The 132,463-nt window shown below is 51.1% G+C and overlaps 2 protein-coding genes across 2 annotated transcripts; one reads left to right on the plus strand and one right to left on the minus strand.

Annotated features, from left to right (window-relative positions):
- Window positions 1-30,667: 30,667 nt before the first annotated feature.
- Window positions 30,668-57,098, plus strand: LOC134341096 (E3 ubiquitin-protein ligase TRIM9-like; the record flags this gene model as incomplete). The annotated part of the gene is made up of 4 exons (XM_063038846.1): window positions 30,668-30,806; window positions 40,766-41,069; window positions 42,048-42,210; window positions 48,145-57,098. Coding segments are annotated over 4 exons (699 nt in total), but the record flags the coding sequence as incomplete, so codon positions are not given.
- Window positions 57,099-61,433: 4,335 nt separating this feature from the next.
- On the minus strand, window positions 61,434-121,457 carry c2h1orf131 (chromosome 2 C1orf131 homolog). Its single transcript, XM_063038844.1, has 7 exons — window positions 121,302-121,457; window positions 70,334-70,713; window positions 65,057-65,113; window positions 64,037-64,132; window positions 63,094-63,174; window positions 62,854-62,897; window positions 61,434-61,651 (listed from the first exon to the last, which is right to left on the minus strand). Exons 1-7 carry the CDS (start codon window positions 121,372-121,374, stop codon window positions 61,528-61,530), a joined length of 855 nt encoding a protein of 284 aa, XP_062894914.1. The 5' UTR covers window positions 121,375-121,457; the 3' UTR covers window positions 61,434-61,527.
- Window positions 121,458-132,463: the final 11,006 nt, after the last annotated feature.

Below are 132,463 nucleotides of genomic sequence, written 5' to 3' on the forward strand. Positions count from 1 at the left end.
TTGCTGAGGGTTTAGGCTCGTGTTAAATAGGTGGGTTGCTGAGGGTTTAGGCTAGGGTTAAATAGGTGGGTTGCTGAGGGTTTAGGCTAAGGTAAATAGGTGGGTTGCTGAGGGTTTACGCGATGGTTAAATAGGTGAGTTGCTGAGGGTTTAGGCTTGTGTTAAATAGGTGGGTTGCTGAGGGTTTAGGTGAGTGTTAAATAGGTGGGTTGCTGAGGGTTTAGGCTAGGGTTAAATAGGTGGGTTGCTGAGGGTTTAGGCTGGTGTTAAATAGGTGGGTTGCTGAGGGTTTAGGCTAGGGTTAAATAGATGGGTTGCTGAGGGTTTACGCGATGGTTAAATAGGTGGGTTGCTGAGGGTTTAGGCTAGTGTTAAATAGGTGGGTTGCTGAGGGTTTAGGCTTGGGTTAAATAGGTGGGTTGCTGAGGGTTTAGGCTAGGGTTAAATAGGTGGGTTGCTGAGGGTTTAGGCTCGTGTTAAATAGGTGGGTTGCTGAGGGTTTAGGTGAGTGTTAAATAGGTGAGTTGCTGAGGGTTTAGGCTTGTGTTAAGTAGGTGGGTTGCTGAGGGTTTAGGCTAGGGTTAAATAGGTGGGGTGCTGAGGGTTTACGCGATGGTTAAATAGGTGGGTTGCTGAGGATTTAGGCTAGGGTTAAATAGGTGGGTTGCTGAGGGTTTAGGTTAGGGTTAAATAGGTGAGTTGCTGAGGGTTTAGGCTAGGGTTAAATAGGTGGGTTGCTGAGGGTTTAGGTTAGGGTTAAATAGGTGGGTTGCTGAGGATTTAGGTTAGGGTTAAATAGGTGGGTTGCTGAGGGTTTAGGCTCGGGTTAAATAGGTGGGTTGCTGAGGGTTTAGGCTCGTGTTAAATAGGTGGGTTGCTGAGGGTTTAGACTAGGGTGAAGTTGGTGGGATGCTGAGGGTTTAGGTTAGGGTTAAATAGGTGAGTTGCTGAGGGTTTAGGCTAGGGTTCAATAGGTGGGTTGCTGAGGGTTTAAGCGAGTGTTAAATAGGTGGGTTGCTGAGGGTTTAGACTAGGGTTAAATAGGTGGGTTGCTGAGGGTTTAGGCTCGTGTTAAATAGGTGGGTTTCTGAGGGTTTAGGCTCGTGTTAAATAGGTGGGTTGCTGAGGGTTTAGGCTAGGGTTAAATAGGTGCGTTGCTGAGGGTTTAGGCTAGGGTTAAATAGGTGGGTTGCTGAGGGTTTAGGCTAGGGTTAAATAGGTGGGTTGCTGAGGGTTTAGGCTAGGGTTAAATAGGTGGGTTGCTGAGGGTTTAGGCTAGGGTTAAGTAGGTGGGTTGCTGAGGGTTTAGGCTTGTGTTGAATAGGTGGGTTGCTGAGGGTTTAAGCGAGTGTTAAATAGGTGGGTTGCTGAGGGTTTAGGCGAGGGTTTAGTAGGTGGGTTGCTGAGGGTTTAGGCTAGTGTTAAATAGGTGGGTTGCTGAGGGTTTAGGCTAGGGTTAAATAGGTGGGTTGCTGAGGGTTTAGGCTAGGGTTAAATAGCTGGGTTGCTGAGGGTTTAGGCTAGTGTTAAATAGGTGGGTTGCTGAGGGTTTAGGCGAGGGTTTAGTAGGTGGGTTGCTGAGGGTTTAGGCTAGTGTTAAATAGGTGGGTTGCTGAGGGTTTAGGCTAGGGTTAAGTAGGTTGGTTGCTGCGGGTTGAGACTAGTGTAAAGTAGGTAAGTTGCCGAGGGTTTAGGTCGGTGTTAAGTAGGTGGTTTGCTGAGGGTTTAGGCTAGGGTTAAATAGGTGAGTTGCTGAGGGTTTAAGCGAGTGTTAAATAGGTGGGTTGCTGAGGGTTTAGGTGAGTGTTAAATAGGTGGGTTGCTGAGGCTTTAGGCTAGGGTTAAATAGGTGAGTTGCTGAGGGTTTAAGCGAGTGTTATATAGGTGGGTTGCTGAGGGTTTAGGCTAAGGTTAAGTAGGTGCGTTGCTGAGGGTTTAAGTGAGTGTTAAATAGGTGGGTTGCTGAGGGTTTAGGCTAGGGTTAAATAGGTGGGTTGCTGATGGTTTAGGCTAGTGTTAAGTAGGTGGGTTGCTGAGGGTTTAGTCTAGTATTAAATAGGTGGGTTGCTGAGGGTTTAGGTGAGTGTTAAATAGGTGGGTTGCTGAGGGTTTAGGCTAGTGTTAAATAGGTGGGTTGCTGAGGGTTTAGGTGAGTGTTAAATAGGTGGGTTGCTGAGGGTTTAGGCTAGGGTTAAATAGGTGGGTTGCTGAGGGTTTAGGCTGGTGTTAAATAGGTGGGTTGCTGAGGGTTTAGGCTAGGGTTAAATAGGTGGGTTGCTGAGGGTTTACGCGATGGTTAAATAGGTGGGTTGCTGAGGGTTTAGGCTAGTGTTAAATAGGTGGGTTGCTGAGGGTTTAGGTGAGTGTTAAATAGGTGGGTTGCTGAGGGTTTAGGCTAGGGTTAAATAGGTGGGTTGCTGAGGGTTTAGGCTGGGGTTAAATAGGTGGGTTACTGAGGGTTTAGGCTAGGGTTAAATAGGTGGGTTGCTGAGGGTTTAGGCTAGGGTTAAATAGGTGGGTTGCTGAGGGTTTAGGCTAGTGTTAAATAGGTGGGTTGCTGAGGGTTTAGACTAGGGTTAAATAGGTGGGTTGCTGAGGGTTTAGGCTAGGGTTAAATAGGTGGGTTGCTGAGGGTTTAGGCTCGTGTTAAATAGGTGGGTTGCTGAGGGTTGAGACTAGTGTAAAGTAGGTAAGTTGCGGAAGGTTTAGGTCGGTGTTAAGTAGGTGGGTTGCTGAGGGTTTAGGCTAGGGTTAAATAGGTGAGTTGCTGAGGGTTTAAGCGAGTGTTAAATAGGTGGGTTGCTGAGGGTTTAGGTGAGTGTTAAATAGGTTGGTTGCTGAGGCTTTAGGCTAGGGTTAAATAGGTGAGTTGCTGAGGGTTTAAGCGAGTGTTATATAGGTGGGTTGCTGAGGGTTTAGGCTCAGGTTAAGTAGGTGCGTTGCTGAGGGTTTAAGTGAGTGTTAAATAGGTGGGTTGCTGAGGGTTTAGGCTAGGGGTAAATAGGTGGGTTGCTGAGGGTTTAGGCTAGTGTTAAGTAGGTGGGTTGCTGAGGGTTTAGGCTAGTGTTAAATAGGTGGGTTGCTGAGGGTTTAGGTGAGTGTTAAATAGGTGGGTTGCTGAGGGTTTAGGCTAGTGTTAAATAGGTGGGTTGCTGAGGGTTTAGGTGAGTGTTAAATAGGGGGGTTGCTGAGGGTTTAGGCTAGGATTAAATACGTGGGTTGCTGAGGGGTTAGGCTGGTGTTAAATAGGTGGGTTGCTGAGGGTTTAGGCTAGGGTTAAATAGGTGGGTTGCTGAGGGTTTACGCGATGGTTAAATAGGTGGGTTGCTGAGGGTTTAGGCTAGGGTTAAATAGGTGAGTTGCTGAGGGTTTAGGCTAGGGTTAAATAGGTGCGTTGCTGAGGGTTTAGGCTAGTGTTAAGTAGGTGGGTTGCTGAGGGTTTAGGCTAGGGTTAAATAGGTGGGTTGCTGAGGGTTTAGGCTAGGGTTAAATAGGTGGGTTGCTGAGGGTTTAGGCTAGGGTTAAATAGGTGGGTTGCTGAGGGTTTAGGCTAGGGTTAAATAGGTGGGTTGCTGAGGGTTTACGCGATGGTTAAATAGGTGAGTTGCTGAGGGTTTAGGCTAGTGTTAAGTAGGTGGGTTGCTGAGGGTTTAGGCTAGGGTTAAATAGGTGGGTTGCTGAGGGTTTAGGCTAGGGTTAAATAGGTGGGTTGCTGAGGGTTTAGGTGAGTGTTAAATAGGTGGGTTGCTGAGGGTTTAGGCTCGTGTTAAATAGGTGGGTTGCTGAGGGTTTAGGCTAGGGTTAAATAGGTGGGTTGCTGAGGGTTTAGGCTAGGGTTAAATAGGTGGGTTGCTGAGGGTTTACGCGATGGTTAAATAGGTGAGTTGCTGAGGGTTTAGGCTAGTGTTAAATAGGTGGGTTGCTGAGGGTTTAGGTGAGTGTTAAATAGGTGGGTTGCTGAGGGTTTAGGCTAGGGTTAAATAGGTGGGTTGCTGAGGGTTTAGGCTGGTGTTAAATAGGTGGGTTGCTGAGGGTTTAGGCTAGGGTTAAATAGGTGGGTTGCTGAGGGTTTACGCGATGGTTAAATAGGTGGGTTGCTGAGGGTTTAGGCTAGTGTTAAATAGGTGGGTTGCTGAGCGTTTAGGCTTGGGTTAAATAGGTGGGTTGCTGAGGGTTTAGGCTAGGGTTAAATAGGTGGGTTGCTGAGGGTTTAGGCTCGTGTTAAATAGGTGGGTTGCTGAGGGTTTAGGTGAGTGTTAAATAGGTGAGTTGCTGAGGGTTTAGGCTTGTGTTAAGTAGGTGGGTTGCTGAGGGTTTAGGCTAGGGTTAAATAGGTGGGGTGCTGAGGGTTTACGCGATGGTTAAATAGGTGGGTTGCTGAGGATTTAGGCTAGGGTTAAATAGGTGGGTTGCTGAGGGTTTAGGTTAGGGTTAAATAGGTGAGTTGCTGAGGGTTTAGGCTAGGGTTAAATAGGTGGGTTGCTGAGGGTTTAGGTTAGGGTTAAATAGGTGGGTTGCTGAGGGTTTAGGTTAGGGTTAAATAGGTGGGTTGCTGAGGGTTTAGGCTAGGGTTAAATAGGTGGGTTGCTGAGGGTTTAGGCTCGTGTTAAATAGGTGGGTTGCTGAGGGTTTAGACTAGGGTTAAGTTGGTGGGATGCTGAGGGTTTAGGTTAGGGTTAAATAGGTGAGTTGCTGAGGGTTTAGGCTAGGGTTCAATAGGTGGGTTGCTGAGGGTTTAGGCTCGTGTTAAATAGGTGAGTTGCTGAGGGTTTAAGCGAGTGTTAAATAGGTGGGTTGCTGAGGGTTTAGACTAGGGTTAAATAGGTGGGTTGCTGAGGGTTTAGGCTCGTGTTAAATAGGTGGGTTGCTGAGGGTTTAGGCTCGTGTTAAATAGGTGGGTTGCTGAGGGTTTAGGCTAGGGTTAAATAGGTGCGTTGCTGAGGGTTTAGGCTAGGGTTAAATAGGTGGGTTGCTGAGGGTTTAGGCTAGGGTTAAATAGGTGGGTTGCTGAGGGTTTAGGCTAGGGTTAAATAGGTGGGTTGCTGAGGGTTTAGGCTAGGGTTAAGTAGGTGGGTTGCTGAGGGTTTAGGCTTGTGTTAAATAGGTGGGTTGCTGAGGGTTTAAGCGAGTGTTAAATAGGTGGGTTGCTGAGGGTTTAGGCGAGGGTTTAGTAGGTGGGTTGCTGAGGGTTTAGGCTAGTGTTAAATAGGTGGGTTGCTGAGGGTTTTGGCTAGGGTTAAATAGGTGGGTTGCTGAGGGTTTAGGCTAGGGTTAAATAGCTGGGTTGCTGAGGGTTTAGGCTAGTGTTAAATAGGTGGGTTGCTGAGGGTTTAGGCGAGGGTTTAGTAGGTGGGTTGCTGAGGGTTTAGGCTAGTGTTAAATAGGTGGGTTGCTGAGGGTTTAGGCTAGGGTTAAGTAGGTTGGTTGCTGAGGGTTGAGACTAGTGTAAAGTAGGTAAGTTGCGGAGGGTTTAGGTCGGTGTTAAGTAGGTGGGTTGCTGAGGGTTTAGGCTAGGGTTAAATAGGTGAGTTGCTGAGGGTTTAAGCGAGTGTTAAATAGGTGGGTTGCTGAGGGTTTAGGTGAGTGTTAACTAGGTGGGTTGCTGAGGCTTTAGGCTAGGGTTAAATAGGTGAGTTGCTGAGGGTTTAAGCGAGTGTTATATAGGTGGGTTGCTGAGGGTTTAGGCTAAGGTTAAGTAGGTGCGTTGCTGAGGGTTTAAGTGAGTGTTAAATAGGTGGGTTGCTGAGGGTTTAGGCTAGGGTTAAATAGGTGGGTTGCTGATGGTTTAGGCTAGTGTTAAGTAGGTGGGTTGCTGAGGGTTTAGTCTAGTGTTAAATAGGTGGGTTGCTGAGGGTTTAGGTGAGTGTTAAATAGGTGGGTTGCTGAGGGTTTAGGCTAGTGTTAAATAGGTGGGTTGCTGAGGGTTTAGGTGAGTGTTAAATAGGTGGGTTGCTGAGGGTTTAGGCTAGGGTTAAATAGGTGGGTTGCTGAGGGTTTAGGCTGGTGTTAAATAGGTGGGTTGCTGAGGGTTTAGGCTAGGGTTAAATAGGTGGGTTGCTGAGGGTTTACGCGATGGTTAAATAGGTGGGTTGCTGAGGGTTTAGGCTAGTGTTAAATAGGTGGGTTGCTGAGGGTTTAGGTGAGTGTTAAATAGGTGGGTTGCTGAGGGTTTAGGCTAGGGTTAAATAGGTGGGTTGCTGAGGGTTTAGGCTGGGGTTAAATAGGTGGGTTGCTGAGGGTTTAGGCTAGGGTTAAATAGGTGGGTTGCTGAGGGTTTAGGCTAGGGTTAAATAGGTGGGTTGCTGAGGGTTTAGGCTAGTGTTAAATAGGTGGGTTGCTGAGGGTTTAGACTAGGGTTAAATAGGTGGGTTGCTGAGGGTTTAGGCTAGGGTTAAATAGGTGGGTTGCTGAGGGTTTAGGCTCGTGTTAAATAGGTGGGTTGCTGAGGGTTGAGACTAGTGTAAAGTAGGTAAGTTGCGGAGGGTTTAAGTCGGTGTTAAGTAGGTGGGTTGCTGAGGGTTTAGGCTAGGGTTAAATAGGTGAGTTGCTGAGGGTTTAAGCGAGTGTTAAATAGGTGGGTTGCTGAGGGTTTAGGTGAGTGTTAAATAGGTTGGTTGCTGAGGCTTTAGGCTAGGGTTAAATAGGTGAGTTGCTGAGGGTTTAAGCGAGTGTTATATAGGTGGGTTGCTGAGGGTTTAGGCTAAGGTTAAGTAGGTGCGTTGCTGAGGGTTTAAGTGAGTGTTAAATAGGTGGGTTGCTGAGGGTTTAGGCTAGGGGTAAATAGGTGGGTTGCTGAGGGTTTAGGCTAGTGTTAAGTAGGTGGGTTGCTGAGGGTTTAGGCTAGTGTTAAATAGGTGGGTTGCTGAGGGTTTAGGCTAGTGTTAAATAGGTGGGTTGCTGAGGGTTTAGGTGAGTGTTAAATAGGGGGGTTGCTGAGGGTATAGGCTAGGGTTAAATAGGTGGGTTGCTGAGGGTTTAGGCTGGTGTTAAATAGGTGGGTTGCTGAGGGTTTAGGCTAGGGTTAAATAGGTGGGTTGCTGAGGGTTTACGCGATGGTTAAATAGGTGGGTTGCTGAGGGTTTAGGCTAGGGTTAAATAGGTGAGTTGCTGAGGGTTTAGGCTAGGGTTAAATAGGTGGGTTGCTGAGGGTTTAGGCTAGTGTTAAGTAGGTGGGTTGCTGAGGGTTTACGCTAGGGTTAAATAGGTGGGTTGCTGAGGGTTTAGGCTAGGGTTAAATAGGTGGGTTGCTGAGGGTTTAGGCTGGGGTTAAATAGGTGGGTTGCTGAGGGTTTAGGCTAGGGTTAAATAGGTGGGTTGCTGAGGGTTTACGCGATGGTTAAATAGGTGAGTTGCTGAGGGTTTAGGCTAGTGTTAAGTAGGTGGGTTGCTGAGGGTTTAGGCTAGGGTTAAATAGATGGGTTGCTGAGGGTTTAGGCTCGTGTTAAATAGGTGGGTTGCTGAGGGTTTAGGCTAGGGTTAAATAGGTGGGTTGATGAGGGTTTAGGCTAGGGTTAAATAGGTGGGTTGCTGAGGGTTTACGCGATGGTTAAATAGGTGAGTTGCTGAGGGTTTAGGCTAGTGTTAAATAGGTGGGTTGCTGAGGGTTTAGGTGAGTGTTAAATAGGTGGGTTGCTGAGGGTTTAGGCTCGTGTTAAATAGGTGGGTTGCTGAGGGTTTAGGCTAGGGTTAAATAGGTGGGTTGCTGAGGGTTTAGGCTAGGGTTAAATAGGTGGGTTGCTGAGGGTTTACGCGATGGTTAAATAGGTGAGTTGCTGAGGGTTTAGGCTAGTGTTAAATAGGTGGGTTGCTGAGGGTTTAGGTGAGTGTTAAATAGGTGGGTTGCTGAGGGTTTAGTCTAGGGTTAAATAGGTGGGTTGCTGAGGGTTTAGGCTGGTGTTAAATAGGTGGGTTGCTGAGGGTTTAGGCTAGGGTTAAATAGGTGGGTTGCTGAGGGTTTACGCGATGGTTAAATAGGTGGGTTGCTGAGGGTTTAGGCTAGTGTTAAATAGGTGGGTTGCTGAGGGTTTAGGCTTGGGTTAAATAGGTGGGTTGCTGAGGGTTTAGGCTAGGGTTAAATAGGTGGGTTGCTGAGGGTTTAAGCTCGTGTTAAATAGGTGGGTTGCTGAGGGTTTAGGTGAGTGTTAAATAGGTGAGTTGCTGAGGGTTTAGGCTTGTGTTAAGTAGGTGGGTTGCTGAGGGTTTAGGCTAGGGTTAAATAGGTGGGGTGCTGAGGGTTTACGCGATGGTTAAATAGGTGGGTTGCTGAGGATTTAGGCTAGGGTTAAATAGGTGGGTTGCTGAGGGTTTAGGTTAGGGTTAAATAGGTGAGTTGCTGAGGGTTTAGGCTAGGGTTAAATAGGTGGGTTGCTGAGGGTTTAGGTTAGGGTTAAATAGGTGGGTTGCTGAGGGTTTAGGTTAGGGTTAAATAGGTGGGTTGCTGAGGGTTTAGGCTCGTGTTAAATAGGTGAGTTGCTGAGGGTTTAAGCGAGTGTTAAATAGGTGGGTTGCTGAGGGTTTAGACTAGGGTTAAATAGGTGGGTTGCTGAGGGTTTAGGCTCGTGTTAAATAGGTGGGTTGCTGAGGGTTTAGGCTCGTGTTAAATAGGTGGGTTGCTGAGGGTTTAGGCTAGGGTTAAATAGGTGCGTTGCTGAGGGTTTAGGCTAGGGTTAAATAGGTGGGTTGCTGAGGGTTTAGGCTAGGGTTAAATAGGTGGGTTGCTGAGGGTTTAGGCTAGGGTTAAATAGGTGGGTTGCTGAGGGTTTAGGCTAGGGTTAAGTAGGTGGGTTGCTGAGGGTTTAGGCTTGTGTTAAATAGGTGGGTTGCTGAGGGTTTCAGCGAGTGTTAAATAGGTGGGTTGCTGAGGGTTTAGGCGAGGGTTTAGTAGGTGGGTTGCTGAGGGTTTAGGCTAGTGTTAAATAGGTGGGTTGCTGAGGGTTTTGGCTAGGGTTAAATAGGTGGGTTGCTGAGGGTTTAGGCTAGGGTTAAATAGCTGGGTTGCTGAGGGTTTAGGCTAGTGTTAAATAGGTGGGTTGCTGAGGGTTTAGGCGAGGGTTTAGTAGGTGGGTTGCTGAGGGTTTAGGCTAGTGTTAAATAGGTGGGTTGCTGAGGGTTTAGGCTAGGGTTAAGTAGGTTGGTTGCTGAGGGTTGAGACTAGTGTAAAGTAGGTAAGTTGCGGAGGGTTTAGGTCGGTGTTAAGTAGGTGGGTTGCTGAGGGTTTAGGCTAGGGTTAAATAGGTGAGTTGCTGAGGGTTTAAGCGAGTGTTAAATAGGTGGGTTGCTGAGGGTTTAGGTGAGTGTTAAATAGGTGGGTTGCTGAGGCTTTAGGCTAGGGTTAAATAGGTGAGTTGCTGAGGGTTTAAGCGAGTGTTATATAGGTGGGTTGCTGAGGGTTTAGGCTAAGGTTAAGTAGGTGCGTTGCTGAGGGTTTAAGTGAGTGTTAAATAGGTGGGTTGCTGAGGGTTTAGGCTAGGGTTAAATAGGTGGGTTGCTGAGGGTTTAGGCTAGTGTTAAGTAGGTGGGTTGCTGAGGGTTTAGGCTAGTGTTAAATAGGTGGGTTGCTGAGGGTTTAGGTGAGTGTTAAATAGGTGGGTTGCTGAGGGTTTAGGCTAGTGTTAAATAGGTGGGTTGCTGAGCGTTTAGGTGAGTGTTAAATAGGTGGGTTGCTGAGGGTTTAGGCTAGGGTTAAATAGGTGGGTTGCTGAGGGTTTAGGCTGGTGTTAAATAGGTGGGTTGCTGAGGGTTTAGGCTAGGGTTAAATAGGTGGGTTGCTGAGGGTTTACGCGATGGTTAAATAGGTGGGTTGCTGAGGGTTTAGGCTAGTGTTAAATAGGTGGGTTGCTGAGGGTTTAGGTGAGTGTTAAATAGGTGGGTTGCTGAGGGTTTAGGCTAGGGTTAAATAGGTGGGTTGCTGAGGGTTTAGGCTAGTGTTAAATAGGTGGGTTGCTGAGGGTTTAGACTAGGGTTAAATAGGTGGGTTGCTGAGGGTTTAGGCTAGGGTTAAATAGGTGGGTTGCTGAGGGTTTAGGCTCGTGTTAAATAGGTGGGTTGCTGAGGGTTGAGACTAGTGTAAAGTAGGTAAGTTGCGGAGGGTTTAGGTCGGTGTTAAGTAGGTGGGTTGCTGAGGGTTTAGGCTAGGGTTAAATAGGTGAGTTGCTGAGGGTTTAAGCGAGTGTTAAATAGGTGGGTTGCTGAGGGTTTAGGTGAGTGTTAAATAGGTGGGTTGCTGAGGCTTTAGGCTAGGGTTAAATAGGTGAGTTGCTGAGGGTTTAAGCGAGTGTTATATAGGTGGGTTGCTGAGGGTTTAGGCTGAGGTTAAGTAGGTGCGTTGCTGAGGGTTTAAGTGAGTGTTAAATAGGTGGGTTGCTGAGGGTTTAGGCTAGGGTTAAATAGGTGGGTTGCTGAGGGTTTAGGCTAGTGTTAAGTAGGTGGGTTGCTGAGGGTTTAGGCTAGTGTTAAATAGGTGGGTTGCTGAGGGTTTAGGTGAGTGTTAAATAGGTGGGTTGCTGAGGGTTTAGGCTCGTGTTAAATAGGTGGGTTGCTGAGGGTTTAGGCTAGGGTTAAATAGGTGGGTTGCTGAGGGTTTAGGCTAGGGTTAAATAGGTGGGTTGCTGAGGGTTTACGCGATGGTTAAATAGGTGAGTTGCTGAGGGTTTAGGCTAGTGTTAAATAGGTGGGTTGCTGAGGGTTTAGGTGAGTGTTAAATAGGCGGGTTGCTGAGGGTTTAGGCTAGGGTTAAATAGGTGGGTTGCTGAGGGTTTAGGCTGGTGTTAAATAGGTGGGTTGCTGAGGGTTTAGGCTGGGGTTAAATAGGTGGGTTGCTGAGGGTTTACGCGATGGTTAAATAGGTGGGTTGCTGAGGGTTTAGGCTAGTGTTAAATAGGTGGGTTGCTGAGGGTTTAGGCTTGGGTTAAATAGGTGGGTTGCTGAGGGTTTAGGCTAGGGTTAAATAGGTGGGTTGCTGAGGGTTTAGGCTCGTGTTAAATAGGTGGGTTGCTGAGGGTTTAGGTGAGTGTTAAATAGGTGAGTTGCTGAGGGTTTAGGCTTGTGTTAAGTAGGTGGGTTGCTGAGGGCTTAGGCTAGGGTTAAATAGGTGGGGTGCTGAGGGTTTACGCGATGGTTAAATAGGTGGGTTGCTGAGGATTTAGGCTAGGGTTAAATAGGTGGGTTGCTGAGGGTTTAGGTTAGGGTTAAATCGGTGAGTTGCTGAGGGTTTAGGCTAGGGTTAAATAGGTGGGTTGCTGAGGGTTAGGTTAGGGTTAAATAGGTGGGTTGCTGAGGGTTTAGGTTAGGGTTAAATAGGTGGGTTGCTGAGGGTTTAGGCTAGGGTTAAATAGGTGGGTTGCTGAGGGTTTAGGCTCGTGTTAAATAGGTGGGTTGCTGAGGGTTTAGACTAGGGTTAAGTTGGTGGGATGCTGAGGGTTTAGGTTAGGGTTAAATAGGTGAGTTGCTGAGGGTTTAGGCTTGGGTTCAATAGGTGGGTTGCTGAGGGTTTAGGCTCGTGTTAAATAGGTGAGTTGCTGAGGGTTTAAGCGAGTGTTAAATAGGTGGGTTGCTGAGGGTTTAGACTAGGGTTAAATAGGTGGGTTGCTGAGGGTTTAGGCTCGTGTTAAATAGGTGGGTTGCTGAGGGTTTAGGCTCGTGTTAAATAGGTGGGTTGCTGAGGGTTTAGGCTAGGGTTAAATAGGTGCGTTGCTGAGGGTTTAGGCTAGGGTTAAATAGGTGGGTTGCTGAGGGTTTAGGCTAGGGTTAAATAGGTGGGTTGCTGAGGGTTTAGGCTAGGGTTAAATAGGTGGGTTGCTGAGGGTTTAGGCTAGGGTTAAGTAGGTGGGTTGCTGAGGGTTTAGGCTTGTGTTAAATAGGTGGGTTGCTGAGGGTTTAAGCGAGTGTTAAATAGGTGGGTTGCTGAGGGTTTAGGCGAGGGTTTAGTAGGTGGGTTGCTGAGGGTTTAGGCTAGTGTTAAATAGGTGGGTTGCTGAGGGTTTTGGCTAGGGTTAAATAGGTGGGTTGCTGAGGGTTTAGGCTAGGGTTCAATAGGTGGGTTGCTGAGGGTTTAGGCTAGTGTTAAATAGGTGGGTTGCTGAGGGTTTAGGCGAGGGTTTAGTAGGTGGGTTGCTGAGGGTTTAGGCTAGTGTTAAATAGGTGGGTTGCTGAGGGTTTAGGCTAGGGTTAAGTAGGTTGGTTGCTGAGGGTTGAGTCTAGTGTTAAGTAGGTAAGTTGCGGAGGGTTTAGGTCGGTGTTAAGTAGGTGGGTTGCTGAGGGTTTAGGCTAGGGTTAAATAGGTGAGTTGCTGAGGGATTAAGCGAGTGTTAAATAGGTGGGTTGCTGAGGGTTTAGGTGAGTGTTAAATAGGTGGGTTGCTGAGGCTTTAGGCTAGGGTTAAATAGGTGAGTTGCTGAGGGTTTAAGCGAGTGTTATATAGGTGGGTTGCTGAGGGTTTAGGCTAAGGTTAAGTAGGTGCGTTGCTGAGGGTTTAAGTGAGTGTTAAATAGGTGGGTTGCTGAGGGTTTAGGCTAGGGTTAAATAGGTGGGTTGCTGAGGGTTTAGGCTAGTGTTAAATAGGTGGGTTGCTGAGGGTTTAGGCTAGTGTTAAATAGGTGGGTTGCTGAGGGTTTAGGTGAGTGTTAAATAGGTGGGTTGCTGAGGGTTTAGGCTAGTGTTAAATAGGTGGGTTGCTGAGGGTTTAGGTGAGTGTTAAATAGGTGGGTTGCTGAGGGTTTAGGCTAGGGTTAAATAGGTGGGTTGCTGAGGGTTTAGGCTGGTGTTAAATAGGTGGGTTGCTGAGGGTTTAGGCTAGGGTTAAATAGGTGGGTTGCTGAGGGTTTACGCGATGGTTAAATAGGTGGGTTGCTGAGGGTTTAGACTAGTGTTAAATAGGTGGGTTGCTGAGGGTTTAGGTGAGTGTTAAATAGGTGGGTTGCTGAGGGTTTAGGCTAGGGTTAAATAGGTGGGTTGCTGAGCGTTTAGGCTAGTGTTAAATAGGTGGGTTGCTGAGGGTTTAGACTAGGGTTAAATAGGTGGGTTGCTGAGGGTTTAGGCTAGGGTTAAATAGGTGGGTTGCTGAGGGTTTAGGCTCGTGTTAAATAGGTGGGTTGCTGAGGGTTGAGACTAGTGTAAAGTAGGTAAGTTGCGGAGGGTTTAGGTCGGTGTTAAGTAGGTGGGTTGCTGAGGGTTTAGGCTAGGGTTAAATAGGTGAGTTGCTGAGGGTTTAAGCGAGTGTTAAATGGGTGGGTTGCTGAGGGTTTAGGTGAGTGTTAAATAGGTGGGTTGCTGAGGCTTTAGGCTAGGGTTAAATAGGTGAGTTGCTGAGGGTTTAAGCGAGTGTTATATAGGTGGGTTGCTGAGGGTTTAGGCTAAGGTTAAGTAGGTGCGTTGCTGAGGGTTTAAGTGAGTGTTAAATAGGTGGGTTGCTGAGGGTTTAGGCTAGGGTTAAATAGGTGGGTTGCTGAGGGTTTAGGCTAGTGTTAAGTAGGTGGGTTGCTGAGGGTTTAGGCTAGTGTTAAATAGGTGGGTTGCTGAGGGTTTAGGTGAGTGTTAAATAGGTGGGTTGCTGAGGGTTTAGGCTAGTGTTAAATAGGTGGGTTGCTGAGGGTTTAGGTGAGTGTTAAATAGGTGGGTTGCTGAGGGTTTAGGCTAGGGTTAAATAGGTGGGTTGCTGAGGGTTTAGGCTGGTGTTAAATAGGTGGGTTGCTGAGGGTTTAGGCTAGGGTTAAATAGGTGGGTTGCTGAGGGTTTAGGCTAAGGTTAAGTAGGTGCGTTGCTGAGGGTTTAAGCGAGTGTTAAATAGGTGGGTTGCTGAGGGTTTAGGCGAGGGTTTAGTAGGTGGGTTGCTGAGGGTTTAGGCTAGTGTTAAATAGGTGGGTTGCTGAGGGTTTTGGCTAGGGTTAAATAGGTGGGTTGCTGAGGGTTTAGGCTAGGGTTCAATAGCTGGGTTGCTGAGGGTTTAGGCTAGTGTTAAATAGGTGGGTTGCTGAGGGTTTAGGCGAGGGTTTAGTAGGTGGGTTGCTGAGGGTTTAGGCTAGTGTTAAATAGGTGGGTTGCTGAGGGTTTAGGCTAGGGTTAAGTAGGTTGGTTGCTGAGGGTTGAGACTAGTGTAAAGTAGGTAAGTTGCGGAGGGTTTAGGTCGGTGTTAAGTAGGTGGGTTGCTGAGGGTTTAGGCTAGGGTTAAATAGGTGAGTTGCTGAGGGATTAAGCGAGTGTTAAATAGGTGGGTTGCTGAGGGTTTAGGTGAGTGTTAAATAGGTGGGTTGCTGAGGCTTTAGGCTAGGGTTAAATAGGTGAGTTGCTGAGGGTTTAAGCGAGTGTTATATAGGTGGGTTGCTGAGGGTTTAGGCTAAGGTTAAGTAGGTGCGTTGCTGAGGGTTTAAGTGAGTGTTAAATAGGTGGGTTGCTGAGGGTTTAGGCTAGGGTTAAATAGGTGGGTTGCTGAGGGTTTAGGCTAGTGTTAAGTAGGTGGGTTGCTGAGGGTTTAGGCTAGTGTTAAATAGGTGGGTTGCTGAGGGTTTAGGTGAGTGTTAAATAGGTGGGTTGCTGAGGGTTTAGGCTAGTGTTAAATAGGTGGGTTGCTGAGGGTTTAGGTGAGTGTTAAATAGGTGGGTTGCTGAGGGTTTAGGCTAGGGTTAAATAGGTGGGTTGCTGAGGGTTTAGGCTGGTGTTAAATAGGTGGGTTGCTGAGGGTTTAGGCTAGGGTTAAATAGGTGGGTTGCTGAGGGTTTACGCGATGGTTAAATAGGTGGGTTGCTGAGGGTTTAGACTAGTGTTAAATAGGTGGGTTGCTGAGGGTTTAGGTGAGTGTTAAATAGGTGGGTTGCTGAGGGTTTAGGCTAGGGTTAAATAGGTGGGTTGCTGAGGGTTTAGGCTAGTGTTAAATAGGTGGGTTGCTGAGGGTTTAGACTAGGGTTAAATAGGTGGGTTGCTGAGGGTTTAGGCTAGGGTTAAATAGGTGGGTTGCTGAGGGTTTAGGCTCGTGTTAAATAGGTGGGTTGCTGAGGGTTGAGACTAGTGTAAAGTAGGTAAGTTGCGGAGGGTTTAGGTCGGTGTTAAGTAGGTGGGTTGCTGAGGGTTTAGGCTAGGGTTAAATAGGTGAGTTGCTGAGGGTTTAAGCGAGTGTTAAATAGGTGGGTTGCTGAGGGTTTAGGTGAGTGTTAAATAGGTGGGTTGCTGAAGCTTTAGGCTAGGGTTAAATAGGTGAGTTGCTGAGGGTTTAAGCGAGTGTTATATAGGTGGGTTGCTGAGGGTTTAGGCTAAGGTTAAGTAGGTGCGTTGCTGAGGGTTTAAGTGAGTGTTAAATAGGTGGGTTGCTGAGGGTTTAGGCTAGGGTTAAATAGGTGGGTTGCTGAGGGTTTAGGCTAGTGTTAAGTAGGTGGGTTGCTGAGGGTTTAGGCTAGTGTTAAATAGGTGGGTTGCTGAGGGTTTAGGTGAGTGTTAAATAGGTGGGTTGCTGAGGGTTTATGCTAGTGTTAAATAGGTGGGTTGCTGAGGGTTTAGGTGAGTGTTAAATAGGTGGGTTGCTGAGGGTTTAGGCTAGGGTTAAATAGGTGGGTTGCTGAGGGTTTAGGCTGGTGTTAAATAGGTGGGTTGCTGAGGGTTTAGGCTAGGGTTAAATAGGTGGGTTGCTGAGGGTTTAGGCTAAGGTTAAGTAGGTGCGTTGCTGAGGGTTTAAGTGAGTGTTAAATAGGTGGGTTGCTGAGGGTTTAGGCTAGGGTTAAATAGGTGGGTTGCTGAGGGTTTAGGCTAGTGTTAAGTAGGTGGGTTGCTGAGGGTTTAGGCTAGTGTTAAATAGGTGGGTTGCTGAGGGTTTAGGTGAGTGTTAAATAGGTGGGTTGTTGAGGGTTTAGGCTAGTGTTAAATAGGTGGGTTGCTGAGGGTTTAGGTGAGTGTTAAATAGGTGGGTTGCTGAGGGTTTAGGCTAGGGTTAAATAGGTGGGTTGCTGAGGGTTTAGGCTGGTGTTAAATAGGTGGGTTGCTGAGGGTTTAGGCTAGGGTTAAATAGGTGGGTTGCTGAGGGTTACGCGATGGTTAAATAGGTGGGTTGCTGAGGGTTTAGGCTAGTGTTAAATAGGTGGGTTGCTGAGGGTTTAGGTGAGTGTTAAATAGGTGGGTTGCTGAGGGTTTAGGCTAGGGTTAAATAGGTGGGTTGCTGAGGGTTTAGGCTAGGGTTAAATAGGTGGGTTGCTGAGGGTTTAGGCTAGGGTTAAATAGGTGGGTTGCTGAGGGTTTAGGCTAGGGTTAAATAGGTGGGTTGCTGAGGGTTTAGGCTAGTGTTAAATAGGTGGGTTGCTGAGGGTTTAGTCTAGGGTTAAATAGGTGGGTTGCTGAGGGTTTAGGCTAGGGTTAAATAGGTGCGTTGCTGAGGGTTTAGGCTCATGTTAAATAGGTGGGTTGCTGAGGGTTTAGGCTAGGGTTAAATAGGTGGGTTGCTGAGGGTTTAGGCTAGGGTTAAATAGGTGGGTTGCTGAGGGTTTAGGCTAGTGTTAAGTAGGTGGGTTGCTGAGGGTTTAGGCTATGGTTAAAAAGGTGGGTTGCTGAGGGTTTAGGCTCGTGTTAAATAGGTGGGTTGCTGAGGGTTTAGGCTAGGGTTAAATAGGTGAGATGCTGAGGGTTTAGGCTAGGGTTAAATAGGTGGGTTGCTGAGGGTTTACGCGATGGTTAAATAGGTGAGTTGCTGAGGGTTTAGGCTAGTGTTAAGTAGGTGGGTTGCTGAGGGTTTAGGCTAGGGTTAAATAGGTGCGTTGCTGAGGGTTTAAGTGAGTGTTAAATAGGTGGGTTGCTGAGGGTTTAGGCTAGGGTTAAATAGGTGGGTTGCTGAGGGTTTAGGCTAGTGTTAAGTAGGTGGGTTGCTGAGGGTTTAGGCTAGTGTTAAATAGGTGGGTTGCTGAGGGTTTAGGTGAGTGTTAAATAGGTGGGTTGCTGAGGGTTTAGGCTAGTGTTAAATAGGTGGGTTGCTGAGGGTTTAGGTGAGTGTTAAATAGGTGGGTTGCTGAGGGTTTAGGCTAGGGTTAAATAGGTGGGTTGCTGAGGGTTTAGGCTGGTGTTAAATAGGTGGGTTGCTGAGGGTTTAGGCTAGGGTTAAATAGGTGGGTTGCTGAGGGTTTAGGCTAAGGTTAAGTAGGTGCGTTGCTGAGGGTTTAAGCGAGTGTTAAATAGGTGGGTTGCTGAGGGTTTAGGCGAGGGTTTAGTAGGTGGGTTGCTGAGGGTTTAGGCTAGTGTTAAATAGGTGGGTTGCTGAGGGTTTTGGCTAGGGTTAAATAGGTGGGTTGCTGAGGGTTTAGGCTAGGGTTCAATAGCTGGGTTGCTGAGGGTTTAGGCTAGTGTTAAATAGGTGGGTTGCTGAGGGTTTAGGCGAGGGTTAAGTAGGTGGGTTGCTGAGGGTTTAGGCTAGTGTTAAATAGGTGGGTTGCTGAGGGTTTAGGCTAGGGTTAAGTAGGTTGGTTGCTGAGGGTTGAGACTAGTGTAAAGTAGGTAAGTTGCGGAGGGTTTAGGTCGGTGTTAAGTAGGTGGGTTGCTGAGGGTTTAGGCTAGGGTTAAATAGGTGAGTTGCTGAGGGATTAAGCGAGTGTTAAATAGGTGGGTTGCTGAGGGTTTAGGTGAGTGTTAAATAGGTGGGTTGCTGAGGCTTTAGGCTAGGGTTAAATAGGTGAGTTGCTGAGGGTTTAAGCGAGTGTTATATAGGTGGGTTGCTGAGGGTTTAGGCGAAGGTTAAGTAGGTGCGTTGCTGAGGGTTTAAGTGAGTGTTAAATAGGTGGGTTGCTGAGGGTTTAGGCTAGGGTTAAATAGGTGGGTTGCTGAGGGTTTAGGCTAGTGTTAAGTAGGTGGGTTGCTGAGGGTTTAGGCTAGTGTTAAATAGGTGGGTTGCTGAGGGTTTAGGTGAGTGTTAAATAGGTGGGTTGCTGAGGGTTTAGGCTAGTGTTAAATAGGTGGGTTGCTGAGGGTTTAGGTGAGTGTTAAATAGGTGGGTTGCTGAGGGTTTAGGCTAGGGTTAAATAGGTGGGTTGCTGAGGGTTTAGGCTGGTGTTAAATAGGTGGGTTGCTGAGGGTTTAGGCTAGGGTTAAATAGGTGGGTTGCTGAGGGTTTACGCGATGGTTAAATAGGTGGGTTGCTGAGGGTTTAGACTAGTGTTAAATAGGTGGGTTGCTGAGGGTTTAGGTGAGTGTTAAATAGGTGGGTTGCTGAGGGTTTAGGCTAGGGTTAAATAGGTGGGTTGCTGAGGGTTTAGGCTAGTGTTAAATAGGTGGGTTGCTGAGGGTTTAGACTAGGGTTAAATAGGTGGGTTGCTGAGGGTTTAGGCTAGGGTTAAATAGGTGGGTTGCTGAGGGTTTAGGCTCGTGTTAAATAGGTGGGTTGCTGAGGGTTGAGACTAGTGTAAAGTAGGTAAGTTGCGGAGGGTTTAGGTCGGTGTTAAGTAGGTGGGTTGCTGAGGGTTTAGGCTAGGGTTAAATAGGTGAGTTGCTGAGGGTTTAAGCGAGTGTTAAATAGGTGGGTTGCTGAGGGTTTAGGTGAGTGTTAAATAGGTGGGTTGCTGAGGCTTTAGGCTAGGGTTAAATAGGTGAGTTGCTGAGGGTTTAAGCGAGTGTTATATAGGTGGGTTGCTGAGGGTTTAGGCTAAGGTTAAGTAGGTGCGTTGCTGAGGGTTTAAGTGAGTGTTAAATAGGTGGGTTGCTGAGGGTTTAGGCTAGGGTTAAATAGGTGGGTTGCTGAGGGTTTAGGCTAGTGTTAAGTAGGTGGGTTGCTGAGGGTTTAGGCTAGTGTTAAATAGGTGGGTTGCTGAGGGTTTAGGTGAGTGTTAAATAGGTGGGTTGCTGAGGGTTTAGGCTAGTGTTAAATAGGTGGGTTGCTGAGGGTTTAGGTGAGTGTTAAATAGGTGGGTTGCTGAGGGTTTAGGCTAGGGTTAAATAGGTGGGTTGCTGAGGGTTTAGGCTGGTGTTAAATAGGTGGGTTGCTGAGGGTTTAGGCTAGGGTTAAATAGGTGGGTTGCTGAGGGTTTAGGCTAAGGTTAAGTAGGTGCGTTGCTGAGGGTTTAAGTGAGTGTTAAATAGGTGGGTTGCTGAGGGTTTAGGCTAGGGTTAAATAGGTGGGTTGCTGAGGGTTTAGGCTAGTGTTAAGTAGGTGGGTTGCTGAGGGTTTAGGCTAGTGTTAAATAGGTGGGTTGCTGAGGGTTTAGGTGAGTGTTAAATAGGTGGGTTGTTGAGGGTTTAGGCTAGTGTTAAATAGGTGGGTTGCTGAGGGTTTAGGTGAGTGTTAAATAGGTGGGTTGCTGAGGGTTTAGGCTAGGGTTAAATAGGTGGGTTGCTGAGGGTTTAGGCTGGTGTTAAATAGGTGGGTTGCTGAGGGTTTAGGCTAGGGTTAAATAGGTGGGTTGCTGAGGGTTACGCGATGGTTAAATAGGTGGGTTGCTGAGGGTTTAGGCTAGTGTTAAATAGGTGGGTTGCTGAGGGTTTAGGTGAGTGTTAAATAGGTGGGTTGCTGAGGGTTTAGGCTAGGGTTAAATAGGTGGGTTGCTGAGGGTTTAGGCTAGGGTTAAATAGGTGGGTTGCTGAGGGTTTAGGCTAGGGTTAAATAGGTGGGTTGCTGAGGGTTTAGGCTAGGGTTAAATAGGTGGGTTGCTGAGGGTTTAGGCTAGTGTTAAATAGGTGGGTTGCTGAGGGTTTAGACTAGGGTTAAATAGGTGGGTTGCTGAGGGTTTAGGCTAGGGTTAAATAGGTGCGTTGCTGAGGGTTTAGGCTCATGTTAAATAGGTGGGTTGCTGAGGGTTTAGGCTAGGGTTAAATAGGTGGGTTGCTGAGGGTTTAGGCTAGGGTTAAATAGGTGGGTTGCTGAGGGTTTAGGCTAGTGTTAAGTAGGTGGGTTGCTGAGGGTTTAGGCTATGGTTAAAAAGGTGGGTTGCTGAGGGTTTAGGCTCGTGTTAAATAGGTGGGTTGCTGAGGGTTTAGGCTAGGGTTAAATAGGTGAGATGCTGAGGGTTTAGGCTAGGGTTAAATAGGTGGGTTGCTGAGGGTTTACGCGATGGTTAAATAGGTGAGTTGCTGAGGGTTTAGGCTAGTGTTAAATAGGTGGGTTGCTGAGGGTTTAGGCTAGGGTTAAATAGGTGGGTTGCTGAGGGTTTAGGTGAGTGTTAAATAGGTGGGTTGCTGAGGGTTTAGGCTAGGGTTAAATAGGTGGGTTGCTGAGGGTTTAGGCTAGGGTTAAATAGGTGGGTTGCTGAGGGTTTACGCGATGGTTAAATAGGTGAGTTGCTGAGGGTTTAGGCTAGTGTTAAATAGGTGGGTTGCTGAGGGTTTAGGTGAGTGTTAAATTGGTGGGTTGCTGAGGGTTTAGGCTAGGGTTAAATAGGTGGGTTGCTGAGGGTTTAGGCTGGTGTTAAATAGGTGGGTTGCTGAGGGTTTAGGCTAGGGTTAAATAGCTGGGTTGCTGAGGGTTTAGGCTAGTGTTAAATAGGTGGGTTGCTGAGGGTTTAGGCTAGGGTTAAATAGGTGGGTTGCTGAGGGTTTAAGCGAGTGTTAAATAGGTGGGTTGCTGAGGGTTTAGACTAGGGTTAAATAGGTGGGTTGCTGAGGGTTTAGGCTAGGGTTAAGTAGGTTGGTTGCTGAGGGTTGAGGCTAGTGTAAAGTAGGTAAGTTGCGGAGGGTTTAGGCCGGTGTTAAGTAGGCGGGTTGCTGAGGGTTTAGGCTAGGGTTAAATAGGTGAGTTGCTGAGGGTTTAAGCGAGTGTTAAATAGGTGGGTTGCTGAGGGTTTAGGTGAGTGTTAAATAGGTGGGTTGCTGAGGGTTTAGGCTAGGGTTAAATAGGTGGGTTGCTGAGGGTTTAGGCTGGTGTTAAATAGGTGGGTTGCTGAGGGTTTAGGCTAGGGTTAAATAGGTGGGTTGCTGAGGGTTTACGCGATGGTTAAATAGGTGGGTTGCTGAGGGTTTAGGCTAGGGTTAAATAGGTGAGTTGCTGAGGGTTTAAGCGAGTGTTAAATAGGTGGGTTGCTGAGGGTTTAGGTGAGTGTTAAATAGGTGGGTTGCTGAGGCTTTAGGCTAGGGTTAAATAGGTGAGTTGCTGAGGGTTTAAGCGAGTGTTATATAGGTGGGTTGCTGAGGGTTTAGGCTAAGGTTAAGTAGGTGCGTTGCTGAGGGTTTAAGTGAGTGTTAAATAGGTGGGTTGCTGAGGGTTTAGGCTAGGGTTAAATAGGTGGGTTGCTGAGGGTTTAGGCTAGTGTTAAGTAGGTGGGTTGCTGAGGGTTTAGGCTAGTGTTAAATAGGTGGGTTGCTGAGGGTTTAGGTGAGTGTTAAATAGGTGGGTTGCTGAGGGTTTAGGCTAGTGTTAAATAGGTGGGTTGCTGAGGGTTTAGGTGAGTGTTAAATAGGTGGGTTGCTGAGGGTTTAGGCTAGGGTTAAATAGGTGGGTTGCTGAGGATTTAGGCTGGTGTTAAATAGGTGGGTTGCTGAGGGTTTAGGCTAGGGTTAAATAGGTGGGTTGCTGAGGGTTTACGCGATGGTTAAATAGGTGGGTTGCTGAGGGTTTAGGCTAGTGTTAAATAGGTGGGTTGCTGAGGGTTTAGGTGAGTGTTAAATAGGTGGGTTGCTGAGGGTTTAGGCTAGGGTTAAATAGGTGGGTTGCTGAGGGTTTAGGCTAGGGTTAAATAGGTGGGTTGCTGAGGGTTTAGGCTAGGGTTAAATAGGTGGGTTGCTGAGGGTTTAGGCTAGTGTTAAATAGGTGGGTTGCTGAGGGTTTAGACTAGGGTTAAATAGGTGGGTTGCTGATGGTTTAGGCTAGGGTTAAATAGGTGGGTTGCTGAGGGTTTAGGCTCATGTTAAATAGGTGGGTTGCTGAGGGTTTAGGCTAGGGTTAAATAGGTGGGTTGCTGAGGGTTTAGGCTAGGGTTAAATAGGTGGGTTGCTGAGGGTTTAGGCTAGTGTTAAGTAGGTGGGTTGCTGAGGGTTTAGGCTATGGTTAAAAAGGTGGGTTGCTGAGGGTTTAGGCTCGTGTTAAATAGGTGGGTTGCTGAGGGTTTAGGCTAGGGTTAAATAGGTGGGTTGCTGAGGGTTTAGGCTAGGGTTAAATAGGTGGGTTGCTGAGGGTTTACGCGATGGTTAAATAGGTGAGTTGCTGAGGGTTTAGGCTAGTGTTAAGTAGGTGGGTTGCTGAGGGTTTAGGCTAGGGTTAAATAGGTGGGTTGCTGAGGGTTTAGGTGAGTGTTAAATAGGTGGGTTGCTGAGGGTTTAGGCTAGGGTTAAATAGGTGGGTTGCTGAGGGTTTAGGCTAGGGTTAAATAGGTGGGTTGCTGAGGGTTTACGCGATGGTTAAATAGGTGAGTTGCTGAGGGTTTAGGCTAGTGTTAAATAGGTGGGTTGCTGAGGGTTTAGGTGAGTGTTAAATTGGTGGGTTGCTGAAGGTTTAGGCTAGGGTTAAATAGGTGGGTTGCTGAGGGTTTAGGCTGGTGTTAAATAGGTGGGTTGCTGAGGGTTTAGGCTAGGGTTAAATAGCTGGGTTGCTGAGGGTTTAGGCTAGTGTTAAATAGGTGGGTTGCTGAGGGTTTAGGCTAGGGTTAAATAGGTGGGTTGCTGAGGGTTTAAGCGAGTGTTAAATAGGTGGGTTGCTGAGGGTTTAGGCTAGGGTTAAGTAGGTTGGTTGCTGAGGGTTGAGGCTAGTGTAAAGTAGGTAAGTTGCGGAGGGTTTAGGCCGGTGTTAAGTAGGCGGGTTGCTGAGGGTTTAGGCTAGGGTTAAATAGGTGAGTTGCTGAGGGTTTAACCGAGTGTTAAATAGGTGGGTTGCTGAGGGTTTAGGTGAGTGTTAAATAGGTGGGTTGCTGAGGGTTTAGGCTAGGGTTAAATAGGTGAGTTGCTGAGGGTTTAAGCGAGTGTTAAGTAGGTGGGTTGCTGAGGGTTTAGGCTAGGGTTAAATAGGTGAGTTGCTGAGGGTTTAAGCGAGTGTTATATAGGTGGGTTGCTGAGGGTTTAGGCTAAGGTTAAGTCGGTGCGTTGTTGAGGGTTTAAGTGAGTGTTAAATAGGTGGGTTGCTGAGGGTTTAGGCTAGGGTTAAATAGGTGGGTTGCTGAGGGTTTAGGCTAGGGTTAAATAGGTGAGTTGCTGAGGGTTTAAGCGAGTGTTAAATAGGTGGGTTGCTGAGGGTTTAGGCTAGGGTTAAATAGGTGAGTTGCTGAGGGTTTAAGCGAGTGTTATATAGGTGGGTTGCTGAGGGTTTAGGCTAAGGTTAAGTAGGTGCGTTGCTGAGGGTTTAAGTGAGTGTTAAATAGGTGGGTTGCTGAGGGTTTAGGCTCGCGTTAAATAGGTGGGTTGCTGAGGGTTTACGCGATGGTTAAATAGGTGAGTTGCTGAGGGTTTAGGCTAGTGTTAAGCAGGTGGGTTGCTGAGGGTTTAGGCTAGTGTTAAATAGGTGGGTTGCTGAGGGTTTAGGTGAGTGTTAAATAGGTGGGTTGCTGAGGGTTTAGGCTAGGGTTAAATAGGTGGGTTGCTGAGGGTTTAAGCTGGTGTTAAATAGGTGGGTTGCTGAGGGTTTACGCGATGGTTAAATAGGTGGGTTGCTGAGGGTTTAGGCTAGTGTTAAATAGGTGGGTTGCTGAGGGTTTAGGCTAGGGTTAAATAGGTGGGTTGCTGAGGGTTTAGGCTAGGGTTAAATAGGTGGGTTGCTGAGGGTTTAGGCTAGGGTTAAATAGGTGGGTTGCTGAGGGTTTAGGCTAGGGATAAATAGGTGGGTTGCTGAGGGTTTAGGCTAGGGTTAAATAGGTGGGTTGCTGAGGGTTTAGAATAGGGTTAAATAGGTGGGTTGCTGAGGGTTTAAGCGAGTGTTAAATAGGTGGGTTGCTGAGGGTTTAGGCTCGTGTTAAATAGGTGGGTTGCTGAGGGTTTAAGCGAGTGTTAAATAGGTGGGTTGCTGAGGGTTTAGGCTAGGGTTAAATAGGTGGGTTGCTGAGGGTTTAGGCTAGGGTTAAATAGGTGGGTTGCTGAGGATTTAGGCTAGTGTTAAATAGGTGGGTTGCTGAGGGTTTAGACTAGGGTTAAATAGGTGGGTTGCTGAGGGTTTAGGCTAGGGTTAAATAGGTGGGTTGCTGAGGGTTTAGGCTCGTGTTAAATAGGTGGGTTGCTGAGGGTTTAGGCTAGGGTTAAATAGGTGGGTTGCTGAGGGTTTAGGCTAGGGTTAAATAGGTGGGTTGCTGAGGGTTTAGGCTAGGTTTAAATAGGTGGGTTGCTGAGGGTTTAGGCTCGTGTTAAATAGGTGGGTTGCTGAGGGTTTAGAATAGGGTTAAGTGGGTGGGTTGCTGAGGGTTTAGACTAGGGTTAAATAGGTGGGTTGCTGAGGGTTTAGGTTAGGGTTAAATAGGTGGGTTGCTGAGGGTTTAGACTCGTGTTAAATAGGTGGGTTGCTGAGGGTTTAGACTGGGGTTAAATAGGTGGGTTGCTGAGGGTTTAGACTGGGGTTAAATAGGTGGGTTGCTGAGGGTTTAGGCTAGTGTTAAGTTGGTGGGATGCTGAGGGTTTAGGCTAGGGTTAAATAGGTGAGTTGCTGAGGGTTTAAGCGAGTGTTAAATAGGTGGGTTGCTGAGGGTTTAGGTGAGTGTTAAATAGGTGGGTTGCTGAGGGTTTAGGCTAGGGTTAAATAGGTGAGTTGCTGAGGGTTTAAGCGAGTGTTAAGTCGGTGGGTTGCTGAGGGTTTAGGCTAGGGTTAAATAGGTGGGTTGCTGAGGGTTTAGGGTAGGGTTAAATAGGTGGGTTGCTGAGGGTTTGGGCTAGGGTTAAATAGGTGAGTTGCTGAGGGTTTAAGCGAGTGTTAAATAGGTGGGTTGCTGAGGGTTTAGGCTAGGGTTAAATAGGTGAGTTGCTGAGGGTTTAAGCGAGTGTTATATAGGTGGGTTGCTGAGGGTTTAGGCTAAGGTTAAGTAGGTGCGTTGCTGAGGGTTTAAGTGAGTGTTAAATAGGTGGGTTGCTGAGGGTTTAGGCTAGGGTTAAATAGGTGGGTTGCTGAGGGTTTACGCGATGGTTCAATAGGTGAGTTGCTGAGGGTTTAGGCTAGTGTTAAGTAGGTGGGTTGCTGAGGGTTTAGGGTAGTGTTAAATAGGTGGGTTGCTGAGGGTTTAGGTGAGTGTTAAATAGGTGGGTTGCTGAGGGTTTAGGCTCGGGTCAAATAGGTGGGTTGCTGAGGGTTTAGGCTGGTGTTAAATAAGTGGGTTGCTGAGGGTTTACGCGATGGTTAAATAGGTGGGTTGCTGAGGGTTTAGGCTAGTGTTAAATAGGTGGGTTGCTGAGGGTTTAGGTGAGTGTTAAATAGGTGGGTTGCTGAGCGTTTAGGCTAGGGTTAAATAGGTGGGTTGCTGAGGGTTTAGGCTAGGGTTAAATAGGTGGGTTGCTGAGGGTTTAGGCTAGGGTTAAATAGGTGGGTTGCTGAGGGTTTAGGCTAGGGTTAAATAGGTGGGTTGCTGAGGGTTTAGGCTAGGGTTAAATAGGTGGGTTGCTGAGGGTTTAGAATAGGGTTAAATAGGTGGGTTGCTGAGGGTTTAAACGAGTATTAAATAGGTGGGTTGCTGAGGGTTTAGGCTCGTGTTAAATAGGTGGGTTGCTGAGGGTTTAAGCGAGTGTTAAATAGGTGGGTTGCTGAGGGTTTAGGCTAGGGTTAAATAGGTGGGTTGCTGAGGGTTTAGGCTAGGGTTAAATAGGTGGGTTGCTGAGGGTTTAGACTGGGGTTAAATAGGTGGGTTGCTGACGGTTTAGGCTAGGGTTAAGTTGGTGGGATGCTGAGGGTTTAGGCTAGGGTTAAATAGGTGGGTTGCTGAGGGTTTAGGCTAGGGTTAAATAAGTGGGTTGCTGAGGGTTTAGAATAGGGTTAAATAGGTGGGTTGCTGAGGGTTTAGGCTAGGGTTAAATAGGTGGGTTGCTGAGGGTTTAGGCTGGTGTTAAATAGGTGGGTTGCTGAGGGTTTAGGCTCGTGTTAAATAGGTGGGTTGCTGAGGGTTTAGAATAGGGTTAAGTGGGTGGGTTGCTGAGGGTTTAGACTAGGGTTAAATAGGTGGGTTGCTGAGGGTTTAGGTTAGGGTTAAATAGGTGGGTTGCTGAGGGTTTAGACTCGTGTGAAATAGGTGGGTTGCTGACGGTTTAGACTGGGGTTAAATAGGTGGGTTGCTGAGGGTTTAGACTGGGGTTAAATAGGTGGGTTGCTGAGGGTTTAGGCTAGTGTTAAATAGGTGGGTTGCTGAGGGTTTAGGCTCGTGTTAAATAGGTGGGTTGCTGAGGGTTTAGAATAGGGTTAAGTGGGTGGGTTGCTGAGGGTTTAAGCTGGTGTTAAATAGCTGGGTTGCTGAGGGTTTAGGCTAGGGTTAAATAGGTGGGTTGCTGAGGGTTTAGGCTAGGGTTAAGTAGGTGGGTTGCTGAGGGTTTAGGCTAGGGTTAAATAGGTGGGTTGCTGAGGGTTTAGGCTAGGGTTAAATAGGTGGGTTGCTGAGGGTTTAGGCTTGGGCTAATTAGGTGGGTTGCTGAGGGTTTAGGTTAGTGTTAAGTAGGTGGGTTGCTGAGGGTTTAGGCTAGGGTTAAATAGGTGGGTTGCTGAGGGTTTAGGCTAGGTTTAAATAGGTGGGTTGCTGAGGGTTTAGGCTAGTGTTAAATAGGTGAGTTGCTGAGGGTTTAGGCTAGTGTTAAATAGGTGGGTTGCTGAGGGTTTAGACTAGGGTTAAATAGGTGGGTTGCTGAGGGTTTAGGCTAGGGTTAAATAGGTGGGTTGCTGAGGGTTTAGGCTAGGGCTAAGTAGGTGGGTTGCTGAGGGTTTAGGTTAGTGTTAAGTAGGTGGGTTGCTGAGGGTTTAGGCTAGGGTTAAATAGGTGGGTTGCTGAGGGTTTAGACTAGGGTTAAATAGGTGGGTTGCTGAGGGTTTCGGTTAGTGTTAAATAGGTGAGTTGCTGAGGGTTTAGGCTAGGGTTAAATAGGTGGGTTGCTGAGGGTTTAGGTTAGTGTTAAATAGGTGGGTTGCTGAGGGTTTAGGCTAGGGTTAAATAGGTGGGTTGCTGAGGGTTTAGGCTAGGGTTAAGTAGGTGGGTTGCTGAGGGTTTAGGCTAGTGTTAAATAGGTGAGTTGCTGAGGGTTTAGGCTAGGGTTAAATAGTTGGTTTGCTGAGGGTTTAGGTTAGGGTTAAATAGGTGGGTTGCTGAGGGTTTAGGCTAGGGTTAAATAGGTGGGTTGCTGAGGGTTTAGGCTAGGGTTAAATAGGTGGGTTGCTGAGGGTTTAGGCTAGGGTTAAATAGGTGGGTTGCTGAGGGTTTAGAATAGGGTTAAATAGGTGGGTTGCTGAGGGTTTACGCGATGGTTAAATAGGTGAGTTGCTGAGGGTTTAGGCTGGTGTTAAATAGGTGGCTTGCTGAGGGTTTAGGCTAGGGTTAAATAGGTGGGTTGCTGAGGGTTTAGGCTAGGGTTAAATAGGTGGCTTGCTGAGGGTTTAGGCCAGTGTTAAATAGGTGGGTGGCTGAGCGTTTAGGCTAGGGTTAAGTAGGTGGGTTGCTGAGGGTTAAGACTAGGGTTAAGTTTGTGGGTCGCTGCGGGTTTAGGCTAGGGTCAAATAGGTGGGTTGCTGACTGTTTAGGCAAGTGTTTAATAGGTGGGTTGCTGAGGGTTTAGGCTAGGGTAAATAGGTGGGTTGCTGAGGGTTTAGGCTAGGGTTAAATAGGTGGTTTGCTGAGGGTTTAGGCTTGGGTTAAATAGCTGGTTTGCTGAGGGTTTAGGCTAGGGTTAGATAAGTGGGTTGCTGGGCGATATGGCTTGTTGGGCTGTTCTGCATGAAATAAAATTATCAACCTGTGACTAAAGTAAATTCCATTGACAAATGTGTGGACATAATAGTCTCCCAAGCTTCATGAGTAGTGTTTAATTTTATCCATGACATGTATTTGGATTTTTCTATTTTAAATCTGGAATAAAAACTCTTAGATGTACGGAAAGCTATCCACATGGTTTCCAAAGAGTACTGCACTGAACTGATGAGAACTAGAAACAAAAATTGGTAATTTTCCAGTTCTTTAGTGTGAACTCAATAACAGCACGCAGTTAGAGTTGTGTGTTTTTGTTGTTGATCTGTGCCAGGCAGAAAGATGGTCTGCTATTTAGTTTCATTGCTTCTAAATTGCTATCCGAGATGATAATTAAATCTATTTAAATATTTCAGCTTCTGTTTTGAGACCTTCCGGTGTGGGTGGGAGGGAGGAACAGGGATTGTTTTGCTGTTGTTGTTTTGCCGAGGATTATGGACATGCTGTGTTGGCACAGGAATGTGTGGTTACACTTGTGACCTGCACCCCCCACCCAGCACACCCTCAGGTGTATTGGTCGTTAACGCAAACCACAAATTTCATTGTGTTTCAATGTACATGTGATAAATAAACACATTTTGTAAAGCTGAGCATACATCTTTCAAGCTTGATCACTGTTTTAGTGACTGCATATGCTATGATAACTATGTGGTGTGTACTGTGTGTGACTCTATGTCAAACGGATGCTGGAAATCGAAAGCAACACACACAAAATCCTGGAGGAACTCAGGAGGTCAGGCAGCATCCATGGAAAGGAAGGGGGATGTCAGACAGGAAGGTCGGGGGCAGGGAGGAAGAAGTACAAGGTGGCAGGTGAAAGGTGAAATGGGGAGAGGGGGAGTGTTGAAGGAAAGGGATGGGAAGCTGATTAGTGAAAGAGATACAGGGCTAGAGAAAGGGGAATCTGATAGGAGCGGTCTGAAGACCATGGAAGAAGGGAAGGGGAGGAGCACCAAAGGGAAGCAATGGGTAGGTAAGGAGTTAAGGCGAGAGAGGGAATGGGAATGGTGAAGGTGAGGAGTGAGGGGAGAGGCAGTCACCAGAAGTTTGAGAAATCAATGTTCATGCCCTCAGTTGGAAGCTAACCAGACGGAATATAAGGTGTTGCTCCTCCAACCTAAGTGTGGCCTCATAGTGGCAGTAGAGGAGGCCATGGACTGCCATGTTGGAATGGGAACGGGAAGTAGAATTGAAATGGGTGGCCACTGAGAGATCCCATTTTTTGTGGCAGACAGAGCGAAAGTGCTTGACGAAGCAGTCTCCCAATCGATATTGGGTCTCATCGATATACAGGAAGCCACACCAGGAGTACCGGACATGGTATATGACCCCAACAGACTCACAGGTGATGTGTCACCTCACCTGGAAGGACCGTCTGGGGCCCTGAATGGTAGTGAGGAAGGTGGTGTAGGGACAGGTGTAGCACTTGTTCTGCTTGCAAGGTTAAGTACCTGGAGGGAGATCAGTGAGGAGGGACGAACAGACAGGAGGGTGGTAGAAAGCAGACAGTGGCAGAAGAGGGAAAGATGTGCTTGGTGGTGGGATCCCGTTGGAGATGGTGATAGATACAGAGAATTATGTGCTGGACATGGAAGCTAGTAGAATGGTAGGTGAGAAAAATAGGAGCCCTATCCCTGGATGGAGTGAGGGCAGATGTGCACGAAATGGAAGAGAAGCAGCTGAGTTCCTCCAGCATTTTATATTAGTGACTGTGGGTACTGTGTTTTTCACCTTGGCACCAGAGAAATGCTGTTTCATTTAGCTGTATACATGTGTATGATTGAATGACAATTAAACTTGAACAGTTTTATTGTGGCCTAGCACATTCAGGATAAAATAGGAAGAAAGGTTTTTAGCTATATTTCTGCTGCTCAGTGGTGAGATGTGCAACAGTAGTCTTCCTCCAGCATTGTTACCCAGTTACCAGGTTGTACCCACAACCCTCACCATCGCTCGTTTTCTTTCACACTGCACGTCTGCTGCTAGCAAGTAGCAGTCACGTCCCTGCTTGTCATACAGACAGCTCACCACCGTTAAAATGAGTTCCAGGTCCAATTTCAAATGAGCCTCAGGTTAGTGGCTATAACTAAATCTTAAAAGTAATATCTAACCTCCTACTGAATTGGCTATCGTAAGAACATGGCGAGTAACTACAAAAGATAGATCCAGACAGAGTTGTGAAAACTGTTAAAATTATTTGTTTCTGATTGAAATGGGTGAAATCAGTTATTCCATTTACTGAGTACAGAAATTATTTATACTGTTAATTGACACTAAGCTGAAAATGTTGATGGCTCTGTTAGTATATTTGTTTATAGAGTGGCAGGGTAGTGTAGTGGTTAGCATAACGCTTTACAGTGCCAATGTTTAATTCCTGCCTCAAAGGAGATTGTTCGTTCTCCCCGTGACCACGTGGGTTTCCTCCCACGTTTCAAAGACATACGGGTTAGGGTTAGTAAGCTGTGATCATTCTGTGGCTCTGAAAGTATAGTGACACTTGTGCTATCCCCAGCCCACACTCAGACTCTGTTGGCCATTGACACAAACAACGAGATTCGATGTACCTGTGACAAGTAAAACTAATCTTTTTTTATCTTTCTAATTGTATGCAGAATTGTCACATGAAAACTTTTCGCATTTGGATTCTAATATTGTAGAGCGATTTCTTGGCATATGCCAGCAGTTAATGTTTTGTACTACTTAGAGGGTGTAATTCTTAATACTGTATCACTTATGCAACAAACAACCTAAAGTTAGAAGTATTTTAGATCTGTTGTAACACACACAAAAAGCAAGCCAGGCAGCATCTACAGATGGGAATAAACATTTGACGTTTTGGATCTGATCATGCATTCATATTCTAATTTCTAGTACCCTTCAACTTTCAGGAAGTGTATGCCGGCAAAGAAACTGTTTGTACAGTGGATGGACTTCAGTTCAATAGTACCTACAATGCAAGAGTGAAAGCCTTTAATTCAGCGGGTGTTGGGCCTTACAGTAAAACAGTTGTGCTGCAAACATCTGAGGGTGAGTGATAAACACAAACTTAATATTACAAAAGTTGTTTACAATAGTATTTGCTACAATATTCAGAATTGGTGTTATTACCTTAGGATTATTTATTTTTGCTCAAACTTCAACTATTGGTTTTGACTTTAGCCAAGCCCTGATTTTCTTCTTGTTAATCAGGATTAATACAATTCTTCAATCTCTCATAAATGTTGATGCAATCAAAGTACCTCATCTAAATAATTTTTAAAAAGTTAATGTTAACAGTAAAAAATGAAAATACATCAAAAACACATTCAGTTGCAATTATAGAACACAAGCAATCCTGCTGGAAATTCAGAGAACAGACACAAAATGCTGGAGGAAATCAGCAGGTCAGGCAACATCGATAGAGAAACAAACAGTCAATATTTTGGGCCCAGACCCATATTCAAGACCCTTCATTGGGATTGTTGCAATCATGTTGAAATTCTCAGAAATTCTTAGGTGGAATCATACAGCAAAGAAGGGTTGAGTTTAGCTAAGTACCCTTTAGCTAGTTACTCAAACAGCATTCCACTATTGTAGGGTTACATTTTCTGCCATCTCTCCAGGTACTTAACGTGTTTCATTGGTATAAACCTAGTTGCTGTCATTCTGTATCACATCCCCATTTAACTATTGCTTTATAACGTGTCAATCAATATTTTTATAAATGGAAATCTGTACTTGTGCTTTGCGTAACGCTCTGGGAAATATCACCTTTTGCAACATTAATGTGTGCATTACACACTTGGCATTCACAGAATCCAGATTTGTCAAATCCATTCAATCAGTCAAAAGATTAGAAAGTAGTAAATTCCTAAAGTAAAGGGAGAAAGACATAAGGTAAACTATATAAGACGCACAAGAAAGGTAAATTACATGTTCTGACAGATCACATTTGATTGGTCCATCAGTTAATTGGAGCAGCTGCTTATTTGGGACAATTCTTAAAGAACAAAAACTAATTCAGAATCAGAATCAGGTTTATTATCACCAGCAGGTGTTGTGAAATTTGTTAACTTAGCAGCAGTAGTTCAATGCAATATATAATATAGAAGAAAAAAATAAGTAAATCAATTACAGTACATGTATATTGAATAGATTAAAAATTGTGCATAAAACAAATAATATATATTTAAAAAGTGAGGTAGTGTTCAAGGGTTCAATGTTCATTTAGGAATTGAATGGCAGAGGGGAAGAAGCAGTCACTGAATCGCTGAGTGTGTACCTTCAGGTTTCTGTATCTCCTACCTGATGGTAACATTGAGAAAAGAGCATGCCCTGGGTACTGGAGATCCTTAATTATGGACACTGCCTTTCTGAGACACTGCTCCTTGAAGATGTCCTGAGTACTTTGTAGGCTAGTAGCCAAGATGAGAAAATTTCTGGCATTCCTTTGTTTATTTGAGACACTGTGCTGCTTAACTGGGACAGGAGACTGTTATTGAACAGTTTCTATCTAGCGTCAGTCACGTGCGCTTGTGTGGCTGTTAGACACTACACTGTGCTTAAAGAGAACAGTTTTTAAATAGCATCAATTGTGTTTGTCTTCAAAAAGAAGCAATTTTTGTCACTGATAGTTGGCAAGAAATAAGCAGTAAGGTAATTCAGAAATGTTATGCTCACTGTAGTCTCAAGCATTCAGAGGTGAAAATGAAATGATTTCACTACTTCAGAAAGTTAGAAACTATGAAGATTCAAAGATAATGACAACCATCTTGAATGTTACAATGAGAATGAAGATTTGGATGATGCGTCATTGAAGGCAGTCCATTTTCTGCACTGTGTGATTTTGTTCATTTATAATCAAAAGAATGCAGCAGTTAAAACTCAAATATAAGACAGCTAGATTTATTTTAGTTATGAAAAATGACGTAAATTAAACTGAGAGCAAAAGTTATAAAATGGCTGATGCCAATCTTACTACAGTGAGATGATCCTTATCATAGCAGTAGAGGACATTTAAGAAGATGGTGAGGGTTCAGACTATACATTAAAAGTCAAAGGCAAACTTCTAAATCTGACTCCCCCATGAATATTGAAGAAAATATGTGTTAGAATAATTTAAAAAAATTAAACCTTGAGAGTTACTGAGAGCTCAACACGATAGCCAAAGAAGACGAATGGAGAGAAAATGTGAGATAACATCGTAGGATTTTCTTTGATTTTATGAGATGTGAAGGGAAAAAGGATATCCAAGGAACAAATAAAGCTGTTAAGGATCAGTGTTAACCCGTGTGTGGAGGATCTGTATATAGTTCTAAGTTAATATTTTAACTTCATGGAACTTGTGGTTGTTACAGACTTTAATATTAAAGAGGTAGAGTGTGGACAAATTATAGCAAAACTGTTCTGAGAGACGGTATAAATCAGCATTTAGGGAAACTCATATTAATGGAGACAGGCAGTCAGTTTGTTGAGGGACGATTATGTCTGGTCAGCTTAACTGAATGTTTGGGAGGATAAATTGGACAGTCGATATAAGGGAGCAACATTTGATGTCACGTATATGGATTTTTTTTACAAGGCATTGTAAAGGCCTGCCTAGCAAATTGATCAGGAAAGCTAGAGGCCAGAAAATGCAATAGAGGTGATGGAATGGAATGACAAGGCAAATCGAATTAAAGATTTGTTCAGTAGGAAAAAGCAGTGGCTAGTGATGGAAATTCTAGTGACCAGAGGATTGCATACATTGGGCTTCTGCAGGACTCAGTGCTAGGACCCTGATTTAGATCAGAATCAAAGAATTGCAGTGACTCAGGAAGAGTTGCCCATTGAGGCTATACCAGGACTTTGGTAGATAAATCAGATGGTCCCGTTCCCCAGCAGCTATCCTAAAGTCATGCAAATTACTAACTTTCAACTGCCTATGAAATTCACTTTCGAAATCCACAATTCCCACTGTTTCCACTATCCTTGATTTCATGCATTATGTTCCAGATCATTTCTAAACATAAAATGACTTTCCTCACATCTACTGCATCTTTTGTTCATCTCTTTTAATCCGAATCTTCTGCCTTGAACTATCTGCTAATGGAGCCAGCTACTTTCATGATCTTGAATGTGTCTGTCAAATCTCCTCTCAATTTTCTATGCTTCAAGGAGAAGAAGCCCACTCTGAACTTGCATCCAAAATCCCTAAATTCTGGAAAGATTATATTGAATGAATTCTCCACCCATTTCCACATCCATTTTAAAATATAGAAACCAAGGTCGTGTGTAATACTCTAGTTTTGGCTAAACCAGTGTTTGTAAAGGTCGATTAAACCCCTACTTTTATTTTAAATTCTATACCACTGTTTCCAAGGCTCAGAATTCTTTTACTAACCACATGCTCAACACATCCAGCTGTTCTCTGCACACATGGAGCAATATCCTCTGTTACTGTGCCATTCTTTTCTTTCTGCCAAACTATTTAACTTCACATTAATCAGCATTAAATTTCATCTGCCAGAAGTAATTACCTCTTCGGTTTCCAAGTTTGATGACTTTTGAAAATTCTGCACACATCAAAATGTTGATGAAAAAATACTGATGACTGAATAACTCCTCTCTCTGTCACCCTCCAGCTTGGAAAACTAGATTGTATGTTGTACTCCATTTGTGTTGTATGAAAACTTGATGTTGCATTTGTCCTCCCATCAATCAGAGATCCCCTACTGGGAAGTCTAAGTACTTTACTTTATACTTTATTGTCACCAAACAATTGACACTAGAACGTACAATCATCACAGCGATATTTGATTCTGTGCTTCCCGCTCTCTGGATTACAAATCAATAGTAAATATTAAAAATTTAAATTATAAATCATAAATAGAAAAATTAGAAAAATGGAAAGTAAGGTAGTACAAAAAGACCGAGATGCAAGTCCGGATATTTGGAGGGTACGGCCCAGATCCGGGTCAGGATCCATTCAGCAGTCTTATCACAGTTGGAAAGAAGCTGTTTCCAAATCTGGCCATACGAGTCTTCAAGCTCCTGAGCCTTCTCCCAGAGGGAAGAGGGATGAAAAGTGTGTTGGCTGGGTGGGTTGTGTACTTGATTATCCTGGCAGCACTGCTCTAACAGCGTGCGGTGTAAAGTGAGTCCAAGGACAGAAGATTGGTTTGTGAGATGTGCTGCACCGTGTTCAGAATCTTCTGAAGCTTCTTCCGGTCTTGGACAGGACAACTTCCATACCAGGTTGTGATGCACCCTAGAAGAATGCTTTCTACGGTGCTTCTGTAAAAGTTAGTGAGGGTTTTAGGGGAACAGGCCAAATTTCTTTAGTTTTCTCAGGAAGTAAAGGTGCTGGTGGGCCTTCTTGGCAGTGGACTCTGCTTGGTTGGACCAAGTCAGGTCATTTGTGATATTGACCCCAAGGAACTTAAAGCTTTTGACCTGTTCCACTGGTGCACCACCAATGTAAATTGGGTCGTGCGGTCCGCTACTCTTTCTGAAGTCAACAACCAATTTCTTCGTCTTGCTAACGTTGAGGGATAGGTTATTGTCTTCACACCATGCCACCAGGTTCTTAATTTCCTCTCTGTACTCAAACTCATCATTACTCGAGATACAGCCTACAATTGTTGTGTCATCAGCAAATTTATATATTGAGTTTGATGGAAACTTGGCTACTCAATCATGGGTGTATAGTGAGTACAGCAGGGGGCTGAGTACACAGCCTTGTGGGGCACCGGTGCTCAGAGTGATTGTAGAGAAGAGCTTGTCCCCTATTTTTACAGCCTGGGTCTTGTCTGTGAGGAAGTTGAAGATCCAATTGCAGATCTGAGTGCTAAAGCCCAGGTTCCGGAGCTTAGGAATCACTTTATTTGGAATGATGGTATTAAAGGCAGAGCTGTAGTCAATGAAAAGGAGCCTTATGTATGCGTCTTTATTCTCCAGGTGTTCTAAGGAGAAATGTAGTATCTAGACACCAAGACTGTTCAGGTTGAGTATGTCGTCTCCTCAAAAAATAACCCAGTACTAATACTCACCTAATACAAGAGATTCTGCAGGTGCTGAAAATGCAGAGCAACATGGCATGGTAGCATAGTGGTTAGCACGATGCTTTACAGTGCAGCTGACCTGGGTTCAACTCCCACCACAGACTGTAACTAGTTTGTATGTTTTCAACGTGACGTCTGCGTTTCCTCCAGTTGCTCTGGTTTTCTCCCACAGTCCAAAGACAAACTGGTTGGTAGGTTAATTGGTCATTGTAAATTGCCCCGTGGTTAGGCTAGGGTTAAATCGGGGGATTGCAAGGTGGCGTGGCTCAAAGCTCTGTAAGGGCCTACTCCATGCTGTATCTCAACAAATAAATAAATACAATTCTGGAAGCTCTGCAGATCAGGCAACATCTTTAGAAAGGAATAACCAGTCCATGATGTTTCAGGCTGAGGCCATTCATCAGGATTGGAAATATAGGAGAAGCAGCCAAAATAACAGATTGTGGGGTGGGGAAGGAATGCAGACTGCAAGGTGATACGTGAAACCAGCTGAGGGGTAAGGTGGGTGGGTAGGGGAGGTGGTTGATGTGAGACCAGCTGAGGGAAGGTAGGGGGTGGGGAGGGAGGATGACGTGAGAGGCTGGGAAGTGATGGGTCATACCAGCTGAGGGAAGGTGGGTGGGTGGAGGAGGGAGGATGACGTGAGAGGCTGGGAGGTGATGGGTGATACCAGCTGAGGGAAGGTGGGTGGGTGGGGGAGGGAGGATGACGTGAGGAGGTGGGAAATGAAATCAGCTGAGGGAAGGTAGGGGGTGGGGAGGGAGGATGACGTGAGAAGCTGGAAGGTGATGGGTGAGACCAGCTGAGGGAAGGTGGGTGGGTGGGGAGGGTGGATGACGTGAGAAGGTGGGAGGTGATGGGTGAGACCGGGTGAGAGAAGGCAGATGGGGAGGTTGGATGACGTGAGAAGGTGGGAAGTGAAAGCAGCTGAGGGAAGGTAGGGGTTGGGGAGGGGGGGATGAAATGAGAGGCTGGGAGGTGATGGGTGAGACCAGCTGAGGGAAAGTGGGTGGGTGGGGGAGGGTGGTTGACGTGAGAAGGTGGGAGGTGATGGGTGAGACCAGCTGAGGGAAGGTGGGTGGGTGGGGGAGGGTGGTTGACGTGAGAAGGTGGGAGGTGATGGTTGAGACCAGGTGAGAGAAGGCAGATGGGGAGGGTGGATGACGTGAGAAGGTGGGAAATGAAACCAGCTGAGGGAAGGTAGGGGGTGGGGAGGGGGGGGATGAAGTGAGAGGCTGGGGGGTGATGGGTGAGACCAGCTGAGGGAAGGTGGGTGGGTGGGGAGGGTGGATGACGTGAGAAGGTGGGAAGTGAAACCAGCTGAGGGAAGGTAGGGGGTGGGGAGGGGGGGATGAAGTGAGAGGCTGGGAGGTGATGCGTGATACCAGCTGAGGGAAGGTGGGTGGGTGGGGAGGGTGGATGACGTGAGAAGGTGGGAGGTGATGGGTGAGACCAGCTGAGGGTAGGTGGGTGGGGTGGGGAGGGGGGGATGACGTGAGAAGGTGGGAGGTGATGGGTGAGACCAGCTGAGGGAAGGTGGGTGGGTGGGGAGGGGGGGATGACGTGAGAAGGTGGGAGGTGATGGGTGAGACCAGCTGAGGGAAGGTGGGTGGGTGGGGAGGGTGGATGACGTGAGAAGGTGGGAGGTGATGGGTGAGACCAGCTGAGGGAAGGTGGGTGGGTGGGGAGGGAGGATAACGTGAGAAGCTGGGAGGTGATGGGTGAGACCAGCTGAGGGAAGGTGGGTGGGTGGGGAGGGTGGATGACGTGAGAAGATGGGAAGTGAAACCAGCTGAGGGAAGGTAGGGGGTGGGGAGGGTGGATGACGTGAGAAGGTGGGAAATGAAATCAGCTGAGGGAAGGTGGGTGGGTGGGTGGGGTGGGGAGGGGGGGATGACGTGAGAAGATGGAAGGTGATGGGTGAGACCAGCTGAGGGAAGGTGGGTGGGTGGGGAGGGTGGATGACGTGAGAAGGTGGGAGGTGATGGGTGAGACCAGCTGAGGGAAGGTGGGTGGGTGGGGAGGGTGGATGACGTGAGAAGGTGGGAGGTGATGGGTGATACCAGCTGAGGGAAGGTGGGTGGGTGGGGAGGGTGGATGACGTGAGAAGGTGGGAGGTGATGGGTGATACCAGCTGAGGGAAGGTGGGTGGGTGGGGAGGGTGGATGACATGAGAAGGTGGGAGGTGATGGGTGAGACCAGCTGAGGGAAGGTGGGTGGGTGGGGAGGGTGGATGACGTGAGAAGGTGGGAGGTGATGGGTGAGACCATCTGAGGGAAGGTGGGTGGGTGGGGAGGGTGGATGACGTGAGAAGGTGGGAGGTGATGGGTGAGACCAGCTGAGGGAAGGTGGGTGGGTGGGGAGGGTGGATGACGTGAGAAGATGGGAAGTGAAACCAGCTGAGGGAAGGTGGGTGGGTGGGGAGGGTGGATGACGTGAGAAGCTGGGAGGTGATGGGTGAGACCAGCTGAGGGAAGGTAGGGGGTGGGGAGGGTGGATGACGTGAGAAGATGGGAGGTGATGCGTGATACCAGCTGAGGGAAGGTGGGTGGGTGGGGAGGGTGGATGACGTGAGAAGGTGGGAGGTGATGGGTGAGACCAGCTGAGGGAAGGTGGGTGGGTGGGGAGGGTGGATGACGTGAGAAGGTGGGAGGTGATGGGTGAGACCAGCTGAGGGAAGGTGGGTGGGTGGGGAGGGTGGATGATGTGAGAAGATGGGAGGTGATGGGTGAGACCAGCTGAGGGAAGGTGGGTGGGTGGGGAGGGTGGATGACGTGAGAAGATGGGAAGTGAAACCAGCTGAGGGAAGGTGGGTGGGTGGGGAGGGTGGATGACGTGAGAAGCTGGGAGGTGATGGGTGAGACCAGCTGAGGGAAGGTAGGGGGTGGGGAGGGTGGATGACGTGAGAAGATGGGAGGTGATGCGTGATACCAGCTGAGGGAAGGTGGGTGGGTGGGGAGGGTGGATGACGTGAGAAGGTGGGAGGTGATGGGTGAGACCAGCTGAGGGAAGGTGGGTGGGTGGGGAGGGTGGATGACGTGAGAAGATGGGAGGTGATGGGTGAGACCAGCTGAGGGAAGGTGGGTGGGTGGGGAGGGTGGTTGACGTGAGAAGGTGGGAAATGAAATCAGCTGAGGGAAGGTGGGTGGGTGGGGAGGGTGGATGACGTGAGAAGATGGGAGGTGATGGGTGATACCAGCTGAGGGAAGGTGGGTGGGTGGGGGAGGGTGGATGACGTGAGAAGGTGGGAGGTGATGGGTGAGACCAGCTGAGGGAAGGTGGGTGGGTGGGGAGGGTGGATGACGTGAGAAGGTGGGAGGTGATGGGTGAGACCAGCTGAGGGAAGGTGGGTGGGTGGGGAGGGTGGATAACGTGAGAAGATGGGAGGTGATGGGTGAGACCAGCTGAGGGAAGGTGGGTGGGTGGGGAGGGTGGATGACGTGAGAAGGTGGGAGGTGATGGGTGAGACCAGCTGAAGGAAGGTAGGGGGTGGGGAGGGTGGATGACGTGAGAAGGTGGGAGGTGATGGGTGAGACCAGCTGAGGGAAGGTGGGTGGGTGGGGAGGGTGGATGACGTGAGAAGGTGGGAGGTGATGGGTGAGACCAGCTGAGGGAAGGTGGGTGGGTGGGGAGGGTGGATGACGTGAGAAGGTGGGAGGTGATGGGTGAGACCAGGTGAGGGAAGGTGGGTGGGTGGGGAGGGTGGATGACGTGAGAAGGTGGGAGGTGATGGGTGATACCAGCTGAGGGTAGGTGGGTGGGTGGGGAGGGTGGATGACGTGAGAAGGTGGGAGGTGATGGGTGAGACCAGCTGAGGGAAGGTAGGGGGTGGGGAGGGTGGATGACGTGAGAAGATGGGAAGTGAAACCAGCTGAGGGAAGGTGGGTGGGTGGGGAGGGAGGATGACGTGAGAGGCTGGGAGGTGATGGGTGAGACCAGCTGAGGGAAGGTAGGGGGTGGGGAGGGTGGATGACGTGAGAAGGTGGGAGGTGATGGGTGAGACCAGCTGAGGGAAGGTGGGTGGGTGGGGAAGGTGGATGACGTGAGAAGGTGGGAGGTGATGGGTGAGACCAGCTGAGGGAAGGTGGGTGGGTGGGGAGGGAGGATGACGTGAGAAGGTGGGAGGTGATGGGTGAGACCGGGTGAGAGAAGGTGGGTGGGTGGGGGAGGGTGGTTGACGTGAGAAGGTGGGAAGTGAAACCAGCTGAGGGAAGGTGGGTGGGTGGGGAGGGAGGATGACGTGAGAAGGTGGGAGGTGATGGGTGAGACCAGCTGAGGGAAGGTAGGGGGTGGGGAGGGAGGATGAAGTGAGAGGCTGGGAGGTGATGGGTAAAAAAGGTAAAGAGCTAAAGAAGGAATCTGATAGGAGAGGAGAGTGGACAATGGGAGGGAGGTGATGGGCAGGTGAGGAGAAGAGAAGGAGTAAGAAGGGACCTGAATGGGGAATGAAAAAAAGAGGAGGAGGATGGGTGGACATTACCAGAAGTTTGAGAAATCAATGTTTATACCATCAGGTTGGAGGCTACCCAAATGGAATATGAGATGTTTCTCCTTCACCTGACTGTGACCTCAGTGTAACAGCAGAGGAGTCCATGGGCCAATGTGCTGAAATGGGAATAGAATTAAAATGGGTGGCCACTGGGAAATCCGGCCTGTTGTGGAAGTCGCTTGGTGAAGCGGTGCCCCAGTCTCTGCCAGGTTTCACTGGTGTAGAGGAGACCACACTTGCTGCAGTCGATGTCACAGGTGAAGTGTCTCCTCACCTGGACAGACTGTTTAGAGCCCTGAATGGTGGTGAGAGAGGAGTTGAAGGGACAGGTGCAACACACCAATACAGCTCCTTGCTGTTTAAAAAGCTTTCACACCTTGCACAAGTCTGTAAGAGAGGAGGGCTGGGGTAGGTTTGGGTCTGTCAGAAAATGTTTCCCATTATTTGAAATGACTGTACTCTCATTCTATTTGCAGTGGCTTGGTTCACCTTTGATCCCAGTTCAGCCCATCCAGACATCCTCTTATCCAACGATAACCTAACAATCACATGTAACAGCTATGACGATCGGGTTGTGCTGGGATCTGTGGCGCTCTCCAAAGGAATCCACTACTGGGAGCTAACGGTAGATCGCTATGATAACCACCCGGACCCCGCTTTTGGTGTGGCAAGGATTCACTTACAAAAGGATATAATGTTGGGAAAGGATGATAAGGCATGGGCTATGTATGTTGACAACAATCGCAGTTGGTTTATGCACAACAATTCTCACACAAACAGGTAAATTATTAATTTAATGTTTGCCAGAAACCTTACCAATGAAGTCACTTCTACTAAATACCATGTTCACATGCAATAAATAAAAAATTCAACTGCTGCAGTAATTTGTAATTCAAAACACTATTATTTGAAGAATGAAGGAACCATAATCATGTGCAGAATTCAGCTTTTTTGTTAAATTTTAGAGATTATTTTCATAATTGCATCACATTAGAAATATTACATAATTATTGGAGTCAGGTTTATTATCATTAACTTAAAGTTTATTGTTTTATGGCAGCAGTACAGTGTAATTTCCGAGTAGAGTAATGCAAAAGAGGTAATGTTCACGGTTGCGTGGACCATTCAGAAACCTGGTGGCAAAGGGGAAGAATTGTGGGTCTTCAGGCTCCAGTATTTCCTCCCCAGCGGTGCTGGAGGGTGAGGGTCTTTAATGCGGCACTGCCCCTGAAGATGTCATCAATGGTAGGGAAGGTGGGGAGACGTGAGCCTATAACCCTCTTGAGATCCTGTCCATTGGAATCTCCATACCAAATGGTGATGCAGCCAGCCAGAGTGTTCTCCATGGTACTTCTGTGTGGTGACATACCAGATCTCCTCTGGTTGGTGTCCCCCCTTCACTATTGCATCAATATGTTGGGCCCAGGACAGATTCTCTGAGATGTTGACACCCAAGGACTTGAAGCTGCTCACCATTTCCACCTCTGACCCCTCGATGAGGACTGGTGTGTGTTCTTCCAACTTCCCCTTCCTGACCTCCACGTTCAATTCCTTGGTCTTGCTGACATTGAGTGCAAGGTTGTTGTTGCACCATTCAATCAGTCGATCTACCTTGCTTCCATGTGCCTCCTCGTCGCCATCTGAGATCCTGCTAACTTCGACAAATTTATAGATGGCATTTCTATTGTTTGTATAAATGAATCAAAGAAAGGTTGTGTAGGTTTGCATTAAACCAGGGTTTTGTGTTTCTGATTTCAGGACTGAAGGTGGGATTTGTAAAGGTACAACAATTGGTGTTCTGTTGGATCTAAACAAGCGCAACCTTGCGTTTTACATCAACAACATGCAGCAAGGCCCAGTCGCCTTTGAAAATTTGGAAGGCATCTTTGTTCCTGCTGTTAGCATTAACAGGAATGTCCAGGTACATGTGAAGATGTGGGCCAGTGGTGGTAAAACCTCTGTGTGTTGCTTGCTGAAATGACCTCGGAGAGACAATGAGATGCCAGCTTTGTTTACTTACCTCCAGCAACGTTCACGGTTCCGTGCGAGCGCTGTGGAATTGTGGCTGGAACGATGCAGTGGGTGCAAGTTCTATGAAAGTACCTTGGGGATCGCCTAAAACTGAAGTTTAAAGTAAAGGGAGACCCTGGAAAGATTCTAAACAACTGAAGGGTTTGTAAGTGCAGAGTGTTCTGTATTAACACACATCAAAGTTGCTGGTGAACGCAGCAGGCCAGGCAGCATCTCTAGGAAGAGGTACAGTTGACATTTTGGGCCGAGACCCTTCGTCAGGACTAACTGAAAGAAGAGCTAGTAAGAGATTTGAAAGTGGGGGGGGGGGAGATCCAAAATGATAGGAGAAGACAGGATGGGGAGGGATGGAGCCAAGAGCTGGACAGGTGATTGGCAAAAGGGATACGAGAGGATCATGGGACAGGAGGCCCAGGGAGAAAGAAAAGGGGGAGGGGGGGAAACCCAGAGGATGGGCAAGGGGTATTGTTTGAAATTCCAGCATCTGCAGATTTCCTCATATTTGTATTCTGTATTAGTTCAGTGGGGTTGTCACCGATGAACTGCACTCTGAAAGCTTGCACTCATTCCACAATCACAACTTGTGCTGAGCCTTTATAAAACATTGATCAGACCATCTTGGAGTACTGCAGGTAGTTTGGGGCCCCTTATCTAAGGAAGGGTGCACTGGCATTGGAGAGGGTCCAGTAGTGGTTCACAGGTAGGGTTCCAGAAATGAAAGGGTTAATGAGGAACATTTGATGGCTCCAGGCCTGAACTTGCTGGAGTTTAGAAGAATGAGAAGGAATCTTATTGAAACCTATTGAATATTGAAAAGCCTAGACTGAGTGAATGTGGAGAAAATGTTTCCAATAATGGGGAGTCTAGGCCAGAGGGCACAGCCTTGGAATAGGACATCCATTCAGAACAGAGATTAGGAGGAATTTGTTTAGCTAGAGGGTGATGAGTCCATGGAATTCATTGCCACAGACGGCCATGGAGGCCAAGTCCTTGGGTATATTTAAAGTGGAGGTTGATAGGTTCTTGATCCGTCAGGGTGTCAAAGGTTACAGGGAGAAGGCAGAAGAATGGGAGTTGAGAGGGTAATAAACCAGCCATAATGGAATGGCACAACAGACTTGATGGGCCAAATTGCCTAATTCTGCTCCTATGTCATAAGGTCTTATGCACAAGGGGAACAGCATGGTCTCTGTCTCTGCACTGTCCTGAAATTTGAACAAAAAACTGCCATTTTTATACAGAATTGTCCAGTTGGGTACAGATTCTGGCCAGTTGGTAACCTTGTGTCTGTTGAAAAAGCTTATTCGCATGATTATTTGCATAATCTCCAATAACACAATAGTACAGGTTTCAATAGCTAATGGAATCTACACATAAAAGGCAATAATATTTCAGAATAGTAAAGAAACTGCCCAATAATAAGTGTCACCCTATAATCCTTTGTTTGCATCCTTGTCTCTGCACAGCAGGGGACTGGAGCCAACTGGCATACAAAGGGAAACAATAATCTTCAAAGACCTTTCTTACCTGGGTTGACTGCACACCATCCATAAACTATCTTTACCTGGACATTACCTTAACCCTTGTCTTTCTGCAACTTCTACAGAGAAATGTATTGGTTTACATCTGCCTTTCTGCTCAATGCCACACACAACTGTTCTCCAACTGCACTTTTATGTCATCCCAGTCAGCCTGATTGTAGTTGAATGTGGGTTCTACAAAGCCAGATGCTTCCCATCGGAATAATGATACACTGTGTTAGAAGAGGTAAAGCACCAAGAGCAGAGTGGCTAATACCCGGGGGCATGACTTTCGGGTGATTAGAGGGAGGATGTCGGAGGTAAGATTGGAAGTGACAGGGATGGTGGTAGAGGCGGATTTATTAGAGAGGTATAAGAAACTTAAGACAGGCACATAGATGAAAAAAAAAATGGAAGGTTATGTAGGAGGGAAGGGTTACATTGATCTTAAACTAAACTAAAAGGTCAGCACAACATGGGTATATTTACATGTGTTAGGAATCTGCTCAACACACAAAATGCTGGAGGAACTCAGCAGATAGCATCTGTGGAAAAAAGTGCAGTCGACGATTCAGGTCAAAACCCTTCGGCAGGAATCTGCTGTAGTGTTACAATATGCAACCATAAACAACATTCAACAATTACGAAGCATTATATATAAAGAATAAAACTAATAAAGTTAGAGGTTAAAGGATGGATTGGAATCAAATGTAGATAAATAAATACCAGCATGCATTTACAATGTAAACAGCATTATAAGAAGTGGTTTAAAGTGTCTCCAGTGCAGTGATGGGGGTAATAGACAGGAAGGGGGTGGGGAGGAGCTAACTCGAATAGTTATAATGTATTCTTCTTTAATGATTTAATGTATAACATTGCACAAGGTAAAGAGAAGATACAAACATAGAAGATTGGCTGACTGGCAGGAGGCAGAGTGGGAATAAATGTGGCCTTTTCTGGTTGGCTGCCGTTGATTAGTGATGTTCCACAGAGGTCGGTGTTGGGACCATTTTTTTCATGTTATATGTCAGCAATTTGGATGATGGAATTGATGGCTTTGTGGCCAAGTTTGTGGACGATAATTATACTCCTATGCCTTATGGTCTTATGGTGACATTCTGGGGACAAAAAGAGATTGCAACAAGAAGACACAAACACGAGGAAGTCTGCAGATGCTGGAAATCCAAGCAACACACATAAAAAATGCTGGTGAACACAGCAGGCCAGGCAGCATCTGTAGGAGGAGGTACAGTCGACGTTTTGGGCCGAGATCCTTTATCAAGACTAACTGAAAGAAGACAGTTAGTCCTGATGAAGGGTCGCGGCCCGAAACGTCGACTGTACCTCTTCCTATAGATGCTGCCTGGCCTGCTGCGTTCACCAGCATTTTTTATGTGTGTTGCTTGCAACAAGAAGAGGCTTTATTGGTTGAGTTTGAGTAAAACCTTGTATGGGTTCATTGGATCAGCAATTGTAAATCTGGTGGATGATCAGAGACCCCTTGCTTCCCCCCCCCGCCCATTTGCACTAAATCACTAATTTTATGGCTGCCTGATGGGATGGTCTCTACCAAGATCACACCGGAGTTCAGTTAGATTTTAGGTGTTGTTACTGATGAAATGGACTCTGAAAACTGGCACTCATTCCTCTATCATAGTTTATTCACTTGTGGACAAGGGGAACAACATGGCCCTGTCCTGGTCTGAACTGAGAAGTGCCATTTTTATACAGAATTGTCTAGCAGTTACAGATATCGACCATCTGGTAATCTGCGTATGTTTGAAGTCCTTATTTGCAAGAACAATCGCCATTCACAATACAGGTGTCAATAGGAACCACAAGCTAACAACCAATGGATGCTCTGATGCTAATAAAGTAACTGTCCCTTAGTTGGTTTCTCTTCCTTGAATTGCTTTTCACGACTCTGTAAACTAAATGACTCTGCTTCCCCCCTCCTTACCGAACCACACCCCCCCCACCCCCGGCTGTGCAAAAGGAAGGTATGCTCTTCAAAGACCTTTCTTGCCCGGGCTGGTGCGCCATAGATGTAATCTATCCTTGCCTGGATATTGTTAACCCTCTCTTTGCTGCAAATTCCACAGAGGAAAATCATTGCATAATTTCTGACTCACTCCAACGCAACCTGAAGTTTGCCCCCAAAATTGTTTTTTTTTAAACTTTTAACATAGGAAGACATGTTGGATTTTGTTTGGGAATTTCTAGTGGAAAGTTTCAATAACAAGATAAAGAAAAGGAATGTTTGACCAATAGAGGACGCTCATTACCACAGCATGAGTGGATGAAATAGCAGAAGTCTGTAATAAGGATAGACTAAAAATTTGAGTTAATTTGTTTAGGCGATCCATGTTGTACTTTAATTAAGGCATTATCCTGTGTTAAAGGAGGAAAATATTAGATTTGGGAAAGATTTGATTTACTTTAATCTGGACACCCACATAACTGGACCATTCTGTAGGATCACTTTCAGGAGGTGTTCTCGGTGAACACAATTCTCCAGTCATGAAAATACAAAACCTTTTGTTTCCCTTTGGTGCTATGCAGAAAGATGTAAGCAGTTCAGCTGTGTGTTAGGAAGACTAGAGATTTTCTCCTGCTTACTGTTCCTTTTGCAAATACTACAGCTTGCTTTACAGTTCACCTAAGCCTCAACTCTATAATAAATGTATTCATTGTTAGCAATGTGAATCTCAGAATCCCTAGGGAGGTTTCATGAGACCTTCATGGTATACACTGGCTTTTCCATAGACCATACAAAGATAAGCCATTGAAGCAAAATTAGGCCATTCAGCCCATTGAGTCTGCACCACCATTCCACCATGGCTGATTTATTATCCCTCTCGACTACATTCTCCTCGTAACCCTCACTAATCAAGAACCTATAAACCCCTGCTATAAATATACCCAATGATGGCCTGCACAGTAAATTCCTCAGATTCACACCATCCAGCTAAAGAAATTCCTTCTCATCTCTGTTCCAAAGTGGTGTTCTTGTATTCTGAGGCTATGCCCTTTGGTCCTAGACTCTCCCACTATAGGAAACATCCTCTCCACATCCACTCTATCAAGGCCTTTCAATATTTGATAGGTTCCAATGAGAACCCCGGCTGTCCCCCCTCATACTTGACTTTTCAAACAAACTGTTTTGCTGTTGAAATATTCCTTTGTAGTTTCACTCTTATTCAAATTTTCTGTTTTGCTCAAGCTCTCAATCTTTCTTACTCACTCTTGCTTCACACCCTTCCCCTCGATCCCTTCTCCATCTTCTCAATCTCTTTTAACATTTATTAAGTGATAAATGTTGAACCTGAATTTCCTTCACTTTGTACTTGAACTGAGTAGATCTGTCGGGATTCACAATTCTGCACCTGACAGCAATTTTCACATCAGCTCATAATAAAATGCTTCTCGTCAAGTTCAGATTTATTACCATTCTACCGTACACATGTATACAGCCCAATGAAAGAATGTTCCTCCAGAGCAAGGTGCACAAACCAATACATATAACTCTCACACAACACATAAAGTAATATTACCACAAATAAATTAACAAATAATTAAATTTATTACAGAAGATTGACATTTAGGTGCGATAAAAGTTGCAAATGGTTATCTTAGACATTTTTGTTATGATCGCAAGACCCTGCTGGACATTGGTATTGTGCAATACTGCAGCGAGACTGACAGCAGGGAAGCTGCGTTGCCTCAGATGTGGTGGGGACTAGTCCTCAGGCCGCAGTGTTGCTTGTTGCAGCCTCTCAGAAGAGGAGATGCCAAGGTGGTTTGGGAGCGAACAGTGGACATGCTGGAGTCCATGCTGGGTTGGGGAGTGACCTGCCCTGTCGGTGTGCTGTGGGCCGGTGTTTGCTCAGTGCTGCCCTCCAGTGCTTGCTCGGTGGAAGAACAAGCTGGGTCAGGACAACATCCCATGCATCATCGTTCTACAGGCCATGCTATTCAGCAACTTGTGCTATATATATGGTTGACTAGTGATTAAACTTGGATTCAAATTTAGCATTGGGTACATTTACAACAAGTTAAAAAGTAAACAGTATAATACCACTGGCGCCTCATACATGATGAGACCTGGATGGTGGCAAGGAGTTCAGTAGTCTCATGGTCTAGGGGAGAAAGCTGTTTCCCATCCTAGCAGTCCTTCTTCTAATGCTCTGATACCTCCTGCTTGATGGTAGGGGAGTCAAAGAGACTGTGGGACTTCTGTACATAAAGTGACGAACATTGTCATTTGTTCCTGCTGCTGTCAAACTCTGCTTTTCTGTCAACAGGTGACCCTTCATACAGGATTGGAAGTTCCAAATCATATCAAGCAAGTCAAATCTTCACTATCCTACAGCCCCAAAAGCAAGACCAAGTACTGACACTTCAGTAACCAGCAAAATGACAGTCGATTCAGGTATAAAAAGTTTAAAAGTTCCCAATACCAAATGCAAAAAGTAGACTAAAATCCCTTCAAAATTCTTAGCTCCTGAAGTTCTCATTAAATCTTAGTTGCACATCACTGCTATGATTTAAAACTCAAGAACCACTGGCAAACAAATAGCGTTCAGATCAGTTTACACTAGTAATAAGCTTTAGTTACACAGATACCAACCTGTTGTGTCAAAGAACAAGGGTAACTGAAATCTCCACTCGCACTGCAAGTAGGCTTGCACCAAGCAGTCTGTTACCATTCTCTTTAAAGAAATGTACAGTACATCAGATTATGGAATGATAAAAAATTGATTTCCAGTGAAGAAGATGAGAACAATTCTGACATGTTTGACTTGTTTTCCTACAAAATATCATAATTTTCTTTAGGAAATATTTGAATGGGGTGCACAGTCATTCCCAACAGTTGGTAAAGATCAACTGATTAAACGGAGAGTATTAAGATGGGAGACATACATGACACTATAGCATTTAAGTAAGTTAGAAACAAAGTGAAGAGGATACTTTACTTCAACAAATCCTGTCATTTTTTAAAGTTGAAGTGCCCTGGCACACAGGTGAGTGTGATGAAGAAAGCAGTTAACTAGCTTGCTTGAACAGCCAGTACGTTTGCTACTTGCTGTGGTTCCAGTTTCAGTCAATGCTAGGAATGTGCCCAGATTTCTGCAAGTAAGTGCAAGTCTAGTGGTGTGAGGGTATCTTGGCTTCCCTCCATTGCTTTCTGTTTCTCCTAGTTAAGACAGGGAAACCATTTGATGTCTCTTAAGTATGGAACAACAAGATAAAGAGAACAGGGTTTTATCTAGCAGAAGAGGAAACCACTGGACTAGAAAAAAAGGAGTAAGCTGCATAAGGACAGTGTTATTAGGGGGATTACTTTCTCCAATAGTTTGACCCATCGAGTGGACTTGCTGCCACTGTTGAGATGCCTGCTAAAGCATTGGCCCTTAACAACAAACATGGGTAAAGAGGTTAACTAGTATTTGGGGGGATGTATTTGAGTTTGTTAATATAAAATATGGGGAAGTTATTTTTTAAAGGTATATAGGACTTAAAATCAAATTTCACTAGAGCAGGTAATGATAATTTTCCTAAGTACTGCCTTTAAATAATATTCTCTTTGATAGGAGGAAAATATTTAAGCAAAAAAGATTCAATGTGAATTGCCAGAATTACTGTCTCTGGTAATTAGCCTGCACTTTTGCAACGTAAACTGTGAAATTGCTGTTCCAGCGTTCACGAGGACAAATATAAAACTGGTTACTAAAATAGCTTTAAGCCAGTCTCTACATGACATTGGTTCATTTTTCTGATTGCTGAGGTGCCATCATCAACTTTGCCTTTGAAATTGCTGTCTACATACACCCTCAGCGATGGGAGACACCCGTGATTCTGTTCTTTTGATAAAATCCCGGACATGGTTGAGATTCTCCCAGGAGCCAATTCAACTCCTGCTCCTGTGCACCATCTTGTGGCTGACTGGAGAACTACACTTCCAGATGCCCTGTCCAAGCTTGGGTGGGCCAAAGGATCACTGTAAAATTAGAAATGCACACTGAAGTTCTTCAGAACCAGAACCAATGCATTTGTTTCCATTTACTCTACATCAACCATAAAGTATGAGAAGATAGTTTACGGGAAACTATGTGGAAAGAAGAGGTACAGATACTGTATAAGCTAAATACTGAAAAGTTTGTATAAATATAATAGAGGTGTTTTGTGATTGTTACTGCGTGTCTGTTTTGCTAACGTTTGTCATTTTGTATAGTTTCCAAGGTAAAGTGGTGTTAGTGGCAGACACCAGGAATGTTTAAAATATTGCAGATGAATGTTGCTTTGCATGGACAGTTGAACAGAATTTGCTGATGTACTATTTACCTGATTATGCACATTGGTGACACTACTTAATTTGATGATGTGCAAAATTTTGATAAGGTTTTAGATAGAATTACTTTAACTATAAAATTTTAAAAACTCTTAACATTGACCTAGGTGATCAAACCTTTGTTTAAGTAATGAAGGCATAAGATTCTGCAGATTAACACACAACATGCTGGAGGAACTCAGCAGGTCAGGTAGCATCTACGGAAATGAATAAACAACCGACGTTTCGGGCTGAGACCCTTCATCAGAACCATTCTGCAGATACTGGAATCTGGAGCAAATAGACAGGGCTTGCTAAGTTCCTCCAGCAGTTTGTTTTATTTGCTGTTCAATAATGATATTGGTGATACCAGCCAATCATGAACCAGGCACCGCTGACTGTTATTTTCAGAATGGGTCTGCATATTTGAGGTCCAAGAGATTGGATCTCAGCAGGTGATCTTCTAAACTCTGGGAGGTGGTCAGGGGCAATTCTGACAAAAGATCTTACACAAAGGTTTAAGCAGGAGATTGAAATAAACCTAAGAATCTATCCTGTGTCTAATTTCCAACTGGAAAGGTTCCCCCCCACCCAAGGGTTTTGCCCGTCCTTACTCTGTTAATTGGTGCATTTAAAACCTGCAAGCTTACCTATGTGGGAGAAGTGAATCCTCGGCACAGCAGCTAGTGGGTTGAACTGAATTTAAATTTGTGTACTCTTTGAGCCCTCTAACTGACGATAGCATTTTAATGATCCAATTTTGTGAAACATATTTCTGGATGATTGTGCTAACTCTGGTGAAATCAAACTGCAGAATTTTTTATACTTGAGTTGATTCTCTACTTTGAGCAGGGTTGCTGGTTATAGAGAGATTCAGCATGGAAATAGGCTATTTGCCCCAACATGTCTATGCGAACCATCAAGCAGCCAATTGGACATTAATCCTACCCAAGCTCAACTTATTCTCACCACTCAACCCTATACATGTTCTACTTCGATTAGGTGCCATTTACTAACCTAGCAACTTGTACATTTTTGGGATGTGGCAAGACAAGGGAGCACCCAGAGGAAACTCCTATAGTTACAGACTGGACAAATTCCAGCCAGACATCACAATCAGCAATGAAGCGAGGTCACTGGAGCTGTGTAGGCAACAACTCTACTAACTGTGCCACTGTCATTTCAAACAACCTTGTGCACTTGGCAACATTTAGATGAGGAGAAATGAGAAAAACAAAATTTTAATTGCACCTAAATTTTCACTGTCAAAAGACTGCAGCTTGTAAATCATGTTATGAGTAATCCTTTGTTAAAGGCTTAACTACACACTAGTGGCCACTTCATTAGGTACAGGAGCGAAACCCCGTGTGGTTGTCTGCCGCTGTAGCCCATCCACGCAAGGTTTGACGTTTTGAGCGTTTGGAGAAGCCCACATGCACACCACTGATGTAACGCTTGGTTACGTGCACTTCAAAAGCCTTCTATTCCTCTGAACATCCTGGGATCCCTCTGTTTATCACCTATTTCCCTGCCTTGTTTGCTCTTCCCAAAAGAATTACCTCATACACTCAGTGGCCACTGTAATAGGTACAAGAGGTACCTGACAAAATGGCCACTGCGTGTATGTTTGTGGTCTTCTGCTGCTGTAGCTCAGTACTTAAGGTTCGACATGCAGTGCACTTGGAGATGCTCTTCCGCATACCACTGTTGTAACGCATGGTTATTTGAGTTGCTGCTGCCTTCCTGTCCTGTCCAGGAGATCAACAATTCTGAGATACTCAAACCACCCCATCTGGCACCAACACTCAATCCATGGTCAAAGTCACTTAGATCATATTTCATCCCCATTCTGATGTTTGGTCTGAACATCAGCTGAACCTGTTCAGCATGTCTGCTTGCTTTTGTGCATTGAGTTGTTCCCACATGATTGACTGATTAGATATTTGCATTAATGAGCAGGTGTACAGGTGTACCTAATAAAGAGGCCACTAAGCGTATATTCCCTGTTTATTGGAAGTTCTGTGTACATTAATGAAGAGGAGTAAAACCAGTTAATTAGTGCATTCTTTACATTTCTGAAGTAATTGCTTATGAATTCAAACCTAATGTCAGCAGTAAAATAGATAATCTGGGCTCACACTCCAGGTCAACTTTATTGAAGATATTGTACACAGGACAATGTTAAATCCAGGTTAGGGAGGTGACTTGTTCAATAATTCCATTTAAAGCAACACTGCTTAAAATAAAACAAATGCTTGGTGATTCTCTGTGTGACAGCAGAAGAGACAATGCCTGCCTTGTTTATTTATCTTCTCCTTTCCCACCATCCAGTCACCCAAACGTTCTTATAAGATGAACCAGCAATTAATTTGCATTTGGTGCATTGCATTAGTGTATTTTGTGTTAGTATTCATAGTGGATGACACTAGCAAAATACCAGAACTGTAAGAGTGTTGGGACAGACATTACTAAGGAGAAGGTGCTTGGGAAGCTGAAAAGTCCGAAGGTAGATCAGTCATTAGATTCTGGAATGGTTTTGAAGGACTGGAACATTGCAAATGTCACTCCACTCTTTATGAAGGGAGGGAGGCAGAAGAAAGGAACTTGTAGGCCAGTTAGCCAGACTTTAGAGTTGGGAAGATGTTGGAGTCCATGATTAAGGATAAGGCTTCAGGGCACTTGGGGGCACATGATAAAATAAGCCATGGTTTTCTAAAGATCATGCTTGACAGATCTGCTGGAATTCTTTGAATAAATAACAGGCAGAATAGACAAAGGAGATTCAGTGGATTTTCAGAAGGCCTTTGACAAGGTGCCGCACATGAGTCTGCAAAACAAGATAACTGCCCATGGTATCAGAGCAAAGATGCTGGCATGGGTAGAGCATTGGCAAAGAGGGGAATAAAGGGGGCTTTTCTTGTTGGCTGGCAGGTACTACTGGTGCACCACAGGGGTCTGTGTTGGGACTGTTTCTTTTCATGTTGTATGTCAATGATCTGCATGAAGGATTTGATAGCTTTTTGACCAAGTTTGAGGATGATTCAAAGGTGGGTGAAGGGGCAGGTAGTGCTGAGGAAGCTGGACGTATGCAGGAGGACTTAGACAGATTAGGAGATTGGGCAGAGGAGTGTCAGATGGAATATTGTGTAAGGAAGTGCATGGTCATGCACTTCGGCAGAAGTAACAAAGGTGCGGAGAAAATTCAAAAATCAGAGGTGCAAAGGGACTTGCGAGTCCTCATGCAGGGGTTGACTTGCTGGTTGAGTTGATGGCAAGGAAGGCAATGCAATGTTAGTTTTCATTTTGAGGATTAGAATAGAAGAGCAAAGATGTAATGCTGAGGCTTTATAAGGTGTTGGTCAGACTGCACTTGGAGTGTTGTGAACAGTTCTGAGCCCCTAGGAAAGGATGAGCTAGCATTGGAGAGAGTCCAGAGGAGGTTCACGAGAATGAACCCAGGAATGAAAGGGTTAACTTTTGAGGAACATTTGATGGGTCTGGACCTGTACTCACTGGAGTTTAGAAGAATGGGGGAGGGGTGGAATCTCATTGAAACCTATCAAATATTGAAAGGCCTAGTGAATGTGGAGAGGATGGTTCCTGACCAGAGGGCACAGCCTCAAAACTGAGGGACAGTGCAGAGATGAGGAATAGTTTATTTAAGCAGAGGATGGTGAATCCGTGGAATTCATTGCCACAGACAGCTGTGTAGCCCAAATCATTGGGTATATTTAAGGTGGAGGTTGATAGATTCTTGATTTTCGAGGGGGTGAAAGGTTATGGGGAGAAGGCAGGAGAATGGGTTAGAGAGGGATACCCCATTCCCTCCTTGACAGAATGATGAAGTAGACATGATTTGCCAAATGGCCTAATTCTGTCCCTATGCCTTATGGTTTTATGGTCTTATGCCAAGGATCACAGAGAAGAGATTTATTAGGATCATAGTATGGATCAGAAACTTTGAATCTTTTTCATTATAACAAGCTAAGAGGAGATTTAAGAGAGGAGTTTTAAACTAAGTTTTGGTATAGGGTCAATCTATTTCTGAAATAGGTAGCTAAGGGAAAAATTACCTCAGATTATCTGCAGAATGAAGGGATATATTAGGAGATGCTCATTTATGGGGAGTGTAGTTAAAATATGCAAAGTCCAACAAAAATGATGGACATAGAACACTTAAAGTTTTTAAAATCGATATGCATTATCAATATGATTACTAAAAAAGATAGACACAGAATACTTATAAGCTTTTAACATGGATATGCATTATCAATATGATTGAGGGCTGCCACAGGAATGAGTGCTGACATGCCCTGATTCTATAGTTTTGGAAGAACGTGGTTTACTACATCAAGTAACTGAAGTAGTCCATGAGCTTTTGATACCACTTCAAGGACTGCATTAATTTCGGAAGATGTTGAGTGTATAAAGTCCTCTGAGGTCGCCTGATGCAAACTCCACCAGATAAGCCATTAAAAGTCCTCCCTCTCCCACCTCCTCTTATTTTGTTTAGGGAGAAAATGCGTCTGTGATGTTAAACTGGATTCTAATTGAGGCTATGTATTGGTTGCATTAGTGTCAAGATGGTTTGCAATGATAGCGTTCCTCAGAAGAAACCCATCCTCCTTAGATCAACAAATATATGACACTCTAGAATGCAGGGTAATGCTAAAGTCGCAAAATTGTTAAACCTCATTCTTCATGGTGTCAGTCCTGTAAACTTTTTTCCTAAATCAAAATCCTTAAAGCTGTTTAACTCCTTAATGACAAGTAACAAGGTTCAATCTTGTTCTCAAAATGGGTGACGTTGGCAAGTTTTAATATCATAAGCTGTTTTTATATGAAACCTCTTTCGAATGCATTGTTCTAAATTATTATTAGTGGACCACTTAATACATTTAGAAATTTGTAAGCAGTATTGAATAAGGCACAGTATACCACAGGACATATGTTATTTGCCAGCTAAACCACTGCCACCCATCGGAATGGTGACCAGTATATACTTTTGTAGGCAAATTTGCTGTATCGCACTGTTTGCTAGAGGGAATTACTAAATATAAATTATGAAGATTGTAATGTAAAGGATTTTATATAAACATTACAGTCTAAAGCAATGAGCCAAGAGTAAACAGATCTGCAATCTTCATTTCTTAAGTATTTTTTGTTTGAGTTACCTATTTCAGGGTATGACTCAGATATATCTATAAAATAATAATTTAATATGCACTGGCATTGGAGTAAAAAAATTGTAACCGTGAATACTGTTTAATGTAAAATGTGTCTCATTTGTGTGTTAGATAACTTTTTGATTCCTTATAATATGAACTTTGCATTCTGTAAAGCATTAAATTTTATAGAGAACGTATTTATTATATATATATTTAGCCAATTATTTTAACTGATCAAAAGTATTACAAAATATTGTTTGGTTACATATTTTTTTTGTTAACGCTTCATAATTATTAAATGGCATTCTATGTTTGCATCATTTTAATAGCAAGGTATCTATTATCACTGCCAGGTTTCAGGTGTGATAAAAATTCTAGTAACTTGTTTCCCTTGTTATCATTGACAATGAGCACAAGAGAACTTGCCTCAACCACAACTTTTAAAGTTACAAGACACATTATTCATTTTGTATTTAGAAATATTGATTATAGGTTCTTCAGTGTTGGCCCACTCTGGAAACCCCCACACAGAAGACCCCCAGCAGTTTATTTTAGCTCGAACCCTGAGCATGGGTTCAAACCTTTTGAGGAAAACCCAGTTTCCTCAGTGAAGTAAGCTGGGCAGAATATAAAAGGAAATGGCCATTTTTGATTATTAAGTAACACTGACCTTGAGTTAGTAAAATCTGCTTGGTCCCAGTTGATATTTATTGGCCATAAGACATAGGAGCAGAATTAAGCCATTCGGCCCATTGATTCTGTTCTGCCATTATATCATGGTTGATTTATTATCTCTCTGAACCCCAAGCTTGCATCAAAAGTTTGATATTTTTTGGTGTTGGTAATGATGCGACTGTTCAAGGACACATCCGTTACTTACATCTTAGCCTAAAACTTGATTTTGCTCATAAAGTAGGACTGGTAAAACATAAGGTCAAGCCTACCACCATGAACTCTTCGCCTCAACTTCACTGTGAATATGCTATTTCAATATGTTCTCCACTGGTCTGTAAATCAGACATACAAAATCGATCAGTAAATTAGACACATGAAATTAATCAGTAAATTGGACACATAACATAATCATTATTTCTAGAGAGAAAATGTGGCTTTTTATTCTTTCAAATTGTTATTAACTTTTTAAAAAAATTAAGTGGCTTTGTACCTCTTTAAATTTAAAGTCAATGTTTCAGAATCCAGACAGTTAACACTGCAGAATTACTTGCTCTCATTGAGAGCAGAAATCTTTGCCTGAATAATGTGCAAGAAAGCTGGATAGCTTATGGATCATTCCTCCACACATGCAACTGTCTAAAACTTTAAAGAGCACAATGCTTTTTATATTGAAAGTGCAATTTGGTACTGTGCAGTTTGTACTTAACCAGCATTGACTTGGAGATGGTCCTGGCCTCTCTGAAATGAATGAATGAAATCTGTCCATTTAGGGTTCCAGTGTACTTTTTAAAAACTCTTAAATATTAATTCGGTCATCAGTGATTGAAGCGGCTGGTCCGCTGGTTCTTTTCGTTGTAACTGGTGGGTATTTCATTAACACTAAACTTTTTTATGTACACTGGAGAGTTTGGTACTTTTTTGTGTTTTATACAATTCTGTGACTCTGTCTACTCAGTGCTCTCAAACCAGGTATTGCATAAACAGTGAATATTTGTCCTGTAATTGGTGTATGTTCATAAATTGTGATGTGCCAAAAATATATGTTGTAGTTGGTTAATTAAATAAATCTGGCTATCACAGTTTATACTGGCTTGAGTTTCAATGTACTATTTCTTAAATCATATGCTAAATTTGCTGGTTTATGAAAAGAGAACATTTCTCTCAATGCATTGTGTGAGGGAGAAGGAATTGGAGAACTCTAGAATCGGAAAGGCCTTTCTCAAAAAGAACTAATAATTCGCAGTTGGTCAGGATGTCACACAGTAGCTTGCAACATTTTCTTACAGCTGTGTTCCCCACTGTTCAAATTTTTCAGGAAAACTGTTGAATCTTACTTCCAAAACTTTAAGCTTTATTCTAGTTGATAGAAGGTTAAGTAGCCCTCAGGTTACACCAGTGTTTGGATAACCATGCAGGAATAGAGACAGAAAAAGATACATTTTGTGTAGAATTAATACCATTTACCAGAGATTGTGCTGAGATTTCTCTGCTTTATATATCTCAAAATTTAGTTAAATCTCTGCTCTACTGCAGTATGCAAGGCTGCTTTATTCAAAGCATCTCAGAATTAAAAGCACCTCTGGGCTGAGTTTTCAGAGTCATTATGCACGTAAGCATGCCCTTTGACCACTGGGTCCACCACCAAGTATCTGCCACTAATCTCATTTACCAGTGCTTGGCCTGTAGACTTCGGAGGAATCCAGAGCACCTGGGAGAAACCCATGTAGTTCACAGGGAAGATGTTCAAATACCTTATAGACAGCGCCAGAACTGAACTCCAATGCCCTGATCTGTAGTCACACTAATGGTTAATTTCTATCACTTCCAATGGGATTCTGCAGGAGACACATTTACCTTCCACTCTCAGTATTTCACTGTTCCCACTACAGGCCCTGGCCACCTCTTTCAACCCTCCACAACAATAAAACATTTCTGTCAGTTTGTCGTCTTTTTCACATTGGTGTTTGTCAGTCTTTTGTCTATTAGTGTATAGTTTTTCATAAAATTCTATTGTAGAACATGGAAGTAAAACACAGGGCAAGGGAGGAAGGTTAAAGAGATGGAGTGGCATTACTAAGAGATGGCATCTCAGCTGCAGACAGGGAGAATGTCATTGAGGGTTTGTCTATTGAGTCAGTGTGGGTGAAAGCTATAAATAGGAAGGGAATATTCAGCAATAGCAACAGAAACACCGAAGAACCGACAGTTTCAGCACGAAACATCAACATAGATGCTGACTGGCCTGCTGAGTTCCTCCAGCATTTTGTGTGTTACGAGAAACACTGAGGAACAGATTGTGAGGCAGATTTCAAAAAAAATAACACTGTGACTTCAACTTCCCTCATATTGATTGGTACCAACTTAGTACAAGAGTTAGATGAGGTGGAATTTGTTAGGTATGTCTAGGAAGGATTCCTGACACAGTATTTCTCTTTACAAATTATTTCTTATTTTGCTATGTCTGCAAGAAAATGAATCTCAAGATAGTACATGGTAACACGTATGTATTTTGATAATAAACTTTGAAGTGTGAACTTTCTCACTTTCCAGTGTAGATGAAGGGCCCCTGACTTAAAAATACTTTTTTCTCCCCCTCCCCCCCCAAGTGCTGCTTGATCCACTGATGTTTTATGTTTCTGTTATGATCTTCTGCTAGTTTCCCCCAAACCAGAACTTTCATCTTAACAACTACACTGTCAATTTGGTATCGTTGGCAAACTTCTTAACTGTGGTCCTCATCTTTAGGTCCAATCTATACATTCCACAAGTCATTAGAACTAGTCCACAGTTCTGAGGAACTCCAATGCATACAACCTCCTGTCAATTACTATTTCCCGTTACCACTGTTTTCTCTCATTGAGCCTGTGTTTATTCCAGATTTCTATTATACCTTAAATATTTACCTTAATCACATTGGACTTGACAAACTCTTTGCTAAAATCTATGTACACAATGACTCTTCTCAGGCTTCCAGCCGGGTACAAAGTTTATTCATCAAAGACTGCTTAATATTCTTTGTTACTTCCTCAAAAAGTTCAGTTGCATAAACCAGAGTTGCTATCCCTTAATAATTCATGCCAGTCATCAATTAACCCTTCTAAATGTTGCCTCATGCTATTCCCATAGTTTTTCCCAAACTGTCCATCACCAATGTTACAATGTTAGGGATGGGCAATAAAAGCTGGCTTAGCTGGTGACACCTACATCCCGTAAATGAGTAATAAAAATCCACTGGCCTATAATTACTCAGTTTATGACTTGCTCTGTTTTTAACAACACTACATCAGAAAGCTTCTAGTCCACCAGATTCACAGAGCATTATGATATTTAGGGTATGTGCTTATGTACATCAAAAGCATAGCCAGGTGGCTACACATCGAGGAAATGGAAGTCATCCAAAAAATGAAGCATAGATCTATATGGAAAACCATGGTCACCAAAGTCCGCATCGGATATGGTACATAGACAGACAGACGTGCAAATTCCTCTCTTGCCTTTTAAAAGTCAGGCATAAATTTTATCTTGGGATACATCCACTTAAGGATGCTATGTCCATGTCTTCATTTATCATTTGCAAAATTTCACATTCTTTTGCTTCTGAAGCAATGAACTCATTAATCCATTTTCAAAGTGAGAAACATTAATAGAAGCCTAGTTTGAAATTAAAATACAAATTAATCCAGCATCTCTTCTGAGCCTTAATATTTCAATTCTCTTTCACTCTTACAAAACGTCATATCCTTGTTCACCCACCTGTTTTGACTACTAATTGATTCGACACACCGCTGTGGGACCAAAGGGCCTGTTCCACGTTCCAAATTCAAAGCATTCATAACTTTGTACACGATTGTCCCCCACACAGTTTTGAGAACCTGTCTGAAAATGTCATCTCTGATCATTCAATACTTCTTCACTACTGGACACTGGATTTCAATCTAGCTTTTACATTCAAGTGGCTGGGTGAGTCTTGAAGCCCATGCATTGCCACTGAGCCATGGCAGAAAATTACATAGAACATAGAAGTGTGCAGCACAGTACAGGCCCTTCAGCCCACAATGTTGTGCTGACCTTTTAACCTACTCCAAGATCAATCTCAACCTTCCCTCCCACATAGCTCATCACTTTTCTTTCATCCATAGGCTTAAGAATCTCTTAAATGTCTAATATATCAGTCACTACCACCCCCCCACCACTCTCCATGTAAAAAGACACCTACCTCTGACATCTGCCCCCTTTAAAATTATGCCCCCCATTTCCACCCTGGGGCCAAGGCTTTGGCTGTCCTCTCTATCTCTTAAAATTCATGCACTGTATCAGGTCACCTCTTACCCTTCCCTCTAAAGAGAAAAGCTCTAGCTCACACAACCTATCCTCAACAGATATGCTGTCTGATCCAGGCAGCATCCTGGTAATATCCTCTGTAAAGCATCTATCATTCCTATGAGGTGACCAGAACTGCACACAATACTGTACTCCAAACATGTTCTAACCAGTGTTTTTAATGATGTAGATATTACCTCACTGCTCTTGAAATCAATCCTCTGACAAATGAAAGCCAACACACCAGCCTGTCAAGTCCTGTGGCAACTTTTTTGAAGTATCTATGGACACGAACCCCAAGATTCCTCTATTCCTCCACACTGCTATGATTCCAAGATCTCCCCATTCCTCCCACTGTAAAGAATCCTGTTATGATGAAGCAGCTCAGTCCCTGTCAAAAGATATCCTAGGCTGACCAACCAACAACTGAAAACTTTAGCCTATTCTCACCCAGATTCAGGACTGCGCGGGATTCAATAACAAATTATTCAAAAATAATCCAAAGCTTTGTGTTCCAAATTTTGCTACTATTCCTATAATAGAGCTTTGTCCCAAAAAGGTAATAAGTCCAAACTTGAAAGACTGTAGCCAATGCTCACAAGAAACAAATAACCCATCCTGTTCCAGAGCTCATATTCCAGAAATATGAAACTCAGCAGGCCTTATTGAATGAACTGACAGATACAGTACATAGCTGCCAGCAATCACAGCCAACTTTTGTAATCTGAATGTCTGTTCATTTATTGTGTTTTTTTCTTATTTGCACTGTCTTCTTTGCACAATGGTTTCAGTTTTTCTGTGTACTTTTTCATTGATTCTATTGTATTCCCTTGTTCTACAGTAAATAAGGAAAAAGAATCTCAGGGAAGTACACGTTGACATATACTGTGCATACTTTGACTGTGAATTTACCCATTTATAGGTCATTCATCTGTACAACAAACTGTTCCAATGATTTCCTGTAATTTTCAAATAAATCCACTTCTTGGGTAAGCATTTTTTGACCCTATTTACCAAAAACTGAAATAATATAAAAGCTAAATTTTGGATGCAGCAGCTTTGATAATGAATAAAAATCAATCAGAAATTCTTTTAACACACATCAGAATGAAAACAAACACCCACTGAGTGCCATGTCTGCACAATATTTTTGACTAATAATTTATTTTCCAAACATTTGGGACTGTACAAAACTACGTGCGTTTTGACATCGAACTGCTTTTGAGTTTCTTGATGTCACTGTCGCTGAGGATCAACGCTCCATTTTTAAATCTTCCCAGCTGTTCTGTGAGGGACCTGTCAGCCTTTTTGTTCCGCCTGTGGAAACCAAATTACAATTAATGTCAGCAGTTAAAAGTCTTTGCTTCCTATAACACGACACTTATAACTGGCGAGGTTAACTGTGAATCATCTAATTGACTGGAGATTAATTGATGGATTTTACATAAAACATACAATACAGGTTCCTTGGCCCACGATGTCGTACCAATCTCTTAACCTACCCCAAGACCCAACCTTTCCCTCCCACATATGTAACGCAGGGAAGATTGAAGATGTTTTAATCTGGAGTAATAAACAAATTACTTGAGGAACTCAGTGGGACAATTAACATCTAATACAGAGCAGAGGATTTGTTAATGTTTAGGGTTGAGACCCTATTAAATCAGAATGTAATTTTTGATCCCAAGTGACCCATGAACTCTGTATTCCACAACATGCACATATAAAATATTAAAAAAACATGAGGTGTACTAACAAAAATGATGTTAATCAAAAGAGACAAGCAACCAGAGACTTGTTCCCAGAGTGGAAATAGCCAATACAAGGGGGCATAACATTAAGATGATTGGAGGAAAGTATAGGAGGGATTGTGGCAGGGTGGAGATCAAAGAAAGTGAAAGGTACCCCTTCCTCCACTAGCCTGCAGGTACCCTTGGGCAATGTGTAGCATCTACTTAACCCCCCGATCAGGGTCACATGAAGCCAGGGGAGTAGGTGGTAAATGTTCATATGCATAGCACAAATCCTTGATAGTGAGGCCACTGACAGCAGACGTACAATCTCTGAAGAGTATTGATAATGGCCGGGATCACCCGTCTTGTAAAAACACTGCCCAGAAGGTAATGGCAAACCACTTCTGTAGAAAAATTTGCCAAGAAAATTCATGGCTAAGACCACGATCACCCACAGCACATAATGAATGAATGGAGAGAAGTCAGTGGTAAGTTTTATTTTATAAACTCAGAGTGGGAGGTACTGCCACTGCCAGGGATGGTGGGAGAGGCAGATATATTAGGAACTTTTAAGAGACTCTTAGATAGACAGATAAATGGCAGAAAAATGGAGAGCTATGTGGGAGGGAAGGGTTAGATTGATCTTGGAGTTGGTTAATAGGTTGGCACAACATCGAGAGCCAAAAGGCCTGTACTGTGCTGTAATGTTCAATGTTCTGTGAAAATCTAACAAAGAGGGAGACACAGATCTTCTGTCACACACAACAGGTATCACAGCTTGCTTACCTTTCCTCCACTTTCTTTTCCCTCGATGGGGCCAATTTTGCATTCTGAAGTGAAGTGAAAAAGAGATGATGTGACTGAATGATTATGCTGTCTCTTAACCAATAAACAAATTATAAAATAACAAATTACAAATATTATTCAAATATATTCTGAAACATGTTTCACAAGGATGCAGCAATGTTGAAGTTTAGGATCAATTTGTTCTGCTGAAAACATGTCCAACAATAAAACAGCACTAACCATTTTTACTTGTTTCACTGTAGACTTATTTTTCATCTGTTCCTGGTAAGTTTTGTAATTTACATATTCACGTTTTGGGGGCTGAAATAAAAATAGCAAAAGGGTTGTTAAGTTTAAGTTGTGATTTTCAAATTCAAACATTTATGATGATTACAATGTTGACAATTTTCAGTGTGGCACATTGGCTGCCACGGTAGCATAGCAATTAGTGCAATGTTGGAGTTCAATTCCACCAGAATTCGGGGTCTGTCAGGAGTTCTCCCCATAACCATGCCAGTTTCCTTTGGGTTCTCAGGTTTCAATTAGTGTGATGCTATTAGAGTTTGGAGTTCAATTCCATCAGAATTCGGAGTCTGTCAGGAGTTCTCCCTATAACCATGCCAGTTTCCTTTGGGTTCTCAGGTTTCCTCCCACGGTCTAAAGAATTCAAACAGAAAATGGAAATAGGATCAAGTTTCCCGAAGGTGTTTGAATGCCAGAGCAAAGGGCTAGACCCCTCAGCCCTCTTCTACCTTTTCTCTCAAACACTGCAGTTAGCACAGGTCGATATTCTCCTATGTGGATCAATCTCATGGAGAGAGACATTGGTATGAAGAACTACAAAAGGATACAAACAAATGTGCATGCATCAAGGATCAAATTCATTCACTATATGCGACACATTTACATGCTGTGGTGTGTTGACATGACAGGTAACAAAAGATAATTTTCAACAATTAAAAAGAATAAGGAATGATATAAAAATTAAAGTTGGAGGTTAAAGTTCAGATATAGAATAAAATGTGCATAAATACATGAATACCAGCATGTATTTACAAGGTAAATTATAAAAGTAGTTTATTGTTTACAGTTTAGTGATGAGGGTAACAGATAGGGAGGGGTGGGGCTAACTGGAATGGTTGACCAGATTATCTGCCCGGGGAAAGTTTTTGTTTTGACCTACCCTAGCACCAAGCATAATGGCTCTCTCTTGTTCTAAAATCCGCTGTTCTTCTTTTTTGTATCCTGTGATGCCAAATCTGTGCACTTCCAGACGGGCCTGTAAAGCAAAAGGCAAAAAGGCACCAATAGTGAGGTTTGTGGACTCTCATAAACAGTGTTCAACTGCCAGCTCTGGAGTGAAGATCTGGAGGCACAATGCAAGCTTCTTCTCAGTGAACCTGGTCAGCGATTCTCCCATGGGTCCACCAACCTACTGAGATCAATGGTGTCTGCCTGCAAGGGCTGGTTGTGTATGTCTTGCAGATATGGTAAGTGGGAATGAATTAGTGAGTATAACCTTTCTCATGCAGCACAACCCACTCACACTCTCACCATCCTCCCTGGTTGTGACCAGCGGTCACTCTGCAGGGGCTGACGGCCAAAGCCCTAGATCTAGGAGTCTGAAGTCAGAGGCCTGGAGGCTTGTCCTGGAATTGGAAGACTGTCTGTGAGAGTGGGTGAGGAGGTTGTCATTTAAAGTTAAATTGGATAGATATATGGACAGGAAGGGAATGGAGGGTTATGGGCCGAGTGCAGGTCGGTGGGACTAGGTGAGAGCAGGAGATCGGCACGGACTAGAAGGGCCGAGATGGCCTGTCTCCGTGCTGTAATTGTTATATGGTAATAAAAGACCCTACAGAAAGAAAGGGGTTTGTTTTGCTGTTGTTTTGTTGATTGTTGTGTTCTTCGTTGTTCTGTTGAGCTATGATGCGTGAGCTGTCCCCAACACATCCTTAGGTAGTGCTGAATGTCAACACAAATGACCCAATGTGTCTGTGCAAATAATCTGAGCCCCTCCTCCCACTGCCTCCACATTTTTTAATTTATAATTTTTTCCTTCCTCAAATCACCATCGCATTCCTCAACCTTTATAAGGCCTGTAAAAGCTTGACAAAACATGAGAGGTTTCTCAGTGCCTCAGCACAGAAGACCGAATCAATGGATTATGTACCAAAATCAAAGTAACTGATACAAGACTTACCCTCTCCAAATTGAATGGATTTTGTTTTGTGTTGTTCTTCTCAGCTGCATCTGTCACCTAAACATGTAAAGATATAAAGTCATTGTTTCAACTTTTAAATCTGCTGAAAAAGCACTTTTCGTTGCAATATTTTCCTACAGTATGGACACCTGCCCCCTCCATACTGTGCATAAAGGAGTAGTTTAGCAAGGGGCAGGTAGATATTTGAGTCTTTCAGAAAATTAGTCAGCGTCAACCATTTTCAACAATACTGTCCCTGAGGGGAACCAGTTGCCCAATAGCTGAGGAATATGAACATTACATAAAAACGAGGTCCTTTAAGTCACATTTTAAGCTGCCACATAATTTGCACCCAGGTTTATTTTTATTTATACATTCAGAGATACAGCACAAACAGGCCCTTCCAGCCCAACAAGCTGCACCACCACCTAACTCACCAAGCCCAATCACAGGACAATTTACAACGACCAATTAACCTAACTGCTATGTCTTTGGACTATTGCGTTTTAATGTTTTTAATTTAGCGATACAACATGGTAACAGTCTCTTCTGTTAGAATGAGCGCACACTGCCCAATTACACCTATGTGACCAATTAACCACTACCCATACATCTTTGGAAAATGGAGGGATACCAGAGCAGACGGAAGAAAGGTCACGGGCAAACTCCTTACAGACAGCAGTGGAAACTGAACCCAGGTCATTGGCACTGCAATAACATTACGCTAACTGCAATGCTGTCGTGCTGTCTCCATCGATTTTGCAACACAATAGCCTGGGAATTTCCAACCCAGCAAACTGTGGCTAATCATTAAACCAGTTAATAACAAATCTCTCACTCCATCACATCCTTCTTGCAAACCGGATGTGCAGTTTAGATTGGTTCTAGACTGCCATTACTGAGTCATAGAGTCACAGAAAAGTACAGCACAGAAACAGGCCCTTTGGCCCATCTAGTCCATGCCAAACCATTTAAACTGGCTACTCCTACCAACCTGCACCAGGACCATAGTCCTCAATACCCCATCACCCATGTATCTATCCAAACTTTGCTTAAACATTGAAATCAAGCTCACGTGCACCATTTGCACTGGCAGCTTGTTCCAATATCTCATACAACTTCAACATTCCAAATCCTGTACTCAATACTTCTATTTATGAGGATGAATGTGCCAAAAGATTCTTTTACAACTATCTACCTGTGACACTACTTTCAATAAATTATGGACCTGTATTTCCAGATCCCTTTGTTCTACCACACTCAGTGCCCTACCGTTCACTGTGTAAGTCCTACCCTGGTTGGTCCTACCAACGTACACCACCTCACACTTGTCTGCATTAAATTCCATCTGACATATTTCAGCCCATTTTTTTGAGCTGATCCAGATCCCTCTGCAAGCCATGAAAGCCTTCTTTGCTGTCCACTATACCCAACCCTGGTGTCATCCACAAATTTGCTGATCTAGTTAACCACATTATTATCCAGATTGTTGATACAGATGACAAACAATACCAATCCCTGTGGGACTCCAGTCAGACAGGCAGCCTCTGGCTTCTCCTACAAAGCCACAGTCTAATCCAGTTTACCTCCTCATTTTGAATGCCAAACAACTCAATCTTCTTGACTAACCACCCATGCGGGACTTTGTCAAATGCCTTGCTAAAGTCCATGTAGACAACATCCACTGCCTCCATCCACTTTCCCGATAACTTCCTTGAAAAACTCTATTAAACATGACCCACCACGCATGAACTATGCTGTATATCCTTAATCAGTCCATGTCTATCCAAAGACATATATCCAGTTCCTTAGAATACCTCCCAATAACTTTGCCAGAATTGATGTCAGTCTCAGCAGCTTATAATTTCCTGGTTTATGTTTAGAGCATTCGTTATCCTCCAACCTTCTGGTACCTCTTCTAGTGCTAATGTAATGCCCTGGTTCACATGGTTCATATTTTTTCTCTGTATGCTTTTCTCTTCTCTGTGTAAGCTGCTTGTTTGGGTTACTGGTGAAGATAAGAGATAGGAGAAATGTGTGCCATTCAATGGGGATGAACGGATTCAGGGGAGGTTTCTCTGGTGAGGGTCACCAAGGTTTGGGGCTTTTGAAAGGGGAGAAGAGAGAAAACGCTCCAGAGAGGGGATCAGAGGAGTCAACCCGGAGTGGGGCCAGGATTCGATGAAGCCTGGGGAGATTGAAGGAGGATCGACGAAGGGGAAACCGTGAACTCCAACTTGTGCACATTAGACTATTTCATTTAAAATGGGCCCTTTTCTTTTATTGCTTTTTCTTTACTAACCCTTTAGCCCAATTAAGAATTATAAAGCTAAATCTTTTAATTGTCTGCGGTGTACTGTGTTATTCCATGGTACTGATTTGTAACAGGGTAACGAATCACTCAGCATCCACACAATCAGGGGGATTTTGGTGAGAGGGGGGCATAATGTCTGAGAGAACACCTTGTCAGGTTCCGGGAAGTTATCCACCTTGATTTGCCCCAGGACAGCAAAAACCTCCTCTGTAATCTATATAGGGTCCATGAAGCTGATGCCACTTTGCCTCACTTTGATAGACTGTGTCCATCTCCTGAGTAAATACAGATGCAAAGAATATATTTAAGATCTCTCCCCCATCTCTTTTGGCTCCACACATGGATCACCATTCTGGTCTTCCAGAGGACCAATTTTGTTGCTTGCAGTCCTTTTGCTCTTAACATCTGTAGAATCCCACAGGAATAACTTCATACCTTCTCTTAGCCTTCCTGATTTCTTTAAGTGTTCTCTTGAATTTCTTATACTCCATAAGCACCTTATTTGTACCTACCTGCCTATATGTCCTATGCACCTCCTTTTTTTCCTTACCTGGGGCCTCAATCTCTCTTGAAAACCAAGGTTCCCTTCACTTGTTATATTTATCTTTTATTCTAACAGGCACAAACAAGCTCTGTACTCTCAAAAATTTCACTCTTGAAGGCCTCCCACTTAGCACATACAACTTTGCCAGAAAACAGCCTGTCCCAGTACATTCCTGCCAGATCATTTCTGATACATCAAACTTGGCCTTTCTCCAATTTAGAATCTCAACCCGAGGACCAGACTGATCCTTTTCCATAATTATCTTCTAACTAATGGCATTATGACGACTAAATGCAGAGTGTTCACCTACACAAACTTCTGCACCTGCCCCGTCTCATTCCCAAATAGCAAATCAAGTATCACACACTCCCTTGATGGGACTTCTATGTACTGTTTAAGGAGCCCAGTCAATATGTGGAAAGTTAAAATCACCTACTAACACAACCTTATGTTTCTTGTAACAGTCTGTGATCTCTCTACAAATTTGCTCCTCTAAATCCCTTGGATTGTTGGGTGCTCTGTAATACAGCCCCATTAACGTGGTCATACCTTTCTGTTTCTTCAGTTCGACTCATAACGCCTCACTAGACAAGTTCTCCAGTCTGTCCTGACAGAGCACTGCTGTGACATTTTCCCTGACTAGTAACGCCAGCCCTCCTCCTTTAATCCCTCCCGCTGTCACATCTAAACAGATGCCGGAATATTGAGTTGCCTGTTCTACAACCAAGTCTCACTGTCCTTCCTACAATACTTCTTGCATTGAAATATACACAGCTCAGCACACTAGTCAGACTTTTGATTCCTGACTTTGTCTGAGGTCTTACCAACATCTGTCTCCACAATCTCTCCACCAACTGATCTGACTCTCTGGTTCCCATCCCCCTGCAACTCTAGTTTAAACCCCACCGTGCAGCATTAGCAAACCTTCCCGCTAGGATATTAGCCCCCTCCAGTTCAGGTGCGAACCGCCCCTTCTATCAAGGTCCCACCTTCCCCGGAAGAGAGCCCAATGATCCAAAAACCTAGTGCCCTCCCTCCTACACAACTCCTTAGCCACGTATTAAATGGTATAATCTTCCTATTACTGGCCTCACTAGCACGTGACACAGGAAGCAATCCTGAGATCACAACCCTGGAGGTGCTGCCCTTTAACTTAGCACCCAACTCCCTGAGCTCCCTATGCAGAATCTCGTCACTAGTCCTCCCCACGTCATTGCTACTTACACGAACAACGACTTCTGGCTGTTCACCCTCATACTTAATGATGCTGAGGACTTGATCTGTGATATCCCGGACCCAGGCAGCAACATACCATCCAGGAAACTTGTTCTCACCGGCAGAACCTCCTTTCTGTTTTTTCCTAATGAAACCCCTATCATCACAGCGCGCCTCTTCTCCCTCCTTCCCTTTTGAATTGCAGAGTCAGAGACCCGTCCACTGTGGCTTTCTTCCCAACAGTATCCAAAGTGATACATCTGCCGTTGAGGCGGATGGCCACAGGAGCCACTGTCCAATGGATGTTTAAACCCTTTCCCCTTCCTGACTGCCACCCAGTGTCCTGTGTCCTGGGCCCTGGCACCTGGGCGACAGGAGGGAATGGCTGATATAAACAGATTCTACCGATGGTGGAGATCTTGAGCAACGCACACAAAACAAAATGCAGGAGAATCTCAGCAAGTTAGGCAGCCTCAATGGAGGGGAACAAACAATCGGCATCTTGGGTCAAGATCCCACATCAAGGCTGGAAAGGAAGGGGAGGGGAGGAAGATGCCAGAATAAGGTGGTAGTGGTGGGGGGGGGGGGGAAAGAGGGGAGAAGAATCTGATAGGCAAAGGACGGTGGACCATGGGATAAAGGGAAGAAGGAGGGGCACCAGAGGGAGGTGATGGGGAGATGAGAAAAAAACCAAAAGGAGGGAGGGGAAACAGAATGGGAAAGGGAAAGAGAGAGGAGAGAAGTTACCCCAAGTTAGAAAAATTGATATTCATGCCATCCGGATGGAAGACACCCTAGCAGGCTACCAGGTGTTGCTCTTCCAACCTGAGAGTGGCCTCATTGTAACAGAAGAGGAGACCATAGACTAACAAGTCAGAATGAAATCGGGAAGTTGAATTGAAAGAGGTGGCCACCAGGAAATCCTGCCTGTCGTGGCAGACCAGAGCAAAGGTGTTTGACAAAGCAGTCCGCCAATCTACCTCAGGTCTCATTAACGTAGGAGAGGCCATACCAGGAGCACCAGATACAGCAGATGTCGCTGACAGACTCACCATACCAGATGGAAACCAGAGGAAAGAAGTTCACAAGAGCTGGTTAGCAGTCAGCTGTGAGAACTTGCAGAAAGAGGATCAGAGTCAGAGGGAGAGCTGCTCATTTGCACTTTCAGGGCTGAACTGATGGAATAACAAACTGTAAAACGTACTTTATTGAGCTGCTCTGTGACAGGTGGAGGCTTCCCTTTCCTGCGAGCACCCGTGAAGCATACAACTTCCACTGGCCTCTTTTGGCCCACGGTTACAGTCTGACGATCGGGCTCTTTTCTTCCCTCTTCCTTTGTGCTTGCAGTCCAGTCATCCTCAGAACCAAGCAGCTCTTGACGCAGCCTTTCCAGGCACTTCGGAGTCTGACCAGAAGAGATCAGCCTTTTCTTTGTGTGGAAATCACTTGTCCTGGGCTCTCCATCAGCGGGTAGCACAGGCTGAGGCTCAGAGCCAAACGTTTTCTCTTCTGTTTCCTTTAGTTTGCCTTTTCTCCCTTTTAGTTTTGGTTTCTTATTCTTCTTTCTATCCACATCAGCTTCCCCTGTAACAGTCAATGTTAAATAAAAAGTCAATAAAGGAGACTGGGAGTGAGATGCCTGTTTTGAAACAAATGGTCACGATGTAGTTCAGGTTTTCTACAGATGTACTATGGAGAGCATTTGAACCACCATCTGGTACAGAGAGGCCACAACACAGGATCGGAAAAAGCTGCATAGGGTCGAGTTGGATTTTCTGTATAATTGTTATTTTCTGTGCAGTTTAACAGTGTCTGTCTGTTTGTATTTTATATAACTACCAATATACATTTAACCGTTAAGTATTTTTCCTAATGGTCACAGTATGTATTTGCAGTTGCTCAGTGTGTCCCCTAGTGGTTACAGTTTCTTTGGATCATTCTGGAAGCTTTTCTGGCATCACATTATTTGAATAGGGGCTCTTCCAATTGGTTAACTCTTATCTAGAAATTTGAATGGAATGTTTCTTATCTATGGGGTAGAAGAGTTGAGCATGTAAATTCGCCACCTTTAACCTTTACACAAGAAAGTCTGCAGATGCTAGAAATCCAAACCAACACACACAAAATGCTGGAGGCACTCAGCAGGTCAGGCAGCACCAATGGAAATGAATAAACAGCTGACATCTTGACCAAAGATCCTTCTTTATTCTGGACTTCTTTCCTTCCCCTACTAGACCTCTGCTTCTCCCCGTTTCTAATTGTCTCTGTTCTATTAGTGCTTAATAAAACAATCATGATGCTACACGTTTTGTGCCACTTTCTTGATTTCCTAAAGAACTTCAGATCAAAAACATCAGAATCCAACAGTTGTAAACTCAGCCAGCTCCATCATGGGCACCAGCCTCCATGCCACTGAGCACATCTTCAAGATGAAGCATCCATCATTAAGGACCCCCATCACCCAGGAGCCTGAAGACACACACTCATCATTTTAGGAACAGCTTCTTCCCCTCCGCCATCAGATTTATGAACAGACAATGAACCCATGAACACTACCTCACTATCTTCTCGCTCTTTTTGGCACTACCTGTTTTTACATATTTTTTATTATAATTTATATTTTATGTATTACACTGTATTGCTGCCATGAAATAACAAACTTCACGACACAAGTAGTGATAATAAACCTGATTCTCATTCCTGAGGCTGCCGCTAAATCTGGTTCATAAACCTGTGTAGTGTAGCAGTTAGCGCGAGGCTATTACAACTCACAGCGTCCGTTGGAGTTCAGAATCAATTCTGGCATCCTCTGGAAGGAGTTTGCAGACATACCAGTTAGCAAGTCAATCAGTCATTGTAAATTGCCCTGTGATTAGGCTGGGGTTAAACAGGTGGGTTGCTGGGCAGTGTGGCTCAATGGCTGTCCTGCATCACCAAATAGGAATGAGTGAGTGAGTAAATAAATAAAGCAATCTGTTCAGCCCTCAGACATCTACAATTACCATTTAATAACCACCAGTTCTGCTTTGACCTTTGATCTTTAAAGATCAGCTTTATTTGCCACATGAAATGTATCAGTTGTGACAGCATGAACACAGTCTCAGGGACAGACCCACAGTAGAGATGTCATCACTTGCACTGTCACTACACTCCCTCTGTCACCACCTGTAAGCAAATCTCAGTGACCCGAGAGCTCTGTGAACTCTGCAAGCTCTCGGCAGTCTGACTGCAACGCACGGCAGCAGAGTCTCTGGCTAACGGCGCAAGAGAGCCAGTTTTGATCCCTCGAGGCCTCCTGTTCACGACTGAGGCCTGAGGGCTAGATCTGAATTCCGTTGTCCAGAGTGGAGTCTGTGAATGTCTGCAAGCCCGTCAGGAAAAGCCTGTGGGTATGCTATCTTGGCACTGGAACGTGTGGTGATATTTGCGGGCTGCCTCCCAGAACACCCTTGGGAGTTAATGCAAACACAGTTAACTGGGTGTTTTGATGTAGACTTAACAAATAAACTTGAATGCTGACCTCCAGTGCCGTGTGGAGCTGTGAACATCTGGGGTTACCCCAGGTAGTCTGCTTTCCTCCCACATTGGTTACTGGGGTTTATTATTGTCACACATACTGAGGTGCAGTGAAAAACCTGCCATCCATACAGATCATTTCATAACATCTGTACATCGTCACACCACAAGGACAGGCAACAGAAGGCAGTTTATCAGTTACAGATAAAGTACCGTGCAGGCAGACAGTAGGGTGAGGTCAAGGACCCATCTTATGGTACAAAAATGTACCACATCCACAAGACGTGCAGAGACACAAGACCCTGCAGATTCTGGAAATCTGCAGCAACACAGGAAGTGTTGGAGGTATCAGAATCAGGTTTATTACTGTTACATGAAAGAAATTCGGGGTCAGACGGTGAAAATAAATCACATTTCGAGTCCAGATGAGGGGTCCTGACCCGAAACGTTAGCTGTCGATTTCCCTCCATCGATGCTGCCTGACCGGCTAAATTTTTCCAAAGCACAGCAGTTGGTAGGTTAAGTGGCCAAGGTAAAATATCCCTAGTGTGTGGGTGAATGGAGAAGGGGAAATGCGGGGAGAACACGAACTCCACTTCTCAACCCTCAAACGCAGCCAATTCAGCAATTTCTGTACCGACTCATGTGGGTGGTCGGCGTAGCCCTATCCTTCTACAGAGGGAGCACCGCAATCCAAAAGGCAGTGTGGCCAGTCTGGCCCTCCCTCGCCCAGACTCCCTCACTCACTGTGCTGATACAGCCTGGCCCTCCCTCCCTCACCCTACTGATACAGCCTGGCCCTCCCTCCCTCACCGTACTGATACAGCCTGGCCCTCCCTCCCTCACCGTACTGATACAGCCTGGCCCTCCCTCACTCACCGTACCGATACAGCCTGGCCCTCCCTCCCTCACTCACCGTACTGATACAGCCTGGCCCTCCCTCACTCACCGTACCGATACAGCCTGGCCCTCCCTCACTCACCGTACCGATACAGCCTGGCCCTCCCTCCCTCACTCACCGTACCGATACAGCCTGGCCCTCCCTCCCTCACTCACCGTACTGATACAGCCTGGCCCTCCCTCCCTCACTCACCGTACTGATACAGCCTGGCCCTCCCTCCCTCCCCGTACTGATACAGTCTGGCCCTCCATCACTCACCGTACTGATACAGCCTGGCCCTCCCTCACTCACTCACCGTACCGATACAGCCTGGCCCTCCCTCACTCACCGTACTGATACAGCCTGGCCCTCCGTCCCTCACTCACCGTACCGATACAGCCTGGCCCTCCCTCCCTCCCTCACTCACCGTACTGATACATCCTGGCCCTCCCTCCCTCCCTCACCGTACTGATACAGCCTGGCCCTCTCTCCCTCACCGTACTGATACAGCCTGGCCCTCCCTCACTCATCGTACTGATATAGCCTGGCCGTCCCTCCCTCCCTCACCGTACTGATACAGTCTGGCCCTCCCTCACTCACCATACTGATACATCCTGGCCCTCCCTCCCTCACCGTACTGATACAGCCTGGCCCTCCCTCACTCACTCACCGTACTGATACAGCCTGGCCCTCCCTCCCTCACTCACCTTACCGATACAGCCTGGCCCTCCCTCCCTCACCGTACCGATACAGCCTGGCCCTCCCTCCCTCACAGTACCGATACAGTCTGGCCCTCCCTCACTCACCGTACCGATACAGTCTGGCCCTCCCTCACTCACCGTACTGATACAGCCTGGCCCTCCCTCCCTCCCTCACCGTACTGAAACATCCTGGCCCTCCCTCCCTCCCTCACCGTACTGATACAGCCTGGCCCTCCCTCACTCACTCACCGTACTGATACAGCCTGGCCCTCCCTCCCTCACCGTACTGATACAGTCTGGCCCTCCATCACTCACCGTACTGATACAGCCTGGCCCTCCCTCCCTGTACCGATACAGCCTGGCCCTCCCTCCCTTACTCACCTTACCGATACAGCCTGGCCCTCCCTCTCTCACTCACCGTACCGATACAGCCTGGCCCTCCCTCACTCAGCGTACCGATACAGCCTGGCCCTCCCTCCCTCACTCACCGTACTGATACAGCCTGGCCCTCCCTCCCTCACTCAGCGTACCGATACAGCCTGGCCCTCCCTCACTCACCGTACTGATACAGCCTGGCCCTCCCTCCCTCACTCACCGTACTGATACAGCCTGGCCCTCCCTCCCTCACTCACCGTACTGATACAGCCTGGCCCTCCCTCCCTCACTCACCGTACTGATACAGCCTGGCCCTCCCTCCCTCCCCGTACTGATACAGTCTGGCCCTCCCTCACTCACCGTACTGATACAGCCTGGCCCTCCCTCCCTCCCTCACCGTACTGAAACATCCTGGCCCTCCCTCCCTCCCTCACCGTACTGATACAGCCTGGCCCTCCCTCACTCACTCACCGTACTGATACAGCCTGGCCCTCCCTCCCTCACCGTACTGATACAGTCTGGCCCTCCATCACTCACCGTACTGATACAGCCTGGCCCTCCCTCCCTGTACCGATACAGCCTGGCCCTCCCTCCCTTACTCACCTTACCGATACAGCCTGGCCCTCCCTCTCTCACTCACCGTACCGATACAGCCTGGCCCTCCCTCACTCAGCGTACCGATACAGCCTGGCCCTCCCTCCCTCACTCACCGTACTGATACAGCCTGGCCCTCCCTCCCTCACTCAGCGTACCGATACAGCCTGGCCCTCCCTCACTCACCGTACTGATACAGCCTGGCCCTCCCTCCCTCACTCACCGTACTGATACAGCCTGGCCCTCCCTCCCTCACTCACCGTACTGATACAGCCTGGCCCTCCCTCCCTCACTCACCGTACTGATACAGCCTGGCCCTCCCTCCCTCCCCGTACTGATACAGTCTGGCCCTCCATCACTCACCGTACTGATACAGCCTGGCCCTCCCTCACTCACTCACCGTACCGATACAGCCTGGCCCTCCCTCACTCACCGTACTGATACAGCCTGGCCCTACCTCCCTCCCTCACTCACCGTACCGATACAGCCTGGCCCTCCCTCCCCCCCTCACTCACCGTACTGATACAGCCTGGCCCTCCCTCACTCACTCACCGTACTGATACAGCCTGGCCCTCCCTCACTCACCGTACTGATACAGCCTGGCCCTCCCTCCCTCCCTCCCTCACCGTACTGATACAGTCTGGCCCTCCCTCACTCACCGTACTGATACAGCCTGGCCCTCCCTAACTCAGCGTACTGATACAGCCTGGCCCTCCCTCCCTCACTCACCGTACTGATACAGTCTGGCCGTCCCTCACTCACCGTACTGATACAGCCTGGCCCTCTCTCCCTCACCGTACTGATACAGCCTGGCCCTCCCTCCCTCACCGTACTGATACAGTCTGGCCCTCCATCACTCACCGTACTGATACAGCCTGGCCCTCCCTCCCTGTACCGATACAGCCTGGCCCTCCCTCCCTTACTCACCTTACCGATACAGCCTGGCCCTCCCTCTCTCACTCACCGTACCGATACAGCCTGGCCCTCCCTCACTCAGCGTACCGATACAGCCTGGCCCTCCCTCCCTCACTCACCGTACTGATACAGCCTGGCCCTCCCTCCCTCACTCAGCGTACCGATACAGCCTGGCCCTCCCTCACTCACCGTACTGATACAGCCTGGCCCTCCCTCCCTCACTCACCGTACTGATACAGCCTGGCCCTCCCTCCCTCACTCACCGTACTGATACAGCCTGGCCCTCCCTCCCTCACTCACCGTACTGATACAGCCTGGCCCTCCCTCCCTCCCCGTACTGATACAGTCTGGCCCTCCATCACTCACCGTACTGATACAGCCTGGCCCTCCCTCACTCACTCACCGTACCGATACAGCCTGGCCCTCCCTCACTCACCGTACTGATACAGCCTGGCCCTACCTCCCTCCCTCACTCACCGTACCGATACAGCCTGGCCCTCCCTCCCTCCCTCACTCACCGTACTGATACAGCCTGGCCCTCCCTCACTCACTCACCGTACTGATACAGCCTGGCCCTCCCTCACTCACCGTACTGATACAGCCTGGCCCTCCCTCCCTCCCTCCCTCACCGTACTGATACAGTCTGGCCCTCCCTCACTCACCGTACTGATACAGCCTGGCCCTCCCTAACTCAGCGTACTGATACAGCCTGGCCCTCCCTCCCTCACTCACCGTACTGATACAGTCTGGCCGTCCCTCACTCACCGTACTGATACAGCCTGGCCCTCTCTCCCTCACCGTACTGATACAGCCTGGCCCTCCCTCACTCATCGTACTGATACAGTCTGGCCCTCCCTCCCTCCCTCACCGTACTGATACAGCCTGGCCCTCTCTCCCTCACCATACTGATACAGCCTGGCCCTCCCTCACTCATCGTACTGATACAGTCTGGCCCTCCCTCACTCACCGTACAAATACATCCTGGCCCTCCCTCACTCACTGTACTGATACAGTCTGGCCCTCGCTCACTCACCGTACCGATATAGCCTGGCCCTCCCTCCCTCCCTCACCGTACTGATACAGCCTGGCCCTCCCTCCCTCACTCACCGTACTGATACAGTCTGGCCCTCCCGCACTCATCGTACTGATACAGCCTAGCCCTCCCTCACTCACTCACCGTACTGATACAGCCTGGCCCTCCCTCCCTCACTCACCGTACTGATACAGTCTGGCCCTCCCTCCCTCACCGTACTGATACAACCTGGCCCTCCCTCACTCACTCACCGTACTGATACAGCCTGGCCCTCCCTCACTCATCGTACTGATACAGCCTGGCCCTCCCTCACTCACCGTACTGATACAGCCTGGCCCTCCCTCCCTCCCTCACTCACCTTACCGATACAGCCTGGCCCTCCCTCCCTCACCGAACCGATATAGCCTGGCCCTCCCTCCCTCACTCACCTTACCGATACAGCCTGGCCCTCCCTCACTCACCGTACTGATACAGCCTGGCCCTCCCTCCCTCACCGTACCGATACAGCCTGGCCCTCCCTCCCTCACTCACCGTACCGATACAGCCTGGCCCTCCCTCCCTCACTCACCGTACCGATACAGCCTGGCCCTCCCTCCCTCACTCACCGTACTGATACAGCCTGGCCCTCCCTCCCTCACTCACCGTACTGATACAGCCTGGCCCTCCCTCCCTCCCTCCATCACCGTACCGATACAGCCTGGCCCTCCCTCACTCACTCACCGTACTGATACAGCCTGGCCCTCCCTCCCTCACTCACCGTACTGATACAGCCTGGCCCTCCCTCCCTCACTCACCGTACTGATACAGCCTGGCCCTCCCTCCCTCACTCAGCGTACCGATACAGCCTGGCCCTCCCTCACTCACCGTACCGATACAGCCTGGCCCTCCCTCCCTCCCTCACTCAGCATACCGATACGGCCTGGCCCTCCCTCCCTCACCGTACCGATACAGCCTGGCCCTCCCTCCCTCACTCACCGTACTGATACAGCCTGGCCCTCCCTCACTCACTCAGCGTACCGATACAGCCTGGCCCTCCCTCACTCACTCAGCGTACCGATACAGCCTGGCCCTCCCTCCCTCCCTCACTCAGCGTACCGATACGGCCTGGCCCTCCCTCCCTCACCGTACCGATACAGCCTGGCCCTCCCTCCCTCACTCACCGTACTGATACAGCCTGGCCCTCCCTCACTCACTCAGCGTACCGATACAGCCTGGCCCTCCCTCACTCACTCAGCGTACCGATACAGCCTGGCCCTCCCTCCCTCACCGGACCGATACAGCCTGGCCCTCCCTCACTCACTCAGCGTACCGATACACCCTGGCCCTCCCGCCCTCCCTCCCTCACCGTACTGATACAGCCTGGCCCTCCCTCCCTCACTCATCGTACTGATACAGCCTGGCCCTCCCTCACTCACCGTACTGATACAGCCTGGCCCTCCCTCCCTCCCTCACTCACCTTACCGATACAGCCTGGCCCTCCCTCCCTCACTCACCGTACCGATACAGCCTGGCCCTCCCTCCCTCACCGTACCGATACAGCCTGGCCCTCCCTCACCGTACCGATACAGCCTGGCCCTCCCTCCCTCCCTCCCTCACCGTACCGATACAGCCTGGCCCTCCCTCCCTCCCTCACCGTACCGATACAGCCTGGCCCTCCCTCCCTCACCGTACTGATACAGCCTAGCCCTCCCTCACTCACCGTACTGATACAGCCTGGCCCTCTCTCCCTCACCGTACTGATACAGCCTGGCCCTCCCTCACTCATCGTACTGATACAGTCTGGCCCTCCCTCCCTCCCTCACCGTACTGATACAGCCTGGCCCTCTCTCCCTCACCGTACTGATACAGCCTGGCCCTCCCTCACTCATCGTACTGATACAGTCTGGCCCTCCCTCACTCACCGTACAAATACATCCTGGCCCTCCCTCCCTCACCGTACCGATACAGCCTGGCCCTCCCTCCCTCACAGTACCGATACAGTCTGGCCCTCCCTCACTCACCGTACCGATACAGTCTGGCCCTCCCTCACTCACCGTACTGATACAGCCTGGCCCTCCCTCCCTCCCTCACCGTACTGATACATCCTGGCCCTCCCTCCCTCCCTCACCGTACTGATACAGCCTGGCCCTCCCTCCCTCACTCACCGTACTGATACAGCCTGGCCCTCCCTCCCTCACCGTACTGATACAGCCTGGCCCTCCCTCCCTGTACCGATACAGCCTGGCCCTCCCTCCCTTACTCACCTTACCGATACAGCCTGGCCCTCCCTCCCTCACTCACCGTACCGATACAGCCTGGCCCTCCCTCACTCAGCGTACCGATACAGCCTGGCCCTCCCTCCCTCACTCACCGTACCGATACAGCCTGGCCCTCCCTCCCTCACTCAGCGTACCGATACAGCCTGGCCCTCCCTCACTCACCGTACTGATACAGCCTGGCCCTCCCTCCCTCACTCACCGTACTGATACAGCCTGGCCCTCCCTCCCTCACTCACCGTACTGATACAGCCTGGCCCTCCCTCCCTCACTCACCGTACTGATACAGCCTGGCCCTCCCTCCCTCCCCGTACTGATACAGTCTGGCCCTCCATCACTCACCGTACTGATACAGCCTGGCCCTCCCTCACTCACTCACCGTACCGATACAGCCTGGCCCTCCCTCACTCACCGTACTGATACAGCCTGGCCCTGCCTCCCTCCCTCACTCACCGTACCGATACAGCCTGGCCCTCCCTCCCTCCCTCACTCACCGTACTGATACAGCCTGGCCCTCCCTCACTCACTCACCGTACAGATACAGCCTGGCCCTCCCTCACTCACCGTACTGATACAGCCTGGCCCTGCCTCCCTCCCTCCCTCACCGTACTGATACAGTCTGGCCCTCCCTCACTCACCATACTGATACAGCCTGGCCCTCCGTAACTCAGCGTACTGATACAGCCTGGCCCTCCCTCCCTCACTCACCGTACTGATACAGTCTGACCGTCCCTCACTCACCGTACTGATACAGCCTGGCCCTCTCTCCCTCACCGTACTGATACAGCCTGGCCCTCCCTCACTCATCGTACTGATACAGTCTGGCCCTCCCTCACTCACCGTACAAATACATCCTGGCCCTCCCTCACTCACTCACCGTACTGATACAGTCTGGGCCTCCCTCACTCACCGTACTGATATAGCCTGGCCCTCCCACCCGCCCTCCCTCACCGTACTGATACAGCCTGGCCCTCCCTCACTCACTCACCGTACTGATACAGCCTAGCCCTCCCTCACTCATCGTACTGATACAGCCTGGCCCTCCCTCACTCACCGTACTGATACAGCCTGGCCCTCCCTCCCTCCCTCACCGTACTGATACATCCTGGCCCTCCCTCCCTCCCTCACCGTACTGATACAGCCTGGCCCTCCCTCACTCACTCACCGTACTGATACAGCCTGGCCCTCCCTCCCTCACCGTACTGATACAGTCTGGCCCTCCATCACTCACCGTACTGATACAGCCTGGCCCTCCCTCCCTGTACCGATACAGCCTGGCCCTCCCTCCCTTACTCACCTTACCGATACAGCCTGGCCCTCCCTCCCTCACTCACCGTACCGATACAGCCTGGCCCTCCCTCACTCAGCGTACCGATACAGCCTGGCCCTCCCTCCCTCACTCACCGTACCGATACAGCCTGGCCCTCCCTCCCTCACTCAGCGTACCGATACAGCCTGGCCCTCCCTCACTCACCGTACTGATACAGCCTGGCCCTCCCTCCCTCACTCACCGTACTGATACAGCCTGGCCCTCCCTCCCTCACCGTACTGATACAGCCTGGCCCTCCCTCCCTCACTCACCGTACTGATACAGCCTGGCCCTCCCTCCCTCCCCGTACTGATACAGTCTGGCCCTCCATCACTCACCGTACTGATACAGCCTGGCCCTCCCTCACTCACTCACCGTACCGATACAGCCTGGCCCTCCCTCACTCACCGTACTGATACAGCCTGGCCCTGCCTCCCTCCCTCACTCACCGTACCGATACAGCCTGGCCCTCCCTCCCTCCCTCACTCACCGTACTGATACAGCCTGGCCCTCCCTCACTCACTCACCGTACAGATACAGCCTGGCCCTCCCTCACTCACCGTACTGATACAGCCTGGCCCTGCCTCCCTCCCTCCCTCACCGTACTGATACAGTCTGGCCCTCCCTCACTCACCATACTGATACAGCCTGGCCCTCCGTAACTCAGCGTACTGATACAGCCTGGCCCTCCCTCCCTCACTCACCGTACTGATACAGTCTGACCGTCCCTCACTCACCGTACTGATACAGCCTGGCCCTCTCTCCCTCACCGTACTGATACAGCCTGGCCCTCCCTCACTCATCGTACTGATACAGTCTGGCCCTCCCTCACTCACCGTACAAATACATCCTGGCCCTCCCTCACTCACTCACCGTACTGATACAGTCTGGGCCTCCCTCACTCACCGTACTGATATAGCCTGGCCCTCCCTCCCTCCCTCCCTCACCGTACTGATACAGCCTGGCCCTCCCTCACTCACTCACCGTACTGATACAGCCTGGCCCTCCCTCACTCATCGTACTGATACAGCCTGGCCCTCCCTCACTCACCGTACTGATACAGCCTGGCCCTCCCTCCCTCCCTCACTCACCTTACCGATACAGCCTGGCCCTCCCTCACTCACCGTACCGATACAGCCTGGCCCTCCCTCCCTCACTCACAGTACCGATACAGCCTGACCCTCCCTCCCTCCCTCCCTCACTCACCGTACCGATACAGCCTGGCCCTCCCTCCCTCACTCACCGTACTGATACAGCCTGGCCCTCCCTCCCTCCCTCCCTCACCGTACCGATACAGCCTGGCCCTCCCTCACTCACTCACCATACTGATACAGCCTGGCCCTCCCTCCCTCACTCACCGTACTGATACAGCCTGGCCCTCCCTCCCTCACTCACCGTACTGATACAGCCTGGCCCTCCCTCACTCACCATACCTATACAGCCTGGCCCTCCCTCCCTCCCTCACTCAGCGTACCGATACAGCCTGGCCCTCCCTCCCTCACCGTGCCGATACAGCCTGGCCCTCCCTCCCTCACCGTACCGATACAGCCTGGCCTTCCCTCCCTCACTCCCTCACCGTACCGATACAGCCTGGCCCTCCCTCCCTCACCGTACCGATACAGCCTGGCCCTCCCTCCCTCACTCACCGTACTGATACAGCCTGGCCCTCCCTCACTCACTCAGCGTACCGATACAGCCTGGCCCTCCCTCTCTCACTCAGCGTACCGATACAGCCTGGCCCTCCCTCCCTCCCTCACTCCCTCACCGTACCGATACAGCCTGGCCCTCCCTCACTCACTCAGCGTACCGATACAGCCTGGCCCTCCCGCCCTCCCTCCCTCACCGTACTGATACAGCCTGGCCCTCCCTCCCTCACTCATCGTACTGATACAGCCTGGCCCTCCCTCACTCACCGTACTGATACAGCCTGGCCCTCCCTCCCTCACCGTACTGATACAGTCTGGCCCTCCATCACTCAGCGTACTGATACAGTCTGTCCCTCCCTCCCTCCCTCACCGTACCGATACAGCCTGGCCCTCCCTCCCTCACTCACCTTACCGATACAGCCTGGCCCTCCCTCCCTCACTCACCGTACCGATACAGCCTGGCCCTCCCTCCCTCACCGTACCGATATAGCCTGGCCCTCCCTCCATCCCTCCCTCACCGTACCGATACAGCCTGGCCCTCCCTCCCTCACCATACCGATACAGCCTGGCCCTCCCTCCCTCACCGTACCGATACAGCCTGGCCCTCCCTCCCTCCCTCACCGTACCGATACAGCCTGGCCGTCCCTCCCTCACCGTACTGATACAGCCGAGCCCTCCCTCACTCATCGTACTGATACAGTCTGGCCCTCCCTCACTCACCCTACAAATACATCCTGGCCCTCCCTCCCTCACCGTACCGATATAGCCTGGCCCTCCCTCCCTCCCTCACCGTACCGATACAGTCTGGCCCTCCCTCACTCACCATACTGATACATCCTGGCCCTCCCTCCCTCACCGTACTGATACAGCCTGGCCCTCCCTCACTCACTCACCGTACTGATACAGCCCGGCCCTCCCTCACTCATCGTACTGATACAGCCTGGCCCTCCCTCACTCACCGTACTGATACAGCCTGGCCCTCCCTCCCTCCCTCACTCACCTTACCGATACAGCCTGGCCCTCCCTCCCTCACTCACCGTACCGATACAGCCTGGCCCTCCCTCCCTCACTCACCGTACCGATACAGCCTGGCCCTCCCTCCCTCCCTCACTCACCGTACTGATACAGCCTGGCCCTCCCTCCCTCACCGTACTGATACAGCCTGGCCCTCCATCACTCACCGTACTGATACAGCCTGGCCCTCCCTAACTCAGCGTACTGATACAGTCTGGCCCTCCCTCCCTCACTCACCGTACTGATACAGCCTGGCCCTCTCTCCCTCACCGTACTGATACAGCCTGGCCCTCCCTCCATCACTCACCGTACCGATACAGCCTGGCCCTCCCTCACTCACTCACCGTACTGATACAGCCTGGCCCTCCCTCCCTCCCTCACCGTACCGATACAGCCTGGCCCACCCTCACTCACTCACCGTACTGATACAGCCAGGCCCTCCCTCCCTCACAATACTGATACAGCCTGGCCCTCCCTCACTCACCGTACCGATACAGCCTGGCCCTCCCTCCCTCACTCACCATACCGATACAGCCTGGCCCACCCTCCTTCCCTCACTCACCGTACCGATACAGCCTGGCCCTCCCTCCCTCACTCACTCAACATACCGATACAGCCTGGCCCTCCCTCCCTCCCTCACTCACCGTACTGATACAGCCTGGCCCTCCCTCACTCACCGTACTGATACATCCTGACCCTCCCTCCCTCCCTCACCGTACTGATACAGCCTGGCCCTCACTCACTCACCGTACTGATACAGCCTGGCCCTCCCTCACTCACCGTACTGATACAGCCTGGCCCTCCTTCCCTCACCGTACTGATACAGTCTGGCCCTCCCTCACCGTACTGATACAGTCTGGCCCTCCCTCACTCACCATACCGATACAGCCTGGCCCTCCCTCCCTCCCTCACCGTACCGATACAGCCTGGCCCTCCCTCCCTCCCTCACCGTACTGATACAGCCTGGCCCTCCCTCACTCACCGTACTGATACAGTCTGGCCCTCCCTCACTCACCATACTGATACAGCCTGGCCCTCCCTCCCTCACCGTACCGATACAGCCTGGCCCTCCCTCCCTCCCTCACCGTACCGATACAGCCTGGCCCTCCCTCCCTCACTCACCTTACCGATACAGCCTGGCCCTCCCTCCCTCACTCACCGTACCGATACAGCCTGGCCCTCCCTCCCTCACTCACCTTACCGATACAGCCTGGCCCTCCCTCCCTCACTCACCGTACTGATCCAGCCTGGCCCTCCCTCACTCACCGTACTGATACACCCTGGCCCTCCCTCACTCACTCACCGTACCGATACAGCCTGGCCCTCCCTCCCTCCCTCACCGTACCGATACAGCCTGGCCCTCCCTCCCTCACTCACCTTACCGATACAGCCTGGCCCTCCCTCCCTCACTCACCGTACCGATACAGCCTGGCCCTCCCTCCCTCCCTCACTCACCGTACTGATACAGCCTGGCCCTCCCTCCCTCACTCACCGTACTGATACAGCCTGGCCCTCCCTCCCTCACTCACCGTACTGATACAGTCTGGCCCTCCCTCACTCACCGTACCGATACAGCCTGGCCCTCCCTCACTCACCGTACCGATACAGCCTGGCCCTCCATCACTCACCGTACCGATACAGCCTGGCCCTCCCTCACTCACCGTACCGATACAGCCTGGCCCTCCCTCACTCACCGTACTGATACAGCCTGGCCCTCCCTCACTGACTCACCGTACTGATACAGCCTGGCCCTCCCTCACTTACCGTACTGATACAGCCTGGCCCTCCCTCCCTCCCTCACCGTACCGATACAGCCTGGCCCTCCCTCCCTCACTCACCTTACCGATACAGCCTGACCCTCACTCCCTCACTCACCGTACTGATACAGCCTGGCCCTCCCTCCCTCACTCACCGTACTAATACAGCCTGGCCCTCCCTCCCTCACTCACCGTACTGATACAGCCTGGCCCTCCCTCAGTCACCGTACTGATACAGCCTGGCCCTCCCTCCCTCACTCACTCACCGTACTGATACAGCCTGGCCCTCCCTCCCTCACTCACCGTACTGATACAGCCTGGCCCTCCCTCCCTCACTCACCGTACTGATACAGCCTTGCCCTCCCTCACTCAGCATACCGATACAGCCTGGCCCTCCCTCCCTCCCTCACCGTACTGATACAGTCTGGCCCTCCATCACTCACCGTACTGATACAGCCTGGCCCTCCCTCCCTCACCGTACCGATACAGCCTGGCCCTCCCTCACTCACCGTACCGATACAGCCTGGTCCTCCCTCCCTCACTCACGGTACTGATACAGCCTGGCCCTCCCTCACTCACCGTACCGATACGGTCTGGCCCTCCATCACTCACCGTACCCATACGGCCTGGCCCTCCCTCACTGACCGTACCGATACAGCCTGGCCCTCCCTCCCTCCCTCCCTCACCGTACTGATACAGCCTGGCCCTCCCTCCCTCCCTCACTCACCGTACCGATACAGCCTGGCCCTCCCTCCCTCACTCACCGTACCGATACAGCCTGGGCCTCCCTCCCTCACTCACCGTACTGATACAGCCTGGCCCTCCCTCCCTCACTCACCGTACTGATACATCCTGGCCCTCCCTCCCTCACTCACCGTACTGATACAGCCTGGCCCTTCCTCCCTCACTCACCGTACTGATACAGCCTGGCCCTCCCTCCCTCACTCACCGTACTGATACAGCCTGGCCCTCCCTCCATCACTCACCGTACCGATACAGCCTGGCCCTCCCTCACTCACCGTACCGATACAGCCTGGTCCTCCCTCCCTCCCTCACCGTACTGATACAGCCTGGCCCTCCCTCACTCACTCACCGTACTGATACAGCCTGGCCCTTCCTCCCTCACTCACCGTACTGATACAGCCTGGCCCTCCCTCCCTCACCGTACTGATACAGTCTGGCCCTCCATCACTCACCGTACTGATACAGCCTGGCCCTCCCTCCCTCCCTCACCGTACCGATACAGCCTGGCCCTCCCTCCCTCACTCACCTTACCGATACAGCCTGACCCTCACTCCCTCACTCACCGTACTGATACAGCCTGGCCCTCCCTCCCTCACTCACCGTACTAATACAGCCTGGCCCTCCCTCCCTCACTCACCGTACTGATACAGCCTGGCCCTCCCTCAGTCACCGTACTGATACAGCCTGGCCCTCCCTCCCTCACTCACTCACCGTACTGATACAGCCTGGCCCTCCCTCCCTCACTCACCGTACTGATACAGCCTGGCCCTCCCTCCCTCACTCACCGTACTGATACAGCCTTGCCCTCCCTCACTCAGCATACCGATACAGCCAGGCCCTCCCTCCCTCCCTCACCGTACTGATACAGTCTGGCCCTCCATCACTCACCGTACTGATACAGCCTGGCCCTCCCTCCCTCACCGTACCGATACAGCCTGGCCCTCCCTCACTCACCGTACCGATACAGCCTGGTCCTCCCTCCCTCACTCACGGTACTGATACAGCCTGGCCCTCCCTCACTCACCGTACCGATACGGTCTGGCCCTCCATCACTCACCGTACCCATACGGCCTGGCCCTCCCTCACTGACCGTACCGATACAGCCTGGCCCTCCCTCCCTCCCTCCCTCACCGTACTGATACAGCCTGGCCCTCCCTCCCTCCCTCACTCACCGTACCGATACAGCCTGGCCCTCCCTCCCTCACTCACCGTACCGATACAGCCTGGGCCTCCCTCCCTCACTCACCGTACTGATACAGCCTGGCCCTCCCTCCCTCCCTCACTCACCGTACTGATACATCCTGGCCCTCCCTCCCTCACTCACCGTACTGATACAGCCTGGCCCTTCCTCCCTCACTCACCGTACTGATACAGCCTGGCCCTCCCTCCCTCACTCACCGTACTGATACAGCCTGGCCCTCCCTCCATCACTCACCGTACCGATACAGCCTGGCCCTCCCTCACTCACCGTACCGATACAGCCTGGTCCTCCCTCCCTCCCTCACCGTACTGATACAGCCTGGCCCTCCCTCACTCACTCACCGTACTGATACAGCTTGGCCCTTCCTCCCTCACTCACCGTACTGATACAGCCTGGCCCTCCCTCCCTCACCGTACTGATACAGTCTGGCCCTCCATCACTCACCGTACTGATACAGCCTGGCCCTCCCTCCCTCACTCACCGTACTGATACAGCCTGGCCCTCCCTCCCTCACCGTACTGATACAGCCTGGCCCTCCCTCACTCACCGTACTGATACAGCCTGGCCCTTCCTCCCTCACTCACCGTACTGATACAGCCTGGCCCTCCCTCCCTCACCGTACTGATACAGTCTGGCCCTCCATCACTCAGCGTACTGATACAGTCTGTCCCTCCCTCCCTTACTCACCGTACTGATACAGCCTGGCCCTCCCTCCATCACTCACCGTACCGATACAGCCTGGCCCTCCCTCACTCACCGTACCGATACAGCCTGGCCCTCCCTCCCTCCCTCACTCACCGTACCGATACAGCCTGGCCCTCCCTCCCTCACTCACTCAACATACCGATACAGCCTGGCCCTCCCTCACTCACCGTACCGATACAGCCTGGCCCTCCCTCCCTCCCTCCCTCACCGTACTGATACAGCCTGGCCCTCCCTCCCTCCCTCCCTCACCTTACCGATACAGCCTGGCCCTCCCTCCCTCACCGTACCCATACAGCCTGGCCCTCCCTCCCTCACTCACCGTAGTGATACAGCCTGGCCCTCCCTCCCTCACTCACCGTACTGATACAGCCTGGCCCTCCCTCCATCACTCACCGTACCGATACAGCCTGGCCCTCCCTCCCTCACCGTACTGATACAGCCTGGCCCTCCCTCCATCACTCACCGTACCGATACAGCCTGGCCCTCCCTCCCTCCCTCACCGTACTGATACAGCCTGGCCCTCCCTCCATCACTCACCGTACCGATACAGCCTGGCCCTCCCTTCCTCCCTCCCTCACCGTACTGATACAGCCTGGCCCTCCATCACTCACCGTACCGATACAGCCTGGCCCTCCCTCCCTCCCTCACTAACCGTACCGATACAGCCTGGCCCTCCCTCCCTCACCTTACTGATACAGCCTGGCCCTCCCTCCCTCCCTCCCTCACCGAACTGATACAGCCTGGCCCTCCCTCCCTCACCTTACCGATACAGCCTGGCCCTCCCTCCCTCCCTCCCTCACCGTATCGAAACAGCCTGGCCCTCCCTCCCTCACCATACCCATACGGCCTGGCCCTCCCTCCCTCACTCACCGTACTGATACAGCCTGGCCCTCCCTCCCTCACTCACGGTACCGATACAGCCTTGGCCCTCCCTCACTCACCGTACTGATACAGCCTGGCCCTCCATCACTCACCGTACCGATACAGCCTGGCCCTCCCTCCCTCCCTCACTAACCGTACCGATACAGCCTGGCCCTCCCTCCCTCACCTTACTGATACAGCCTGGCCCTCCCTCCCTCCCTCCCTCACCGAACTGATACAGCCTGGCCCTCCCTCCCTCACCATACTGATACATCCTGGCCCGCCCTCCCTCCCTCACTCACCGTACTGATACAGCCTGGCCCTCCATCCCTTACCGTACCGATACAGCCTGGCCCTCCCTCCCTCACTCACCGTACTGATACAGCCTGGCCCTCCCTCCCTCACTCACAGTACCGATACAGCCTTGGCCCTCCCTCACTCACCGTACTGATACAGCCTGGCCCTCCCTCACTCACCGTACTGATACAGCCTGGCCCTCCCTCCCTCACTCACCGTACTGATACAGCCTGGCCCTCCCTCCCTCACTCACCGTACTGATACAGCCTGGCCCTCCCTCCCTCCCTCACTCACCGTACCGATACAGCCTGGCCCTCCCTCCCTCACTCACCGTACCGATACAGCCTGGCCCTCCCTCCCTCACTCACCGTACTGATACAGCCTGGCCCTCCCTCCCTCCCTCACTCACCGTACTGATACATCCTGGCCCTCCCTCCCTCACTCACCGTACTGATACTGCCTGGCCCTTCCTCCCTCACTCACCGTACTGATACAGCCTGGCCCTCCCTCCCTCACTCACCGTACTGATACAGCCTGGCCCTCCCTCCATCACTCACCGTACGGATACAGCCTGGCCCTCCCTCACTCACCGTACCGATACAGCCTGGCCCTCCCTCACTCACTCACCGTACTGATACAGCCTGGCCCTCCCTCACTCACTCACCGTACTGATACAGCCTGGCCCTTCCTCCCTCACTCACCGTACTGATACAGCCTGGCCCTCCCTCCCTCACCGTACTGATACAGTCTGGCCCTCCATCACTCACCGTACTGATACAGCCTGGCCCTCCCTCCCTCACTCACCGTACTGATACAGCCTGGCCCTCCCTCCCTCACCGTACTGATACAGCCTGGCCCTCCCTCACTCACCGTACTGATACAGCCTGGCCCTTCCTCCCTCACTCACCGTACTGATACAGCATGGCCCTCCCTCCCTCACCGTACTGATACAGTCTGGCCCTCCATCACTCAGCGTACTGATACAGTCTGTCCCTCCCTCCCTCACTTACCGTACTGATACAGCCTGGCCCTCCCTCCCTCACTCACCGTACCGATACAGCCTGGCCCTCCCTCACTCACCGTACCGATACAGCCTGGCCCTCCCTCCCTCCCTCACTCACCGTACCGATACAGCCTGGCCCTCCCTCAGTCACAGTACTGATACAGCCTGGCCCTCCCTAACTCAGCGTACTGATACAGCCTGGCCCTCCCTCCATCACTCACCGTACCGATACAGCCTGGCCCTCCCTCCCACCCTCCCTCACTCACCGTACCGATACAGCCTGGCCCTCCCTCCCTGCCTCCCTCACCGTACTGATACAGCCTGGCCCTCCCTCCCTCCCTCACTCACCGTACCGATACAGCCTGGCCCTCCCTCCCTCACTCACCGTACCGATACAGCCTGGCCCTCCCTCCCTCACTCACCGTACTGATACAGCCTGGCCCTCCCTCCCTCCCTCACTCACCGTACTGATACATCCTGGCCCTCCCTCCCTCACTCACCGTACTGATACAGCCTGGCCCTTCCTCCCTCACTCACCGTACTGATACAGCCTGGCCCTCCCTCCCTCACTCACCGTACTGATACAGCCTGGCCCTCCCTCCATCACTCACCGTACCGATACAGCCTGGCCCTCCCTCACTCACTCACCGTAGTGATACAGCCTGGCCCTCCCTCCCTCCCTCACTCACCGTACTGATACATCCTGGCCCTCCCTCCCTCACTCACCGTACTGATACAGCCTGGCCCTCCCTCCATCACTCACCGTACCGATACAGCCTGGCCCTCCCTCCCTCACTCCCTCACCGTACTGATACAGCCTGGCCCTCCCTCCATCACTCACCGTACCGATACAGCCTGGCCCTCCCTCCCTCACCGTACTGATACAGCCTGGCCCTCCCTCCATCACTCACCGTACCGATACAGCCTGGCCCTCGCTTCCTCCCTCCCTCACCGTACTGATACAGCCTGGCCCTCCATCACTCACCGTACTGATACAGCCTGGCCCTCCCTCCCTCCCTCCCTCACCGAACTGATACAGCCTGGCCCTCCCTCCCTCACCTTACCGATACAGCCTGGCCCTCCCTCCCTCCCTCCCTCACCGTATCGAAACAGTCCCTCACCATACCCATACGGCCTGGCCCTCCCTCCCTCACCATACTGATGATACATCCTGGCCCGCCCTCCCTCCCTCACTCACCGTACTGATACAGCCTGGCCCTCCCTCCCTTACCGTACCGATACAGCCTGGCCCTCCCTCCCTCACTCACCGTACTGATACAGCCTGGCCCTCCCTCCCTCACTCACGGTACCGATACAGCCTGGCCCTCCCTCACTCACCGTACTGATACAGCCTGGCCCTCCCTCACTCACCGTACTGATACAGCCTGGCCCTCCCTCCCTCCCTCACCGTACTGATACAGCCTGGCCCTCCCTCCCTCACTCACCGTACTGATACAGCCTGGCCCTCCCTCCCTCCCTCACTCACCGTACCGATACAGCCTCGCCCTCCCTCCCTCACTCACCATACCGATACAGCCTGGCCCTCCCTCCCTCACTCACCGTACTGATACAGCCTGGCCCTCCCTCCCTCACTCACCGTACTGATACAGCCTGGCCCTTCCTCCCTCACTCACCGTACTGATACAGCCTGGCCCTCCCTCCCTCACTCACCGTACTGATACAGCCTGGCCCTCCCTCCATCACTCACCGTACGGATACAGCCTGGCCCTCCCTCACTCACCGTACCGATACAGCCTGGCCCTCCCTCCCTCCCTCACCGTACCGATACAGCCTGGCCCTCCCTCACTCACTCACCGTACTGATACAGCCTGGCCCTCCCTCACTCACTCACCGTACTGATACAGCCTGGCCCTCCCTCACTCACTCACCGTACTGATACAGCCTGGCCCTACCTCCCTCACTCACCGTACTGATACAGCCTGGCCCTCCCTCCCTCACCGTACTGATACAGTCTGGCCCTCCATCACTCACCGTACTGATACAGCCTGGCCCTCCCTCCCTCCCTCACTCACCGTAATGATACATCCTGGCCCTCCCTCCCTCACTTACCGTACTGATACAGCCTGGCCCTCCCTCCATCACTCACCGTACCGATACAGCCTGGCCCTCCCTCCCTCACTCCCTCACCGTACTGATACAGCCTGGCCCTCCCACCATCACTCACCGTACCGATACAGCCTGGCCCTCCCTCCCTCCCTCACCGTACTGATACAGCCTGGCCCTCCATCACTCACCGTACCGATACAGCCTGGCCCTCCCTCCCTCCCTCACTCACCGTACCGATACAGCCTGGCCCTCCCTCCCTCACCTTACCGATACAGCCTGGCCCTCCCTCCCTCCCTCCCTCACCGTATTGATACAGCCTGGCCCTCCCTCCCTCACCTTACCGATACAGCCTGGCCCTCCCTCCCTCCCTCACCGTATCGATACAGCCTGGCCCTCCCTCACTCACCATACTGATTCATCCTGGCCCGCCCTCCCTCCCTCACTCACCGTACTGATACAGCCTAGCCCTCCCTCCCTCACCGTACCGATACAGCCTGGCCCTCCCTCCCTCACTCACCGTACTGATACAGCCTGGCCCTCCCTCCCTCACTCACCGTACCGATACAGCCTGGCCCTCCCTCCCTCACTCACCGTACCGATACAGCCTGGCCCTCCATCACTCACCGTACTGATACAGCCTGGCCCTCCATCACTCACCGTACCGATACAGTCTGGCCCACCCTCACTCACCGTACCGATACATCCTGGCCCTCCCTCCCTCACTCACCGTACTGATACAGCCTGGCCCTCCCTCACTCACTCACCGTACTGATACAGCCTGGCCCTCCCTCACTCACTCACCGTACTGATACAGCCTGGCCCTCCCTCCATCACTCACCGTACCGATACAGCCTGGCCCTCCCTCACTCACTCACCGTACTGATACAGCCTGGCCCTCCCTCCCTCCCTCACCGTACCGATACAGCCTGGCCCACCCTCACTCACTCACCGTACTGATACAGCCTGGCCCTCCCTCCCTCACCATACTGATACAGCCTGGCCCTCCCTCACTCACCGTACCGATACAGCCTGGCCCTCCCTCCCTCACTCACCGTACCGATACAGCCTGGCCCTCCCTCCTTCCCTCACTCACCGTACCGATACAGCCTGGCCCTCCCTCCCTCACTCACTCAACATACCGATACAGCCTGGCCCTCCCTCCCTCCCTCACTCACCGTACTGATACAGCCTGGCCCACCCTCACTCACCGTACCGATACAGCCTGGCCCTCCCTCCCTCACCGTACCCATACAACCTGGCCCTCCCTCACTCACCGTACTGATACAGCCTGGCCCTCCCTCCCTCACTCACCGTACCGATACAGCCTGGCCCTCCCTCCCTCACTCACCGTACTGATACAGCCTGGCCCTCCCTCACGCGCTCACCTTACCGATACAGCCTGGCCCTCCCTCCCTCACACACCGTACCGATACAGCCTGGCCCTCCCACCCACACCGTACCGATACAGTCAGGCCCTCCCTCACTCACCATACTGATACATCCTGGCCCTCCCTCCCTCCCTCACCGTACTGATACAGCCTGGCCCTCCCTCACTCACTCACCGTACTGATACAGCCTGGCACTCCCTCACTCACCGTACTGATACAGCCTGGCCCTCCCTCCCTCACTGTACTGATACAACCTGGCCCTCCCTCCCTCCCTCCCTCACCATACTGATACAGCCTGGCCTTCCCTCCCTCACCGTACTGATACAGCCTGGCTCTCCCTCTCTCACCGTACCGATACAGCCTGGCCCTCCCTCCCACACTCACCGTACCGATACAGCCTGCCCTCCCTCCCTCACCGTACCGATACAGTCTGGCCCTCCCTCACTCACCATACTGATACATCCTGGCCCTCCCTCCCTCCCTCACCGTACTGATACAGCCTGGCCCTCCCTCACTCACTCACCGTACTGATACAGCCTGGCCCTCCCTCACTCACCGTCCTGATACAGCCTGGCCCTCCCTCCCTCACCGTACTGATACAGCCTGGTCCTCCCTCCCTTACTCACCTTACCGATACAGCCTGGCCCTTCCTCCCTCACTCACCGTACCGATACAGCCTGGCCCTCCCTCCCTCACTCACCGTACTGATACAGCCTGGCCCTCCCTCACTCAGCGTACCTATACATCCTGGCCCTCCCTCCCTCACTCACTGTACTGATACAGCCTGGCCCTCCCTCCCTCTCCGTACTGATACAGCCTGACCCTCCCTCCCTCACTCACCTTACCGATACAGCCTGGCCCTCCCTCCCTCACTCACCGTACCGATACAGTCTGGCCCACCCTCACTCACCGTACTGATACATCCTGGCCCTCCCTCCCTCCCTTACCGTACTGATACAGCCTGGCCCTCCCTCACTCACTCACCGTACTGATACAGCCTGGCCCTCCTTCACTCACCGTACTGATACAGCCTGGCCCTCCCTCCCTCCCTCACCGTACCGATACAGCCTGGCCCTCCCTCCCTCACTCACCTTACCGATACAGCCTGGCCCTCCCTCCCTCACTCACCGTACTGATACAGCCTGGCCCTCCCTCCCTCACTCACCGTACTAATACAGCCTGGCCCTCCCTCCCTCACTCACCGTACTGATACAGCCTGGCCCTCCCTCACTCACCGTACTGATACAGCCTGGCCCTCCCTCCCTCACTCACTCACCGTACTGATACAGCCTGGCCCTCCCTCCCTCACTCACCGTACTGATACAGCCTGGCCCTCCCTCCCTCACTCACCGTACCGATACAGCCTGGCCCTCCCTCCCTCACTCCCTCACCGTACCGATACAGCCTGGCCCTCCCTCACTCACTCAGCTTACCGATACAGCCTGGCCCTCCCTCCCTCACCGTACCGATACAGCCTGGCCCTCCCTCACTCACCGTACTGATACAGCCTGGCCCTCCCTCACTCACCGTACTGATACAGCCTGGCCCTCCCTCCCTCACTCACCGTACTGATACAGCCTGGCCCTCCCTCCCTCACTCACCGTACTGATACAGCCTGGCCCTCCCTCCCTCCCTCACTCACCGTACCGATACAGCCTGGCCCTCCCTCCCTCACTCACCGTACCGATACAGCCTGGCCCTCGCTCCCTCACTCACCGTACTGATACAGCCTGGCCCTCCCTCCCTCCCTCACTCACCGTACTGATACATCCTGGCCCTCCCTCCCTCACTCACCGTACTGATACAGCCTGGCCCTTCCTCCCTCACTCACCGTACTGATGCAGCCTGGCCCTCCCTCCCTCACTCACCGTACTGATACAGCCTGGCCCTCCCTCCATCACTCACCGTACGGATACAGCCTGGCCCTCCCTCACTCACCGTACCGATACAGCCTGGCCCTCCCTCCGTCCCTCACCGTACCGATACAGCCTGGCCCTCCCTCACTCACTCACCGTACTGATACAGCCTGGCCCTCCCTCACTCACTCACCGTACTGATACAGCCTGGCCCTCCCTCACTCACTCACCGTACTGATACAGCCTGGCCCTTCCTCCCTCACTCACCGTACTGTTACAGCCTGGCCCTCCCTCCCTCACCGTACTGATACAGTCTGGCCCTCCATCACTCACCGTACTGATACAGCCTGGCCCTCCCTCCCTCACTCACCGTACTGATACAGCCTGGCCCTCCCTCCCTCACCGTACTGATACAGCCTGGCCCTCCCTCACTCACCGTACTGATACAGCCTGGCCCTTCCTCCCTCACTCACCGTACTGATACAGCATGGCCCTCCCTCCCTCACCGTACTGATACAGTCTGGCCCTCCATCACTCAGCGTACTGATACAGTCTGTCCCTCCCTCCCTCACTTACCGTACTGATACAGCCTGGCCCTCCCTCCATCACTCACCGTACCGATACAGCCTGGCCCTCCCTCACTCACCGTACCGATACAGCCTGGCCCTCCCTCCCTCCCTCACTCACCGTACCGATACAGCCTGGCCCTCCCTCAGTCACAGTACTGATACAGCCTGGCACTCCCTAACTCAGCGTACTGATACAGCCTGGCCCTCCCTCCATCACTCACCGTACCGATACAGCCTGGCCCTCCCTCCCACCCTCCCTCACTCACCATACCGATACAGCCTGGCCCTCCCTCCCTGCCTCCCTCACCGTACTGATACAGCCTGGCCCTCCCTCCCTCCCTCCCTCACCTTACCGATACAGCCTGGCCCTCCCTCCCTCACCGTAGTGATACAGCCTGGCCCTCCCTCCCTCACTCACCGTAGTGATACAGCCTGGCCCTCCCTCCCTCCCTCACTCACCGTACTGATACATCCTGGCCCTCCCTCCCTCACTCACCGTACTGATACAGCCTGGCCCTCCCTCCCTCCCTCACTCACCGTACCGATACAGCCTGGCCCTCCCTCCCTCACTCACCGTACCGATACAGCCTGGCCCTCCCTCCCTCACTCACCGTACTGATACAGCCTGGCCCTCCCTCCCTCCCTCACTCACCGTACTGATACATCCTGGCCCTCCCTCCCTCACTCACCGTACTGATACAGCCTGGCCCTTCCTCCCTCACTCACCGTACTGATACAGCCTGGCCCTCCCTCCCTCACTCACCGTACTGATACAGCCTGGCCCTCCCTCCATCACTCACCGTACCGATACAGCCTGGCCCTCCCTCACTCACCGTACCGATACAGCCTGGCCCTCCCTCCCTCCCTCACCGTACTGATACAGCCTGGCCCTCCCTCACTCACTCACCGTACTGATACAGCCTGGCCCTTCCTCCCTCACTCACCGTACTGATACAGCCTGGCCCTCCCTCCCTCACCGTACTGATACAGTCTGGCCCTCCATCACTCACCGTACTGATACAGCCTGGCCCTCCCTCCCTCACTCACCGTACCGATACATCCTGGCCCTCCCTCCCTCACTCACCGTACTGATACAGCCTGGCCCTCCCTCACTCACTCACCGTACTGATACAGCCTGGCCCTCCCTCACTCACTCACCGTACTGATACAGCCTGGCCCTCCCTCCATCACTCACCGTACCGATACAGCCTGGCCCTCCCTCACTCACTCACCGTACTGATACAGCCTGGCCCTCCCTCCCTCCCTCACCGTACCGATACAGCCTGGCCCACCCTCACTCACTCACCGTACTGATACAGCCTGGCCCTCCCTCCCTCACCATACTGATACAGCCTGGCCCTCCCTCACTCACCGTACCGATACAGCCTGGCCCTCCCTCCCTCACTCACCGTACCGATACAGCCTGGCCCACCCTCCTTCCCTCACTCACCGTACCGATACAGCCTGGCCCTCCCTCCCTCACTCACTCAACATACCGATACAGCCTGGCCCTCCCTCCCTCCCTCACTCACCGTACTGATACAGCCTGGCCCACCCTCACTCACCGTACCGATACAGCCTGGCCCTCCCTCCCTCACCGTACCCATACAACCTGGCCCTCCCTCACTCACCGTACTGATACAGCCTGGCCCTCCCTCCCTCACTCACCGTACCGATACAGCCTGGCCCTCCCTCCCTCACTCACCGTACTGATACAGCCTGGCCCTCCCTCACGCGCTCACCTTACCGATACAGCCTGGCCCTCCCTCCCTCACTCACCGTACCGATACAGCCTGGCCCTCCCTCCCTCACCGTACCGATACAGTCTGGCCCTCCCTCACTCACCATACTGATACATCCTGGCCCTCCCTCCCTCCCTCACCGTACTGATACAGCCTGGCCCTCCCTCACTCACTCACCGTACTGATACAGCCTGGCACTCCCTCACTCACCATACTGATACAGCCTGGCCCTCCCTCCCTCACTGTACTGATACAACCTGGCCCTCCCTCCCTCCCTCCCTCACCATACTGATACAGCCTGGCCTTCCCTCCCTCACCGTACTGATACAGCCTGGCTCTCCCTCTCTCACCGTACCGATACAGCCTGGCCCTCCCTCCCACACTCACCGTACCGATACAGCCTGCCCTCCCTCCCTCACCGTACCGATACAGTCTGGCCCTCCCTCACTCACCATACTGATACATCCTGGCCCTCCCTCCCTCCCTCACCGTACTGATACAGCCTGGCCCTCCCTCACTCACTCACCGTACTGATACAGCCTGGCCCTCCCTCACTCACCGTCCTGATACAGCCTGGCCCTCCCTCCCTCACCGTACTGATACAGCCTGGTCCTCCCTCCCTTACTCACCTTACCGATACAGCCTGGCCCTTCCTCCCTCACTCACCGTACCGATACAGCCTGGCCCTCCCTCCCTCACTCACCGTACTGATACAGCCTGGCCCTCCCTCACTCAGCGTACCTATACATCCTGGCCCTCCCTCCCTCACTCACTGTACTGATACAGCCTGGCCCTCCCTCCCTCTCCGTACTGATACAGCCTGACCCTCCCTCCCTCACTCACCTTACCGATACAGCCTGGCCCTCCCTCCCTCACTCACCGTACCGATACAGTCTGGCCCACCCTCACTCACCGTACTGATACATCCTGGCCCTCCCTCCCTCCCTCACCGTACTGATACAGCCTGGCCCTCCCTCACTCACTCACCGTACTGATACAGCCTGGCCCTCCTTCACTCACCGTACTGATACAGCCTGGCCCTCCCTCCCTCCCTCACCGTACCGATACAGCCTGGCCCTCCCTCCCTCACTCACCTTACCGATACAGCCTGGCCCTCCCTCCCTCACTCACCGTACTGATACAGCCTGGCCCTCCCTCCCTCACTCACCGTACTAATACAGCCTGGCCCTCCCTCCCTCACTCACCGTACTGATACAGCCTGGCCCTCCCTCACTCACCGTACTGATACAGCCTGGCCCTCCCTCCCTCACTCACTCACCGTACTGATACAGCCTGGCCCTCCCTCCCTCACTCACCGTACTGATACAGCCTGGCCCTCCCTCCCTCACTCACCGTACCGATACAGCCTGGCCCTCCCTCCCTCACTCCCTCACCGTACCGATACAGCCTGGCCCTCCCTCACTCACTCAGCTTACCGATACAGCCTGGCCCTCCCTCCCTCACCGTACCGATACAGCCTGGCCCTCCCTCACTCACCGTACTGATACAGCCTGGCCCTCCCTCACTCACCGTACTGATACAGCCTGGCCCTCCCTCCCTCACTCACCGTACTGATACAGCCTGGCCCTCCCTCCCTCACTCACCGTACTGATACAGCCTGGCCCTCCCTCCCTCCCTCACTCACCGTACCGATACAGCCTGGCCCTCCCTCCCTCACTCACCGTACCGATACAGCCTGGCCCTCGCTCCCTCACTCACCGTACTGATACAGCCTGGCCCTCCCTCCCTCCCTCACTCACCGTACTGATACATCCTGGCCCTCCCTCCCTCACTCACCGTACTGATACAGCCTGGCCCTTCCTCCCTCACTCACCGTACTGATGCAGCCTGGCCCTCCCTCCCTCACTCACCGTACTGATACAGCCTGGCCCTCCCTCCATCACTCACCGTACGGATACAGCCTGGCCCTCCCTCACTCACCGTACCGATACAGCCTGGCCCTCCCTCCGTCCCTCACCGTACCGATACAGCCTGGCCCTCCCTCACTCACTCACCGTACTGATACAGCCTGGCCCTCCCTCACTCACTCACCGTACTGATACAGCCTGGCCCTCCCTCACTCACTCACCGTACTGATACAGCCTGGCCCTTCCTCCCTCACTCACCGTACTGATACAGCCTGGCCCTCCCTCCCTCACCGTACTGATACAGTCTGGCCCTCCATCACTCACCGTACTGATACAGCCTGGCCCTCCCTCCCTCACTCACCGTACTGATACAGCCTGGCCCTCCCTCCCTCACCGTACTGATACAGCCTGGCCCTCCCTCACTCACCGTACTGATACAGCCTGGCCCTTCCTCCCTCACTCACCGTACTGATACAGCATGGCCCTCCCTCCCTCACCGTACTGATACAGTCTGGCCCTCCATCACTCAGCGTACTGATACAGTCTGTCCCTCCCTCCCTCACTTACCGTACTGATACAGCCTGGCCCTCCCTCCATCACTCACCGTACCGATACAGCCTGGCCCTCCCTCACTCACCGTACCGATACAGCCTGGCCCTCCCTCCCTCCCTCACTCACCGTACCGATACAGCCTGGCCCTCCCTCAGTCACAGTACTGATACAGCCTGGCACTCCCTAACTCAGCGTACTGATACAGCCTGGCCCTCCCTCCATCACTCACCGTACCGATACAGCCTGGCCCTCCCTCCCACCCTCCCTCACTCACCGTACCGATACAGCCTGGCCCTCCCTCCCTGCCTCCCTCACCGTACTGATACAGCCTGGCCCTCCCTCCCTCCCTCCCTCACCTTACCGATACAGCCTGGCCCTCCCTCCCTCACCGTAGTGATACAGCCTGGCCCTCCCTCCCTCACTCACCGTAGTGATACAGCCTGGCCCTCCCTCCCTCCCTCACTCACCGTACTGATACATCCTGGCCCTCCCTCCCTCACTCACCGTACTGATACAGCCTGGCCCTCCCTCCCTCCCTCACTCACCGTACCGATACAGCCTGGCCCTCCCTCCCTCACTCACCGTACCGATACAGCCTGGCCCTCCCTCCCTCACTCACCGTACTGATACAGCCTGGCCCTCCCTCCCTCCCTCACTCACCGTACTGATACATCCTGGCCCTCCCTCCCTCACTCACCGTACTGATACAGCCTGGCCCTTCCTCCCTCACTCACCGTACTGATACAGCCTGGCCCTCCCTCCCTCACTCACCGTACTGATACAGCCTGGCCCTCCCTCCATCACTCACCGTACCGATACAGCCTGGCCCTCCCTCACTCACCGTACCGATACAGCCTGGCCCTCCCTCCCTCCCTCACCGTACTGATACAGCCTGGCCCTCCCTCACTCACTCACCGTACTGATACAGCCTGGCCCTTCCTCCCTCACTCACCGTACTGATACAGCCTGGCCCTCCCTCCCTCACCGTACTGATACAGTCTGGCCCTCCATCACTCACCGTACTGATACAGCCTGGCCCTCCCTCCCTCACTCACCGTACTGATACAGCCTGGCCCTCCCTCCCTCACCGTACTGATACAGCCTGGCCCTCCCTCACTCACCGTACTGATACAGCCTGGCCCTTCCTCCCTCACTCACCGTACTGATACAGCCTGGCCCTCCCTCCCTCACCGTACTGATACAGTCTGGCCCTCCATCACTCAGCGTACTGATACAGTCTGTCCCTCCCTCCCTTACTCACCGTACTGATACAGCCTGGCCCTCCCTCCATCACTCACCGTACCGATACAGCCTGGCCCTCCCTCACTCACCGTACCGATGCAGCCTGGCCCACCCCCCCGCCCTCACTCACCGTACCGATACAGCCTGGCCCACCCTCCTTCCCTCACTCACCGTACCGATACAGCCTGGCCCTCCCTCCCTCACTCACTCAACATACCGATACAGCCTGGCCCTCCCTCCCACACTCCCTCACTCACCGTACCGATACAGCCTGGCCCTCCCTCCCTCCCTCCCTCACCGTACTGATACAGCCTGGCCCTCCCTCCCTCCCTCCCTCACCTTACCGATACAGCCTGGCCCTCCCTCCCTCACCGTACCCATACAGCCTGGCCCTCCCTCCCTCACCGTAGTGATACAGCCTGGCCCTCCCTCCCTCCCTCACTCACCGTACTGATACATCCTGGCCCTCCCTCCCTCACTCACCGTACTGATACAGCCTGGCCCTCCCTCCATCACTCACCGTACCGATACAGCCTGGCCCTCCCTCCCTCACTCCCTCACCGTACTGATACAGCCTGGCCCTCCCTCCATCACTCACCGTACCGATACAGCCTGGCCCTCCCTCCCTCCCTCACCGTACTGATACAGCCTGGCCCTCCCTCCATCACTCACCGTACCGATACAGCCTGGCCCTCCCTTCCTCCCTCCCTCACCGTACTGATACAGCCTGGCCCTCCATCACTCACCGTACCGATACAGCCTGGCCCTCCCTCCCTCCCTCACTAACCGTACCGATACAGCCTGGCCCTCCCTCCCTCACCTTACTGATACAGCCTGGCCCTCCCTCCCTCCCTCCCTCACCGAACTGATACAGCCTGGCCCTCCCTCCCTCACCTTACCGATACAGCCTGGCCCTCCCTCCCTCCCTCCCTCACCGTATCGAAACAGCCTGGCCCTCCCTCCCTCACCATACCCATACGGCCTGGCCCTCCCTCACTCACCATACTGATACATCCTGGCCCGCCCTCCCTCCCTCACTCACCGTACTGATACAGCCTGGCCCTCCCTCCCTTACCGTACCGATACAGCCTGGCCCTCCCTCCCTCACTCACCGTACTGATACAGCCTGGCCCTCCCTCCCTCACTCACGGTACCGATACAGCCTGGCCCTCCCTCCCTCAGTCACCGTACTGATACAGTCTGGCCCACCCTCACTCACCGTACCGATACAGCCTGGCCCTCTCTCCCTCACTCACCGTACTGATACAGCCTGGCCCTCCCTCCCTCACTCACCGTACCGATACAGCCTGGCCCTCACTCCCTGACTCACCGTACTGATACAGCCTGGCCCTCCCTCCATCACTCACCGTACCGATACAGCCTGGCCCTCCCTCACTCACTCACCGTACCGATACAGCCTGGCCCTCCCTCCCTCCCTCACCGTACCGATACAGCCTGGCCCACCCTCACTCACTCACCGTACTGATACAGCCTGACCCTCCCTCCCTCACCATACTGATACAGCCTGGCCCTCCCTCACTCACCGTACCGATACAGCCTGGCCCACCCTCCTTCCCTCACTCACCGTACCGATACAGCCTGGCCCTCCCTCCCTCCCTCACTCACCGTACTGATACATCCTGACCCTCCGTCCCTCCCTCACCGTACTGATACAGCCTGGCCCTCACTCACTCACCGTACTGATACAGCCTGGCCCTGACTCACTCACCGTACCGATACAGCCTGGCCCTCCCTCACTCACCGTACTGATACAGCCTGGCCCTCCCTCCCTCACCGTACTGATACAGTCTGGCCCTCCCTCACTCACCATACCGATACAGCCTGGCCCTCCCTCCCTCCTTCACCGTACCGATACAGCCTGGCCCTCCCTCCCTCCCTCACCATACTGATACAGCCTGGCCCTCCCTCTCTCACCGTACTGATACAGTCTGGCCCTCCCTCACTCACCATACTGATACAGCCTGGCCCTCCCTCCCCGTACCGATACAGCCTGGCCCTCCCTCCCTCCCTTACCGTACCGATACAGCCTGGCCCTCCCTCCCTCCCTCACCGTACCGATACAGCCTGGCCCTCCCTCCCTCACTCACCTTAACGATACAGCCTGGCCCTCCCTCCCTCACTCACCGTACCGATACAGCCTGGCCCTCCCTCCCACACCTTACCGATACAGCCTGGCCCTCCCTCCCTCACTCACCGTACTGATACAGCCTGGCCCTCCCTCACTCACCGTACTGATACAGCCTGGCCCTCCCTCACTCACCGTACCATAACAGCCTGGCCCTCCCTCACTCACTCACCGTACCGATACAGCCTGGCCCTCCCTCCCTCCCTCACCGTACCGATACAGCCTGGCCCTCCCTCCCTCACTCACCTTACCGATACAGCCTGGCCCTCCCTCCCTCACTCACCGTACCGATACAGCCTGGCCCTCCCTCCCTCACTCACCGTACTGATACAGCCTGGCCCTCCATCACTCACCGTACTGATACAGCCTGGCCCTCCCTCCCTCACTCACCGTACCGATACAGCCTGGCCCTCCATCACTCACCGTACTGATACAGCCTCGCCCTCCATCACTCACCGTACCGATACAGTCTGGCCCACCCTCACTCACCGTACCGATACAGCCTGGCCCTCCCTCCCTCACTCACCGTACTGATACAGCCTGGCCCTCCCTCCCTCACTCACCGTACCGATACAGCCTGGCCCTCCCTCCCTGACTCACCGTACTGATACAGCCTGGCCCTCCCTCCATCACGCACCGTACCGATACAGCCTGGCCCTCCCTCACTCACTCACCGTACTGATACAGCCTGGCCCTCCCTCCCTCCCTCACCGTACCGATACAGCCTGGCCCACCCTCACTCACTCACCGTACTGATACAGCCTGGCCCTCCCTCCCTCACCATACTGATACAGCCTGGCCCTCCCTCACTCACCGTACCGATACAGCCTGGCCCTCCCTCCCTCACTCACCATACCGATACAGCCTGGCCCACCCTCCTTCCCTCACTCACCGTACCGATACAGCCTGGCCCTCCCTCCCTCACTCACTCACCGTACTGATACAGCCTGGCCCTCCCTCACTCACCGTACTGATACATCCTGACCCTCCCTCCCTCCCTCACCGTACTGATACAGCCTGGCCCTCACTCACTCACCGTACTGATACAGCCTGGCCCTCACTCACTCACCGTACCGATACAGCCTGGCTCTCCCTCACTCACCGTACTGATACAGCCTGGCCCTCCCTCCCTCACCGTACCGATACAGTCTGGCCCTCCCTCACCGTACTGATACAGTCTGGCCCTCCCTCACTCACCATACCGATACAGCCTGGCCCTCCCTCCCACCCTCACCGTACCGATACAGCCTGGCCCTCCCTCCCTCCCTCACCGTACTGATACAGCCTGGCCCTCCCTCACTCACCGTACTGATACAGTCTGGCCCTCCCTCACTCACCATACTGATACAGCCTGGCCCTCCCTCCCTCACCGTACCGATACAGCCTGGCCCTCCCTCCCTCCCTCACCGTACCGATACAGCCTGGCCCTCCCTCCCTCCCTTACCGTACCGATACAGCCTGGCCCTCCCTCCCTCACTCACCTTACCGATACAGCCTGGCCCTCCCTCCCTCACTCACCGTACCGATACAGCCTGGCCCTCCCTCCCTCACTCACCGTACCGATACAGCCTGGCCCTCCATCACTCACCGTACCGATACAGCCTGGCCCTCCCTCACTCACCGTACCGATACAGCCTGGCCCTCCCTCACTCACCGTACTGATACAGCCTGGCCCTCCCTCACTCACTCACCGTACTGATACAGCCTGGCCCTCCCTCACTCACCGTACTGATACAGCCTGGCCCTCCCTCCCTCCCTCACCGTACTGATACAGCCTGGCCCTCCCTCACTCACCGTACTGATACAGCCTGGCCCTCCCTCCCTCCCTCACCGTACCGATACAGCCTGGCCCTCCCTCCCTCACTCACCTTACCGATACAGCCTGGCCCTCCCTCCCTCACTCACCGTACTGATACAGCCTGGCCATCCCTCCCTCACTCACCGTACTAATACAGCCTGGCCCTCCCTCCCTCACTCACCGTACTGATACAGCCTGGCCCTCCCTCACTCACCGTACTGATACAGCCTGGCCCTCCCTCCCTCACTCACTCACCGTACTGATACAGCCTGGCCCTCCCTCACTCACTCACCGTACTGATACAGCCTGGCCCTCCCTCACTCACCGTACTGATACAGCCTGGCCCTCCCTCCCTCCCTCACCGTACTGATACAGCCTGGCCCTCCCTCACTCACCGTACTGATACAGCCTGGCCCTCCCTCCCTCCCTCACCGTACCGATACAGCCTGGCCCTCCCTCCCTCACTCACCTTACCGATACAGCCTGGCCCTCCCTCCCTCACTCACCGTACTGATACAGCCTGGCCCTCCCTCCCTCACTCACCGTACTAATACAGCCTGGCCCTCCCTCCCTCACTCACCGTACTGATACAGCCTGGCCCTCCCTCACTCACCGTACTGATACAGCCTGGCCCTCCCTCCCTCACTCACTCACCGTACTGATACAGCCTGGCCCTCCCTCCCTCACTCACCGTACTGATACAGCCTGGCCCTCCCTCCCTCACTCACCGTACTGATACAGCCTGGCCCTCCCTCACTCAGCATACCGATACAGCCTGGCCCTCCCTCCCTCCCTCACCGTACTGATACAGTCTGGCCCTCCATCACTCACCGTACTGATACAGCCTGGCCCTCCCTCCCTCACCGTACCGATACAGCCTGGTCCTCCCTCCCTCACTCACGGTACTGATACAGCCTGGCCCTCCCTCACTCACCGTACCGATACGGTCTGGCCCTCCATCACTCACCGTACCCATACGGCCTGGCCCTCCCTCACTGACCGTACCGATACAGCCTGGCCCTCCCTCCCTCCCTCACCGTACTGATACAGCCTGGCCCTCCCTCCCTCCCTCACTCACCGTACCGATACAGCCTGGCCCTCCCTCCCTCACTCACCGTACCGATACAGCCTGGCCCTCCCTCACTCACCGTACTGATACAGCCTGGCCCTCCCTCCCTCCCTCACCGTACCGATACAGCCTGGCCCTCCCTCCCTCACCGTACTGATACAGCCTGGCCCTCCCTCATTCACCGTACTGATACAGCCTGGCCCTCCCTCACTCACCGTACTGATACAGCCTGGCCCTCCCTCCCTCACTCACCGTACCGATACAGCCTGGCCCTCCCTCCCTCCCTCACCGTAGTGATACAGCCTGGCCCTCCCTCCCTCCCTCACCGTACCGATACAGCCTGGCCCTCCCTCCCTCCCTCCCTCACCGTACTGATACAGCCTGGCCCTCCCTCCTTCCCGCACCGTACCGATACAGCCTGGCCCTTCCCTCACTCACCGTACCGATACAGCCTGGCCCTCCCTCACTCACCGTACTGATACAGCCTGGCCCTCCCTCCCTCCCTCACCGTACCGATACAGCCTGGCCCTCCCTCCCTCCCTCACCGTACCGATACAGCCTGGCCCTCCCTCCCTCACTCACCGTACCGATACAGCCTGGCCCTCCCTCCCTGACTCACCGTACTGATACAGCCTGGCCCTCCCTCCATCACTCACCGTACCGATACAGCCTGGCCCTCCCTCACTCACTCACCGTACTGATACAGCCTGGCCCTCCCTCCCTCCCTTACCGTACCGATACAGCCTGGCCCACCCTCACTCACTCACCGTACTGATACAGCCTGGCCCTCCCTCCCTCACCATACTGATACAGCCTGGCCCTCCCTCACTCACCGTACCGATACAGCCTGGCCCTCCCTCCCTCACTCACCATACCGATACAGCCTGGCCCACCCTCCTCCCTCACTCACCGTACCGATACAGCCTGGCCCTCCCTCCCTCACTCACTCAACATACCGATACAGCCTGGCCCTCCCTCCCTCCCTCACTCACCGTACTGATACAGCCTGGCCCTCCCTCACTCTCCGTACTGATACATCCTGACCCTCCCTCCCTCCCTCACCGTACTGATACAGCCTGGCCCTCCCTCACTCACTCACCGTACCGATACAGCCTGGCCCTCCCTCCCTCACTCACCTTACCGATACAGCCTGGCCCTCCCTCCCTCACTCACCGTACCGATACAGCCTGGCCCTCCCTCCCTCACTCACCGTACTGATACAGCCTGGCCCTCCCTCACTCACCGTACTGATACAGCCTGGCCCTCCCTCACTCACCGTACCGATACAGCCTGGCCTTCCATCACTCACCGTACCGATACAGCCTGGCCCTCCCTCACTCACCGTACCGATACAGCCTGGCCCTCCCTCACTCACCGTACTGATACAGCCTGGCCCTCCCTCACTCACTCACCGTACTGATACAGCCTGGCCCTCCCTCCCTCACCGTACTGATACAGCCTGGCCCTCCCTCACTCACCGTACTGATACAGCCTGGCCCTTCCTCCCTCACTCACCGTACTGATACAGCCTGGCCCTCCCTCCCTCACCGTACTGATACAGTCTGGCCCTCCATCACTCAGCGTACTGATACAGTCTGTCCCTCCCTCCCTTACTCACCGTACTGATACAGCCTGGCCCTCCCTCCATCACTCACCGTACCGATACAGCCTGGCCCTCCCTCACTCACCGTACCGATGCAGCCTGGCCCTCCCTCCCTCCCTCACTCACCGTACCGATACAGCCTGGCCCACCCTCCTTCCCTCACTCACCGTACCGATACAGCCTGGCCCTCCCTCCCTCACTCACTCAACATACCGATACAGCCTGGCCCTCCCTCCCACCCTCCCTCACTCACCGTACCGATACAGCCTGGCCCTCCCTCCCTCCCTCCCTCACCGTACTGATACAGCCTGGCCCTCCCTCCCTCCCTCCCTCACCTTACCGATACAGCCTGGCCCTCCCTCCCTCACCGTACCCATACAGCCTGGCCCTCCCTCCCTCACCGTAGTGATACAGCCTGGCCCTCCCTCCCTCCCTCACTCACCGTACTGATACATCCTGGCCCTCCCTCCCTCACTCACCGTACTGATACAGCCTGGCCCTCCCTCCATCACTCACCGTACCGATACAGCCTGGCCCTCCCTCCCTCACTCCCTCACCGTACTGATACAGCCTGGCCCTCCCTCCATCACTCACCGTACCGATACAGCCTGGCCCTCCCTCCCTCCCTCACCGTACTGATACAGCCTGGCCCTCCCTCCATCACTCACCGTACCGATACAGCCTGGCCCTCCCTTCCTCCCTCCCTCACCGTACTGATACAGCCTGGCCCTCCATCACTCACCGTACCGATACAGCCTGGCCCTCCCTCCCTCCCTCACTAACCGTACCGATACAGCCTGGCCCTCCCTCCCTCACCTTACTGATACAGCCTGGCCCTCCCTCCCTCCCTCCCTCACCGAACTGATACAGCCTGGCCCTCCCTCCCTCACCTTACCGATACAGCCTGGCCCTCCCTCCCTCCCTCCCTCACCGTATCGAAACAGCCTGTCCCTCACCATACCCATACGGCCTGGCCCTCCCTCACTCACCATACTGATACATCCTGGCCCGCCCTCCCTCCCTCACTCACCGTACTGATACAGCCTGGCCCTCCCTCCCTTACCGTACCGATACAGCCTGGCCCTCCCTCCCTCACTCACCGTACTGATACAGCCTGGCCCTCCCTCCCTCACTCACGGTACCGATACAGCCTGGCCCTCCCTCCCTCAGTCACCTTACTGATACAGTCTAGCCCACCCTCACTCACCGTACCGATACAGCCTGGCCCTCTCTCCCTCACTCACCGTACTGATACAGCCTGGCCCTCCCTCCCTCACTCACCGTACCGATACAGCCTGGCCCTCCCTCCCTGACTCACCGTACTGATACAGCCTGGCCCTCCCTCCATCACTCACCGTACCGATACAGCCTGGCCCTCCCTCACTCACTCACCGTACCGATACAGCCTGGCCCTCCCTCCCTCCCTCACCGTACCGATACAGCCTGGCCCACCCTCACTCACTCACCGTACTGATACAGCCTGACCCTCCCTCCCTCACCATACTGATACAGCCTGGCCCTCCCTCACTCACCGTACCGATACAGCCTGGCCCACCCTCCTTCCCTCACTCACCGTACCGATACAGCCTGGCCCTCCCTCCCTCCCTCACTCACCGTACTGATACATCCTGACCCTCCCTCCCTCCCTCACCGTACTGATACAGCCTGGCCCTCACTCACTCACCGTACTGATACAGCCTGGCCCTGACTCACTCACCGTACCGATACAGCCTGGCCCTCCCTCACTCACCGTACTGATACAGCCTGGCCCTCCCTCCCTCACCGTACTGATACAGTCTGGCCCTCCCTCACTCACCATACCGATACAGCCTGGCCCTCCCTCCCTCCTTCACCGTACCGATACAGCCTGGCCCTCCCTCCCTCCCTCACCATACTGATACAGCCTGGCCCTCCCTCTCTCACCGTACTGATACAGTCTGGCCCTCCCTCACTCACCATACTGATACAGCCTGTCCCTCCCTCCCCGTACCGATACAGCCTGGCCCTCCCTCCCTCCCTTACCGTACCGATACAGCCTGGCCCTCCCTCCCTCCCTCACCGTACCGATACAGCCTGGCCCTCCCTCCCTCACTCACCTTAACGATACAGCCTGGCCCTCCCTCCCTCACTCACCGTACCGATACAGCCTGGCCCTCCCTCACTCACCTTACCGATACAGCCTGGCCCTCCCTCCCTCACTCACCGTACTGATACAGCCTGGCCCTCCCTCACTCACCGTACTGATACAGCCTGGCCCTCCCTCACTCACCGTACTGATACAGCCTGGCCCTCCCTCACTCACTCACCGTACCGATACAGCCTGGCCCTCCCTCCCTCCCTCACCGTACCGATACAGCCTGGCCCTCCCTCCCTCACTCACCTTACCGATACAGCCTGGCCCTCCCTCCCTCACTCACCGTACTGATACAGCCTGGCCCTCCATCACTCACCGTACTGATACAGCCTGGCCCTCCCTCCCTCACTCACCGTACCGATACAGCCTGGCCCTCCATCACTCACCGTACTGATACAGCCTCGCCCTCCATCACTCACCGTACCGATACAGTCTGGCCCACCCTCACTCACCGTACCGATACAGCCTGGCCCTCCCTCCCTCACTCACCGTACTGATACAGCCTGGCCCTCCCTCCCTCACTCACCGTACCGATACAGCCTGGCCCTCCCTCCCTGACTCACCGTACTGATACAGCCTGGCCCTCCCTCCATCACGCACCGTACCGATACAGCCTGGCCCTCCCTCACTCACTCACCGTACTGATACAGCCTGGCCCTCCCTCCCTCCCTCACCGTACCGATACAGCCTGGCCCACCCTCACTCACTCACCGTACTGATACAGCCTGGCCCTCCCTCCCTCACCATACTGATACAGCCTGGCCCTCCCTCACTCACCGTACCGATACAGCCTGGCCCTCCCTCCCTCACTCACCATACCGATACAGCCTGGCCCACCCTCCTTCCCTCACTCACCGTACCGATACAGCCTGGCCCTCCCTCCCTCACTCACTCACCGTACTGATACAGCCTGGCCCTCCCTCACTCACCGTACTGATACATCCTGACCCTCCCTCCCTCCCTCACCGTACTGATACAGCCTGGCCCTCACTCACTCACCGTACTGATACAGCCTGGCCCTCACTCACTCACCGTACCGATACAGCCTGGCTCTCCCTCACTCACCGTACTGATACAGCCTGGCCCTCCCTCCCTCACCGTACCGATACAGTCTGGCCCTCCCTCACCGTACTGATACAGTCTGGCCCTCCCTCACTCACCATACCGATACAGCCTGGCCCTCCCTCCCACCCTCACCGTACCGATACAGCCTGGCCCTCCCTCCCTCCCTCACCGTACTGATACAGCCTGGCCCTCCCTCACTCACCGTACTGATACAGTCTGGCCCTCCCTCACTCACCATACTGATACAGCCTGGCCCTCCCTCCCTCACCGTACCGATACAGCCTGGCCCTCCCTCCCTCCCTCACCGTACCGATACAGCCTGGCCCTCCCTCCCTCCCTTACCGTACCGATACAGCCTGGCCCTCCCTCCCTCACTCACCTTACCGATACAGCCTGGCCCTCCCTCCCTCACTCACCGTACCGATACAGCCTGGCCCTCCCTCCCTCACTCACCTTACCGATACAGCCTGGCCCTCCCTCCCTCACTCACCGTACTGATACAGCCTGGCCCTCCCTCACTCACCGTACTGATACAGCCTGGCCCTCCCTCACTCACTCACCGTACCGATACAGCCTGGCCCTCCCTCACTCACTGACCGTACCGATACAGCCTGGCCCTCCCTCCCTCACTCACCTTACCGATACAGCCTGGCCCTCCCTCCCTCACTCACCGTACCGATACAGCCTGGCCCTCCCTCCCTCACTCACCGTACTGATACAGCCTGGCCCTCCCTCACTCACCGTACTGATACAGCCTGGCCCTCCCTCACTCACCGTACCGATACAGCCTGGCCCTCCATCACTCACCGTACCGATACAGCCTGGCCCTCCCTCACTCACCGTACCGATACAGCCTGGCCCTCCCTCACTCACCGTACTGATACAGCCTGGCCCTCCCTCACTCACTCACCGTACTGATACAGCCTGGCCCTCCCTCACTCACCGTACTGATACAGCCTGGCCCTCCCTCCCTCCCTCACCGTACTGATACAGCCTGGCCCTCCCTCACTCACCGTACTGATACAGCCTGGCCCTCCCTCCCTCCCTCACCGTACCGATACAGCCTGGCCCTCCCTCCCTCACTCACCTTACCGATACAGCCTGGCCCTCCCTCCCTCACTCACCGTACTGATACAGCCTGGCCATCCCTCCCTCACTCACCGTACTAATACAGCCTGGCCCTCCCTCCCTCACTCACCGTACTGATACAGCCTGGCCCTCCCTCACTCACCGTACTGATACAGCCTGGCCCTCCCTCCCTCACTCACTCACCGTACTGATACAGCCTGGCCCTCCCTCACTCACTCACCGTACTGATACAGCCTGGCCCTCCCTCACTCACCGTACTGATACAGCCTGGCCCTCCCTCCCTCCCTCACCGTACTGATACAGCCTGGCCCTCCCTCACTCACCGTACTGATACAGCCTGGCCCTCCCTCCCTCCCTCACCGTACCGATACAGCCTGGCCCTCCCTCCCTCACTCACCTTACCGATACAGCCTGGCCCTCCCTCCCTCACTCACCGTACTGATACAGCCTGGCCCTCCCTCCCTCACTCACCGTACTAATACAGCCTGGCCCTCCCTCCCTCACTCACCGTACTGATACAGCCTGGCCCTCCCTCACTCACCGTACTGATACAGCCTGGCCCTCCCTCCCTCACTCACTCACCGTACTGATACAGCCTGGCCCTCCCTCCCTCACTCACCGTACTGATACAGCCTGGCCCTCCCTCCCTCACTCACCGTACTGATACAGCCTGGCCCTCCCTCACTCAGCATACCGATACAGCCTGGCCCTCCCTCCCTCCCTCACCGTACTGATACAGTCTGGCCCTCCATCACTCACCGTACTGATACAGCCTGGCCCTCCCTCCCTCACCGTACCGATACAGCCTGGTCCTCCCTCCCTCACTCACGGTACTGATACAGCCTGGCCCTCCCTCACTCACCGTACCGATACGGTCTGGCCCTCCATCACTCACCGTACCCATACGGCCTGGCCCTCCCTCACTGACCGTACCGATACAGCCTGGCCCTCCCTCCCTCCCTCACCGTACTGATACAGCCTGGCCCTCCCTCCCTCCCTCACTCACCGTACCGATACAGCCTGGCCCTCCCTCCCTCACTCACCGTACCGATACAGCCTGGCCCTCCCTCACTCACCGTACTGATACAGCCTGGCCCTCCCTCCCTCCCTCACCGTACCGATACAGCCTGGCCCTCCCTCCCTCACCGTACTGATACAGCCTGGCCCTCCCTCATTCACCGTACTGATACAGCCTGGCCCTCCCTCACTCACCGTACTGATACAGCCTGGCCCTCCCTCCCTCACTCACCGTACCGATACAGCCTGGCCCTCCCTCCCTCCCTCCCTCACCGTACTGATACAGCCTGGCCCTCCCTCCCTCCCTCACCGTACCGATACAGCCTGGCCCTCCCTCCCTCCCTCCCTCACCGTACTGATACAGCCTGGCCCTCCCTCCTTCCCTCACCGTACCGATACAGCCTGGCCCTTCCCTCACTCACCGTACCGATACAGCCTGGCCCTCCCTCACTCACCGTACTGATACAGCCTGGCCCTCCCTCCCTCCCTCACCGTACCGATACAGCCTGGCCCTCCCTCCCTCCCTCACCGTACCGATACAGCCTGGCCCTCCCTCCCTCACTCACCGTACCGATACAGCCTGGCCCTCCCTCCCTGACTCACCGTACTGATACAGCCTGGCCCTCCCTCCATCACTCACCGTACCGATACAGCCTGGCCCTCCCTCACTCACTCACCGTACTGATACAGCCTGGCCCTCCCTCCCTCACCATACTGATACAGCCTGGCCCTCCCTCACTCACCGTACCGATACAGCCTGGCCCTCCCTCCCTCACTCACCATACCGATACAGCCTGGCCCACCCTCCTTCCCTCACTCACCGTACCGATACAGCCTGGCCCTCCCTCCCTCACTCACTCAACATACCGATACAGCCTGGCCCTCCCTCCCTCCCTCACTCACCGTACTGATACAGCCTGGCCCTCCCTCACTCTCCGTACTGATACATCCTGACCCTCCCTCCCTCCCTCACCGTACTGATACAGCCTGGCCCTCCCTCACTCACTCACCGTACCGATACAGCCTGGCCCTCCCTCCCTCACTCACCTTACCGATACAGCCTGGCCCTCCCTCCCTCACTCACCGTACCGATACAGCCTGGCCCTCCCTCACTCACTCACCGTACTGATACAGCCTGGCCCTCCCTCCCTCCCTCACCGTACCGATACAGCCTGGCCCACCCTCACTCACTCACCGTACTGATACAGCCTGGCCCTCCCTCCCTCACCATACTGATACAGCCTGGCCCTCCCTCACTCACCGTACCGATACAGCCTGGCCCTCCCTCCCTCACTCACCATACCGATACAGCCTGGCCCACCCTCCTTCCCTCACTCACCGTACCGATACAGCCTGGCCCTCCCTCCCTCACTCACTCACCGTACTGATACAGCCTGGCCCTCCCTCACTCACCGTACTGATACATCCTGACCCTCCCTCCCTCCCTCACCGTACTGATACAGCCTGGCCCTCACTCACTCACCGTACTGATACAGCCTGGCCCTCACTCACTCACCGTACCGATACAGCCTGGCTCTCCCTCACTCACCGTACTGATACAGCCTGGCCCTCCCTCCCTCACCGTACCGATACAGTCTGGCCCTCCCTCACCGTACTGATACAGTCTGGCCCTCCCTCACTCACCATACCGATACAGCCTGGCCCTCCCTCCCACCCTCACCGTACCGATACAGCCTGGCCCTCCCTCCCTCCCTCACCGTACTGATACAGCCTGGCCCTCCCTCACTCACCGTACTGATACAGTCTGGCCCTCCCTCACTCACCATACTGATACAGCCTGGCCCTCCCTCCCTCACCGTACCGATACAGCCTGGCCCTCCCTCCCTCCCTCACCGTACCGATACAGCCTGGCCCTCCCTCCCTCCCTTACCGTACCGATACAGCCTGGCCCTCCCTCCCTCACTCACCTTACCGATACAGCCTGGCCCTCCCTCCCTCACTCACCGTACCGATACAGCCTGGCCCTCCCTCCCTCACTCACCTTACCGATACAGCCTGGCCCTCCCTCCCTCACTCACCGTACTGATACAGCCTGGCCCTCCCTCACTCACCGTACTGATACAGCCTGGCCCTCCCTCACTCACTCACCGTACCGATACAGCCTGGCCCTCCCTCACTCACTGACCGTACCGATACAGCCTGGCCCTCCCTCCCTCACTCACCTTACCGATACAGCCTGGCCCTCCCTCCCTCACTCACCGTACCGATACAGCCTGGCCCTCCCTCCCTTACTCACCGTACCGATACAGCCTGGCCCTCCATCACTCACCGTACCGATACAGCCTGGCCCTCCCTCACTCACCGTACCGATACAGCCTGGCCCTCCCTCACTCACCGTACTGATACAGCCTGGCCCTCCCTCACTCACTCACCGTACTGATACAGCCTGGCCCTCCCTCACTCACCGTACTGATACAGCCTGGCCCTCCCTCCCTCCCTCACCGTACTGATACAGCCTGGCCCTCCCTCACTCACCGTACTGATACAGCCTGGCCCTCCCTCCCTCCCTCACCGTACCGATACAGCCTGGCCCTCCCTCCCTCACTCACCTTACCGATACAGCCTGGCCCTCCCTCCCTCACTCACCGTACTGATACAGCCTGGCCATCCCTCCCTCACTCACCGTACTAATACAGCCTGGCCCTCCCTCCCTCACTCACCGTACTGATACAGCCTGGCCCTCCCTCACTCACCGTACTGATACAGCCTGGCCCTCCCTCCCTCACTCACTCACCGTACTGATACAGCCTGGCCCTCCCTCACTCACTCACCGTACTGATACAGCCTGGCCCTCCCTCACTCACCGTACTGATACAGCCTGGCCCTCCCTCCCTCCCTCACCGTACTGATACAGCCTGGCCCTCCCTCACTCACCGTACTGATACAGCCTGGCCCTCCCTCCCTCCCTCACCGTACCGATACAGCCTGGCCCTCCCTCCCTCACTCACCTTACCGATACAGCCTGGCCCTCCCTCCCTCACTCACCGTACTGATACAGCCTGGCCCTCCCTCCCTCACTCACCGTACTAATACAGCCTGGCCCTCCCTCCCTCACTCACCGTACTGATACAGCCTGGCCCTCCCTCACTCACCGTACTGATACAGCCTGGCCCTCCCTCCCTCACTCACTCACCGTACTGATACAGCCTGGCCCTCCCTCCCTCACTCACCGTACTGATACAGCCTGGCCCTCCCTCCCTCACTCACCGTACTGATACAGCCTGGCCCTCCCTCACTCAGCATACCGATACAGCCTGGCCCTCCCTCCCTCCCTCACCGTACTGATACAGTCTGGCCCTCCATCACTCACCGTACTGATACAGCCTGGCCCTCCCTCCCTCACCGTACCGATACAGCCTGGTCCTCCCTCCCTCACTCACGGTACTGATACAGCCTGGCCCTCCCTCACTCACCGTACCGATACGGTCTGGCCCTCCATCACTCACCGTACCCATACGGCCTGGCCCTCCCTCACTGACCGTACCGATACAGCCTGGCCCTCCCTCCCTCCCTCCCTCACCGTACTGATACAGCCTGGCCCTCCCTCCCTCCCTCACTCACCGTACCGATACAGCCTGGCCCTCCCTCCCTCACTCACCGTACCGATACAGCCTGGCCCTCCCTCCCTCACTCACCGTACTGATACAGCCTGGCCCTCCCTCCCTCCCTCACCGTACCGATACAGCCTGGCCCTCCCTCCCTCACCGTACTGATACAGCCTGGCCCTCCCTCATTCACCGTACTGATACAGCCTGGCCCTCCCTCACTCACCGTACTGATACAGCCTGGCCCTCCCTCCCTCACTCACCGTACCGATACAGCCTGGCCCTCCCTCCCTCCCTCACCGTACCGATACAGCCTGGCCCTCCCTCCCTCCCTCCCTCACCGTACTGATACAGCCTGGCCCTCCCTCCTTCCCTCACCGTACCGATACAGCCTGGCCCTTCCCTCACTCACCGTACCGATACAGCCTGGCCCTCCCTCACTCACCGTACTGATACAGCCTGGCCCTCCCTCCCTCACCGTACCGATACAGCCTGGCCCTCCCTCCCTCCCTCACCGTACCGATACAGCCTGGCCCTCCCTCCCTCACTCACCGTACCGATACAGCCTGGCCCTCCCTCCCTGACTCACCGTACTGATACAGCCTGGCCCTCCCTCCATCACTCACCGTACCGATACAGCCTGGCCCTCCCTCACTCACTCACCGTACTGATACAGCCTGGCCCTCCCTCCCTCCCTTACCGTACCGATACAGCCTGGCCCACCCTCACTCACTCACCGTACTGATACAGCCTGGCCCTCCCTCCCTCACCATACTGATACAGCCTGGCCCTCCCTCACTCACCGTACCGATACAGCCTGGCCCTCCCTCCCTCACTCACCATACCGATACAGCCTGGCCCACCCTCCTTCCCTCACTCACCGTACCGATACAGCCTGGCCCTCCCTCCCTCACTCACTCAACATACCGATACAGCCTGGCCCTCCCTCCCTCCCTCACTCACCGTACTGATACAGCCTGGCCCTCCCTCACTCTCCGTACTGATACATCCTGACCCTCCCTCCCTCCCTCACCGTACTGATACAGCCTGGCCCTCCCTCACTCACTCACCGTACCGATACAGCCTGGCCCTCCCTCCCTCACTCACCTTACCGATACAGCCTGGCCCTCCCTCCCTCACTCACCGTACCGATACAGCCTGGCCCTCCCTCCCTCACTCACCGTACTGATACAGCCTGGCCCTCCCTCACTCACCGTACTGATACAGCCTGGCCCTCCCTCACTCACCGTACCGATACAGCATGGCCTTCCATCACTCACCGTACCGATACAGCCTGGCCCTCCCTCACTCACCGTACCGATACAGCCTGGCCCTCCCTCACTCACCGTACTGATACAGCCTGGCCCTCCCTCACTCACTCACCGTACTGATACAGCCTGGCCCTCCCTCACTCACCCTACTGATACAGCCTGGCCCTCCCTCCCTCCCTCACCGTACCGATACAGCCTGGCCCTCCCTCCCTCACTCACCTTACCGATACAGCCTGGCCCTCCCTCCCTCACTCACCGTACTGATACAGCCTGGCCCTCCCTCCCTCACTCACCGTACTAATACAGCCTGGCCCTCCCTCCCTCACTCACCGTACTGATACAGCCTGGCCCTCCCTCACTCACCGTACTGATACAGCCTGGCCCTCCCTCCCTCACTCACTCACCGTACTGATACAGCCTGGCCCTCCCTCCCTCACTCACCGTACTGATACAGCCTGGCCCTCCCTCCCTCACTCACCGTACTGATACAGCCTTGCCCTCCCTCACTCAGCATACCGATACAGCCTGGCCCTCCCTCCCTCCCTCACCGTACTGATACAGTCTGGCCCTCCATCACTCACCGTACTGATACAGCCTGGCCCTCCCTCCCTCACCGTACCGATACAGCCTGGTCCTCCCTCCCTCACTCACGGTACTGATACAGCCTGGCCCTCCCTCACTCACCGTACCGATACGGTCTGGCCCTCCATCACTCACCGTACCCATACGGCCTGGCCCTCCCTCACTGACCGTACCGATACAGCCTGGCCCTCCCTCCCTCCCTCCCTCACCGTACTGATACAGCCTGGCCCTCCCTCCCTCCCTCACTCACCTTACCGATACAGCCTGGCCCTCCCTCCCTCACTCACCGTACCGATACAGCCTGGCCCTCCCTCCCTCACTCACCGTACTGATACAGCCTGGCCCTCCCTCACTCACTGTACTGATACAGCCTGGCCCTCCCTCACTCACCGTACCGATACAGCCTGGCCCTCCATCACTCACCGTACCGATACAGCCTGGCCCTCCCTCACTCACCGTACCGATACAGCCTGGCCCTCCCTCACTCACCGTACTGATACAGCCTGGCCCTCCCTCACTCACTCACCGTACTGATACAGCCTGGCCCTCCCTCACTCACCGTACTGATACAGCCTGGCCCTCCCTCACCGTACCGATACAGCCTGGCCCTCCCTCCCTCACTCACCTTACCGATACAGCCTGGCCCTCCCTCCCTCACTCACCGTACTGATACAGCCTGGCCCTCCCTCCCTCACTCACCGTACTAATACAGCCTGGCCCTCCCTCCCTCACTCACCGTACTGATACAGCCTGGCCCTCCCTCACTCACCGTACTGATACAGCCTGGCCCTCCCTCCCTCCCTCACTCACCGTACTGATACAGCCTGGCCCTCCCTCCCTCACTCACCGTACTGATACAGCCTGGCCCTCCCTCACTCAGCATACCGATACAGCCTGGCCCTCCCTCCCTCCCTCACCGTACTGATACAGTCTGGCCCTCCATCACTCACCGTACTGATACAGCCTGGCCCTCCCTCCCTCACCGTACCGATACAGCCTGGTCCTCCCTCCCTCACTCACGGTACTGATACAGCCTGGCCCTCCCTCACTCACCGAACCGATACGGTCTGGCCCTCCATCACTCACCGTACCCATACGGCCTGGCCCTCCCTCACTGACCGTACCGATACAGCCTGGCCCTCCCTCCCTCCCTCCCTCACCGTACTGATACAGCCTGGCCCTCCCTCCCTCCCTCACTCACCGTACCGATACAGCCTGGCCCTCCCTCCCTCACTCACCGTACCGATACAGCCTGGCCCTCCCTCACTCACCGTACTGATACAGCCTGGCCCTCCCTCCCTCCCTGACCGTACCGATACAGCCTGGCCCTCCCTCCCTCACCGTACTGATACAGCCTGGCCCTCCCTCACTCACCGTACTGATACAGCCTGGCCCTCCCTCCCTCACTCACCGTACCGATACAGCCTGGCCCTCCCTCCCTCCCTCCCTCACCGTACTGATACAGCCTGGCCCTCCCTCCCTCCCTCACCGTACCGATACAGCCTGGCCCTCCCTCCCTCCCTCCCTCCCTCACCGTACTGATACAGCCTGGCCCTCCCTCCTTCCCTCACCGTACCGATACAGCCTGGCCCTTCCCTCACTCACCGTACCGATACAGCCTGGCCCTCCCTCCCTCCCTCACCGTACCGATACAGCCTGGCCCTCCCTCCCTCACCGTACTGATACAGCCTGGCCCTCCCTCACTCACCGTACTGATACAGCCTGGCCCTCCCTCACTCACCGTACTGATACAGCCTGGCCCTCCCTCCCTCACTCACCGTACCTATACAGCCTGGCCCTCCCTCCCTCCCTCCCTCACCGTACTGATACAGCCTGGCCCTCCCTCCCTCCCTCACCGTACCGATACAGCCTGGCCCTCTCTCCCTCACCGTACTGATACAGCCTGGCCCTCCCTCCCTCACCGTACCGATACAGCCTGGCCCTCCCTCCCTCCCTCCCTCACCGTACTGATACAGCCTGGCCCTCCCTCCTTCCCTCACCGTACCGATACAGCCTGGCCCTTCCCTCACTCACCGTACCGATACAGCCTGGCCCTCCCTCACTCACCGTACCGATACAGCCTGGCCCTCCCTCCCTCCCTCACCGTACCGATACAGCCTGGCCCTCCCTCCTTCCCTCACCGTACCGATACAGCCTGGCCCTCCCTCCCTCACTCACCGTACCGATACAGCCTGGCCCTCCCTCACTCACCGTACTGATACAGCCTGGCCCTCCCTCCTTCCCTCACCGTACCGATACAGCCTGGCCCTCCCTCCTTCCCTCACCGTACCGATACAGCCTGGCCCTCCCTCCCTCACTCACCGTACCGATACAGCCTGGCCCTCCCTCCCTCCCTCACCGTACCGATACAGCCTGGCCCTCCCTCCTTCCCTCACCGTACCGATACAGCCTGGCCCTCCCTCACTCACCGTACCGATACAGCCTGGCCCTCCCTCCCTCCCTCACCGTACCGATACAGCCTGGCCCTCCCTCCCTCACCGTACTGATACAGCCTGGCCCTCCCTCCTTCCCTCACCGTACTGATACAGCCTGGCCCTCCCTCCTTCCCTCACCGTACCGATACAGCCTGGCCCTCCCTCCCTCACTCACCGTACCGATACAGCCTGGCCCTCCTTCCCTCACCGTACCGATACAGCCTGGCCCTCCTTCCCTCACCGTACCGATACAGCCTGGCCCTCCTTCCCTCACCGTACCGATACAGCCTGGCCCTCCCTCACTCACCGTACTGATACAGCTGACTGAGGATGCAGTCGAGCAGCCGCCGCTCGGCCTCGCCGGTATCGCGTTCACCCATTGCCTGCCCTTCCCCCTTGTCACCCCGACGTTTTACGTCAGTCGTCGCACTCTCAGATGTCACTACGTTTTCGACGTCAGGCCATCAAGCCGAGGAGGGACATACGCCACGTGGGGCGGAGAGAGCTTCGCTGACGTCTTCACATCGGCGGGCGCTGTCCCACGAGGGGGCGGAGCTTATTGTTGGGTTTGGGTAGCGGTTGGCGGGGGCGGAGCCTGTGCTGACTCGCGGGAGGAAGAAAGGCGATTGGTTATTCGTGGGAGGACAGTGGGCGGAGCTTGCGGCAGCTCGAGGGGAGACGACAAAGCGATTGGTTGGTTGCGAGGATGGTGGGCGGAGCCGCGGCCTGCCGGGCTGGTGGTTTGCCTTTTGGCTGGTGCTTGGTGACAGTCGTTGGTATTATGAGCCGTGGATGCCTCACATGGCCCGGATCACCATGGCGGGCTCGACTGTGGAGTCCCTTTACTCGGTGAGTGCGGGGTGGTGTTCACAGAGGGAAAGTGGCCTGTTGGGCGCCGTCTCCCTGCGTGGAGCATACCCTGGGCCCCGCCTGAAGGCTGTCGATTGCGAGGCCAGTGGTGACAGATGGTTGCACTCCGAGGAGGGTCGGCCCACAGCTGCAGAGATGGAGAATAACAACCTTTAAGTGTGAGGTGGAAACGCTATATTCCCAAGAACATCAGTGAAATAAACCCCAAGAGGAATGGATTAGGAAAGCACATTCTTCATGTTGGAATTACTGATGAAGTTTTATTGGATAGTGAATCAGTCAATATGGTGTCAGCAGAGAGAAATCTACCTTTCGGAAATGCATCTTCGATCACCAGTGATAAATTGTGGTTTTAATCAGTGGATGACATTTGAACGCTGTCTTTTCTCTTACGGTCTAAATAGTTAAGGGTCAGTGATGACACTCTCATCTAAATCAGAACATTGTGGGTTGAGAGATTTATACACAAATGTAAGATTCCATGGTATTACTGAAGGTGCTTTGCTCTGGCTGAGACATCAAGCTAAGGCCTTGATCCAGTCATGTTATGCCTTAGCAAATATCACTGAGATCAGTGTTTGTCGTCACCCTGTTGATAGGAGTTTGCTCTGCAAAAGGACATTTCTGTTTCCTACATGACAATCGTGAATAAGTTTCAAGCATGCTTTTTGCTAGGATGTGTTTTGTGATATCTCAGGTTGTTAAAGGCTAAAAAGATATGTAGCGTCTTAAACAGCTGAGATAAGCAATCTTGAGAGTCAGTAACTGAATAAGAAACCAGTTGAAAATAAATGAAGTTCATAACTGAGAGTGTAATGGCTGGTATAAATTGTGTGGACCAGAAATTATCAGGTGATACTAGAAATCTTATTTCTCAAGTTTGTGACTGGTTTCCCAAGGATGTGTAAAAAGCCTTGGAAACTTGCCCTTAATCCATCCACTTGGAACAAAGCACAGTTCTTAAAGAGATTGGCAAAAGATTCATACGTGATATTTAAGAATAGACGTTTTACATGATTAATTGTTATCCAGAATACACAAGACTGAAAGTACAGTGGATCAACTCATCTGTGACTTTTAAAAGGTAACTGGATAAATATTTCAAGAGTTAGAAAAACATTCCTGGTCGGTCTGTTGGGAAAGAGTAGGAGAACGAGAATGGCCAGGTAAAAAAAAAGAATGGGGTATATGTCATCCTGAACTTGAACAAACCATAAATTCATAATTTTATTGAATTTATAATCCTTTTATTGCTAAGGATGAGTAGTACATCTGAGGACATTGACCCGAGTTTACTGATAAATGTGAAACAATCCTTAAACTTTCATTTATTTGCTATTTGTAAATGACTGATTTCTAAAGTAGCTTTCTAAATGAGTGTTTTGAATTTTTGCTCCATTTAAGTATATTTTCACAAAATTTGACAATTTCTGCAAATTAGATAGTGAGAAACAGAAAACTGACAATAAGCAGTTATTTTTTTACTGAAGAAGACAAACAATGATTAGTTATGAAAGTCCTGACGTAGGGTCTCGGCCCGAAACGTCGACTGTACCTCTTCCTAGAGATGCTGCCTGGCCTGCTGCGCTCACCAGCAACTTTGATGTGTGTTATTAGTTATGAAAGGATTGTTTGAAAGTTAGAAAGTGACTCCGAAGAGAACTAGTGGTAACTGCAAGGTTTACAGGAGTGTTTACAAAATGGAATGACAGCTATATGCTGGGCTCAGCAAACGGAAGTGCATCTCTTGAAGACAAAGACTTCGGATGCTGGAAGAGCTCCGTGTCTCAAGCAGTGTGGAGGCAAAAGGTGTCTGTCGACATTTCAGGTCAAGACGCTGCGTCGGGATTGAGGGGGAAGACGATAAGTTTCTGGTGTGTGGCAGTATAGAGGAGCTGTGGGACAGGGGCTGAGGTGTGATATGTGGATCCAGGGGAGGTGGTGATGGTGGGAAAATGGAGCCAGGTGTGAGAGTGAGGGAATGGGAAAGGTAAATAAAGGAAAGAAGAAACCTAGCTGGGTAGTGATCACGTGTGGGAGGAAAACACTGGCAGTGTTGGTTACCTGAAATTGGAGAATCTGGCATTCAAAGATTTAAAGATTAAGCTTATCTTTATTTTTCACATGTACATCCAAACATACAGTGAAATGCATTGTTTGGATAACCCAAACCTATAAGTCTTTGGAACGTGGTAGAACCTGGAGTACCCAGTGGAAACCCATGTTGTCACAGGGAGAACATACAAACTCTTTGCAGACAGTGTTATGTATTAAACCCCAATCACAATCACTGGTGCTGGAAAGTCTTACTCTAACTACTACACTACCTTGCATATGATTGGTTGCCACCTGTCCAATCAGATACAAGATTTGTTCTTCAAATAGGTAAGGTGAGGCCCTTACTGTCCTCAGTAAGGACTTCACCTTTGTCCCCCTTCGCCCACACCTCGGCAAGTTCCGTGTTCGCCATGACGCTGAACTCTTCTTCCGCCGGCTCCACCTTCCAGCCTACTTCTTCGGCAAGGACTCTCCCACCCCCAGCGATGACCCCTTCTCCCGTCTTCAACCCTCCTCCTCTTCATGGACACCCCACTCTGGTCTTCTGCCTGCTCTGGATCTCTTTATCGCTAACTGCCAACGGGACATCAACAGTCTCGACTTCACCGCACCTTGTCCCCATTCCAATCTCACTCCTTCGGAACGCTCTGCTCTCCACTCCCTCCGCACTAATCCTAACCTTACTATTAAACCCGCTGATAAGGGGGGTGCTATTGTAGTCTGGCTTACTGACCTCTACCTTGCCGAGGCACAGTGACAACTTGCAGATACCTCCTCTTATTTACCCCTCGATCTTGACCCCACTAAGGAGCACCAGGCCATTGTCTCCCACACTATCACCAGCTTTATCCGCTCAGGGGATCTCCCATCCACTGCTACCAACCTTATAGTTCCTATACCCTGCACTTCCCGTTTCTACCTCCTCCCCAAGATCCACAAACCTGCCTGTCCAGGTAGACCCATTGTCTCAGCTTGCTCCTGCCCCACCGAACTCATTTCTGCATACCTCGACACTGTTTTATCCCCCCTTATTCAATCCCTTCCTACCTATGTTCGTGACACTTCTCACGCTCTGAAATTTTTCGATGATTTTAAGTTCCCTGGCCCCCACCGCTTTATTTTCACCATGGATGTCCAGTCCCTATGTACCTCCATCCCCCACCAGGAAGATCTCAAATCTCTCTGCTTCTTTTTGGATTCCAGACCTAATCAGTTCCCCTCTACCACCACTCTGCTCTGTCTAGCGGAATTAGTCCTTACTCTTAATAATTTCTCCTTTGGCTCCTCCCACTTCCTCCAAACTAAAAGTGTAGCCATGGGCACCCGTATGGGTCCCAGCTATGCCTGCCTTTTTGTTGGCTTTGTGGAACAATCTGTGTTCCAAACTTATTCTGGTATCTGTCCCCCACTTTTCCCTCGCTACATCGATGACTGCATTGGCGCTGCTTCCTGCACGCATGCTGAGCTGGTTGACTTCATTAACTTTGCCTCCAACTTTCACCCTGCCCTCAAATTTACCTGGTCCATTTCCGCCACCTCCCTCCCCTTTCTAGATCTTTCTGTCTCTATTTCTGGAGACAGCTTATGTACTGACGTCTACTATAAGCCTATGGATTCTCACAGCTATCTGGACTATTCCTCGTCCCACCCTGTCTCTTGCAAAGATGCCATCCCCTTCTCGCAATTCCTCCATCTCCACCGCATCTGCTCTCAGGATGAGGCTTTTCATTCCAGGACGAAGGAGATGTCCTCCTTTTTTAAAGAAAGGGGCTTCCCTTCCTCCACCATCAACTCTGCTCTTAAACGCATCTCCCCCATTTCACGTACATCTGCTCTCACTCCATCCTCCCACCACCCCACTAGGAATAGGGTTCCCCTGGTCCTCACCTACCACCCCACCAGCCTCCGGGTCCAACATATAATTCTCCGTAACTTCCGCGACCTCCAACGGGATCCCACCACTAAGCACATCTTTCCCTCCCCCCCCTCTGCATTCCGCAGGGATCGCTCCCTACACAACTCCCTTGTCCATTCGTCCCCCGCAATCCCTCCCCACTGATCTCCCTCCTGGCACTTATCCGTGTAAGCGGAACAAGTGCTACACATGCCCTTACACTTCCTCCCTTACCACCATTCAGGGCCTCCAGGTGAGGCGACACTTCACCTGTGAGTCGGCCGGAGTGATATACTGCGTCTATTGCTCTCGATGCGGCCTTCTATATATTGGCGAGACCCGACGCAGACTGGGAGACCATTTCACTGAACACCTACGCTCTGTCCGCCAGAGAAAGCAGGATCTCCCAGTGGCCATACATTTTAATTCCACATCCCAATCCCATTCCCATTCTGACATGTCTATCCACGGCCTCCTCTATTGTAAAGATGAAGCCACACTCAGGTTGGAGGAACAACACCTTATATTCTGTCTGGGTAGCCTCCAACCTGATGGCATGAACACTGACTTCTCTAACTTCCGTTAATGCCCCACCTCCCCTTCGTATCCCATCCGCTATCTATTTATTTATTCATTCATTCTCCCTCTGTCCCTCTCACTACTTGCTCATCCTCTGGGCTTCCCCCCTCCCCCTTGTCTTTCTTCCCAGACCTCCTGTCCCATGATCCTCTCGTATCTCTTTTGCCTATCACCTGTCCAGCTCTTGGCTCCATCCCTCCCCCTCCTGTCTTCTCCTATCATTTTGGATCTCCCCCTCCCCCTCCAACTTTCAAATCTCTTACTAGCTCTTTCTTCAGTTAGTCCTGATGAAGGGTCTCGGCCCGAAACGTTGACTGCACCTCTTCCTAGAGATGCTGCCTGGCCTGCTGCGTTCACCAGCAACTTTTATGTGTGTTGCTTGAAATTCCAGCATCTGCAGATTTCCTCGTGTTTGCATTTGGTTCTTCAAATTTGTGTTGGGGGGCGGGGGAAGAGAGAGAGAGAAAGAAAGAATGAACGCGAGCGTTCATGCGTGCCCTTAACTCCTGGTGGAGTCATCGGGGCACCGTCATGACAAGCTTTTTGCACCAATCATCATACAGCGTGTCTTGGGCATCTGAGACCTGGCGGAGCCCATCCCTCACCAGGTTTTTTTTTGGCCACAAGTAGCAATGGAGAAAGCTGATGACAGACAGACCAGAGTCAGAGCAGGAAGGAGAATCAAAACTACACGACTGGGAGCTGTTGTGGACAGAACATCGATGTGCAAAATGGTCATTGATTATGTTCTTTGTTCCTCCATTGTAGTGAAGGCCATGCTGTGTGCACTGACTACAGTAGACCAGGTTGGAAGAGGTTCCTGTAAATTTCTGCCTCACTTAGAGGTGCCACTTAGGTCCCTGAGTGGTGGTGAGGAAGGAGATGAAGCAACAAGTGTTACACTTCCTACAGTTACAGGATAAAGAACTAAAGGATGGGGAGGGGAGGATGGGAGTGGTGAGCAGAGCAAGGAGTCACAAAAAGAGTAGTCCATTTGGAAAACAGAAAGGTGGGGTAGAGTGAAAGATATCACTTTGGACCTGAATGAAATGGTGAAGAAGGATATGTTGGGTGCAGGGATTAGAGGATTAAAGGTGAGGACAAAGGGAATCTGGAGATGGAGGTGTGTCGTGAGAGCAGACATTAAGGAAATGGAGAGGTGTCGTGGTGTTGCGAAAACTTGTTTTGTAGACCGTCCATACAGATCATTTCATCACATCAGTACATCAGTGTCGTAGGATGGAAGAGTAATAGCGGAACTCAGAATTATACACACAAATGGTAGACCAGGCAGCATCTAGGAAAAGACTACAGTTGACGTTTTAGGCCAAAGCCTGTTGGCAGGACTCCACAAATCTTTGCAGATTTATGTGGTCTTTGGCAGAGCAAAGTTTAAAGTATATTTTCTTATCAAAGTACATATATGTCATCATATAAAACCCCGAGATTCATTTTCCTGAGGGCATACTCAGCAAATCTATAGAAAATTAACTATAACAGGTTGAATGAAAGATCAGCCAGAGTGCAGAAGATAGCAAACTGCAAGCATATATATTAATAGCAATAAATTACAAGAACATGAGATAAAGAGTCCTTAACGTGAGATCATTGTTTGTGGGAACATCTCAGTAATGGGCAAGTGAGAGTAGTTATCCCCTTTTGTTCAAGAGCCTGGTGGTTGAGGAGTGATAACTGTCTTGAGACTACTGTTGCAAGTTCTGAGGCTGTTGTACCTGCTACCTGATGGCAGCAGTGAGAAAAGAGTTGTTGCTTACCAAGCCATGATGAATTAAAGAGGATGCTTTCTGTGGTACATCAGTAAAGATTGTTAAGTTTCAATAGACACATGCCAAATTTGACATGTACATGCATTCCATGTCAGAACCTCCCCGACTCTTTCCTACTTCTGCTATGATGCTCCTTAAAATCATTTCCCTGAGTTTTTGGTTTTGTCGCTATATATACTTAAGTGGCCTGACATGTTTAAACACTTCTGTGCAATGAAAAAGGACCGCAAAGGTAGTAATCTCAGGATTACTGCCTGTGCCACGCGACAGTGAGAGTAGGAATGCGATGAGGTGGAGGATAAATGCGTGGCTGAGGGATTGGAGCAGGGGGCAGGGATTCAAGTTTTTGGATCATTGGGACCTCTTTTGGCGCAGGCGTGACCTGTACAAAAAGGACGGGTTACACTTGAATCCTAGGGGGACCAATATCCTGGCAGGGAGATTAGCGGGGGCTACTGAGGTGACTTTAAACTAGAATGGTTGGGGGGTGGGAATCAAATTAAAGAGGCTAGGCGTGAGGAGGTTAGTTCACAACAGAGGGATGCGAACCAGTGCAGAGAGACAGAGGGGTGTAAAGTGAGGGTAGAAGCAAAAAGTACTAAGGAGAAGAGTAAAAGTGGCAGGCTGACAAATCCAGGGCAAGCATCAAAAAGGGCCACTTTTCAACATAATTGTATAAGGGCTAAGAGAGTTGTAAAAGAGCGCCTGAAGGCTTTATGTGTCAATGCAAGGAGCATTCGTAATAAGGTGGATGAATTGAAAGTGCAGATTGTTATTAATGATTATGATATAGTTGGGATCACAGAGACATGGCTCCAGGGTGACCAGGGATGGGAGCTCAACGTTCAGGGATATTCAATATTCAGGAGGGATAGACATGAAGGAAGGGGAGGTGGGGTGGCGTTGCTGGTTAAAGAAGAGATTAACGCAATAGAAAGGAAAGGCATAAGCCGGGAAGATGTGGAATCGATATGGGTAGAGCTGCGTAACACTAAGGGGCAGAAGACGCTGGTGGGAGTTGTGTACAGGCCACCTAACAGTAGTAGTGAGGTCGGAGATGGTATTAAACAGGAAATTAGAAATGTGTGCAATAAAGGAACAGCAGTTATAATGGGTGACTTCAATCTACATGTAGACTGGGTGAACCAAATTGGTAACGGTGCTGAGAAAGAGGATTTCTTGGAATGTATGCGGGATGGTTTTTTGAACCAACATGTCGAGGAACCAACTAGAGAGCAGGCTATTCTGGACTGGGTTTTGAGCAATGAGGAAGGGTTAATTAGCGATCTTGTCGTGAGAGGCCCCTTGGGTAAGTGTGACCATAATATGGTGGAATTCTTCATTAAGATGGAGAGTGACATAGTTAATTCAGAAACAAAGGTTCTGAACTTAAAGAGGGGTAACTTTGAAGGTATGAGACGTGAATTAGCTAAGATAGACTGGCAAATGACACTTAAAGGATTGATGGTGGATATGCAATGGCAAGCATTTAAAGGTTGCATGGATGAACTACAACAATTGTTCATCCCAGTTTGGCAAAAGAATAAATCAAGGAAGGTAGTGCACCCGTGGCTGACAAGAGAAATGAGGGATAGTATCAATTCCAAAGAAGAAGCATACAAATTAGCCAGAGGAAGTGGCTCACCTGAGGACTGGGAGAAATTCAGAGTTCAGCAGAGGAGGACAAAGGGCTTAATTAGGAAGGGGAAAAAAGATTATGAGAGAAAACTGGCAGGGAACATAAAAATGGACTGTAAAAGCTTTTATAGATATGTAAAAAGGAAAAGACTGGTAAAGACAAATGTAGGTCCCCTGCAGACAGAAACAGGAGAATTGATTATGGGGAGCAAGGACATGGCAGACCAATTGAATAATTACTTTGGTTCTGTCTTCACTAAGGAGGACATAAATAATCTTCCAGAAATAGTAAGGGACAGAGGGTCCAGTGAGATGGAGGAACTGAGCGAAATACATGTTAGTAGGGAAGTGGTGTTAGGTAAATTGAAGGGATTGAAGGCAGATAAATCCCCAGAGCCAGATGGTCTGCATCCTAGAGTGCTTAAGCAAGTAGCCCAAGAAATAGTGGATGCATTAGTGATAATTTTTCAAAACTCATTAGATTCTGGACTAGTTCCTGAGGATTGGAGGGTGGCTAATGTAACCCCACTTTTTAAAAAAGGAGGGAGAGAGAAACCGGGGAATTATAGACCGGTTAGCCTAACGTCGGTGGTGGGGAAACTGCTGGAGTCAGTTATCAAGGATGTGATAACAGCACATTTGGAAAGCGGTGAAATGATCGGACAAAGTCAGCATGGATTTGTGAAAGGAAAATCATGTCTGACGAATCTCATAGAATTTTTTGAGGATGTAACTAGTAGAGTGGATCGGGGAGAACCAGTGGATGTGGTATATTTGGATTTTCAAAAGGCTTTTGACAAGGTCCCACACAGGAGATTAGTGTGCAAACTTAAAGCACACGGTATTGGGGGTAAGGTATTGGTGTGGGTGGAGAATTGGTTAGCAGACAGGAAGCAAAGAGTGGGAATAAACGGGACCTTTTCAGAATGGCAGGCGGTGACTAGTGGGGTACTGCAAGGCTCAGTGCTGGGACCCCAGTTGTTTACAATATATATTAATGACTTGGATGAGGGAATTAAATGCAGCATCTCCAAGTTTGCGGATGACACGAAGCTGGGTGGCAGTGTTAGCAGTGAGGAGGATGCTAAGAGGATGCAGGGTGACTTGGATAGGTTGGGTGAGTGGGCAAATTCATGGCAGATGCAATTTAATGTGGATAAATGTGAGGTTATCCACTTTGGTGGCAAAAACAGGAAAACAGATTATTATCTGAATGGTGGCCGATTAGGAAAAGGGGAGGTGCAACGAGACCTGGGTGTCATTATACACCAGTCATTGAAAGTGGGCATGCAGGTACAGCAGGCGGTGAAAAAGGTGAATGGTATGCTGGCATTTATAGCGCGAGGATTCGAGTACAGGAGCAGGGAGGTACTACTGCAGTTGTACAAGGCCTTGGTGAGACCACACCTGGAATATTGTGTGCAGTTTTGGTCCCCTAATCTGAGGAAAGACATCTTTGCCATAGAGGGAGTACGAAGAAGGTTCACCAGATTGATTCCTGGGATGGCAGGACTTTCATATGAAGAAAGACTGGATGAACTGGGCTTGTACTCGTTGGAATTTAGAAGATTGAGGGGGGATCTGATTGAAACGTGTAAGATCCTAAAGGGATTGGACAGGCTGGATGCAGGAAGATTGTTCCCGATGTTGGGGAAGTCCAGAACGAGGGGTCACAGTTTGAGGATAAAGGGGAAGCCTTTTAGGACCGAGATTAGGAAAAACTTCTTCACACAGAGTGGTGAATCTGTGGAATTCTCTGCCACAGGAAACAGTTGAGGCCAGTTCATTGGCTATATTTAAGAGGGAGTTAGATATGGCCCTTGTGGCTACGGGGGTCAGGGAGTATGGAGGGAAGGCTGGGGCGGGGTTCTGAGTTGGATGATCAGCCATGATCATAATAAATGGCGGTGCAGGCTCGAAGGGCCGAATGGCCTACTCCACCTATTTTCTACATTTCTATGTTTTTTTTTGCTGAATTAGTAGTATTAATAGAAGTGATTTTAGATTGTAAAGTAAGGTACGCGATTGGAATCTCTCTAACTGTACATAGAGGTAGGGACACTTGACTCAACCAACCCCTGCTGACTCTTTGTCAAGATATTTGAGGCACATACACTGTAAAACTTTTTCTTTATCTTGGCAAGATACCACCAATATAAAGAAACTTGCAAATTACTAACGGGAATTCCACTCCACTTCATGTGACATCACAGCCAATATTTCTGTTGAACTCTTGCACAGTTTGTTTAAGAACTTAACGTCCAACTGAACATCATCCAAAATAGTTCAAGTGTATCTTGGTGTTTAACAGCACCAGCCCTTCAGTTTTTAGCACTGTAGGATACAAGTAGTGGAGAATACTTATTTTATTAATGTATAATCTTCAGATTTATTTATCATATGTACAGTAAATATAGTGAAATGCTTAACTTACATTAACAACCAATACACCCAAGGAAGTGCTGGAGGTGGTGGGGTTGGGGGAAGATTACAAGAGTCACCACACTTTCTAGCAACAACATAACATGCCCACAATCTTCCACAGAACACAACACGTTAGAACACAATTAGCAACAAAACCACAACATCAAAACAAACCCCTTGCGTCCCTCCCACCCATGCATGCGCGCGCATATACACTCG

Source organism: Mobula hypostoma (genome assembly GCF_963921235.1).
Source record: "Mobula hypostoma chromosome 2 unlocalized genomic scaffold, sMobHyp1.1 SUPER_2_unloc_1, whole genome shotgun sequence".
Lineage (NCBI taxonomy): Eukaryota > Metazoa > Chordata > Chondrichthyes > Myliobatiformes > Myliobatidae > Mobula > Mobula hypostoma.

What these genes read in the sequence shown, in the direction of transcription:
- c2h1orf131 (XM_063038844.1), bottom strand. Translation starts at nt 121,374, where the DNA reads ATGGGTGAACGCGATACCGGCGAGGCCGAGCGGCGGCTGCTCGACTGC. An exon ending in ATCCATTCAATTTGGAGAGG is followed by an intron (nt 64,133 to 65,056) that starts GTAAGTCTTGTA and finishes TTTGCTTTACAG; the next exon opens with GCCCGTCTGGAAGTGCACAG. An exon ending in CCATTATGCTTGGTGCTAGG is followed by an intron (nt 63,175 to 64,036) that starts GTAGGTCAAAAC and finishes TTTTTATTTCAG; the next exon opens with CCCCCAAAACGTGAATATGT.